We start from the raw sequence: 144179 nt of genomic DNA, 5'->3' as shown, positions 1-144179 counted from the left end.
TCCTGCAAGCCATGTGCTGCAGGTGTTAGTGCGGAGGATTTAACTCTTAAAGGGTTCTGTATGTGGCGTCATCGGGTGCCGGCCCCTTTCACGACCCCCTTGGGCGGTTTGTTTTCTCGGGATCCTCTTAATTGCGGATCGCCGGGCGGGCCCCATTGTTGTACCTCACTTGGGGTTACTTCACCATACTGCCCTTTTTCATCTCAGGGTATCTCGCAGTTTCTTGCACATCCCCTGTGACACAGACTACCGCTCCCTACAGGGGTTTTTCGAGTATATGAATTCCCCCTGGTGCCACAATAGTCTGTCATGCCCCTTGCAGGGATTACCACAACAGCCACCCTGGGTGGATGTCGTTTTTCTATGAAACGCAAATTGGCGTGGTTGACGCCCTGTGGTTACTTCCCACTTGGCTCTACCGTGGACTGGATACTGTTTTGGGCTCTTTCCCTCTTACACGGGGGGAAGCCTATCTCAAGTATTATTATCCCTGTTTTAGGGCTGGTAGCAGGTCCATTCTGGTTAGAGTGAATGTTGACCTGCACCTGTATCATACACCCTCAGTATTACGTGCCTTCTGGGTCCCTGTTGCTGACTAGCGGGTGGATCGCATGGCGGGACTCTGGCTGTTGCCAGATATGAGGTATTACAACAGTGTTTGGTCTCCTGTCCCAAATTCCCTGAGGGTCATCATGAGCCCCTCCTGGGGTGGATGGGCGTGTTACTCGTCGGATTACAGACGTTACTACGTATCCCATTCCTGCGTGGTTGGATTCTTCTGATCCGTAGGTGGTAACTCTGCCTGAAATCAGTATACTCGCTTTCAGGGGTTGTTACCCATCCTACCATGGCTATAGCATGGTTGGTTAATACTATTGCATACTGAGCTGATGCATTTGTAATGTTTTTTCCCCTCCAACACGTCTGGGGTTCAAATGTATTTGGTCGCTCACGTAATATATGCAGTTGTCATAGGTGGACATGCCTATATTGGATACCAGCTCCTAACTTTCAGAGTTCCGGCTGCGACGATATCCTCCGTAATACCCTATGGCTGCGCTCTGGGAATGCAGAGGTGCAGATACCATCAATAGGGTATATCTTGTTGGGTCCTGACCTTGACAGTGGCAGTACAAATTTCCCGCCGACTATTAAGTCTTTTTGTACTCTGGGTCAGCCTAAAGGTCTGTTTCTTCATAGACTGTCGGCCTTTACAAGGGCCGACATATCCAGTTCCGAGCAGGCCTGGACTGCCAGCCGATCCTGCTTCTGAACCTACGGATATATCGTCAGCCTGACGAGACAGGCCTACCACTGGGAGATGGCGATTTCTCAGTTTGCCCGGTACTAGTGTCTAGTTGCCGCGGCTACGTGGGTAGGAGGGTACGCACTCTTTGCTTAGGCGGCCTATTTCCATGTGATGGTACGCAGGCCCTTATTCGGAACAGGGCCTTACAAATCCAGAAAGCTATACAGTTATTGCGGTAAGCGGAGCTAATTGGGCCATCCCCACTTTCTCAGCGAGGGACTGGTTGTTCTGCTTTCTTTCTGGTGCGGTGGCTGAATGGTCCTCTTTGGCCTATTCTCTGTCTCAATTCCCTGAACCAGTTCCTAAAGCTACCTGGGCTCAGGAGGCAATCCCGATGCTCCATCATACTATGTTTGGAACCTGGGGACTTTATGGTATCACTGGATATACAGGACGCATGCCTACGGGTACTTACAGAGACCTTACCTCAGCATGGACTGAGGTTTGCTGTATCACAGCACTTACGATTTTTCGGGCTCTGCCTGTTGGGACTGCTCTCAGCCCCACAGGGGTTTACCAGTGTTTTGGATTTTCTGACAGTTCTCCTGTTCAGTATATCCCAATGCTCCTGTACCTGGACGGCCTTATGCTCTTAGCAGGATCCCCGGGGTACTTTACAGCCAGGTCAGGATGACCGTGGCTTCTTTAGGGTGCAGACGTTTAATCAATGGGGAAAAAGTCCTCCCTGCATCCCTCTCTGGGTATTCTTCACCTAGGAGTCCTACTGGATTCTCAGAATCTGAGAATTCTTCTGGCGTAAGACGGCATCTCCACTCTTCCATTAGGAGTACATGGATGTCTGCGCAGTCGACATATGTCTTTACACTCTGGGATGCATGGTCCACTATTCAGTGTCTGCCTTTGGAAGGGTGGAATGGGCTTAGTTCCATTCCAGGCCTTTCCATAATTGGCTTATCTCCAGATGGAACAAGTTTTTTCTGTCTGATCACTGTTCAAACGATGATGCTCTCCCCGGAGGCAAGTCGGTCCCTTTTCGGGTGACTATGGCCATCTCGTCCAGGGTATCATTTGCTAAGGACAGTGTCTGGTTCGCATCCATTTCAGTGCAGTTGGATGTCTGTCGATTCCACCCTGTCAATTAACTTGTTGGAACTTTAGCCTGTCTTGGGCCTTCACTCCGGCATAGCCCTTGTTTCCCGGTGAACCTGAAAAAGTTCAGTCCGACAGGGTCAGAACAGTGGCTTCCTTTTTAGCAATACTGTTCGTTGGGTGGCAATGTCAGGTATGTCATACATTCGGATATTGTCTGAGGGTCTCCTCCCGACCATCTCGACAGTGTTCATTTCAGGTGCTCTCCATTGGGAAGCGGGAGTCCTCAGCTGTCACGACGTGCATCCAGGGGACTAGTCTCTTCCCCAAGAGAGGTTTCATCTCCTGGTGAGCAGGGGGGGGGGTCCTCCTGAGGTGACCCTCATGGCCTTCTGACTCTATCACACTATGGTGTTACGGTCCAACTCTGGGGATTCTGAAGCAACCTTCAGTGACTCTTTGTCGGTGAAGTGGTTCTTCCAATTTGCGTACCTGTGTTCTCCGGTCTCCATTCTTCCTCGAGGGAAGTGTTTCAATCGAGACGGAGATGCTTTCCTGCTGGTGGCTCCTGATTGCCCCAGATGTCAGGGGTACTTGGTTTTTCGGAGTCTCTCCATCGATACTCCATTCCTGATGCTTCACTGCCCAGACCTGTTGTCTCAGGGTCCTGGGGTTTGACTTGGACCTGGGTCGTTTGTCTTTGACTGCGTCCCTACAGTGGTCTTACGGCTTCCCTGGCTTTGTCATCGTTGGAATGATTAGAGCACATGGATCAGCTTTTGCTGGGACCTACCACAAACTGTGGCAGCCATAATTCTTATGGTATTATACCTGTCGATATGATCCTCTGGTGTCCAGGATTTCCAGATATTCTGGCATTCCTTCCGGCTGGCTTGGGTTTCACCCTCGGCCTGGCCTTCCTGACAGTGCGGATCTCTACACTGTCAGTATGATTAAGATATGGAATTGCTCCGCTCTGGTATCCAGTTCATCCTTTGGAGTGTTTTTTTCTGGATTATGCCTCCATTTGTCCTCCCTAGGGACTCCTTGGGAGTTAGTAGTGGTTCTTCGTTAACTCTGGGGAAAGTTAATGGAACCGCTGGTTGTGATAGCCATTACATGGTCTATTGCTTTGGCTTTCTCTCTTTCTCTCAGGGAGTTTATCACCCAGGTGAGTGTCGGAATTGGGAGCGTTCTCATGTGGCTCCCTCTTCTGGAGGGCATCTTGTCAGGGTGTGAGTTGCTCTCACCCTGTGTTTCTTCTTAGTGATTTTTAGGTTCCATATTATTCTGGAACTTATGGTGAGGCCATTCAGTCCCCAGTCCTCTCGGCTGGTGTGGCCTCATTGACTGTGGTCCGGCCTCTGTGGATTTATGTGATCCGTTCAAGTTCCTGACGGAAATCTGACTCCTTATTGGTGGTCTGAGATTTCTGGTTTTAACAGGAAAGGATGGCCGGCCTATGGCCAAATGTTGGCTGGACGGCCTCGTATGTCTTCTTCAGGGGCCTACCCATGGGTAGGCCTTTCTGTTGTTGATGCTTGTTTTTTCTCGGGCCATGTAACCCTCGTGGGTGGCTCGCTGTGGCGCCTTGGCTGTTTTGCCTTGCTAGATGGCCACGTGGTCTTCTGTCCACACCTTTTTAAGGTTCTAGGCATTGGTTTCCTTTGCCTCTCCGGATGCTTCCTTTTTGGCGGCGGATTCTCCTCTCAGCACAGGAGCGTCCCCTCCCTTGGTTGAACTGCTTTGGGACATCCCCAAGGTCAACCCTGTGGACCCCCTATGGACCCTGAAGTAGAAAACAAGAGATATGGTAAGAACTTACCTTTTGTTATCTCTGTTTTTACGAAGTCCATAGGGTCCACAGGGCACCCGCCCTGACGCACCTGGCTTCAAATGGGCTGTGTGGCTGGTCACCGGTTTTTCGTCTCCCGTTTCTGTGAGTATGGTTATTGAGTGTTCCAGTTTTCTCTCTCTTTTTCTCTCCTCCTCCGGCCTTTGGCTACTTACAAACTGAGGTGCCTCTGGCTTGGGGGTGGGGTTATAGGGAGAGTGGACCCAAGTGCATCCTGGGAGCTAAAAGCTTTAACTGCGTGGTGCCCGGATTTGGTTCCCAACCTATACCCCAAGGTCAACCCTATGGACTTCGTAGAAACAGAGATAACAAAGGTAAGTTCTTACCATATCTCTTGTTATCGTATCAACTAGCTGAACACATGTCTGCAGCCTGGGTTTTCAGCCACAAAAACATCTGACCTCCTGTTACCCGTTCCCTGTGACTAATTGTTCAAAATGGAAACCCCCCTCTGCGTTGGACTCCCATGTTACGCTTTTAATTAAAAGAGCTACGTTACCTATCCCTGCAGTAACCACTTTGAAGGATCCTACGGTGGCATCTTGCCTGAAATCGATAAACTCTTTCAGGAGCTGTTGCCCGTCCGACCATGGCTATTGCATGGGTGGCCAAGGCAAAAGAGAGCTGGGCTGACTCATTTGAATTTTTTTTTTCTTTTTTTCCCCCCTCAGGCTTCTAGGGATCAGATGTATTTTGTTGCTCACATTCGAGATGCAGTGTCCTATATTGGAGAAGCGACACTGGATGCCAGTCTCCTAACCTGCAGAGTCTCGGCTGTGGCTGTGTGTACCCACCATACCCCGTGGCTACGCACATGGAAGGCAGATGTGGATTCCAAGAAAGTCCTAGAAGGGTTACCCTACAACAGGGAGATCTACAATAGGTAATGTTGCACTTCTAATCAATATTGAGATCTGAGAGGTCCAGCTTGGCTAAGTCACTGCCTGGCAGCTTACTCTCAGCCGTCTGCAATCCCGCTCAGGGCAGACAGTTGAGCCATATATACCTCCTGGGACTGATCTATACTCCAGGACTGGTCCTATTCGAGTGGTGAGTGACCCTAACACCATTGGGGGCCCACAGTCATTCCCCTATTTGGGAGAGAGATGCTTGTGTTTACTATTGAGCAAAGAGCTTTCATCATTTTTGGATCACAGTCTACCATATTATATATTTATATGGGACTTTTTCTTATTTTTGTGCTGAACTACTAACCTTCCAGTAATTTTCAGTTTTTTTCCCATCAGGATTAATAAGACTCCTACTGGTGGTCTATTTATGTATTAGTGTTACATCATGCATGCTATGTAATTTTTATACTGTTTATTTTAGGAACTGCAGTTCTAAGTATTAGATTAATTGTTACTATTATTAATATGAATAAACTAACTCACAGCTAAATACTCTTGTTTGTTTGATATATATATAAATCAATCAATCAAACAATTTTTTTTAAATGATCTCAGGCGCAGACACATTTTCTTACTGGACAAAATTGTGGACATGGCAAAATCTGTGTTTCTGCCTTTTGGCATCTGCTACTTCAAAGTCTTGAGCCTCCTCCTTTAGGTCCTTTCGTCCCCAAGGTAAATTTAAAGGGCAGTCCTTTCCTAGACAGTCCACTGCCAAGAAGACTGCCAAACCTAAGAAACTGGCCTGGAACACAAGACGTCCAGCCTCCAAGCCAGAGGATAAACCCTCAGCCTGATGGGACAGGCCTCTCTCTGGGTGACCCCAGAGTGTGAGGCCGACTTCTTCAGTTTGCCCAGTGCTGGTGTCAAACCACCAAGGATTCTTGGGTAAGAGAAGTGGTGTCATGGATATACCCTCTCATTCCTTCGAAAACCACCTCACCAGTTTTTCTGCACAGGCCCTTCAGACAAGAACAAGGCCTTACACATCCAGAAAGCCATACAGTCCTTGCTGCAGGCAGGGGTAATTGTGCCAGTTCCACTAGCTCAGCGCAGGACTGGTTACTATTCTACTCTTTCTGGTTCAGAAGCCGAATGGGTTTCATCGGCCTATCAACCTCAAATCCCTGAACAAATTCCTCCGGGTACCCAGGTTCAGGATGGAAACTCTATGCTCCATCATCCTAGCTATGGAGCCTTCATGATAGCTCTGGATATTCAGGACTCGTACCTATAGCGCTCTCACATCAGCGATCTCTCCGGTTTACTATACTACAGCAACACTTCCAATTTCAGGCTCTGCCCTTTGGACTGTCCGCAGCTCCACGAGTATTTATCAAAATTATGGCTATCATGGTGGCCCACTGACGTGGACAGGGTATCCTACTGTTACCATATCTGGACGACCACCTGCTAACTAGCAGGGTTTAACACGGGCATAGCCCGTGAAACCCTGCTATGGGAACAGCGCACTCCGGGTCACGATGACCTGGAGTGCGCTGCTAGCCGGCCGATTGGTCCGGCTTCAGTGGCGCTTGGAGATGACGTCATCTCCAAGCGTCCACTTTCACTCCGCAAAAGCCGGGTCTATGCAGACCCGACTGCGGTGTGAGCGGCGCTGACTCGGGAATATCCCGAGTCAGCGCCGGCGAAATTCCGGGTCTGATCCGGATAGGAACTTTGTTCCAACTCCGGGTCAGACCCAGAATTTAGGTGAAAAAGAGGTAGTATTGATGTGTGCTGTGAGTTTCCCTGCCATATTTATATACTGTTTGACAAGGGAAACCTATATTTGAGCCAGTGACAACTGTTGCCACACAGTCTCTCACCTTTATGCCATTAGTTGTAAGAATTGAGAATAATGAGGTGACAGATACAAGGGAAATTTGTATTCAAGTTTGATAACTTTTAGATCAAATTCTGAGTGATATCCGTGACAGTATCATTACCATCGATTGTCACAGCATCTATTCACAATGGATATGTAAATCATGATGTTTTTGTAGTGAGTATAAAAGAGGCAATATAGATTGAATGTATTACATTGTCTAACAAAGGAAACCTGTATTTAAGCCAGTGACAACTATTGAATATTGAGTGATATCTGAGACAGCGTTATTACTAGGGGTGAGCGGGTTCGGATTTCTGAAATCCGAGCCCCCCCGATCCGAGTCCGATCCGAATAAGGCTCGACTTTTCCCGCCTGACTCGGATCTGAAATCGAGGCAAAACGTCATCATCCCGCCTTCCGAGTCTCGCGGGTTTTGGATCCTATATAAGGTGCCGGCGCCATTTTCTCACTCGGCTGTGGACAGTGAAGAGGGAGGGTGGGAGTTAGGGCAGTGTAGTGTAGTGCTGCTGTTGTCCACTACTTCAAAGTCCATAGGGGCTGGCTGGACTGTGTTGTGCAGTCAGTTCTCCATAGGGGCTGTGTCCACTCCAAAGTCCTGTGCAGTGTCCCAGTCCTAAAGGGGTGCTGTAGTGTTGTCCAGGGGGTGCTCTGTCCATCAGGGGTGCTCCCCCCAAGTGCTAAAAAAATAATATATTTTCTGTGTTTGTGAATTGTGTGCGCAGTAGCCGCACGTGCATCAACAAAGTAGTGCCAAGCGTGCGCCTGTGTCATAAGTAAAGGGCCGGCTGGCTTGACCGTTAAAGGGTTCTGTAACCCCCAAAGTACACTCCAAACCAAAAAAATATATATTTTCTGTGTTTGTGACTTGTGTGCACTGTGGCTGCACGTGCATCAACAAAGGAGCAGCGCCAAGCGTGCGCCTGTGTCCCATAAGTAAAGAGCCGGCTGGCTCATTTCTTAAAGGGTGGTGTAACCCACAAAGTGCACTACTCTCCAGCAAAAATAAAAAAATATTTTCTGTGTTTGTGTGCGCTTTAGCCGCACGTATATTATATATCAATATAACATAAATGGAGGACCAAACTTTCTCCGATAAAAGTAAAATAGGGAAAGATCAAGAACCACTTCCTCCTAGTGCTGTTGCTGCTGCTGGGAGTTGTTCATCATCCCAGAGAGGAAGTAGGAACATCACTACTTTTACTAAACAATTGACCCTCCAACAGTCCCTAGCGATGAGGATGAAGTACGACAGCAGTCATCTTGAAGCAAAACGTATAACTGAGGCCTTGACTGCTATGTTGGTGTTAGACGTGCGTCTGGTATCCGACATTAGTGCAGTGGGATTTAGACAATTGATGAAGGTAGTGTGTCCTCGGTTCCAAATCCCGTCTAGATTCCACCTGCATCCTCAAAGCAGCAGCGACAAGCGTGCGTCTGTCTGTTAAAGGGTGGTGACACCCTCAAAGTGTGCTCCACAAACAATAAAAATATTCTTTTTTTTTTTTCTGTCTTTGTGAATTGTGTGGGCTGTAGCCGCACTTGAATCCTCAAAGCAGCAGCGACAAGCGTGCGTCTGTCTGTTAAAGGGTGGTGACACCCTCAAAGTGTGCTCCACAAACAATAAAAATATTCTTTTTTTTTTTTCTGTCTTTGTGAATTGTGTGGGCTGTAGCCGCACTTGAATCCTCAAAGCAGCAGCGACAAGCGTGCGTCTGTCTGTTAAAGGATTACATCGGTGACAGCATCCAAGTAGGCATGTCAGACAGTCCGTACCTGTACTGGCAGGAAAAAGAAGCAATTTGGAGGTCCCTGTACAAACTGGCTCTATTTTACCTGAGTTGCCCCCCCTCCTGTTTGTACTCCGAAAGAGTGTTTAGTGCAGCCGGGAACCTTGTCAGCGAAAGGCGTAGGAGGTTGCTTCCACAAAATGTGGAGAAGATGATGTTCATAAAATGAATTATCAACTCTTCCAGGGAGACCAGCCTCCAGAACGTACAGAGGGACCTGTGGTTCCAGAAGGGACGAATTAATACTCTGTGAGGATGAGGATGTACACACTGAAGAGGGTGAGGAATCGGTGGAGGATGAGGATGACATCTTGCCTCCGTAGAGCCAGTTTGTGCAGGGACAGATTAATTTCCAGCTTGTTTTGTGGGGGCCCAAACGAACCAATCATTTCAGCCACAGTTGTGTGGCAGACCCTGGCGCTGAAATGATTGGTTTGTTAAAGTGTGCATGTCCTGTTTATACAACATAAGGGTGGGTGGGAGGGCCCAAGGACAATTCCATCTTGCACCTCTTTTTTTTCTTTGCATTATGTACAGTTTGGGGCCTAGTTTTTCAATGCCATCCTGTCTGCCACTGCAGTTTCACGCCTAGATGGGTCACGTGTTTGTGCCGCCCACTCGTGTCGCTTAGCATAGTCATCCAGCTACCTCGGTGCAACCTTTTGGACATAAAAACACTATTGTGAGGTGTGAGGTATTCAGAATAGACTGGAAATGAGTGGAAATTAAGGTTATTGAGGTTAATAATAGCATAGGAGCAGAAAAACCTACAAATTCTGTGATTTTAGCTGTTTTTATGCTTTTTTTCAAAAAAATACAGATCCAAAACACAGAACCCAAAACACGGAAGGGTGGTTTTGGCAAAACCAATCCAGATCCAAAACACGAAGAAAGATCCAAAACCAAAACACAAAACACGAAAAGTGGCCGGTGCACACCCCTAGTTATTACCATTAATTGTTGCCACACCCTTTCACAAAGGAAATGTCTAATGTGATGATACTTTCCAATTCATTGGGAAATGTATATTCAAGCCGGTGACAACAGGTGTATAATATTGAGTGATACCTAGTACAACATTACTACCATCGATTGTTGAAATAACCAATTAACGGGGGAATGGCTATCGTGATGATTGTTTCTAGGTATTATCAAAGGAGAAACATCGATTAAATCAACCAGACCACTATCTACTAGCAAACGATAGTGTTAGAGTTTTCCTATCATACCTAATGCTGTCTAGATCCTCAGGTGTGCTGTGATTATATTTACTCTCAGTTGTACAAGACAAGGCATGAGCTCTCACCTACTACTTTATGTAAAGTGAAAGACACTAGTCACAGGATAGATAGCAGGATAAACACTCACAGCACATATCATTGGCTAGGAGTTTAGACACAAACTAGAGAGAATACTATGATAGAGGATGGAGCATTATATCATTAGCAAATGTCTTTAATTACTTATTGGGTACCTGGCATGTTGGAACGGAACGATATTTTTTGAAGTATCTAAACGTACACATATGTATTTGTACATTACTTTATTTAATATGTATGTGGAATGCTACAGACTTTAGCCAAATTTTTCTATCTTCGCACTCTCATCAGTACTGGCCCGCAGGAGCCGGGCACAGTAGGACCGAAAGCAGATTTAACTATTAAAAGGGATCAATTGTCAATATATGTACTCTCATCATTATCTCCTCTGCACGATACCGCTAAAGCATAGAGATTTGAAAGCAGATGCATGGCATTCTTGATTCTTTTCAGTAATGACTATTACTCATCTTAATTTTCTAACTGTTATAACTGACACTAAGAAGGTTAACACTCATTAATATCATTCGATGCATGCAGATGAATTAACAGCAGTATTTCACTCCTCAAAGTGTGCAGTTCTTTTATACCCACTATTCTTTCGTTCCTTCTTTCATTTCGGCAATCCAAATCATTGACAGATATTACCCCATACTGTAAGGGGGCAGTCTGGTGACATTCCCTACAGATACTTCGTCCTATATGTTTTTTAGAAATATTTTTTGCCTTGACATATGAACACGGCAGTTCATACTTGGAGGACATATTCTGGATCACAATAAGCATTTTAGATGACTACTAAGTGACCAGAACAAGATACATTTGTCCAACAATAGTTTAATTAACAGTGTGATACTTAAATATACAACCTTTGTGTAATTTGTCTGTCTATATATGGTGTTATGTCTTTTATGTACGTAAGTTGAAGATTATGTAATAAACTTTGTTTTAATAGATTATATTAAGTTTGTGCCCCCAGCCAAGAGAGTTTTTCTTTTTTTGATTACATCTCATCTAATGAAGGGTCGCCCTTTTGGATCCCGGGCTGTGTAATCCTAACAACGGACACCAGTCTCCGGGACTGGGGTGATGTGACCGGTCCACAACCCTTTCAGGGCTGCTGGACATCTGTCGAATCAACCCTGCCAATCAACATATTGGAACTTTGCGCTGTCTACTGGGCCCTCAAACTGGCCCAGCACATACTTCACGGAAAACCTGTACAGGTTCAGTTCGACAATGCCACAACCATCAAGGAGGCACTTGAAGTCGGGCAGCAATAACAGAAGTGTCATGCATTCTGACATAGGCAGAAAGTCACCTCCCGGCTCTCTCTGCAGTGTTTCATTTTGGGAGTTCTCAATTGGGAAGCAGACTTCCTCAGCCGTCACGACATGCATCCCGGGGAATGGTCTCTTCACCAAGAGGTGTTTCAACTCCTAGTGAACAGATGGGGCCTCCCACAGGTGGACCTCATGGCCTCCCGACACAATTACAGACTGCCATGTACGGGTCTAGGACAAGAGATGCCAAAGCAACATTTGTAGACGCTGTCACAACACAGCACCCCAGCCTGCGCTCAGATACGCCAAACTGGCGCAGAAGGGCGGTTGTGACGTGGGTTTTTACCAAAGCTGCCACCATGAAGAGTACTAGAATAGTGCTTTTGTGTTTGCCAGACACTTAAATCACACTTAAATTTACAATTATTACACAAATGTAGCATGGGCCTCTCCAGGCACATGAATTCATTAGAGCTCAGAGACAATGCTGATGAAATGTTAAGATTTATTAAGAAAATATCTCCAGGGTTAAATGAACAAGGAAAAACAGGTGCATAAACAAGACATACAGTTATAAAGGCACAGAATGATTTCAAGTAAAAGAAAATGATAAACAGAATCCTAAATTATCTTACGGGATTTGTGTGAAGGGAGACCACCATAGACTGCAGATAGGGGAGCACTCCTAGCACGCAGCTACTTCATTGAAGAGTGAACTCTTATGGTTCCCCAACCACCCTTTCCCCCCAGCAGCCCCCACCCACTGACCTTTGTTCTACACAGATCTGTGTAGATGTAAACCAGGACTTAAGCTTCATATATCTCCCTGACTTGGAAAGGTCTGTTTATGGCAGGAAAACTGATAATCTACAAACTGAGCCGGATCGTCTGTGCATAGGCCTGGAACAGGTCCCCCTAGGGTGAAGAGCAAAAGCACTCTTTTGTCTACAAAGGCTAGGTAGCACTTGGCCATTTGGTTCTCAGTTGTGTGATGCTATGCAGTTTTGGCATATGGTCCCAATTCATAGCAAGCAGACATTCGTGAAATATATACATATATACTTGAGGGGAATTATAATAGTACACACACACACTTTACCCAGGGCACACAAATTACATACAGTCATGACACGTGGCAATGGTCACAGACACATTATCCATTCTTCCAGTTTGCCTACCTCTTCCCTCCAGTCTCCCTTCTTCCTCGAGTTCAAACAAGATGGAGGCACTGTCCTGGTGGTGGCTCCAGCTTGGCCTAGACTTCATAGGTACTCAGATCTTCGGAGTCTCTCCATCGATACTCCGTTCCTGCTGCTGCAACGACCAGTCCTGTTGTCTCAGGGTCCTTGCCTTTACCAGGACCTGGGTTGCCTGTCTTTGATGGCGTGGCTCTTGAGACATCCCTCCTGAGGTCCAAAGGATTCTCTAGCTCTGTAGTCAAAACTATGCTCAGAGTGCGTAAGCCAGCCTCTGCTCGGATCTACCACAGAGTGTGGCATACATATTTCCAATGGTGTCATACCAGAAGCTACGACCCCCAGGTGTTTAGGATTTTCAGAGTCCTTACCTTCCTTCAAGCTGGATTGGACCTTGGACTCTGCCTGGCTTCGCTGAAAGTGCATTTCTCTGCTCTGTCCATTTGGTTCCAGCATAGACTTGCTCTGATACCGGATATCCACACCTTCCTCCAGGGTGTCCTCCGGATTCAATCTCCCTTTGTCTCTACAGTGGCTTCTTGGGATTTGTCAGTAGTTCTTCGTGCCCCCCAGGGTCCTCCATTTGGATTCTGTGGAAATCAAGTGGCTAACAGCGAAGACTATAGCGTCTGCCAGAAGAGTGTCAGAATTAGGAGTGCTCTCCTGTCGCTCCCCATTTCTAATATTCCACCAGGACAGGGCTGTGCTTTGGACTCGCCCTGATTTCCTTCCAAAAGCTGTTACTAGTTTCCACATTAATGAGGATATTGTAGTCTTGGCCTTTCAATCACCAGACCTCTTGGCAGGTGAGGCCTGCTTGAATGTGGTCCGTGCCTTCAGGATATATGTGGAACGTACCAGTTCCCTTCGGAAATCAGATTCCTTATTTGTGCTCTGTGGATTTCACAAGAAGGGATGGCTAGCTAACAAATATTGGCTAGATAGCTTTGCATGACTATCTCACAGGCTTACATGCAGGCAGGCCTTTCTGTACCGACTACTGTTACTGCTCATTCTACTCGCTCTGTGGGTCCTTCGTGGGCAGGCTGCCGTGGCGCCTCAGCTAAGCAGCTTTGTAAGGCGGCCACGTGGTCCTCTGTTCATACCATTCTGATGTTCTATGCCAGGATGCTTCCTTTGGGCGCCGGATTCTCCTCTCAGCGCAGGAGCATCCCCACCCTTAAAGGACTGCTTTGGGACATCCCCAAGGTCTACCTGTGGAACTCTATGGACCCTGAAGAAGAAAATGAGTTATGGTAAAACTTACCTTTGTTAACTCTTTCTTCGAAGTCCATAGGGTCCACAGGGCACCCTTCCTGACGCACCTGGCTTCATATGCTCTATGTTTCTGGTCACCGGTTTCCAGTCTCCTTCTCCGTGAGAGTGTGATTCTTGTGTGCCTCTGGTTTCGGGGGCGGGTGGGGTATCGGGGGATAGACCATGCATCCTGGGAGCTAAAGCTTTAACTGCGTGGTGCCCGGTCCTCAACCACCATCTATGCCCCAAGGTCTCCCTGTGGATCCTATGGTCTTCGAAGAAATAGAGTTAACAAGGGTAAGTTGTACCATAACTCTCATTTTTGCTATCTTGCGTCATTCCTGCAACAGGAAGAGGAGCTCATGAAACGACAGACTGCCTACCTTGATTTGCAGAAATGTTCTGTTTGTGACTCAGGGGAAGGTTCAGATACTTGTAACAAAATTAAAACTGCTTTGTAGTATAGGGTCTAAACTTAATTTAACCTGTGGCTGAGGAGTAAGTAGTATTCTGACCAGATATATGCTGGGCAAACACTATGCAATTTTCTGTCCAGTCTGGCTAGTTGGAATGAAAATCTGTTAGTGTATGGGAGCAAATGACAACTGATCATTAGCTCTCTCTCTGGAAAACAGACAAAAATGGTTTAAATTTTTTTTTTTTTTTTTTAAGGTCACACATATTTGAAAATCAACTATCTGTTGGGTAAAATGAAGCGAATATAGGCACAGTTCACCTTTCATATATTTTTTCTGACATGCCATATTCCTATCTTTGATTTATTTTCTTTTTGCATATCTAAGAAACCTATATAATGAGCCTCAATATTCATCTTTCACTGACCACCGCTTCCCCAAAGGACTGGTGCATGCCTAGCCTTGAGGCAAGTTTAATGTTGTATCCACCAGTAAGACATTAGCTGTGCAAGGTGTACTAATAGTATGATTGTAGATGGCACTGTAGACAAGCTAAGTACTGATTCAAAGTTTAGAAAGACTGATTGCTTCTCTGTGGGGAACTCCATGTTTGATCAGCCTGCCTGCTGCTCTGATGTGCCAGACCATCCACACAATATTTTATATATATATATATATATATATATATATATATATAATGTGTGTGATACTTGGGGTTAATTAGCTTGGTGGACTGGGGTCAGTGGTGCAGTGAGTAGGTGCAGAATTAGAATCCACACGTAGCATTCCAGTTAAATAAACATAAGTGATGCTTTACTTCCAGCATCTGAAATCAGGAAACAGAAAAATAATAAACAAACCTAGCCCTTGTTTAGGGCACTAGCTCACTACTTGAACCCTCTCTACAGACGCAGCTAATCTGCATGAAAGTCTCTCACAGTCTCTGAGATTTGTGGTCCTTCCTGCCACATGCAGGATTGGACACTGGCCTCCTGGCCTGGTATAGCTTTCTCAGCTTGTTGGCTGCTGCCTCTCACAAGGACAGTGTCAGAGGTATATGGATCTGCCTGCCTCCTTGCAGGTATGATCATGACCACCTGGTCTGCTTCACTCACACTGCAGCCCCACCTGGACTGTCTGGCTGTGTCCACCAGCAGCCTTACCTGGGCTCTGGTCATACGGCAGCCATTATACCTCTTCCCACAATGCTTTTCTAGACTGTGTGGGTGGATCTCCCCTGCCCCACACAGAATCTGCTGCTCACCAGTGCCACCTCTGGTGATACTGCCACATATCCCCCTCCCCAGCTTGAAACCCCTGGGTTCAGCTACATGGGACGAAGCATTCTCATGACTATGTCCCTCTTCATGAGGGAAATCCACCGCATTCACGGTCATACAAACTCTTGCGATCTCTGGGGGGGGTCTCATCCAGATTCCAGAATTTATTTTCCTCCTAACTTTTTTCCTCACTTTGTGATACTTCTTTCTTTCTATATGAAGCACTTGAGATTCATTCTTGAGCGTGTCAAGCTTTAAGGATTTCAGGCACATTTTCCCATAGTTCCCTACTTCCTCATAGACAAATTCAGCAGCATTGCAAGTTCCATCCTGCTTGCATGAAGGCATTGTTTCACACACCTTTGTATTATTTTTCACAAGACTCTCAGAATTAACCTTCTTAAAGATTCTGCTTTGCACTGCAAAGCTGTGTGATTGTGTCACATTCACATCACTCTGAATCCATGGCAACAAGAGAGTCTCATCCTTTGAACCTATCACTATCTCCATAGACTTCTGTACCTTTGCTTGACAGGTCATGCGATCACCATCTGTATACGTCAGTTTTTTATCATCAACTTCAGACACGGTTTTGCCATCTGGACCCGTGGCTCTTTGGGAGGACTTCACACCCTCAGCTATCAGTGTAAGCTGGAAGTCACTGCAAGGACTCTCATCCACTTTTCCAAGACAGACTTTTAGGGAATTTCCCAACTTTGATACAACTATTTCAGACGCTGCCACTTCTAATACACATTGCAACTCCAGTTCTTTGGTATTCCTCTCCGCTTTTAATCTTTGCAACTGGTCCTGTGCACTTAGCAGACACTTTTCGAAGTTCTTCTTCTGTTCTTGCAACTTCCAAGCCCTGCCATGGGCAAGGTTAAGCTCTCTCGCTTTGCAGCTTTATGCAAACTTTCCTCCAGGAATGCATTTCTTTCCATCAGACAATCTGAAACTGCTTTAGCTGCAAGTAAATTGGAAGGGAGAGTTTGTACTTGCTCCTTTACAGCTGACTTTAAGACGGACCATCTCCATCTTTTTTTCCTTCACGGTCAGTTTCCCACTAAGCTCGAGTCTGCAGCATCTGGAGATACTTCTCTTTTACTTCACAGAACTCTTCAGCCAGAGAACTTCTCACCAAATCACAATCTTTAAGCTTTACTTGAGTGGACACAATTAAAGAGTCTCTTCCTTTTAACACCAGAGCCAGATCCGCCACTTTCAATTGTGCGCGCTCTGCATCACTCGGATATCTCTGGACACCTCCTTTCAATTCTTCTACTTCCTGCTGAAGTACCACACACTTTTGCTGTAATTCCACAACATCCTGCTCTAATATGTCATTCTTTGCTAGGATCACATCATTCTCATACTTTGTAACAGATTGGAACATTTTAGCTTCCTCAAGGCGTTCAGACATAGCTGCCAATTTAAGGTCTGTCTCTTTAAGAACTTCATGTTTTTTTCTTTCTTGCTGCTCAAATGCCATTTTCAAAGTGGATAATTTACTCCGTAATTTCTTTTCAGCTTGTTCATGAACATTTCTCTCATCAGCTAATTGCTCCATTAAGTCATCAACCTTCCCAGCAAAATACGCATTACCTTCATTCAAAACTTTACGCATATTGCCAAATTATTCCAGGCTGATATAGGCCCTCATTCAGAGCCGTACGCTCTGAGCAGAGCGCACGCTCTGAATGAGGGCCGCCCTCCATAAAAATGGAGCGTCCTCCTGGACGCTCGTATAGCTGTGGGTCACCACCCACAGCCTTTACGAGCGTGCAGTTTGATGGCCGCGATGGTCGTGACCATCGAAACTGCGAGCCGGAGCCTGCGGTTGAGGTTTTCAACCGCAAGCCCCGGAGTGATTTTGGCTCTATCAGAGCCAAAATCACTCCCACTGACATCACTAGTGATGTCAGTGGGCCGGCTTCTGACGGGAGGCGTTCCCATGGGAACGCCCCCGTCAGGGAGGCACGCCCACCAAAGGGGGCGTGCTGTCAATCAACATCGACAGCACGCCCCCTTTGATCAGACACAACGAGCGAAGGACTTTCTTTCGCTCGTCGCGTCTGGCGCATGCGCACGACGGAGCTCCCTCCGTCGTGCGCATGCTCAGTGCAGACCATCGACCCACTTGCGAGCGGACAGCCGCTTGCGAGTGGGTCTGAATCAGGGCCATAGTCGTTTCTGGACGGACCTTGCACCATACCCTGACCACTTTATTTTTGGGCCTTGAGCTTTGCCCAATGCGGCTTGTTGGCTTCTTGCGGAGCTGCTGTAGCCATTCGCAAGGCCTTCACCATGTCATCCATGTTGTCTGGTGTGTTTAGAACTGAGGCAGAGTTCGGCTTGAATAGATGGCAGCACCATGAAGAGCCTAGAACCACAGTCTTTTCTCCCCAAAATAAATTGGGTGTCTGTCCCTTTATATTTTAAACACTTTTCTTTAAAAAAAAACAAAAAAAAAAAACAGTTCTTCTTTCACTTGTACCAACACTTGACTTTCAATTGTATTTACAGCACAATATAACACAGCACCTGCTTTCACTTCTGTGGAACTACAATATCCAGCAATCAACATAGCACTTGCTCTTTTCTTTGCAAAAGAAATGTTGAGGCCACATAATTAGACACACCTTGTCTTAATGAGCTTGATTTCAACAGAATAAACCACACAACTTCTTTTAACCTTTCCAATGCTGAAGAAAGTGCACAACTTTAAGCAAACTTTGTAGCACAGTTTTCAGACATGCATACAACTTTTCCATGAAATATTTCAAAACAGATTTTATCTTCACTCACCAACCTGATGAGCTTTGCACTGTTGAGTCCACTATGCAGGTGCAGTGAGTCTCCTTTTGGCTTTCTAGGAGAGTCCGATTATGCAGTGCAATAAGCATCCATATTTCCATTCGTATTCCACATTTTCTGCAGCGTAGATGTTTTTGAGTAGAATCTGTATGCCCACATTCTCCACCACATGTGATACTTGGGGTTAATTAGCTCGGTAGACTGGGGTCAGTGGTGCAGTGAGTAGGTGCAGAATTAGAGTCCACACGTAGCATTCCAGTTGTAAAAAGATAAGTGATGCTTTGGTTCCAGCATGTGAAATCAGGAAACAGAAAAATAATAAACAAACCTAGCCCTTGTTTAGGGCACTAGCTCACTACTTGAACCCTCTCTACAGACGCAGCTAATCTGCATGAAAGTCTCTCACAGTCTCTGAGATTTGTGGTCCTTCCTGCCACATGCAGGATTGGACACTGGCCTCCTGGCCTGGTATAGCTTTCTCAGCTTGTTGGCTGCTGCCTCTCACAAGGACAGTGTCAGAGGTATATGGATCTGCCTGCCTCCTTGCAGGTATGAGCATGACCACCTGGTCTGCTTCACTCACACTGCAGCCCCACCTGGACTGTCTGGCTGTGTCCACCAGCAGCCTCATCTGGGCTCCGGTCATACAGCAGCCATTATACATCTTCCCACAATGCTTTTCTAGGATCTCCCTTGCCCCACACAGAATCTGCTGCTCACCAGTGCCACCTCTGGTGATACTGCCACAATATATATCACACCGATCATTCCTGGCACTCCAATCCCCTGTCACCATCAAATCCAAAACATGCTCCAATGAGGCAACACTCAGAGGCTGGGAAATGGTGAACCCGAAGTCTGGTGTGTGTGTATATGTATGTATATCGCCGCCAACTCCCCAGGGATCCCCAGCCCGGGCTGACTAGTGGTCAGGGGTGATGCTGCGGCTGGGGGGCTCTGGTGAAAGGGCTCCCCTGGCTGTGGCATCACCCTCCCCCACTAGAAGGAGTCTGGTGCTGGTTCTGGTAAATACAGGGGAACCATATGCATTTTTTTTTCCCCTGTATTTCCAGAACCAGGACTGGCTCAGAGCCCTGTGCTGGTTGTGCTTTATACGGGGGACCCCTACGTCATTTGTCCCCCGTATTTTGGCAACCAGGACTGGTTCTGAAATGCCTGGTGCTGGTTGTGCTTAATACGGCGGACCCCTACGTTGTTTGTCCACTGAATTTAGCACAACCAGTACTGGGGCACCAAAGCCCGGTGCTGGTTGTTTTCTGGGGGGGGGGGGGGGCACGCCATTTATTTTTTAATTAAACACAGAAACAGGTATTATGGATATACCAGATCCGAGCCTGCATTCTGTGTGCTGCTACCTCCCCTCCCCAGGTCCTAACGCCTGCCCCACCACCGCCCGCACTTCTGCCTGCACCGCCACCGCTAAAGCCCGCTACTGTCCCCGGGTTCTGGCCACAGCTAATGCCCGCTACCCCCCAGCGCCTTTCTGCTGGCTCCCGCTGCAGCTAACACCAGCTTCTTTTCCCCAAGCCCACCACCGCTAAAGCCCGCAAATGATGGCCATCTTTGTCCACGCAAGTGAAGCCACATTTACTACACCTGCTGGAGGCTCATACTGCGGCTGCGCAACAAGTTGTAAAGTCCTGTCTCTACAATGGCGCATCTTGAGGTAATAGTTTAAAAACTGTAACTTTCTAATTTACCTGAACCCCAAAAGCACGTACCCTGGCACAATAGCTACCTAATAAATAAAACCCCAAGTCTAAATTCCATCCCTACCCTGAGTTTTGTCTTCCCAAAAAAACTCAGACTACAGCAGAAAAGTGATCCTAATTGAGAATGTCAGAAAAATGTGACAGTTGGAGACTTAGATTACTCCCAAATCATAATTTTTTGTGTTTATGCCCTGAAATTTGGCATGCAGCACCCAGTGACAGCTCTACCCGACCATGCCAAATTTCAGATCCGTACCTCTAATAGCTTTTGAGGTGTAGCCCCTTGAACACCCTGCCCCCCCAATCCATTTTTTTTAGATGCAGCCTTAATATAAGGGCATGACTGTGCCCTTATAGTGTGTATGTGATCTATATATATATTCTAGTTATAGTGCGCGCATCTGAAAACTTTTTGCAAAGTGAATGTATATACACGCACTGTTTTGCCAGAGAAGTCCATGCACGGCTTTATGCGCTCAAAACACTTGGTGAAGCAGCTGGACCTGTAGGTGTGTCTTCTACATGCTGGTTGAAGGTCTCCACTGCACCTTATGATGACTTAAATGAATCACACGCATCTTGCGCTTGGTTTGTGGGTACATGTAGTCGCAGGGGACTTTACAGTGGACTACAAAGCTCCTGGATGCATTCATTGGCCAAAAAATCCACCACTTGTGGGCAGGTGCATAGTCATGATGGAGAAGGGCCCCTTGAGCGTCAGTTCTTGGGCAGTGCCGGGGAATGGCTTCCAGCACTTGTGCAGCAGCACAAACTGGCCACAAAAACAGCCACGCTGCGCTTGTGTCGGAATGTCTGTTTTGGCGCACCTCCATCTGGGGTCCACTGGCCAACTCTTTGGTCCCTGGGTTAAAACTGTAGATCCAAGATTCATCACCGCTGATGAGCTCCCAGACAGAGTTGGAATGACCGTTATCAAATCGGGCCAGCATGTTGCAGCTCCAAGACACCCAAGTCAGCTGATGGGGTTTCCAGTGTGCCGAAAACTTGCACAGGCCAATCTTTTTGTGGAGTAGATGGATCCCAAGGAGATGCCCATATTGCAAACCACTCAAACAGTGATTCGGGATGGTGCTGCCATCCCAAAAGCAGCTCTCAATAGGTCAAAACTCTCCTGTTGCAGACTACTCTTGTAGTCGTAGAAGATCATGGCTTTCCAGTGGCCTCTGCTGAGCTCCATAAGAAATTTGTGAAGGAAGTGAACAAGATTACTTCTTTGGTGTGCAGTGTTGCTTATATACTGTTCTGTGCTATGAAATTTCACAAGAACTTTAGTCTGGTATTAGTTCACAACCAGACAGTCAGATTGTGTGTGCTCGACCTATGTGCTTCACATCCGGAAATTTATTGCACACCCCTTGTAATAGTGGCTGTAAACTTATTGTATATTTTTGAATATTGGGTATTTTCTTTGTATACATTTCCAGTTTTGGGGTTTTGTCTGCATATTGCATGCTTATTTTAGACAATATTTTTGGCATGACTTCCCATGTCTGATAATGGTACTTCACAATCTGTTAATGTGTGGTGTGTGTACGAAGGCACAAGCGTTTCAGTAGTTTTTACCTGGCATTGGAGTAACCCCATAGTGAAACAGAGGAGGCATGCACAGGACTTCTGTGTTTTTCTCCACCGTACACAATTGTCACACCTCGGCGCTGTAACAAATTAATAAGGTCCAAATTTCTAGCCAATCGTTGAACAAAAACTGCTTAAGGGGCTTATCCATTAGCAGATCTTTTTCTAACGATGAAAGACAAAAGATTATCCCTTGAAAATTCCTGAGGCTGCGGGGACATAAAATCTGTCATGTTAATGACAGATTTTTGCAAACGATGAAGGATATCGCATGACATCATTCAGGGAGTGGATTTTTTTTTTCATGTTTCTATGAATTTTCATTAAAAATATCGTTTGTCATTTACCGCTTATAAACTGCCAGATATTTCTAATATCTAGCAGCAATAAGCGATAATTGACCAACATGTTGGAGAGACGAAAGACACAATTTATCGGCCCGCGGGAGTGCGCATCTGTCATCGTTCAGGGCCTATCCATTAGCAGATAAATTGAACAACTGAACGATATATTGTCCCCTTTACTTTTTTTCCAAATATCCAATAACATGTAATCGATGGCCCAAACTGGTTAGCATGGGGTTAAACTCTTCTTTATCCTATCGTGGAAGGATTCCACTTTAATTTCTTTATCAGCAATTGTTTTCTCAAATTAAAGAGAGAGATATAGAATAGTGCAATGCTTGCAATCGAAATTTAAGATACATTTATTTACACAATGCACTCACATTATTTAAAAGATAAAAGCATATAACTTTGCCAGTAAAGTCCTCACATCACATGGGGTCACTTGTACCAGATCGATCTGAACCAAGAGATTGCGAGTCCTGGACAACAGCCCCCTCTTTGGCAAATCCTCACGTGACTGGTCCTCCAAGTCCTCAGCATTCACCTGCTTAATGTGTTTCGGACTCAGTGGTCCTTCTTTATTGCACACAATTGCCATAAAGTGCAATTGAGTTTCTGAAACCTCATTTGTATGTAGGATAGAACAATTGCTTTTTTTTTTTCCATTATGCAGTTGAAATCTGAACCATAAGCTACTGCTATAATGATCTCAAACAGCGGGTGAGTTCCAAGGTACATGACAGTGCTGACCCATCACTAATCGGCTGCCTACACATTGCATGTTGTGGTTTTTTTTTTTTATATATTGTGACACAGTCGGGATAGTGGTCCCTCTCCTGGGATAGGTGGACACCTCCTTACACACAGCAGCCAGGAAACTGTACTAGTCGTGGATTTTCATGCAAGCTGGTCAGCACCAGTTTTTATTGTGTGACACCAATAATCAAACAAAACAAAAATAAACCCTAGCCCGTCTGGGCTCTAACTAGACAGGTAACTCCCTCTCTACATGTGGCAGGGCCTATACTACCTTACCACAAACATAGTACATACCAGTGTCTCAGAACAAAACCACAGTGTCTGTTCTCCCCAGGGTGTGTGAGACACTGCGTCAAAACTCTACACAGCTCTTATGAGCCACTTCCAGGTGTAATCATTAATTAGCCTGGTCTCAGGCTGAAAAGCCCAACACCTGAAGCGGCCTTGTGGATGGAGCCCTCTCTTCTCTCTCTCACACCCATGCTCCCAGGCCCCATTCTCCGGCTTTTACCTAAAGCCGACACTCAGATCCTGTTTGTAAAACAGACTCTTCCTGGGGGTTAAGATACATATTACAGGAATCTGGGATACATATACACGCCATCCCTAACTTCTCCAGTGCTTCTATCACATATCCCCTCCCTTTGTTTCGACCTGTGGGCAGAACAACTGCAGCCCCCAAACAACGGACACGTGACAAAGCATCTGTATTGGCCAGCTGGCTTCCTGGCCTGTGTTCTGCTGCAAGCTTGATATTTTTTTTATAGCCAAGAACCACCTTGTTATTAAGCTGTGGCTTTATAAATCCTCTGCCAATGGTGTAACCAAGATACTTTACTTCCTCCATCCCTAGGCAACATTTCTCTGGGTTGGCTGTCAATCCTGCCCTATCAATGGTCCAACACTGCCTGTACTCTGGGCAAATGAGACTGCCAATCAGTACTATGAATGACTACCTCACCTAGACAAGCAGCAGCATACCATTTATGGGGGTCTTAGAATTCTGTCCATCATCCTTTGGAAGGTAACTGGTGCCCCACGTAACCCAAAGGGCAACATCTTATATTGGAACAACCCTTCTGGTGTCAGAAAGCTGTTTTTTTCTTTGGCATTCTCAGTTACCGGCACTTGCCAATACTCTTTGGATATCTAGTGTGGTTAAATACCTGGCTGTTCCTAGCCTTTCAACTAGCTCATCCACCCTTGGCATTGGGTAGGCATCGTACTTTGACACACTGTTCAATTTTCGACAATCGTTGCCGAAGCGTACACTCCCGTCAGGCTTTGGTGTGAGCACAATGGGACTTGACCACTCACTATGCGATTTTTCAATTACACCCAGTTCCAACATTTTTTTTATTTCTTTAGACACTGAATCTCTTTGGGCTTCTGGTAACCTACAGGGCTTTAGGTTAATCTTCACCCCTGGGTCAGTGATTATGTCATGTTTAATCACTGTGGTTTTGCCCGGTACATATGAGAACAAAACCCAATTTCTGATAAGAAATTCTTTAACTTCCTGATGTTGAACGGTTGACAGGGTTTTAGCTATTGTCACTTCAGGAACCAAAGGCCAGGGCCGAAACTAGGGTTTTTGTCACCCGGGGCAAGACAGTAATTTGGCGTTCCCCCATAGTAATGCCCTCTTCAGCAGTGCACCTATAGTAATGCCCCTGTACTAGTGGCCATATGGTTATGTCCCCATAGTAATGCCCCTGTAGTGACCAAATAGTAATGCCCCCTAGCAATGCCCCTGTAGAGCCCCCTGGTAATGCCACCTGCAGTGCCCCTGTAAGTAATGCCACTGCAGTCCTCCTGTAGAGCCCCCTGGTAATGCCAACTGTTGTGCCCCCTGATTATGCCCCATTAGAGCCCCCTGGTAATGCCCCTGTAAGTAATGCCACTGTAGTGCCCCCTGTTAATGCCCCCGTAGTGCCACATACACACTGGCATCGGGTGCAGCGGCGCACCTGGTGCATGTGCACCTCTAGCCCCACCTAGTTGCGGCCCTGCAAAGGCCCTAAGTTTACTGGAGGGGCCGGGACGACTGACAGAGCTACTCTATCCTTCCAAGGTTTGATAGGATTTACATGGTACAACTGTTCTGGCTTTCTTTTCCTAGGCGCAATGACAGTTTTATAGGGACTGGACTGCCCCTTCCATGTCTCCTTGGTAATGTCAGGTAATCCCTTTGGATGTCTCTCGTACAAAAATCCTGGCATACTGCCATGTGAGGACATGACAACGTACTATCAGGGTCTATGGATTTTCCACCAATCATTTTTACATTTCCCCTGGCTTTTACCAGAGTAGGGTCATTTAACTGCTCCACTGCAAAGATCTCTTTTCTGTCCTCAAGATCAGACAGCCGATTATCTGGTTTAACAATACTTCCCACCTCATTCTGGTTCACCAGTCACGCTAGAAAAGGGGAACTTCTCAAACTCGGAAGAAACTTCCCCTGCTACTGCATCAGCAACCTTCTCAAATGGGTCGGGGTTATTTACTTCGGTAATAAATCGGCTTTCCCACAACTTCCAGAAGTGAGCAAAGTCTCTCCCCAGCATTATATCATACTTCAAGTCATGCACCAAACCCACAGAGACTACAGCGGAACCACACTGTGTTTCTACGTTCACTTCCGCAGTAATATAATACAGAGTATCCCCATGTATTCAGGTCACACCAACAGATTTTCCCTTGCGCTTTAAGGGGTTCACCAGTTCAGCTCTCATAAGTGTAACCACGCTGCCAGAATCTAACAGAGCCGCTACTTAATTGCCTTCTACAGTAACCTTACACATTTGCTTATCTGTCTCAGGCTGTCGGTCAGCAGTACAGGCAGGCTGTGCAAAGAAAGACATACTGCGACGGACATAAGCAGTATCACATTGCATAGGTTCAGAGGTCAGTGGACCAGCAATATGGCCCAATTCACTACATCTGTAACATTTGTGTCATTATTATCAAGTCTCTTATGGGGTAAGAAACTTCCTGGCCTGGCTGGCCTATCCCCAGGTTCCAAACCCACAATCTTAAGTTCATTCCACCGCACAACACCCTTCTCCCCTGGAACAGTCTAACCAGTAGTCACGGAAGATCGCCGTTGCGGAACCGGGGCTCGGTGGATCACACTCAACAGTTCCTCAGCCGCCACATACCTCTCCACCAGTTCGACTAACTGGTCTGCGGAGTTAGGGTCTGCATGGCTCACCCACTTGCGCAGAGATGCAGGTAGCGATCGCAGATACCGGTCCATCACGACTCTTTCCACGATCTGCAGTCCTGTCAGCTACTCGGGCTGTAGCCAGTTTGTGGTTAGCTGAACGAGGTCATGCATCTGTGAGCATGGAGGCTTTTCCATTTGGAACTCCCAGCGGTGGACTCGTTGTGCCCGAACAAATTAAGTGACTCCCAAGCATGTCAGGATCTCCCGTTTTAGCTTTGCATAATCTTTGGCATCAGCCAGGCACAAATCATAGTAGGCCTTTTGTGGTTCTCCAGACAGGAAGGGTGCCACAAGACTTGCTGACTGTTCCTTGGGCCAACTCTCCCTCTCTGCGGTTCTCTCAAAGGCTGTAAGATACGCTTCCACATCATCACTCTTGGCCATCTTTTGCAAAAAGAGACTGGCCCGTATGGAGCGAGTGTTGATTGGAAGTCCAGTGGTAGCATCTCCAGACCGGGCTACTAGGTGTTGTGCCATCTCTTTTATGGCCTGGCGGGTTTCCTCTATGGCGACTTGCTGAGTCCTGTTTGTTTCCTGCTGAGCTTTGATAGCTTCTTGCAGAGTTTTGTTATACTGGAGCAAGGCCTTAACAATGTCCTCCATGTTGTCTTTAGGTGTAGGTTTGTAGCAAAACCTGGCTTCTCTAAGCATCTGTCGACGCCACCTTCATGGACTTCACAGAACACGAGTTGATATACAACACAACAAATTGGTGTCTGTCACTTTAAATTTTAAATGTAGAATTTTTCCTCTTGCTGCAATTTCCAGTGTGCAATGCCCGCATTCTCCACCATATTGTGACACAGTAAGGATAGGGGTCCCTCTCCTGGGATAGGTGGACACCTCCTTACACACAGCAGCCAGGAAACAGCACTAGTCGTGGATTTTCATGCAAGCTGGTCGGCACCAGTTTTTATTGTGTGACACCAATAATCAAACAAACAAACAAAACATAAAAATAAACCCTAGCCCGTCTGGGCTCTAACTATACAGGTAACTCCCTCTGTACATGTGGCAAGGCCTACTGCCTTACCACAAACAGTACATACCAGTGTCACAGTGTCTCAGAACAAAACCACAGTGTCTGTTCTCCCCAGGGTGTGTGACACTACATCAAAACTCTACACAGCTCTTATGAGCCACTTCCAGGTGTAAACATTAATTTGCCTGGTCTCAGGCTGAAAAGCCCAACACCTGAAGCGGCCTTGTGGATGGAGCCCTCCCTTCTCTCTCACACCCCCAGGCCCCATTCTCCGGCTTTTACCTAAAGCCGGCACTCAGATCTGTTTGTAAAACAGACTCTTCCTGGGGGTTAAGATACATATTACAGGAATCTGAGATACATATACACGCCATCCCTAACTTCTCCAGTGCTTCTATCACAATATATATATTTTTGTGAATCTAGTCAGCTACTTCTAAGCTCTGGCTTTCTCACATTCTGGGTTAGATGTTGAATGAAGCTTCACCCTCCTAACCACCAGCTGTACTGGGTACGTTACCAAATAATGTGATGCAGTGTGCTGAGAAACCACTAGATGGTGCAAAGTAGATATTCAGGTATCTTGCAGAATTACTTTGGGTTTCTAGATTAGTCTTTTAATTAGAGATGTGCGGTTCGGTTTTACTTGGATATGTTCAGATCTCAAAAACTGCATCATATTGGCTATCCGTCTGTCACGAGTTTTGGATAGCAAATAAGAGAAATCCGAACTTTGCGATAAAAACTGAATAAAGCCGAAACTGCGCATCTCTACTTTTAATATGTAAAGTACATAGTCTGCCTTGCAGCTAGTTCAGATACATAATATTTGTGTAACTGAACTGCCAGTTATGATGTGTAATCTAGATTTGATTTTTTTTTTCCCTTTTCTCCATAGGTGTTGGGGGAAGATTTACTCTTTGGAGAATGAGAGGAGAGTGTATATTTCCCTAGTAAAATGCATCGCTACATACAATAACTAAAATTAAATATGGTGAGAATTAATTTGTGGCGTTACCACTATATTGGTAGCACAAAATTGACATTGAGCTAAACTCTTGAAAAACTGCTGATAACAAATTGTAACGTTCCCTTCCCCCCTTTTTTTTTTTATAGAGAAGGGGCTGGTGGTTAGAGACAAGAACTGTATAAGGAAGTTATGTCCAAACAGACCTATTAATTCGAGCAGCTAATGGATTTCTCCTTCATTCATCTGGGGGACACGTCTTTGGGGTTAGAGAGTGTTGTGGTGCTAGCCCTTAATAGGTTAACCTTTTTTCCACTGAAACTCTGTAGCACTATGAGTGTGCTCTTTATGTTCTAGTTAGCTGCTGGCCATTGTGGATGTCAGCCGCAGGAAGTAGAATCCGACTAGGCCCCTCTGTCTGGTGAAAGAGGGGTGGTTTGTTCCAGGTCAATGGGCTCTCAATCCTAATGAAAGGGTTAGTGTAGTGAGAAGAGATACCTTTAACCAAAAAGGTCCTGCACTGAGGTTAGGCTGACAATCAGTCAGCCTGGAGATGCAGCAGGTGGTGCAGTCCAACACCTGAAATGAGGAACAAGTGATGACTGCTGTGAAGCTCCTCTCTTCCCACTCCTCTGAGGGACTCCATGTGGCTGGAAGCCTGGGATAAGCATCTGACAAGTCATCTTTCTGTTCAGGTATATATTGTACTTTCTCTGTATGTGTGCTGTGTAATTACTCAGGGCTTTGTTTTGTAATATGTTCTCCTCCTTTGATTTATTTTACAATGTCTGATAAAGGTATTACTCCCGAGTGTAAACATGGGGGTCGGGGGGGGACTAGTTCACATAATTCTTGTACTCATTGCCAGTCTAAATTACCTGGCGGGGACGCTCATCTTGCTGCTTGTGAGGACTCTCGTGATCTGCAACTGATTGCTGAGGTCCTCGCCGGTCCAGGGGGAGAACCAGCTTGGACTAGGGGCCTGATTCAGAGCCGGACGCTCTGACCAGAGCGCTCGCTCTGAATCAGGGCCCTCCTCCATGAAAATGGAGCGGCCTCCTGGCCGCTCGTATAGCTGTGGGTGACCACCCACAGCATATGCGAGCGGCCAAAAAGATGGTCGCGATGGTCTTGACCATCGCGACCATCGGACTTGCGACGGAGACCCTGCGGTAGGGTCTCCCTGCCACAAGCCCTGGAGTGATTTTGGCTCTATCAGAGCCAAAATCACTCCCACTGACATCACTAGCGATGTCAGTGGGGCCGGCTTCAGACGGTAGGCGTTCCCATGGGAACGCCTCCGTCTGGCAGGCACGCCCACCAAAGGGGGCGTGCTGTCAATCAACATCGACAGCATGCCCCCTTTGGTGCGAGACCCGGAGCGATGGAAAGCCCGTCGCTCCCCGGGTCTCGCGCATGCGCACGACGGAGCTCCCTCCGTCGTGCGCATGCGCAGTGGGGAACATCGACCCGCTTGCGAGCGTACTGCTGCTCGCGAGCGGGTCTGAATGACCCCCTAGGTCTTTAGGCTTTTCCATAGCTTTAGATATGTGAGAGGAACTTCCTACTTTTGTGTCCAGCCAGTGTAATAAAGTAACTGATACTCAGTTGGTTTCATCCAAGTTGGTACACAAGCAGAAGCTTTTTCTTAAGGGTGTTCTAGAACCTTAGTGTCCTCGGAAACACCGTCTTGGGCCAAGGTTATGGAGTGGACTCCTGTAGGTGTTGAAAGGACATCCTCTTCACTAGTGAAATTGTCTTCAGCTGGGCCTAATGGTGCATATACACGGTCAGATCAGTCAGATGAACGATTGAACGATTTTTACCAACGATTTGAACGATTTCAGACAGTATTAAAATGAATGGAATCGCCCAAATCTGACTGCAAACACGTCAGATGTCAGATATCGTTATCTGACATGCGGGAACGCGCATCGTTCATCATTGCAGGCTCACATGTCAGATTTTTTTTCAGATATGAATGATTTTTAAAATTGTTATCGTTCAGATCTGACACAAAATCTGACCGTGTGTATGCACCATAAGATGCGTATGAGACAGCTTTATGGAGCATTTGTCCCGGGTTTTCTTGGAAGATTAAAAACCAAAATCTTCCCGGTGTTTTTCAAGATCCAGTATCCTTTATAATAATTTTAAAAAAAAAGAAGAGGCGTTCACAGTGTGGATGACTGGTTAAAGCAGTGCGTCAGGTCTTGGACCTTGGAGATAATGAAAATTCGGAGACTCCCTGTGACGATTTATTTAGAACCAAAAGTTTGAGTGAATAACAGATTTTTTTTTTTTTTTTTAATCTTCACAACTGTCAGAATTGGTAGCTGAACCATGGCTTAATCCTGATATGGTTCAGATTCCACTCAGGTTGCCTTCTATGTATCCAGTTACTGAAAGATAACTTAGAGAACAATTACCACGTGTGGGATGATCCTGTAACACATTTATTTAAGGCCATGGCTTTACCTTTTCCGGATGGGGCCTCTTTAAAAAAGGGTGTTCACACCGTTTTTTTAATCTATTTATGTAGCTACAGGGGCAACTTTAAGGCCTAATATTGCTTCAGCTTAGGTAGCTAAGGCAATGGAAAAGGTGGGCTGATCTTCTAAATCTCAGTTATCTATTGCAGAGGAGCAGATTGGGAGAAGCCATTTAGATATGTCTGTATTACAGTCAAATATTTCTGGGTTAGTGGTTGTGGCTAGAGACATTCTTTGGGTAAAATCTTTACCTTTTGAAGGAAGGTTTTTGTTTGGTCCAGTAGAGAATTTCAGAGACCATGTGAGGAAAATTCTTTGTTTACCTACAAGAAAATGTTTTAAGATTCGGTCCTTTTGTCCATTTAAACCAGGGGTGGCCAACCCGCGGCTCTTTAGGTTTTGTGATGCGGCTCCCCCCCTCGGAACTGTGAACGCTGGCCTCTGAAGTGATCAGAGGCTAAAGAAGCCTTTGATCGCTTCAGAGGCCAACGTTCAAAGCGTTGCAGTGTGCGGGTGATGTCATGATGTCACCCGTGATGGGAGGAGCCTGCCCTGCGGGCCTGCTGGATCAAGTTAAATCCAGTCAGAGACAACAGGAGCCAGAGCAAAAGCCAGCGTGGTCATGTAAATAATGGGCTGGGGGCACTCCTAAGGGGCACAAATTCAGGGGGCACTGGCTAAGGTGCACAAATACAGAATTTTCAATGTGCTGGACACGCCCCCCAGTGTGACTAAAATCGGGGGTTTGACACATGGTCATGCTTCTGCAAATGTCATACCAAAGGCACGCACACAAAATCAGGGCGTGGCCTTGTGACAGCTAGGTTACGCCCCATTTTTGCGCGCATGCTGTCGGCTCTTTAGCTTGACTACAGATATTTTTTGGCTCTTTGCCTCTGACTGATTAGCAACCCCTGCTTTAAACAGAGGCGGTCATCTACATTCTTTCGAGCCATGGTATAGGCACCTTTGTTCTGAGGTTTTGCAGGTAGTGGAAGATAATGTACAATGAGTAGGAAAGAGCCAGGGAAAAAGGTGCCTAGGCTCTAGGATAAGATAGCTTGACTGGCAGGCCATACTACCAAATTATCTCTGGTGGATGTCTGTTTTCTGTCACTCAGGGACCAGTAGAGAAGATCCTTTGCAAAGATGGGTGACAGGTTTTAATAGAAAGAGGTTACATTCTCAGTCTTTTCGGTTCTCCTTACACCAAGCAATTACGGGTCTTTTGAGTTTGGTAGTTGTTGTCAAACAGAATTTTATTCCAACCTGTTTTCAGTCTAAAAACCAGATAGGAGTCACAGACCCATTTTAAACTTAAATGACTTAATTACAGGATTGCAGGTAGACAGATTCAGGATGGAATCTGAAAGAACAGTCCTAAACACAAAGATAAATGAATTTATAGAATGTATGGACAGCAGATGCCTACACTCATGTGCCCATTTGGGAAGACCACAATGTATTAAGATTTGTGGTGGAAGGAAGATCTTTTCAATTCAGGGCTTTTCCTTTAGGATTAGCCACAGGCCTTCAAATTTTTATAAAGGTCTTGGCAAGCCTCCTATGATCTATAGGACTTAGGATTGTTCCCTATTTAGACTTTGTTTTTCAAAGCAAACTCAAAAGATGCTATTCAGGCAGATCTGCTAAGGGCATTGGATGTCTTACAGTCCCATAGTTGGGTAATAAATTGCTAAATATCCACAATGATTCCCAGTCAGTGCATCATATTTTTAGTCCTTGTGTTCAATACTCTACTAGCTTATGGTCTTCTTGCCATCAGAGTAGATCAGAGACATTCGGAAACTAGTTTGAAGATTTTTGCAGGTCAGAAGTCCATCTTTCCTAGTTACCTCATACAATAGTGTTCTTGTTGTAAACAGTCTAGTATGCAAGTCTGCATTCCACGATGCTCCAATTAAACATTCTAAAATCTAGGTTGCATTCCAACCATTGACTATTAGGTCAATTCATCATCCTTTCACCAGAGACAGTCTAAAAAATGGTGGACCTGGTCAGAAACCTTGAACAAGGACAGGAGTTTCCTCATCTAGGGTTGGTTGTCATGACCTATGCCAGTCTCCAGCGATGGAGAACAGTTCTACTGAATTTCAGGGACTCTGGTCCAGAGAGGAAACAAGGTTTCCAATCAATGTACTAGATCTAAGAGCGGTTCTAAACACATTGAAGAAGACTTTAACAAGACCTGTTGTTTCAGGGGCTAATTGTTTGTCAGGACATCCATCGGTTAAATTTAATGGCATGGCTTTTGAAGCCAGTATCTTAAAGATTTTTTTGGATTTTGTAGTTCAGATTTAGTTACCTTTCTTTTAAACCTTTGCAGGAGGTGGACCTGAAGAGTAACTTATTTTGTAGCTATTTTGTCAGCTAGACAAAATGAGGATCTTTATATTGTAGACTGCCGTTTCTGGCTATTCACGAAGAAAGGACAGTATTACATACACTACGTTCCTTTCTGCCTAAAGTATTGTCAGCATTTTATCTTAATCAGTAATTTTTTTTTCTTTTTTATTTATACCGACCTTTACTTAATCAAGCACAACAATAGATCATGGTCAGCTGTTAGATGTGGTTGGAGTAGGGCCTCAATTCGGCAGGCATATGAGACTGAGTGACCTATCCCAGCTAGAATCTCCGCTCATTCCACTCGCTCGGTTGGAAATATGTGGGCAGTGCCGCATGGAGCTTCCGCAGAGTAGCTATGTAGAGCAACTACATGGTCCTCTGTTCATGCATTCACCAAATTGTATATATTTAATGGCTTTACATGCAAATGGAAGCATCTCTGGATGCAATGTATTGGGGCCAGCCAAGTCTGAACATACCCTCCCATAGGGGCAGCTTTTGTATATTCCCATGGTCAAGAGTGCCCCCCAGATGGGTGGGGAAAATAAGATTTTTTGTACTTGCCAAGGTCAAGACCATCGCGACCATTTGGCTTGCGACGAGACCCTTGCGGTAGGGTCTCGCTGCCACAAGCCCTGGAGTGCTTTTGGCTCTATCAGAGCCAAAACCACTCCCACTGACATCACTAGTGATGTCAGTGGGGCTGGCCCCAGACGGTAGGCGTTCCCATGGGAACGCCTCCGTCTGGGCAGCCACGCCCCCTGCACGCCTACCAAAGGTGGCCTGCTGTCAATCACAATCGATAGCACGCCCCCTTTGGTGCGAGACCCATAACGACGGCTTGGCCGTCGTTATTCGGGTCTCGCGCATGCGCACGACGGAGCTGCCTCCGTTGTGCGCATGCGCACTTGGGCAACATCGACCCACTTGCGAGCGCTCATGAGCAGGTCTGAATCAGGCCCTCTGTTCTCAGGATCCTAAACAGTGCATGTTTTCCAGGTTTCTTCACAGAATCATAAGTGAAATAATTAGTGCCACCTATGGATCTTTTAAAATTTGTCGGGAGTAATGCATACACCTGTGAACTGTTTGGGGTCCTGTGGACTGAGAGATTTAGATTTGGGAGGGAGATGTCCAAACTGGCATGTAAATTGTAGAGTAATAATAAAGCTGTGCAGTATTTGTAGGCTACATTCAAAAGCAGCCAGTATTACCCCACATGCAGAAAAAATTATGTATTTACACCCCTTGCATTGCAATATGGTTTGTCCAGGTTCACAGATAAGTGCTATTTCTCACTCTGGGCCTGATTCAGACCCGGTCGCAAGCGCTGAGCACTCGCAACCAGGTCGATGGTGGCCCAGAGCGCATGCGCACGACGGAGCCGGCTGTCGTGCGCATGCGCGAGACCCAGATAGAGACGGGCAATCCGTCGCTCCGTGTGTCGCACCAAAGGGGACGTGCTGTTGATGTTGAGTGACAGCACGCCCCCTTTGGTGGGCGGGCCTGGGGGTGGCAGCCCAGACGGAGGTGTTCCCATGAGAATGCCTACCGTCTGGGGGCGGCCTCACTTACATCACAAGTGATGTCAGTGGGAGAGCTTTCAGCTCTGTTTGAGCCGAAAGCTGTCTGCGGCTTGCGGCTACGAGACCCTACCACAAGGGTCTCGTCGCAAGCCCGATGGTTGCGATGGTCTTTGTGAACTGTTCGTGTGCTGCTGTGAAGGTGTATCGTGACTGGACAAATGGCACCATTGCGAATAACCGATGGGGAAACTGCAGAGCACCATGTTCCATTGATGTGAGAGGTGAACGTCGGCTACGAAGGTGCATGAGGGCCAACTGACACGTTACAGTGAAGCAGCTCACTATCAAAATGAACCTGGGGGTCACCAGACGTGTGTCTAAAATGACAGTTCAGCAAACTCTGCTGTGTATGGGGCTCCGAAGCAAACAGATGGTCACTGCACCTATGCTAATGAAGGTGCATCGGCTGAAAAGGCTTACATTTTCACGCCTGTACTGGAATTGGACCTACGCTTATTGATGAAGGGTTGCCTTCTCTGATGGGTCACATTTTCTGCTTCATTGAATGGATGGACATTGGCGTGTCAGGCGAGAAACATCGGAGAACAAACACCCTGCAGCCACTGCTGGAAGAACACAAGCTGGTGTTGGCAGCATTATGGTCTGGGGAACGTTTTCATGGCATTCTCTGGGCCCACTCATCCATGTGGAAGGCACCCTCAACCAATTTGGTTATGAATCCATCCTTGCAGAGCATGTACACCCATACATGCTGATTATCTTCCCTGAGGCGGATGGGATCTTCCAGCAAGAAAATGCGACATGTCACACGTCTAGAAATGTCCGACAGTGGTTGGACGAGAACGACCAGAACTTCCAAGTACTTCCCTGGTTCCGTAATTCTCCAGACTTGAACCCAATTGAACATCCAGTGGGACCACCTCGATCGTTGTGTTCGCTCTATGGATACTCCACCACGCACCCTCCAGCAGCTGTGGGATGTACTGCAGTCAGCATGGCTCCAGATACCTGTGCCAACCTACTAGCACCTTATTGAGTCACTCCCAGCCTGTCTAGCTGCTGTCCGTGCTGCACACGGTAGTTACTCTGGCTTTTAGCTGGTGGTCATAATAATAATAATGTGACTCAACTGTGTATATATGTTGAGGTGGATGGCTTAGTGTTCAATTACTAGCATTGCTCTAGACTGGGGTAAGAGATACTGTTAGAATATATTCATTGCCCAATTGCTAGGCTAGTTAAGGTAAAAGTCTAACCTTTTAATCTATTATTTTACCATGTGCATGTTTAATGTATTAGTGTATATGTACGTATATGGTTAATTTCTAACAGGTTACAGAAGAACATTTCCTGTATAATATCTAATGCTTTCATTAAGTACCTAACAATACTCGTGTCAAATATCTTGGAAGGTTTAGTAGAGTATTAAATCACTAACCTAAATTCCTCTAGGTAAGTTTTCCCAAGCCAACCCTTGGTGGAATACTGGTAACATCCTGTTGAAGCTGGGATGAGACACTGAAACATCAAACCTTGGTAAGAGTATTTACCCTTTGGTTAGTTCCTCTGACCTAGATGCTGTCAGGGTTACGCTAGTATTCCATAATTAGGTTGACATTCAAGCTTCTTAGCATGAATATGACACTTTTGAAAAGTGTGGCCTACTAACTGTTCTCAGTGTAACAATACATTGAAATTATTATATATAGTGGTTATTAGGTAACTAGTCTTCAGACAGTAGGGAGTCAGCTTTGTTCTATTCTTGATTTCTGAGTATGAGGCTATGATGTAAAGGGGATGCCTGGTATTCTCTTTAGGCAAGACATAAAGCAAATATGTGAGTGTTATTTTCAGTTCTAATTACTTCAATCAATTCCACATTTTTTTAATGTGTGCCAAATGGTCACCCTTCCTCTTTGCAGTTTTTAATATGTCCCCTTCCACAGAACAGTGGGGCAAAAGATTAAACACACCTGTGCAAGCGTACATGTTGTAACACAGTGTACTGTGTATTATCCTGGCCCTTTACCCCTGCATTAGCTGTCTCTATTTTCTATCCAAGTGCACGGGCCGCACCGGATGAAACCAAAATAGCAGAGCTGCTTTGCCATTTTGGCGTCACCACGTCGGATGGTATCCTAGCAGGACTCCAGCCAAAGATCCCTTTATCATAGGGGCCAGTCCAGGACATTACCAAATGCTTTAGATACTCCAGGAGTATCAACATTTCTGAATTGATAAAAGACCATGCTGTGGAGCTTACAAGTGTCCTAAGGCTAAAGGTAGAGGTGAAATGTGCCCCCTGATTTGGAGGTGCCCAAAATGCACTTGTGAACTGAGGGCCTGATTCAGAGCCGGACGCTATTTGCAAACGGTCGTTCAGAAAAAGGGGCCGGCTATTTAAATTGAGCGCTCACTCTTTGCGGTCTGTTGACGCCTCTATGTCTGAGCGAGCTAACGAAACATGCGCTCGCTATTTTGTAAAGACGCCTCCTGGCCGTTCGCATCATAAGTCATCTCCGCTATTTATTAGATTAATCGAGTACATTGAAAGGCGTCTGAACTGCTCGCAGTGCTTGTGGTAGGTTTTACTTCCCGCAATCACTGCGAGCAGTTCAGGCTAAAAGACAACCAAGTGACATGGTCGATGACGCTGCTTTGTTAATTATGCACACCCATTAAACGCCCGTTTTGACCACCTGCGTTCGGATCTCCACTCCCCGTTCTCAAGCACCTTCCCCTGTTACCACCCACAAACGCCTCATTCTGTCACTCAAATTAGAAGGCCCTCGCTGTTTTGCGAGCGCACGATTTCCGACCGCAATGACTGGTTGGCGCATGCGCATTACGACCCATACGCATGCGCAGATGTGCGAACATCGCTGGGAGCGAGTGGCCGCTTTCGAGCTGCTCTGAATCAGGCCCTGAGCACAAATGCACTGTAATTCATTTTTTTAGGCAACACCATTTTTCCTTTGCCCTAGCCTTTTGGTCTGGCTAAGGATCATTTTTATATATCTGACTGAGGGCCCTTCTCCTTTTTAAGAGGGCCCAAAGCCCTGTGTTTCTTATGCTGGCCATACACTAGTACGACCAGCATAAGATAAGCTTCATCTTACGATTTCCCTTGAACTCCCTGGCAGTCCCGGCAGCACGATTAACACACAATGTACATATAATCTAACGATACGATCGATCTGCAGTTTAGGAGGGAAGGTCATTGAAAGAACATACACTTCTTCAAAATTTCACTGAAATGACGCTGGTTGGACGCACGATGCATCGCATGCAGAAATACACAGCACGATCTGCATGCGGTTACGATAGATAATATGGGCTGCACATCTGATCATACGATACATTTTAAGAGCGGCAGGAGCGCGCATCGGATCGGATCCTACCTAAATACTAAACTATTTCCACACGATTCATCGTACAACGTGTCTAAAATCGGGCAATTGGCCCGAAATCGCACTAGTGTATAGCCAGCATTAGGTTTGGAGCACCAAATGGGTTTCAATAAAATAAAAATGTGGCTGACTTGTGTAAGAATTGTGTGTGCCTGCACAGCAATGATTGCTGCCACACTATTTCTATGCGATTTCGGTAACTGGAGGGAATGGGTCCACTAAAAGTGGAGAGACTCTACAGCTTGATAGTGCCTACTATTAGGTATATAAACCCCAGAATGCGTGCATAGCACAGGGAGCATTAGACTAGTGGACTGCCATATTATTTATTAACATTTATATAGCACAAACCTATTGCACAGAGCTTTAAAGAGAATAGTCATTCACATCAGTCCCTACCCCAGTGTTTAAAATCTATAATTCCTACATAATCTACACATACACAAAGGTTATTTATTTTTCAGGAAGCAAATTTACCTACAGTTATGTCTTTGGAGTATGGGAAGAAATCTATGCAAGCACCGGGAGAACATACAACGAAAAAAGCAGGTAGAGGCTTGGGGGGAGATGTATTAACTGCCGAAGCGGCATCAGCGCACCTTATGTGCCCTGATACCACTTCTCCCCCATGTATGATTGGGCCGCTGTCATTATGGGCAAGGCTATTTATGAACGGTCAGTTCGCCTGACAGTATTGCACGCTGCAGCTATCGCTATCGACAGCTGCAACTGGCGATGCCCTATCCCCACAGCAGGGACAGCCGGCCGGGAGTGAGACACAGCGCATCAGCACTAGGCTGATGAGCTGTGTGCTTAGGCAGGGAACGACAGAGGGGGAAGTTTTCACTCCTCCGCTCTGGCCGATGAGATGTTAATACATCTCATCATTAGTGCTTCCTGCTTCGCCTCGGTAAAGAGTCGAAGCAGGAAGCGTTATAGCGGCAGAGTAAGTGCCTCTATAATACATCTGCCTGTTGGTCGGGAAAGGCACTCATGACTTAAGTAGCAGTAATGTAGCAGTAGCAGTAATGCTAACCATGTGATGCACTTTCCACGAAATGACAGTAAAATTATTGAATAGTTATGTGCTTCCTTTGTATGTTATTGCACAACTTTTACCATTTAGTGTATTAGTTGATGTAAGCATCCATGAGGTGAAAATAAGTACTTTTTTAGTACCCAGTAACTTTGTTCCCTAGTCCCTAAAAGTGGATACGCTGAAGTAAGTTTAACACAGAAACAAAATCAAGGAGCGACTAATTGAAAATAAGGCTTCATTGACAAACATCCTTTATTGGGCTCTTACATATTACAAAGCACATTCCAAGAAAACGTAATCATGTGCATCAGTCTCCACCCTATGTGTCGGCTGCGCACATTGCGGATTATTACTGCAGAGAAACATTGTTCCTTTTACTGTGCACCCCTATGGGATTTCAAGGTTAAAGAAGTGATGTTGTACCTATAATGTGCTGCCGTTACTAGTATTTACATGCCGTCTCCAACGGCACATCTTAGGGGTTGATTCAATTACAAAAATGAGCCCCTGAACATCACTGTGTACATATTTCCCATTATGGTACCCTTTTTTGGGGTGCAAGGAAAAAGTAGCAAAGTTGCTGTCTGCGATGTGTCTTTTCAGAACGGCTCTTTGCGTTTAATTGAATCTAAACTTTATAATCTGAAGTTCTCTCACATGACCTCATTAGAGTTAATTTTGTCAGAAGGCAATTAAATGGGCAGCAGGCACTCAGGAGCACTGATGGTGGTTGGGAAGGAGACACAAAACATGCAGAAACTACTGTTAACGCTGTATAATGGACCTGATCACCTTGATGAATATGCCCCTAAATCATACTTACCAACTGACTCCCTAAAATATTAACAATCTCCCAGACTCCCTGAAGAGTCTAGCAATCTCCCGATTGCATCTTTCCTCCATTATGTAGCTGTTATATACTTGGGGGAAAAAAAAGAAAAATAAATCAGATATATACATTCAAATGGTATAATCAGTGTTATTTACCTGCATTGGTTATAAGGCATAATGGGGTTTATGTATCAAGCAGTGAAAAGCGTGAAGTGGACCAGTGGAGAAGTTGCCCATAGCAACCAATCAGCTATGAAGTAGCATTTATCAAGTACAGTTTATAAACTAATAGGTAGGAGCTGATTGGTTGCTATGGGCAACTTCTCCACTGGTCCACTTCTCCACGCTTTTCACTACTAGATACATAAACCATACTTCCCACCTTTTAATTAATCTTTTCCAGGAGCAGCCCGGTCATCACGGCTTCGAGGGGCGAGGCCAGGCTACAGTTGTCATTAGGCCCCACCCCCTTTACCGGAAAGCCCACGATATTAACAGTGCTGCTGCACGCAGAACACAGAGCCGCGGCAGCTGAGGCCCCATCCGTGAACAGGTGCCGCTGCACACTTTTTCTCAGCATGGTCACACTGACCCTGTGTGGGGGCCCCGGGGTGACCCCCTGTCGCCCCTCCCCCTTTAATCCGGCCCTGGCTTTGGGGCTCGTTTACATTTGGATGGAAGTCAATTTTCACATTTCTTGTGCGCCTCCCTCCGCCTTCCTTTCCCCTCCCTCTCCCCTTACTTCAGTTTGAGCCGGAGGTAAAACGGGTAAGTGGGGTTTTATATTCTGTGCCATGCAGGATGCCTGACACCCTACCCGCCAGCGTACCATGCTTAATGATCGAACTGGATGTAGCAGTACACGTCCACTTTATCGCCACGCTCATAGTTGCAGATTTCACAATCTCCCTGAAATGATTTTTCAAAAGTAGGCAAGTATGCCCTAAATGTGTTACTGGTTTACACACTCCATTGGCATAGTTCGATTTCCTGACTGGATAGGGGGTTGTCAAGCAGGGCTCCTGCTCTGGGCGCCATCGGACTGGCGGCGCAGCCGACCGTGGTCCAGGACATGGGTGGTCAGTGTAGTGCGGACAGGCGTCGTAACTACACTTTTTGGTGCCCTGTGCCAGAGAAAGCATTGGTGCCCCCCCCTCCCCCCACACACATTTTTTAAAGAGGGACATAAGATAGTGCACCTGATAAAGGGCCATGGCCTCATGGGGAAGGGCCAAAGAAGAGATAGGGGAGGCCAGGCGATGCTGGGGATAAAAGAAGAGGAAGCTACAAGTGAGAATGATAATAAACAGGAAAATTGACAGGCCCAAACAGCACCCTCTGCCCTGCGGTGCCCTGTGCCATGGCACTGGTCGCACTACCCTAGTTACGGCCCTGGCTGCCGGCTAGTACACTCATACTACCCGGCGGCAGTGTTTGTTTTGGCAGCAAGCCAATGAGAGTCACACAGACTCTCATTGACTCCTGCTGCGCTGCACCCACTGCCGACGCCGTGCTGGAGCTCACTCATGAGCTCCATCTTCCGGCTCCCACAGTGGGTAATGGGAGAGACCTCATGACATCTCTCCCATTATGCTAAACGGGGCAGCCCGGGAGGACGGAGGCGGCGGACGCAGGAGCAGGGATTCGGGTCTTTTTTTATGTGTTTGTCTTTGGCATTGAAAAGGGGGGGTCTACTACTGGGACTTGCCCTGGGCTCCAAATACCCTAGTTACGCCACTGGCTGCTAATCATCATAGTGACTGATGTAATTTATTTTATACACCATTATGAAATGAGAACTAGTCAGTAGCACCTCTGATGACGTCATGGTATAAATACTGAAGGGGATCTATCCACTACCCTCAGGGGGTTGCGGGAGCCAGGAAAAGCAGGTGACAGTCCGACACCGCCCCAGCCAGAGCCGGATATTACCAGCAGTGTCCTCCGAAGGCCCCTGGGATGGGGCTGGGAATGTCCCGTAGTGTGACGTAATAGCGGTGTGTGGGCGTGGTTGGTGCGCTCCATCATCACGTGACGCCAGTGTCAGTAATGCCCTGCTTCTGGCTGAGCTCAGCTGAATGCGTTCCGGCGCTGCCCTGTGTGTGTGAGTACCTCAGGCACGGGGGGAATGAATGAATGAATGGGATGATTATTGGTGTTGGAGCGGGGGGAGCTAGGAGTCTCAAGCACGGTGCTGAGTCACGTTGAAGTCAGTAATAACATTGGAGACGCTTCGTAGTTTTAGTGGTTTTGGTTGTAGTGTGTTGTATGATCTGTATTTCCTGATCGCTGTTATACACTACTTGCTGCTGCCCCCCCAAGGCTACAGGGCCCAATTTGGATAGAGCAGTTAACACTATTTATGTCATAATTTTATTGGGAGTCACCTGTTGTCCATTTGCCAAATTATCACCCATTAACTATGAAGTAATAAAAAATCTGTGAGTTGGCAACACTTCAATAAAAATGCATTCCATGGTCAGTACTTCCGGCAGCTGTTACAGGCGGCAATGTAAATAAATTAGTCCATATGAAAATGTAATACTGTGATAAAGCAATATCTGCAAATTCATTCACAATTGTTCAAGCTGGGTCAGGCTAGTTGGGGGCAGCAATGGACAGGAAGTTTGAGGTCTTGCCTACTATAGGACAATATATTTTCTTCCCTTTTTACCCTGACTGGGTGCTCTGCTCTTGCAGTGTTTTTATATTCATTGTTTTGTTAAAAACAAAAACTCCCCCCACCCCATGTTTGAGCTCTTTGGCAGATGTCTGTAATGTGCACCATTCATGTGCCACTGATACTGGCATGATTGCCAGTCCCTGCTGCCAAGATGAAACCTGATACCCTGACGCTACCACCACCATACCTGAGGATGGGTACTGAACATATGTAGCTTAATATTCTTGCCAAAAAGATCCACTCGCTGGATGGCAACAATTTCTATCACGTCTGTGCAGTATATCTTCTAGGTGGTGCTTTGTGCGCTGTTGGCGTGTGTATGGTGCTTTGTGCGCTGTTGGCATGTCTGTGGTGTTTTGAGCTTTTGTTTTCATTCAGTGAAGTCTTCATGCAATCCTCCCATTAAGGTCCTTAGATTGTTGAACCATGTATATTATTATCCTCTGCAGCTTTTTCAATGTCACAGTTGGCTTCACAGTAGCTTATCTGAAAGGTGCCTTTCTCGTAGAGAAACTGATTTTAACTTTTGGCCTGATCCACATAGTATGGCTGTAGATTCATACTTTGCTTTCTCCGGAGAATAACTATCTTCCCCAGGCTAGTTTGTCTCTATAATCATATATATCTCTGGCTTTCTCTGAAATTATCATTAATCTTAATTTTGAATCTATTAGGGAAGGCTCTAAAATGCTATTGAACTTTGCAGAAAGGAGTATTCAAATAGTTATTAACAAGTAATGCTTAAGCCGCACATCCACAAGGCGATAATAATGAGCGATTGCACGATTACGACATCGTAATCGTGCAATCGCTCATTAATTGTGCACTGTAATATCGGAAACGACCAGCGATGTGCGCTCTTCGCTGCTCATTTCTGACATCAATCATCACCCGAACATGCCGGTCAATCTGCGATAACGACAGATTGGCCATGTTCGGGGATGATGGAGGGTGTCTGCACTGAACGACTAATCATTCAGTGTAGGCACTGCAGGGGATGGGGAACGACGGTACACTTATGATGTTATAATCGCTGTGTCTTTCCCTAGCCGCCTAGTGGATGTGCGGCTTTAGTGTGGAATTTAATTCCCCGTCATCAGTGGCAACAATTTGAATTTAATGGCCAACTATTTTTTTAAGGCATTGGGTTCAAAAAAATTACCCGCGGGTGCTAGAAAGAGTGCCGCACTTACGGTACTAGATACAATAGTATCACTGCACTAGACAAAATAAAAGTACTTAACTCTAATAATCTGCTTCCCATTTAGTAAAACAAACCGGCTTGGATCAAAATAAACATTTCATGTTTAAAATGTATAATGCATAGTAGAAATACATACATTTCACAATTTCAATAAAATACAGCTGCATGAATCAAAAAAATCAAATAAAAATAATAAAGAATATAAATACATGTATCAATATGTATAGAAAATAGTGTATTCTCAATATAAAAAAAAAATCAGTTAAAAACAAGAAATATAGCAGGGGGTGTATCCTCTAAGAGCAAATGCTCAGTAAATTGTTCCAGAAAATTTAGGTGCATGGTATCTGAAGACAGGAAAACATGAATAGCAGGTTAGTTTTTAGTACAAGCTCCTATTTTCGTGCATAGATTCCATGGCATAAGTCATCCAGTAAATCACAACAAGCTATGTTGGTAGTTGGGTTGATTATCGGTTAGGGCAAAATACTTACACTGTCAGTAGTGAATGAATATCAAAATATCCCAAACTGGCATCCCAGCGTGGATAGTGCATATGCCCAAAAATCGGTCTCCTAAATTCCTTCTATTTAGAATAGTGTTAAAGCAGCAATTTGTCAATTAAAACATTACTGCAGAAGTTTAGATATAAAACTTTTAGCCAAGTGTGGCTATAATTACCATTCTTGATTTCTTCTCAAGCTGATAGCTCATGATTTAGTCATGCCGTAACGGGGTGCTGGTGGTTGAAATCGGCTGTAAGTTTGGAGGACACAGAGTCGCGGAGTGTTGTAAGGCTGGGTACACACGTAAAGATTTTCTGTCCAACCATCCAACTAGTTGATTGGTTGGAATGAAAATCTGGTAAGGTATGAAAGCAAATGACAATCAGCAACTTGCTCCCAAATGCCGGAAAATGGACAAAAACTGTCCATTTGTTTGAAAAAATTGTTTAGATCAAACATTTAACAAACTTGTCTGACAGCCATTTTCATCTGTTTTCTGGCATTTAGGAGCAAATTGCTGATCATCATTTACTCCCATATGTTACCAGATTTTCATTCCAACCAATCAACTAGTTGGATGGTTGGACAGAAAATCTTTACATGTGTACCCAGGCTAAGAGTGATCCCGGCTGTTGAACTGCCGCATTGGAAATGTGGCCGGAGCTTCTTCAGCGGCTGACCAGACAATGGAGATGGAGTGAGGAGGACTATGTAGGTAAAGGTGATTTCAACATGTTTCGTTTCCTAGCATCGGGAAACTTTCAAGATTTGAGTCTTGGTCAGCCGCAGCTCAGCTAAAGTGTGCATGCGTGAACTATGACTGCTTCTGTGCAAAATATAACCATCGCGACGGTTATACCATCGAATGGCTGTGTTGAGATGGCTAGTTGCCATCTCATCGCTGGATTTGATGTCGGAAGCCCGGCACTGAATGGTTGCTGGGCTTCCGATGTCCATACCAACCTCCAACTGCCAGTCTGACAATAAGAACAAGGATGGGACAGGACTTACTCATGGTGGAGCTGACTCCTAGGAGCAGAGAGATCAGAGCTATAAACATGCGCACAGGATGAGCCAGTTGTGCCCAGGATATACACTCTACATCCTAATATCGACTGGTCCGGTGTTGCCTGAAAGGTTCAACATCGTAGCGGTTCAATTGTATGTGGACCCTGTCAAAGTTGCTGCAGTCATTGGTCCTGGCTGTGTACTGCTAATCATTCAGACAGTCCAGTGAATAAGAAGCAGTTGCGATCTTCGGCAGTGGTAGAGCCTTAGTAAGGCGGAACATGTCCCCGCTTCTATTCACTGGCGGTGAGCGCTGCACTGCTTTTTTTCCCAGCCCGCAGAATACTGCGGTCCTCGGATGAGGACGAAACACTGCACACCTGGCAGGCTGTTTAAGCAGGGTGCTGGCAGGTAGGGTAGGGTGCATTTTGCTGCCTTAAACACGCTGCTCTTTTCTACTTCAGGGTCCATAGGGTATCCACAGGATACCTTGGGGTATAGGTGTGACGTCAGTCGCAGGGCACCAAAGAGTTAAGCTTTCAGCCTCCCAGGATGCACTAGGTCCCCCTCCCATACCCCGCCCCCGGGCCAAGGCACCTCAGTTTAGTTTGGTGCCCGGCCGGAGTCGGGTGCACCTGTTGGAGTGGGGGCTAGAAGAGCCCCTGAAGCTTATTCTTCATGCAGCTGTGGCTGCACATCTGGATGAACAGCATGGACAGTCAGTCCTGACGTCCATGCTGTCTTCCCTACACCCCGCCGGTACCAGAACGCCGGTACTGATCCGGGGATGCTGGTGGGCGTCTGGGGTCACAGCTAGCGGTGACCCCAGATGCTCCGGACCATGGCCGGATTCAAGGGGGACAGAGGTAAGCAGCGGGGTCCCGCGGTGGGTCCCCGCTGATCACATGGTCCTAAGTCCCCAGACAGGGGGCTCCCTGGGGACTGGCTGCAGCGTGGAGCCAGGCGACCAACCTGCGCTTCCACTACCCCCTGGGACAGCGGACCGCAGCAGAGCGGTAGCGCTGCGGAGTCCCAGGGGTTAAATGCATGCCAGGGGAGCGCGCCTTCCCTGTCTCACAGCCGGCGCCTCCCCCGCTGCACACAGCCCTCTCTGCATGCTGCCGACTGGTCCTGTGGCAGCGCTCCTCCCCCAGGCCAGCCTCCTCTCTGCTCCTCGGCGGCCATCTTCTCCAGAACGCATGGTGAACGCTGCTGGAAGCGCTGGACGGAAGCATCGTGGTCTGGGTCCCCCCGCATACCTCTCCTCCGCTGTGGTCAGGTCTGTGTATGCAGCGCTGTGTCCTACCAGGCCCTGTGTCTGTGTAGTTGAGTGATCAGCGCTGTTAGTGCAGGAATTGTTATTTCTCTGCATTGTATGTGACTGTGCTAGCGCTGCTGCCTGTAACTTTTCTTCTCTAAACTGTCAGCTTTATTACTGTCCCTGTTCTTCTGCTAAAGCCCTTGCGGTGCGGTGCTGCAGGGTGGTCTCTCGCCTATTTAATACTTAATTGGTGAGAGAGGTCACATACGTGGTGCCATCATGTCTGAAAGTGATTTTCCCCTCCGGCTACAGTGTACCACGTGCAAAGTACCGTTAGCGGAGGGGGAGGGTAGCGCGGAGGGCCTTTGCCGGCAGTGTTTGTCCATGGCGCGGCCTATTACGGTTACAGCACCGGTACAGGAGCCGCCCTGGGCTTGTTTCGCTCAGGCGTTAACAGCTTTAGTGGGCCAGTTAGCTCCGCAGCCCGCGTTTACTCCGATGGGTTTGTCCCAGCAGTCTGTGGTGTCGTCACCCATGCAGGGGTTCCCACGACAATTGGTGGTACCCCACAGTCTCCCTATTTCCCCGCTCCCGGGTTCTCAGGAGCCAGCGTGGGTTAACTCCCTGACGAGTTCTGTACAGCACTTGTCGGATGTGTTGCAAGGGGAGTCTGTGATGCGGCCTCATAAAAGGCCGGTGGCGTCTCTGTCCGCTCCTTATGAGGATGACGAAGGGACGTCTGATGATGGGGAGATTCTTGATCCTTACGATCAGGAACCTCTCCATACTAAGGACGCTGATGCTAAGTCCAAAGTATATATTCCTGGACTTATTCGGGCGGTCCGCACAGCCTTGGTGATTGAGGACGAAGTTCCCCCAGCGGCTAAATCTAAGTATGCCTTTTTCAAAGATGTGAAGGGCGATGCCACAGTCTTTCCTCTTTCGGGTCAGTTGGTGGACCATTTAGAGGAGGCGTGGAAACAACCTGGCAAAAGATACCAGCCGCAGAGACGCCTGGCGGTGGCTTATCCGTTCGCGGATAATTATTTTGCTAAGTGGGAATCCCCTCCACAGGTGGATTCTCACGTGACCCGTCTTGTCCGTAGTGCCACATTGCCGATGCCATCCATGTCCTCCCTTAAGGATGCTACGGACCGCAAGGTAGAAATCTGCCTGAAGTCCGCTTATTCCCTTGCAGGGGGGGCAGCACGGCCGGCTATGGCCATTTGCTGGGTTGCCAGAGCGATGGAGCGCTGGGCGGATTCATTAGAGGCTTCTTTTGAATCCGACTGTCCGGCCGATCAGGCGGAGTTGATTGGCAATCTCCGTGATTCGGCCACCTACATCAACGAGGCGGCTCTAGACATTAGTACTCTGGTGTCTAGAATTTCTTCAGCAGCGGTAGCTGCTCGTCGCACCTTGTGGCTGCGATCCTGGAAGGCGGACGCAGATTCCAAGAAAGGTCTGGAAGCGTTGCCGTTTACCGGAGAAGTTCTCTTCGGTCCGGATCTGGATAAGATTGTGGCCACGCTGGCGGCAGCCAAATCTGCTTGTCTCCCGTCGGCCGCTGCTCCTTCTGGTTCGGGACCATCGTCCTTTCGGTCATCTAGGGCCCAGGGCAGGCCCAAACCACAGTCGTTTCCTCGACAGGCTGGCCCTAAGAAATCGGTCAAGCCCCGGAAGCAGGCATGGAGTACCAGACGTCCGGCCCCCAAGCCAGATGACAAGCCTGCGGCCTGACGGTCCGGGCCTCCCTTTGGGGGATCCCAGGGTGGGAGGCCGCCTGCTACAGTTCGCCCAGTGTTGGTCGACCACTACGACAGACACTTGGGTTCTGGAGGTGGTTTCCCACGGATACGCCCTCTCCTTCCGGCACAGACCCCCGGCTCGCTTCTTCACCACGGGTCTCCCATCAGACCGGAACAAGGCTACGGAGCTGCGGAAGGTATTGCACACTATGCTCCAGGCTGGAGTTATAGTGGCGGTTCCATTCTCCCAGAGGGGCCAGGGTTTCTATTCAAATCTATTTTTGGTACAGAAACCCAATGGGTCATATCGTCCGATTCTCAACCTCAAAGCACTCAACAAGTCTTTGCGGGTCCCGAAGTTTCGGATGGAGACCCTACGGTCCATCATTCTGGCGCTGGAACCTGGGGACTACTTGGTGTCATTGGACATACAGGACGCTTACCTGCATGTCCCTATTCTTTGGCGCCATCAACAGTTCCTCAGGTTTGCAATCCGCAGCGACCACTTCCAGTTTCGGGCGTTACCTTTTGGCCTGGCAACAGCACCACGTGTTTTCACCAAGGTGATGGCGGTCATGGCGGCTTCTCTGCGGCTGCAGGGAGTCCGCATGTTGCCGTATTTGGACGACCTGTTATTGGTGGCAGGATCTCCAGAGCTCCTGTTACGCCACTTGGACCTGACCATTGCACTGCTGCAACGGCACGGCTGGCTAATCAACTGGCAGAAGTCCACTCTAATCCCGTCTCGGAGGATTCTGCATCTTGGAGCCTTATTGGACTCGGGACAGCAAAGGATCTTCGTGACGGAGGACAAGATCTCTGCTTTACAGTCAAGGGTGCGCAGTTGCCTGCACAACCGCCGGGTGTCCTTACACTCGGCGATGAGGTTACTGGGCTCCATGGTGTCGGTGTTCGACATGGTGGAATACGCCCAGTTTCACTCCAGACCTCTGCAGCACCTGATCCTGTCCAAGTGGAACGGGCTGCCTCAGTCTTTGAAGTCCCAGACGATTGTGCTCACCCAGGAGGTTCGCCTGTCCCTTGCGTGGTGGTTACAGACGACCCACCTCAACAAGGGACGTCCGTTCTGGGTTCCAAATTGGGTCCTGTTGACAACGGACGCCAGTCTTCGGGGCTGGGGAGCAGTTTCGGGTCCACACTTGTTCCAGGGCAGGTGGACGCCGACAGAAGCGGAGCTTCCAATAAATATCTTGGAACTCCGTGCGGTCTTCAATGCTCTCCAGCAGGCACAGCAGTTTCTCCAGGGTCGCCCGGTGCAGGTCCAGTCGGACAACGCTACCACCGTGGCCTACATAAACAGGCAAGGAGGAACTCGCAGTCGGGCGGCTCTCGTAGAGGTCTCTCGGATCCTGGTTTGGGCGGAGCGCAATCTTCCGGCCATATCAGCGGTCTTCATCCCGGGAGTGCTAAATTGGGAGGCGGACTTTCTAAGTCGCCAGGACGTTCATCCGGGGGAATGGTCCCTGCACCCGGACGTTTTTCAACTACTGGTGGACAGGTGGGGTCTTCCAGAAATCGACCTCATGGCGTCCCGGCACAACAACAAGTTGCCGGTGTACGGGTCTCGCACAAGAGACGAAGGGGCGTCTCTGGTGGATGCTCTGTCCGTCCGGTGGACGTTCCGGTTCGCATACCTGTTCCCTCCGGTCTCCCTTCTTCCACGGGTAATCCGGAAATTCAAACAGGAAGGAGGGACGCTCCTGTTGATAGCTCCCGCGTGGCCCAGACGGCACTGGTTCTCAGACCTTCAGGGTCTGTCCGTGGACATTCCTCTGCGGTTGCCGCTACGACCGGACCTTCTGTCTCAGGGTCCTTGCCTTCACCCGGACCTGACTCGGCTGTCTTTGACGGCGTGGCTGTTGAGACGGCCATGCTGAGGTCCCGGGGGTTTTCCAGCTCTGTGGTGCGTACCATGTTACGAGCTCGGAAACCGTCTTCCGCGAGGATATACCATCGCGTGTGGCATACGTTCTTCCAGTGGTGTCGACCGAGAGGTTATGCACCGCGGGAGTTTCGTCTGTCTCGGATTCTCGCCTTCCTGCAAGCGGGACTAGATCATGGGCTTCGCCTTGCTTCTTTGAAGGTACAGGTTTCGGCCCTATCTGTCTGGTTTCACCGTAGGATTGCTACAATCCCGGATGTGCGCACCTTTATGCAGGGTGTTCTCCGCATTCAGCCGCCCTTTGTTCCACCTGTGGCGCCTTGGGATTTGGCTGTGGTCCTGAGGGCTCTCCAAGGACCGCCGTTTGAACCACTGGGCTCAGTGGATCTTAAATGGCTAACAGCTAAGACTGTTTTCCTTCTGGCCATTGCTTCGGCCAGACGTGTTTCTGAGTTAGGGGCTCTTTCTTGTAGACCCCCTTTCTTGGTTTTTTATGGGAACAGGGCAGTGCTCCGCACTCGGCCTGAGTTTCTTCCCAAAGTTGTTTCCCAGTTTCATGTTAAAGAGGAAATAGTTGTTCCGGCCTTTAACTCACCGGGTCTTTCCGTGGGTGAGGCCTCTTTGGATGTTGTGCGGGCCTTAAGGACTTATGTTGACCGCACTTCTTCGTTTAGGAAGTCGGACGCTTTGTTTGTCCTCTATGGCTTCCGTAAAAAGGGTTGGCCTGCTTCAAAGCAAACTTTGGCAGCCTGGATCCGTATGGCTATTTCTGAAGCTTATCTTCATGAAGGCCTACCGGTCCCTCCTTCTCTGAAGGCTCATTCCACTAGGTCTGTGGGTCCTTCGTGGGCAGCTCGACGTGGTGCCTCGGCAGTTCAGATCTGCAAGGCTGCTACGTGGTCTTCTGTCCATACCTTCGTGAGGTATTACAGGTTTGACACCTTCGCCTCTCAGGATGCTTCCTTCGGGCGGCGGATTCTCCTTTCTGCACAGGAGCGTCCCCACCCTTAAAGGATACTGCTTTGGGACATCCCCAAGGTATCCTGTGGATACCCTATGGACCCTGAAGTAGAAAATATGAGATATGGTAAGAACTTACCCTTGTTATCTCTATTTCTACGAAGTCCATAGGGTTCCACAGGACTCCCGCCCTGTCGCACCTGTGCTGCAGATGGGCTTTGCTCTGGTCACCGGTTTTCCGTCTCCCTCTGGTGAGAATGTGATTCTTGTATGTGTCCAGATCTTTGTTCTCTCTCTTCCTTCTCCTCCTCCGGCCTATGGCTTGGTAACTAACTGAGGTGCCTTGGCCCGGGGGCGGGGTATGGGAGGGGGACCTAGTGCATCCTGGGAGGCTGAAAGCTTAACTCTTTGGTGCCCTGCGACTGACGTCACACCTATACCCCAAGGTATCCTGTGGAACCCTATGGACTTCGTAGAAATAGAGATAACAAGGGTAAGTTCTTACCATATCTCATATTTTCACTCTAGGCCTGGCGCCGGACCGAAGAAAGGGCACTGTGGCGTGCATGCCCTAAAAGGGTGTGTGTCTTTAAGATGCGCTCCCTTGTCATCAATGTTGGGGCCATGCCTGGCACTTATGGACATGCCTGGCTACCCCCAAGCTCTCTCCTCTCTGTGAATAGATATCTTTTGAAATCGGGCAGGGCGTGGTGCAGCGCCCCCGCTAAAACAGCCTAGCAAGAAAGCTAAAGCATTCTTACTTTACAGCATTTTTTCCACAACCTCAAGTGCCGACTTCTCGCTCATATAAGGAGGCTGCGAGCAGAAATGTCTACCCACGGCTATGCACACCTGTGCGGAGTAAATTTGAATTGCTCCTTCAGTCACCAGTTAGGTAGACTATTAGTTAAGACACCTGATAAAAGAATTGAATCGCCCCATTGAGGTTTAGTGCACCGATGCTTTAGCATATGCTTGTCAGGGATCCGTATGAATGACCGCCGGACGAGAGCCCGGCGGTCGAAATCCCGACGCCGCAGGCCGAACAGCGGAGATCCCGACAGAGGTGAGTAAACTACCTTAACCCTTAAATAGTCGGTATCCCGGCGTGCGGGATGCCGACAGTCTAAATACCAGTGCCGAAATACCGTCAGGTCGGGATCCCGGCACCAGTATCCCGACCGTCGGCATCCCGGATGGTAAGTATTGGGGTGCACGGGGAGGGAAGCGTTAGGTAGCGGGATTAGACATTAGGGGAAGGGTTAGGGTTAGGCACCGGGGAGGGAGAGTTAGGGTAGGGAAAAAACTTAACTTGCGTTTCAATGGATCTGGCTGTCGGAATGCCGCTGTTGGTATTCTGAACAGTGGCATCCTGACAGCTGGGATATCATACCCAACCCCCTTTAAAGTCTGTGGGGGCAATTCAGTTGTTTTGGGTGTCCGTAGCTCTTGTCTGAAGTGACCAGGAGCTATTTATTTGTTTTGGGCACCCAGCCCTGAAGCTGCGTGCCTGGCACTTGGCACAGGAAAAACAACTTTATGCGGCTAATGCCTTGCATTTGGGCGAGAGAATGTGGCCTTAATGACCAGCGCTGGGCTGGTCGCCCAAACAATCTAATAGCTCCCATCACTTTAGATGGCAGCTACGGACACCTGAAAACAATTTAATCGCCTCCTTTAATTTATATATTTTGATCAGAGTTCTGAATTCCTCATTCTTTGTTAGTGCCACTTTTAATTTTCCAATTTCAAAAATCATGTCTGTCTAAATCCCCCAAATACACATTTGGAATGACTGGAAAAGGGTCTTTTAAGGGTTACTTAGTGTTCAAAGTTGCCTCTATCTTTTATCATTACTTTATCACCCAAAGACCTGAGGTGCCGGGAAGAGCCCAATCTTAGTTACCATGGCAATGTTACACAGCATGGATCCCCTCTATGGCTCCACCAGCCCAGACTGGCAATGCCACGTGCTGGTTACCCTGATCTCAAGGACTATCTATGCCAGTTTTCCCCTGATTTTGAGTTAACCAGCACTGGGTTGTAAGTTTGTGTTTTTGCAAACTACAGGTCCCAGCTGACCCTGGTGCCAGGACAAGCTGGCATTTGTAGTTCTTCAAGTAACAGCTTGCCTTGGGGGGCTGGCTGGTCTGATGAAAAAGTTGGTAAGGCTTATGGAGTGCAGACAAGTTGGACAGTTGGGTGAAAGTTGGTCTAGTGCAAGAGTTCTCAACACCAGTCCTAGAGTACCACCAACATATCATGTTTTGTGAATTTCTTTAATCATGTACAGTGAGTTTGCTGGATCAGTAATTATCCCACCTGCTTTTGCAGATGGAAATCCTGAAAACTTGACCTGTTGACCAGCTTAATTGTGTGGGCTTTGAGTTTATGGGCCATATTCAATTTGAGGAGAAAAGTCAGAGGACGGACTTTTCGTCATCACCTGTGCGCAAGCATAGATATCCTTGAAACCTGGACTGTAATGGCGGAGTTTGTGAAACTCTGGCTTAACGTGACTTACAGTGCCTTGCAAAAGTATTCACCCCCTTGGCTTTTTACCCTTTTTGTTACATTACAACCTGTACATTTTTTTGTATCTGAATTTTAGAGAAATTAGAAAAATATATATAATAAAGAATCTCATAATAAAATTCTGAAAATTGGCATGTGCATATGTAATCACCTCCTTTGCTATGAAGCCCCTCAAAAGTTCTGGTGCAACCAATTACCTTCATAAGTCACATAATTAGTGAAATGAAGTCCACCTGTGTGAAAACTAAGTGTCACATGATCTGTCAGTATAAACACACCTTTTCTGAAAGGCTCAAGAGGCTGCAACACCACTAAGCAAGAGACATCACACCATGAAGACCAAGGAGCTTTCCAAACAAGTCAGGGGCAAAGTTGTTGAGAAGTACAATTCTGGGTTGGGTTGTAAATAAAAAATATCCAAATCTTTGATGATCCCCCCGGAGCACCATCAAATCCATCATCATCAAATGGAAAGAACATGGTACCACAACAAACCTGCCAAGAGAGGGCCACCCACCAAAACTCACAGACCGGGCAAGGAGGGCATTAATCAGAGAGGCAGCACAGAGACCAAAGGTAACCCTGAAGGAGCTGCAGAGTTCCACAGCAGAGACCGGTGTATCTGTGCATGTGACCACAATAAGCCATACACTCCATAGAGCTGGGCTTTATGGAAGAGTGGCCAGAAAAAAGCCATTACTTAGTGATAAAAATAAGAAGACACGATTTGAGTTTGCCAAAAGGCAATGTGGTCGACTCCCCAAATGTATGGTGGAAGGTGCTCTCGTCAGATGAGACTAAAATTTTACTTTTCGTCCACCAAGGAAAACGCTATGTCTGATGCAAACCCAACACATCCCATCACCCCAAGAACACCATCCCCACAGTGAAACATGGTGGTGGTGGCAGGATCATGCTGTAGGGATGTTTTTAAGCAGCAGGGACTGGGAAACTGATTCGAGTCGAGGGAAAGATGGATGGTGCTAAATACAAGGATATTCTTGAGCAAAACCGATTTCAGTCTGCCTGTGATTTCAGACTGGGACGGAGGTTCACCTTCCAGCAGGACAATGACCCGAAGCATACTGCTAAAGCAACACTGGAGTGGTTTAAGGGGAAATGTTTAAATGTGTTGGATTAGCCTAGTCAAAGCCCAGATCTTGATCCAATTGAAAATCTGTGGTCAGACTTGAAGATTGCTGTTCACAAGCGAAAACCATTCAACATGAAGGAGCTGGAGCAGTTTTGCCTTGAGGAATAGAGAAAAATCCCAGGGGCAGGATGTGGCAAACTCAGACTTATTCCAAAGCGACTTGCAGCTGTAATTGCCGCAATAGGTGGTCGACAAAGTACTGATTTTAGGGGCGTGAATAGTTATGCACTCTGAAGTTTTCTGTTATGTTGTCCTAAATGTTTGATTCACAACATAAAAAAAAAAACAACTTCGCAGTTGTAGGCATGTTCTGTGAATGAAATGGTTCACACCGTCAAACAATCCATTGTAATTCCAGGTTGTGAGGCAACAAAACATGAAAAATGCAAAGGGTGTGAATACTTTTGCAAGACACTAACGTGTTTGCACATAGCTAAATTTGCAACATTCTAGACCAGTGAAAAGGATGACTGTAATGTATATACCAGGATTTAAATACAATAAGATAATGGTTTCATGCATAATAATGCTTTATTGCATGCATTAAGCTAATATGGCCTCCTTAGCAAGTAAAAAAAAAATATATATATATATATTTTTTTTAATTTTATTTAAATGTTACAGATTTTTAGGTATTCTGCACATTAAAATTGGCAAGAGGTCACCTTTATTATAAATATTTTGATATGGGTGTGGTGATTTCTTGCAGTCTCCAGAATTCTAGTTAACTGACAAGTTAGAAACTCTCGTCCTTTCAATGTAAGTTGCTATAATTGGTAAACAATGGGGGTGATTCAATTCGGCGGGAGTGGAATAGCGCCGGAAAATTGGTCCAGGAGCTATTCAATTCAGCGCGCTGTTCAGTTCGACACTTACAAGTTAAGTCGGAGAATAACGGTTCTTGTGACTTATCATGGGTGTTTAGTCGTGAGAATCGGCATTCTCCGACTAAAGTGCCAGCCGTGAAGCTGCTAGCGCCGCGCTAAACTGGAAAACAGCCTCGCGGCAGGCACTTTAGTCGAATTTTTTCTCGCACCCTAAGGAGGGTGCGAGAAGAAATAATTTAGTTGCCCTAACATGGCGCTGAATTGAATAGCTCTGCGACCAACTTCCACGCGATATTCAACTTCCCTTGAATTGAATCGCCCCCAATGTGATCTTGATAACCTTTGCAAGTTAAATTTGTTCTGAAAAACAAACCTACTTTCCTTCTTGTCGTTTCTGACAAACACCATTTCATCTACCTGCAGTGATCTTGTGATGAGTCATCATTTGGTAATGTGTATATAAAGTACATTCTGATTGTATTTTATGACTTTCTCAGGCCTGAGACCAATGGTCAACATGAGAGAAGTGAAAGTTGAGCAAAAATTAAACTTCATTGTAGACACCAGACAAGAAGGTACATTATAAAGGAATTGGTCTACTTACAGGACATGAGCCAAATGTTAATGTGACAATCTATTCGAAAACCTCATTAAAATTTGTATTTAAATGTGTCAGGAATAGCTTGAACAGAAACAATATATACATTCAAAAATTGCATGTGTATAAAGAACCTTACATAAACAATTATGTACCGGAAGTGCTAATGTTTTTCTGGTTGTAAATGAGATCATTGTAGTCTGTAACTCAAAATTATTCTGTTTTGATCAAATTGTGAAAGATCACTTTAGTTAGAGTCCACTTCCTTTCTTGCATGTGGTTTGCACAATTATTTATATTCATAATGCCAGAGATGTATTCAGCCGCTATAATCACCCCAACAGACTAGTGAGAAGCGTGAGAAGACCTCTGAGCACTATTTGTTTAATATGGTAATTACAAGCTTATGTCCTTCACAGGGCCGTAGCTAGGGTATTGCGGCTGGTGCCATCGCACAGGGCACCACAGGTCAGGGGGTGCTGTTTGGGCCTGTCAAATTTCTGTTTATTATCATTCTTGCTTGTAGCTTCCTCTTATTTCAACCCCAGCATCTCTTGGCCTCTCCTATCTCTTCCCTGGCCCTTCCCCATGAAGCCATGGCCCTTTTTTGGGTACATTCTGTCCCTTTGAAAAATGAGGGGGGCGCCAATGCTCTTTCTGGCACAGGGCACCAAAAAGTCTAGTTACGGCTCTGGTCCTTCATATCACTTTTGTAACATTTCCAGTGCTTGCCTCACTCCAGTTTTTCCCCTCTACCATTGTGACCCGCCCTGGGTTTGCACTGGTGCAATTTAATCTCGCCATAGCCCCCTGCATCTCATAACCTATGCCATGTCACCACAGCCCCTTGCATCTCACCACAGGCACCAGCTTCTCACTGCTGCTTCTTACCACAGCCCCCTGCTTCTCATTCCTGCCCCCTGCATCTCACCAGTGTCGCCACAACCCCCTCTGCTGCTGGCCTGCAGTTGGCTGGGCCCTGGCCACTGGGATGTGTTGGAAAGGGCAGGAGGATCATGGATGAGAAATTTGTATTGCAAGCTACTGTAAGGATTATCAGCAGCATGTCCCCCGGGCTGGCACCGGTGCATATTTCCGCAGCCTCCAGGCACACCCCTCCCCAGCTGCCGAACATGGCGATGAGCAATGTCCTGTTTGCACAATGTACTCTATATTTCCTGGTCTTCCTGTTGGGCTTCTTGTTGCTGTGGTGCCCCGTCCGAGATCAGTGCTGACTTTCACCGAGGGAACATCACGTTAGAGAGGGAGCACTTCACGGTGGAGGAGTGGTGGCCGGGGTCCACCTGTAGGTTCAGAGTAGGGATGGACATCGTAATCCAATGGTTACTAACCACCAATGTTTTTGTTCTGATGGTAATGACTTTACCATTTAATGGTGGCGTCCGATGTTTGCCACCATCAAATGGAAATCATTTGATGGTGTTCCGATTGTGGCTTTTATTAAATTCCTAATAGCTACGCATCCCATGGCTCCTTCCTGACTACTGTGTCTGCATCTGGGCATCTTCATGGGTTTGTTGGAGGTTCTCTCGTTCTTCCTCAGACGTGACCCTGCTCAGGTCCTGACTCTCCTCTCTAGGCTGCTGCTAAGCAACAGGGCACGTTGCTAGCTGATTTGCTCTCACTAGCTCTTGCTGTTTCAGCACCCTGGCCAGCTTTTTCCACACCCTATACAGCAGCTTGGAGCAAGATTTTTTTTTTTCTGTGACTTTGCTTCACTAAAATCGTTTTTGCTCAGCTCCCTTTTGTCACAGATGAATGGTTCATACACCTAAATCTTCCTCGACCAATACTGTATAGAATAGTGAAAATACCATCAAAATCATACAGTGGTTAAAGAGAATATACCAAACAGAGGCAGACCACTAAACCAGTGACCTAATTATATATGTATAGAGAGAGTTATTACTACTTATTACCATCACTTAAACTTTTAGTTTCTTCTTCGGGGTCCATAGGGATCCACAGGGATACCATGGGGATCTTATGGTTGGAAGAGCAGCCACCAAATAGTTAAAGCTTTGACTCCCAGAGGGTCCTACTCCATATATACCCCGCCCCCAGTTTGTTGTTTGGTGCGGCAGGACTCAAACGCACCTTTGTAACAGGAGGACTGCTTAGAGCAGTCCTAAGCTTTTATTTTATGTTTCATTTTATTTAAAGTTTTTTTTGAGTTGGCAGTACCAGGCGTCTGTATTAAGATGCATGTACTGCGACTCCATCTACCTCCGCCAAGCTGCAACATTAGTAATTGTGCTCGTGATTTCGGCGGGTCGTGGCGGAGCTTAGCTAGCAGCGAGGCTTTGACCCGGACTGCATCGGATGCTCTCAGATGTCTGGTAAGGCAATTCCTTGCTTACCGGATATCGCACGAGGCAGTCCTTGCTTCTGGTGTCAGAGGCGCATAAGAAGGCGCTGTTGTATGGACCAGGCATTGTCCGCATCCTTACTACACCAGCCAGGGCCCTATCGTCTGATGCCGGGGATCGGCAGCAGACGCAATCTGCTGCCACGAGGCCAGTGTACTCGGCTGGGTAACGCAGCTTAGGGGAGGTAGGCGCTGTCCCGGCAGCTTCTCCCTCAACCCATATGCATTCCCTACGAGGGTTTTGCGCATCTGGGTTGCTCCGCCTACCCTCCACGTGTATGAGATGCTCACAGGCCACTCAGTGACCCGGTAGCTGTGGTCTCGGGAGGGTCTGGGTCAGTGTCCCTGTATACCTCTCCTGTGGTTAAGGTATATGCTGCTCTATGTCCTACCATTCCTTTGCGTTGCTGTAGTTTATTTAGAGCTAGCTGCTAATTGACACCGTCTTTTATTTCTAAGTCTGTCAATTGTAACTATCACTGTTTGCTCTTCTTCCTCTTGGGGATGGAGGTTTCTTTCTGGGTACTTCACATTCATTAAGTTTTTGTGAAGGCTGTCACATAGCATTGCAATTATTGCCTTTACTTTGAACATGTCAAATGATAAAGGGGAACAGCCTGTGCTGGTTCCATGTAAATACTGTATGATGTATGTGTCTTCTCAGGAGATAAAGGATGGTTTGTGTGTTGTCTCTTATAAAGAGCCACCTCACCAGTCCAGTTTACCGGTCTCTGAACAAGAGCCATCTTGGGTTACCTCTTTTTTTCTAGGTTATGATGAAGGTTGTGGATCATATGGCTGCTACCACGATGGCTCCTTGGATGGGGTGTCCACAGTATGCTATGTTTGCACCTCCTATGCATTCTTTATGGAAAGATGTCTATATCCATTCTATTCAGAATATGGCACCATCTAATGTTGATAACAGACCGGTAGTGACCTAAGCGCAAGTTATTTTTCTATCAGTCTGCCCAACATATGGATTCAGATGCATGATCAGGGGAATCCGATGATACGCAGGGTTACTATCCAGGATCTAGATCTGGGAAGGAGGATCATCTGTCCATGGTGAATGTTCCTTCTTTGGTGCGGGCAGTTAGATCCGTCCTAGATATTTAGGATGATGAACCAGCTCATAATAAGAAGGCTCCAATGTTTAATTACCACCGGAAGGTGGTCAAAACGGAGTTCCCTGTATCTGCATAGCTTACAGAGCTTATCGAGGAGGCATGGGGTAACTCTGATAAATTATTTTATGTGAATAAAAGAATAACATCATTGTATCCGTTCCCACCTTCTGTATGTACTAAGTGGGAGGGACCTGCTACTGTGGATGCTCATGTAACACATTTAATCAGAAATGCTATGTTGCCTATTGCATCAGCGTCTTCGCTGAAGTATACCACAGATGAAAAGATTGAAGCCTGTCTTAATGCAATATTGTAATCTGGAGTGGTTGCTCGTCCAGCTGTGGCTGAAGCCTGGGTAGTCAAATCTGTTGAAGAATGGATAGAGGCATTGGAAGATTCATTACCAAATGCTACGAGAGAATATCTTCCACATACGGGAAGCTGCTTCCTATCTGGGTGGGGCTGCAGTGGATGCTGGAATTTTAGCTTCTAGGGCATCAGCAGCATCAATAGTGGCACGCAGGGCCCTTTGGTTAAGATCTTGGAAAGCTGATACACTCTCTAAGAGGGCGATGGAAGTTTTACTTTTCTATGGAAAGGTACTTTTTGGAGCAGAGTTGGATAATATAATTACTACTCTGGTGGCTTCAAAATCTGCAGGTCTGCCATCTAGGTCAAATACGAAATCTATAATTAATTAATTAATGACTCTCAGCGCCTGATCCTCACTTGCTGGGAAATTCTCAATACCCTCCTGCACCAGAATAATATGAGGTGTTGGTTACCTCATGAAAACAATGAATAAGAAGCCAAAAAATTCTGCACTGGAGAGTATACTTAACACATTATTTTATTAGTACAAACTCATGCTAGCCTATACATATAGTATTAAAAAGAATACAAAATAAAAATAGGAATGCAGTTGTATAAAAACAAATGGCTAATGCAAGTTGTCATATGGCAATTATAATTGCTGAAACAAATCCAAACACTGTGTGTATAAATACTCAGGCTGAATTAGCATAGCAAGAAGCTGCATAGATACAAATGAATCAAAAAGCGCATACAAAAATGATCTGATTCAAAAGCTTGAAAAGTTCAAGTTGAAAACTTGAAAAAGGTCACAGGAGTGACCGAAATGCATTGTTGATCCTGATATCACCTTCTGAAACACCACGATTTTCTTACCTCCCAATTGAAGACTTTAGCTGACTACAAGCTGTGCCAACTAAAGTGAGAAGCGCGACCCAGGAGCAGCCTTGTGAACAAGATCTACTGCCATCAATAGAGGTCCAGCACTTCTCCTCACCAAGCCAGAGACAGGTACGAGTGACCCACAAGTGGGACGCCCCTCAAATTGATTGAGACCCTGAAAACGCTATCTGGACTCTCAGTTCCTGTGATCTGGGATACTTACATTTATCAGCTCATATACTGGATGTATTATTGCGGTGATTTTAAATTGACCAGTGTCTATCATATGTGCACTCAAGAAACATTACAAATCATGAGTGAGATAAAAAAAATCCACATACACTTGCCGTTTGAACTTTCTTTGAACTTTTAAAACTTTTGAATCTTTTTTTTTTTTAATGCACTTTTTGATATATTTGTATCTATGCAGCTTCTTGCTATGCTAATTCAGCCTGAGTATTTACACACACAGTGTTTGGATTTGTTTCAGCAATTATAATTGCCATATTATAAAAGGCACGGCTGGATAATTGGAAGAAATCGTCACTTTCTCCAACACAGCATATGGTACATCTGGGAGCGTTTCTGGATTCTCAGGCCAAAAGGATGTTTCTGCCAGAGGACAAGATTGAGGATCTATCATTGTGAATACGCAAGCGAAGGGTATCCATTGTGTTAGCAATGCAGGTCCTTAGATCAATGGTATCCACCCTCAACATGGTGCTCAGTTCCATTTCAAGCCTCTACAAAGATTGATTTTCTCCAGGTGGAACGGACAGCATCATCTAATAACGTTTCAGAGGATCCTTCTCACTCCAGAGGTTCGTCACTCTCTCCTGTGGTGGCTGAGAAAGGATCATCTAAACAAAGGGCACCCGTTCTGGATTCCACAGAGCTCTCTCTGGTCATGGCACAGGACCCTACCCCAGGGCAGGTCGGTCCAGATCCAGTCAGACAATGCAACTACAGTGGCCAACATAAATCATCAGAGAGGTACAAGAAGTTATGCAGCCATGAAGGAAGTAGCAAAGGTTCTGATTTGGGCAGAACATAATCTTCCACCCATCTTGGGAATATTCATACCAGGAGTAGTCACTTGGGAAGCAGACTTCCTAAGTCACCAGGACATTCACGCTGGAGTGTGGTCTCTCCATCTGGGAGTGTTTCAGGTCCTGGTAAACAAATGGGGTCTACCAGAGAGCTCTCATGGCATCACGCCACAACCACAAGGTCCCCAGGTACGGGTCCAGATCCAGAGACCCATCAGCAGCCTTCATGGACGCATTGGCAGTAAGATGGGACTTCAAGCTGGCGTATCTCTCCTCTAATTTCTCTACTTCCAAGAAAATTCAAGCGGGAAGGTGGAACGGTAATACAAGAGTGAAAGGTTTTTCCAGTTCTGTAATTCAAATGATGATTAGGGCACGGAAACCTGCCTCTGCTCTCATCTATTACAGAGTTTGGTTTTCTCTTGGTCAATGGTGTTTCCGTAGGAATTATGATCCGAAGATATTCAGGATTTCCAGGGTACTGGCTTTTCTTCAGGCAGGCTTAGACAAAGGTCTACGCCTGGCCACTTTGAGAGTGCAGGTTTCTGCACTGTCAGTCTGGTTCCAGAAGAAGATTGCTTCATTACCAGATGTTAGAATTTTTTTTCCAAGGAGTTTTGCGAATTCAGCCTCCTTTTGTTCCACCAGTAGCATCATGGGATTTGTCTTTTGGTTCTTAAGGGACTACAAACTTCCCCATTTGAACCTTTTGGACTCTATGGATTTGAAGTGGTTAACAGCAAAGACCCTTTTTCTTCTTGCTATTTCTTCTGTTCGCAGAGTCTCTAATTTGGCAGCGCTCTTTTGTCGCTCCCCATTTTTGTTTTTTTTTACCAGGATAAAGCTGTTCTTCGTACATGGGAGGGTTACCTTCCTATGGTAGTGTCCCGTTTTCATGTGAATTAAGACATTTTTCCAGCTTTTCAGGCTCCAGACCTTTCTGTAGGTGAAGTCTCCCTGGATGTAGTTCGTGCTCTCCATATCTATGTGGAGCGTACAAACTGTGTTACAAAAAGAGCATCTGATTTTCTATCATATGGTTTACATGAACTTGGATGGCAAGCTAATAAGCAGACTATGCTGAGATGGCTACACATGACTATCTCTCAGGTGTACACACGGTGACCGCACATTCTACTCAGTCTGTAGTGCCATCATGGGCATTTAGCTGTGGTGACTCTGCTGAACAATTGTGCAAGGCGGCCATGTGGTCTTCTGAACACACCTTTCTCAGCTTTTATGCCTTTGATATTTTTGCCTCTCAGGATGCTTCCTTTTGGGTGACGAGTTCTATTTTCTGCTCAGGAGCATCCCTCACCCTAGGGGAACTGCTTTAGGACATCCCCATGGTATCCCTGTGGATCCTGAAGAAAATTAGTTATTGTAGACACACCTAGATAACTCCTTTTCTTCGAGGTCCACAGGGCACCCACCCTGAGGCACCTGGCTTCATTGGGGCTTCTTCTTTCGGTCACAGATTCCCTCATCTTATGTAAGTGTTTCTGGTGTATGATTGTTCTTCCTTCTCCTCTTTTCCTTCTGCCTTGAGGCTTGTTAACTAAACTGAAGTCCTATGGCTAGGGGCGGCATATATATGGGGAGGGACCTGGAGCATTCAGGGCGAAGAAGCTTTAGCTGTTTGGTGCCTGGTCTTCCAACCAGAATATCCCTGTGGAGCCCATGGACCTGGATGAAAAGCAGTTATCTAGGTAAGACTACCATAACTCGAATTATTTTGCTCCTCTAGTTTCCCAATAATGCCCCAGACTTGTTGTTCTTATACCCTGCCCCATGGGATGACTAACAAAAATAAGCGAGACTGCAGCTACCATAAATGTGCAGCATTTAGCCGCGTGGCGAGTCTTATTGAATCAATTGTAATTCATTTTTCAGAGGATACATTTAAAAAAAAAAATGAAGAAAAATGTTTTGATAGTTTGTCCAACACGTCATTAATACATCTCCCCATAACTCTTTGCAGTGGGAGAACTAGGCTCTCACTTTTCTACTGGACATGGGAAGTCCCTCAATAGCAAAAGATAATCTTATCGTTGTTTTATAGAATGCTTTGTTTTACTTGCTAAGAGCTCTATGGCTCGTACACTCAACTCTGACGACCAGTTACCTAACTTCTGCTGTCATTGTTTTGTTTACGTGGGTTGCAGTGTTGCCTTCCATTATTTCTGTCAACTGTGGTTTTTCCATGTTCATGAGGGACTTCAAACAACATACAGTACTCTGGACAAAGGAAGGCCTCATCCCACTGGGCCAGCAGTGTCACTACTTTCTTCCTATGAAGAGCATAGTTATCGAGAGATCAGTAAGAATTACATGACTTCTGGGTTGCAACTGTGCAATGTGAAAATATTGCAATTAGAATTATGAACAGCTCCAGCTCACCAGATTGGGTTTGAATTGCAGTCAATGGGCTAACGCCATCTTGTTAAATACTGTTCCCTTTGAAGACTATGGGGATGGCTGCCTCAAGGACAGAGTTTGGGAGGCAGTGCTCTAAGTGTTGCTCGTTTTTCTGCACCTTTGCATTTAAGCAGATACAAAATGATTATGTAACTGTTTTCAAATGACCACAAGAGCTCTTCCAAGTTACTTAAAGCATTCATTTGTGTATTGTAAGGATCTGAACTAAAAATGGAGGGGAAAATAATGAAAACCATAAAAAAAATGCTTGTAGTGTAAATTTTCCCTTTTCTCATAAATCAACATTAACTTATAGCACTTATTTTTTTGTAGTTTATAAACCTCTCAGCATTTGTTTGGACTGTATTCGCCCAGAATCTTCATGACAGAGACCACTACATTATATTGGTGTTCACTATAGGATTTTTTTACGGTAGGATGATGATCACAGAGGAGGGCACTTTTTCATTTTAAAGGGCACATTTTTTTCATTGCACATGCTGGAAGTGGGGTGTTGTCTTGCGTGGAGTTGCTTTGGCCTCATGGCACGCCCCAGTTCTATCACTCTAACTCTCCTCAGACCACCCCACATGCCCATTATGTGTCTCCTGCCTCCAAATCCAGCTTTACCAATATTTAATTATTTCACTACCTTCAATGATCTCCTCTGTACAGTTGGAAACATAACTTGGAGTTATTCTGGTCACTAATGTGCTAGGCAATGACAGTACCCAGCAGTGTCTATATAAACTTTGTGAACACTGTAAACTTTTCAGACACATTTTACAGCAATGGCTCTCTTGACAATTTGGAAACTAGCAGAAGTAACATGCACCCTACCTGACTGCAAATTGGTGTTGATTCGGGGTACTTTTTATACTCTCCAGCTGCCCCTTTATTCAGGAAACTGATTTTCTGGGTCTGGGGGGCTGTTGTAATTTCTGTCCATACCTGACCCATGCGCAGGGCAGATGAGATAAGATGTGGAAGAGGTGGTGGGCTCTGGAGCTGGTGGTAATGGATCATCCTGGGCATGCCATGCAACTCCTGTCGAGGCAAAATGGGAACGACAACAGCCCTCCTCCTTTTCTACCACCTCCACTGGCTGCTGCTGCTGCTTGGGGTCCCGGCATCAGTCTACTTATACTGGATGAAACTGTAAAAAAGCTGGAGTCCGGAGGGGTGGGCTGTACTGAACCAGAGGTAATCTGTGTCAGGGCAGCACTTGGTCCTGAGCACCTCCTGAATCTGCACACCAGTCTGTGGAGCCCAGCCACTGTCTATCCATGTGTACAGGACAGGCTGCCGGCTAATAATCTGCGGTAGACTCGTGTCAGTGATATTGAGCGGGATTTCTAAAGACCTCCCTCTTATTATTATTTGAATGGTGTGTAGACCGCCTTCAGGGGGCTGGGTTGTGGCTGTACACCTGACCCTTCGCTCCGCCTGCTCCCAGACCCTGGGGGGTATTCATGAAAGCTTGGAGAGAGACATAGGGGGAGATTTAATAAAGCTTGGATAAAGATAAAATTGGAGGTAAATAGCACCAGCCAATCAGCTCCTGTCACTTTACAGGCTGTGTTTGAAAAATGACAGTTAGGAACTGATTGGTTGGTGCTATTTATCTCCAATTTTATCTTTCTCCAAGCTTTATTAAATCTCCCCCTAAGTACCAACCAATCAGTTCCTAACTGTCATTTTGTTCTTCGGGGTCCATAGGGAACCACAGGGATACCATGGGGGATATAATGGTTGAAAGACCAGGCACCAAACCGTTAAAGCTTTGGCTCCCAGAATGCCCTGTGTCGTCCTCCATATATACCCGCCCCTAGCCATAGGACTTCAATTGTTCGTTTGGTGCAGCAGGATTCAGATTCACCTTTGAACAGGGCCTGCTTAGGCAGTCCTAAGCTTTTATTTTACTTTTGTTTCTTGAGTTGGCAGTACCAAGTGTTGGTATTGGGACACATGGGCTGCAACTCTATCTACCTCCGTCGGGCCGCAACATCAGTAATTGTGCTGGTGATTTTGGCGGGTCGTAGCTGAGCTTAGCTAGCAGCAATGCTGCGGCCTGGACTGCACCGGATGTTCGGAGATGTCTTGTAAGGCGATTGCTCGCTTGCGGGGGAATTGCGCTCAGCAGTCTTTGCTTCTGGTATCAGAGACGCACCAGAAGCCACTGCTGTAATTACAAGGGATTGACCGAGTCCTTACTACACCAGCTGGAGCCTTATCGCCTGACACAGGGGATCGGCAGCAGACGCAATCTGCTGCCACAAGGCCAGCGTACCCGGCTGGTTAATGCAGCTTAGGGAATGTAGGCGCTCCTCCGCCGACCCAGATGCATGTCCCGATGAATGGTTTTGCGTGTCTGGGTTGCTCCTATCCTCCACGTGTATGAGACGCTCACGGTCCACGCTCAGTGCACCTGGTAGCTGTGGTCTCAGGAGGGTCTGGGTCAGTCTCCCTGTATAGCTCTACTTTGTTTCTGTGCCCACAATAAGTCTCAACAGTTAGCACCTCCCATTATATATATTCAGAGTGTGCAGTCCAGGATTTTTTCCTATACCTCCTACTTTGGTTAAGGTATACGGTGCTCTATATCGTACTATTACTTTGCATTGCTGTAGTTGATTTTGAGCCCATTGTAATTATATTACATATGCATTGTATGTGACTGTTTGCACTGCACTTATATCCTACCAATGTCATTTCGATTTAGTGCCTATTTGCAAATTTCTACTGTAAATATAACTATCACTGTTATTTCTTTCTGAGTGCTTCACATTCATTAGATTTGTGAAGACTGTCGCATAAACTTTGCGATTGTTGCCTTTACTTTGAACATTTCAAAAGATAAAGGGAAACAGGAGGGGGAGCCACCTGTGCTGGTCTCATGTAAATCATGTGCGGCACGTGTCTTCACAGGACATAAAGGTATTGTTGGAGGTGGTCACATTGCATTGTTACTTTTTATACGCGTGTGTATATATGTGTGTGTGTATGTATATATGTGTATATGTGTGTGTGTATATATATATATATATGTATATATATATATATATATATATATATATATATATTATATTATATATATATATAATATATTATATATGCTAATATTATATGCTAAGCTTAAAGGGAAACAGGAGTTCAGACAGTTATAAATATCACTGCTATTGCTCTGACTCTCAACTACCAGAATGTGCTGGGGTTAATTTGTATTTCACATTTACTTGTAAAGACTGAGCTGCCACCCCCCCTCTACTAATTAATTGGAGACTCTCAGCTGCAATTGATGATGGAAATGTTTGCTGAGGGGAGATTTGGTCTCTACCTGAGTACACATTTCTCCTAGGTTCCAGGTGTATAGCACTGGAATCCTACCAACTTGTGTGTTTTGTATAAGTTTATTCAGTGCCAACTTGTAATTAGAGGAGGCAGAATATTTATGCATGTAGATCCTATCATACTTGTGTATTAGGTAGCTGATGTTAATGCCCTTTTGCAAATATATTATATGCATTCTATGTGACTTATGCTAACTCTGCTGGAAAGAAGAGTTTTTTTTGTTTTGTTTTCTGTTGTGTTTCATAACCCCCTACTACCTGATGTATAGGGGTTAGCGAGTACTTCACATTTAAGTTTATCTGCGAATAGGGTCACATTGCATTGTTAACCCTACACTGGTTGTAGGTTACTTGGAAGTATTTCCCATGTCTCAGGACAAAGGTTAACAGGAGACTGTTGTGCTGGTTTCATGTAAATCCTGTGCAGTTGGCCTCTCAGGATTTCATACAGGATGGACTGTGGTTTGATTGTTATACACCACAACAGTCCATCTCACCAGCACCTGTTCAGGGGTCAGCCACACTGCTTTCCACTTTTGATCACCCACAGTGATTACAACCTGCTATGTTTCATCGGTTCAAATCCCGACGCTGGAAGACCGGCAGCAGTGAAGATCCCGACAGCCCCAAAGGTACTAACCTTCCTTTAGGGGTGCCTAAACTTCCCCTGGGGGTGCCTAACCCCCCTTTCCCCTAGCCTAAACTTAACCCTCCTTTGGGGGAGGGGGTGCCTAACCCTAAGTTCCCCTGGGAGCCCTAAAACCTAACCTTTCCCCCCGCGGCTGTCCGCACACGGCTTACCTTTGTTCGGTATGTCGGGCTCCCGGTGTAGGTCTAATGACAGGCATCGGAATTTCGACGCCTGTCATTAGTACCTTGCTAGGATTTGACAGTCGGGAAGCCGGCGGTCGGCATTTCGACAGTCTGCTTCTTGACTGCATCCCGCTTCCTCTTCCCATACATCCTTCCTGGATGGAAGGGTTATGTCCACTCCGTTCAGAATCTGGATTTTAGCATCTACCTGACTGCAGATGATACAGGTGAATAAGGCATTCGCCATCTAAGCATATATATGGATTATAGTCCATCCTGCTTTCAGATTCTGATATAACATTTGAGAAGGCAGAGGATACACAGGTTTCTACCTCTGGGCCTATCTCTGAGGCGGAGCGTCATTCATCAGTGGATGTTCCTAAATCACCTTCTGGTGTCTGAACACCAGTTTTTTTTTTTTTTTTTTTTTTTAGGCTTTAGAAGCCGGTACTTCATCCTCTATAATGAGGATGGACCTCGAAGAAAAGGAGTTATCTAGGTAAGTCTAGCATAACGCTATATTTCTTCTTCGGGTTCCATAGGGTCCTCAGGAATTACCTTTTGATATATAGTTGGACAGCGTACATTGCACCAAACAGCAAAGCTTTGGAGCTCCCAGCATGCACTGGTCGTCCTCACTATATACCCCAGCTGCAGGCATTCAGTTTTTTTGTTTGGTGCATGGCAAGACGCAACTGTTATAACAGCGGGACTGCTAGGCCTAAGCTTTTTTATTTTATGGTTTACCTTAAGTTTGAAAAACTTCAGAGTGTAGTGGTTCTAGCACCAGTAATGACGCTCTACTGCAGTTCCATCTACCTCCGCCGACGCCGAAACACTAGTATCGCTGTATGCCCTGAGGTTCTCGGCAGGTCACAGCGCGGCTTGGCCGTAAAACGCTGAGGTCCGGGACTGCGGTCGGATAAATGGAGATGTCAGGTAAGGATTCCTCTCGGGGAAACATGCACAAAGCAGTCCCTTGCCTCTGGTGTTGAGACACACCAGAGGCCGCTGCGGGTGAAAGACGCTCTGCGATTCCTCACTAAGGCGGCCGGGGCTTAATCATCTGTTGCCAGGGACAGGTGGTAAGACTCGCTAGAGCGCCCTAGTCAAATCATATTACCTTGTAGTGCAGTTTACCCGGCCGTCAAAATCGCAGCTTAGGGGCAGATAAGGTGCTCCCCCGGCCGCTCCTCACCCCAGACGCTAACTTCCGGCCAGGATTCGCGCGTCTGGTATAAATGACCACCTCATGTGTGAGACGCTCGCATTTTAGCGTCTGTCCACGGCTGTAGCAGTTGGTCTCAGAGGTTTGGTCGGTCTCTCTATATACCTTTCCCTTGGGTTTGGTATATAGCGTACTCTATATCTTACCCTCTCCCTACGGGTCCGGTTTAGTTGATTGAGTCCACATTGCTGTAGCTTTTTGCATTGAATGTGACTGTGTGTCAGCTGTTGTATGTACAAGGTCTGTTTTCTGAGACTGTCAGATACTGCTATCAATGTGTTTCTCCTTGTCCCTCTGAGGGTGGGGTGTGTCACTGATAGTATAAGTCACATTGTATTTACACCTGCATATCTGGTATATTTTGTACATTTTATTATGCCAGAAGATAAGGATGTGAGTCCTCCCGTGCTGATATCCTGTAAGTCCTGTGCCGCAGGCCTGTCTGAGCAGGATGTGAATCCGAATGGGTTCTGTAAATACTGTAGCAAATAGGAACCTTGTACATCTAGTACTGGTACACCTGCATCAGCACTGGGGCCTTCATGGATGGCCATCACGCTGGAAGTATAGTCCTATTTGATAGGGCCACGGAGACACGGGCTCCAGCTGCGGGGGTGCCTCAGGCTATGGGGTTCCCACAGCATGTTCTTCCTATGTGTTTACCCCCCATGAATCCTTGTTGGGATATGGCTGCTCACTCCAGCCAGGGGATACTACAGTCTTCAGCCTCTACGCAGGTGGAAAGACCGGTGGTGGTGAGGAAGAGGAGGCATAAGAGTCACTGCGTTGCATCATGAATTGGAATCAACCTTCTCATCGGATGAGGATTCTCAGACTTCTTAGTCGGTCTCAGTAAATGAGGACCACCAATCTTTTGTGGATGTTCCCTCTTTGGTAAGGGCGGTGAGGTCTGTCCTTAATATTCAGGAGGAGAAGGTCACAGACAAAGAAACAGCCCTCGGCCAGACAGGGTCAATCTCATAGAGGGCCACCCAGAGGGACTTGGTCAGGCAAACGCCCGGGCTTCTAAGCCAGACGGTAAGCCTATGGTCTGATGGGGCGGGCCTCCCTCTGGAGGATGTCAGGGATGGAGGCCGACTGGTACAGTTGGCCCAGGCCAGGTGGCAGACAACTAAGGATTCCTGGGTACAGGAACTAGTTGCTCATGGCTATGTCATAGTTATTCGAAAGCATCCCTCTGAGGTTTGTGGTTACAAATCCTCCTGGGGACCCGATCAGCATTTAGGCCTACCAGGAATCTGTGGGGACCCTCCTAAACTCAGGAGTTATATTTCCAGTCCCTGTGATGCAACAGGGAAGAGGTTACTACTCCAAATTTGTTTTGATCCAAAAACCCAATGGGTCGTACCGACCTATCTAAAATCTTTCAACAGATTTGTCCAAGTACCGAAGTTTCGGAGGGAGACTCTATGGTCAATCATGCTGGCAATGGAACCGGGAGACTTCATGGTGTCGCTGGACATTCAGGATGCATATCTGCATGTTCTGATTGCGGAATCCTAGCAGAGGTTTCTCAGGTTTTCAGTGGATCAGCACATTTTCAGTTCCAGGCTCTACCCTTCGGTCTGGCCATAGCCCCTCAAGTATTTACAAAGATAATGGCAGTTATGACAGCCTGTCTCAGGCCACAGGGGGTCAGGATACTGCCATATCTGGACGACCACCTGATATTGGCTCAGTCTCAGGAGATATTACAATGTCATCTCCGAATGACTATTGTTTGCTTGCAGGAGCACAGATGGGTGTGATCAATTGGAAGAAGTCTTTCCAGTCACCGACCCAGTGAATGGTACACCTAGGGGCACTGCTGGACTTTCTGCAACAGAGGATCTTTCTCCTGGAGGACAAGATTATGGCGCTACAGTTTCGAGTGCAGAGTCTTTTGTGCAAGCAAGTAGTATCAGTCCACTTTGCTATCTAGATACTGGGCTCCATGGTAGCCACATTCGACATGGTAGCTTATGCTCAGATTCACTCCAGAGCCCTACAGCTGTGGATCCTGGCTCAGTGGGATGGTCAGCATCATCAGATAAAACATCATATGATTTGTGTCTCCCCAGAGGTTCACCTCTCTTTAGCCTGGTGGCTGGAGATGACTTGCTTAGACAAGGGTCATCCATTATGGGTCCCAAAATGGGTACTCCTCACCACAGACGCAAGTCTACGTGGATGGGGAGCAGTGATGGGTCAGCACACCTTTCAGGGAAGGTGCACAGACCTAGAAGGCCATCTACCAATAACTGTATTGGAGCTTCAAGCAGTGCACAGGGCACTTCTGATGCAGGACCTTCTTCAGGGCAGGCCTGTTCAACTTCAGTCTGACAACGCGACTGCAGTAGTCTATATAAACCATCAAGGAGGCACACAAAGGCCAGCAGCTATGAGGGAGGTGGTGAAGATTCTGCTGTGGGCAGAAGGTCATCTTCCAGCGATATCAGCAATTTTCATCCCAGGTGTTCTCAACTGGGAAGCGGACTTCCTAAGTCGTCAGGACATACACGCCGGAGAATGGCTCTTCATCCAGAGGTGTTTCAAACCCTGGTGGACAGGTGGGGGTTACCAGACGTAGACCTGATGGTGTCACGTCACAACCACAAGGTCCCCAGGTACGGGTACAAGACAAGGGGCCCCTCAGCAGCCTTCATGGATGCCCTGGCAGTGAGATGGAACTTCAGGTTAGCGTACCTGTTTCCTCCAATGTCCCTCCTTGCAAGGGTCATCAGGAAATTCAAACAGGAAGGCGGCAGGATAATTCTAATAGCTCCTGTCTGGCCCAGAAGGCATTGGTTTTCAGATCTGACACGTCTATCAATAGACAGTCTGTTTCCACTGCCTCTGCGACAGGACCTGTTAATGCAGGGTCCATGTCTTTACCAGGATTTAACTGCTGGCTTTGATGGCTTAGCTCTTGAGTCTTCCATGTTAAAGGGCAGGGGGTTTTCTACGTCAGTGATACAGATGATGCTTAGAGCAAGGAAGTCTGCTTCTGCTCACATCTATCACAGGATTTGGCGGTAATTTTTTTTTTTTTTTTTTTTTTTTTTGTGCTGTCAAAACAGAAAATATTACCCTAAAATATTCAAGGTAGCCAGGGTTCTTGGGTTTTCTCCAGGCTGGATTAGACTTAGGTCTTCGCCTGGCTACCTTGAGAGTCCAAGTTTCGGCTTTGACTGTTTGGTTTCCACGCAAGATCGCTCCACTGCCAGATGTTAGAACATTCATGCAGAGGGTACTGCAACTGCAACCTCCATTCCTCCCACTGGTAGCACCGTGGGATTTGTCTTTGGTTATCAGGGCACTGCAGGCGCATCCCTTTGAACCCTTGGATAAGGTGGATTAGAGATGGCTGACTGTGAAGATGCTTTTTCTTCTAGCTATCTCTTCAGCTCGCAGGGTGTCTGACTTGGCAGCTTTGTCATGTCGTTCTCCATATCTGGTAATTCATCAGAATAGAGCAGTCCTCCTTACCAAGGCAGGCTACCTTCCAAAGGTGGTTTCCCGTTTCCGTATTAATAAGGAAATTGTAGTCCCGGCCTTTGAGGCTTCAGACCTGTCTACAGGTGAAGATTCCCTTGATGTGGTTTGAACCCTCAGGATCTATGTGGATCGGAACAAGACTATCCGGAAAACAGATTCTCTATTTGTGTTATATGGATTCCACAAAAGAGGTTGGCCAGCAAACAATCATACTTTGTCCCGCTGGCTCCGTATGACCATTTCCCAGGTCTATACTCTGGGTAATCTCTCTGTTCCGAACAAGATGACAGCCCATTTCACTCGGTCTGTCGGACTATCGTGGGTGGTAAGGCAGGGCACCTCTGCTGAACAGTTCTGCAAGGCAGCCACCTGGTCTTCCATGAGTACGTTCATAAAGTTCTATGTTTTTGATACGTATGCCTCCCAGGATGCTTCCTTTGGGCGGCGGATTCTCCTATCTTCTCAGGAGCGTCCCCATCCCTAAGGGAACTGCTTTTGGACGTCCCAAGGTAATTCCTGTGGACCCTATGGAACCCAAAGAAGAAATACAAAATTATTGTATAACATACCTTTTTGATAACGCTGCACAACAATGAAAATGTTTCCGATGTGAAAATAGTTACTTCTAATTGATTTCAGCATGCAAAGAATGAATATGACATTTAAAACTCTGTTAGCTCTGAGTTCCGAGATATAGCCCATTTATGACGATGTAGCCATCGCCTAGTGAAGTGGGCAGAATGGAGAGAATCTTACCAGCAATCTGCGTTCCACGCAGAGGGGGTGGGGCCTAATGACCCAATTAAATGAATGTTATTTGTCCCCTCCCCTATTCAAATATATGCGATTCACGTTTTTACCCACACAAGATAACTGTGGTGCACTGAGTGACAAGCATAGTGAGCGATTCCACCAAGACATTTCAGCAATGGAACAAAGATATCAGGGTAGGTGAATCACTACTGTTGGACAGTGACAAGAGATGCCCCAGAAGAGGAGTACAAGCGACAAGCAAAGAGAAAGCACCCCCATGAATAGGCCACTATATTACATAGTACTTTCGTATGCTGTATGTTTGTTTCGTTTTGTGTTCTTATTTGTGATTGATTGAATTAAAACAACTTATTTATTTTCTATCAAGAAAATATCAGATTATTTTAAAATAGCTTTCCACTGACTATATTACTAATGTACATACAGTTTAGTGCAAGTAGTGTAGCTCAAAAAATAGCTAGTAAAAACATTCTGAAATAATTTTTTATTTTTTCTTGACCTCAAATTAGTAATGTGTGACTATTTTTAGAAAGGAAACAAATTAAGTGTTAATTTGTTGTACAGTGTAATTCTTCTTCTTCTTCTTCGAGGTCCACAGGGCACCCACCCTGACTTACCTGACGTCAGATGGACCTGTTCTTAAAGCTTTATATCACAGATTTTCCCTCTTTGGTTGTGGAGTATTTTCTGGTGAAATGTTTCTTCCTTCTCCGTCTCTTGCCGCGAGGCTTAGTCACGAACTGGGGGCGGGGTATATAGGGAGGAGGTCCAGTGCATGCTGGTAGCTCCAAAGCTTTGCTGTTTGGTGCAATGGATGCTGTCCAACTATATATCCCAAGGTAATTCCTGTGGACCCTATTGACCTTGAAGAAAAATAATTATTAAAAGGTATGTTTATACCATAATTCTGTATTTTTCAAACAGTCTGTACAATGACAGTTAGGAACAGATTGGTTGGTACTTTATCTGACAATTTTATCTTTTATGAATAACCCCCTCTGTGTGTTGGTTTGCTCCGGGGAAGGTGCAGACGCAAAGCGCACACTGGCACTCTGAAACTGGGCAGGGCGCATATCACCATGTTAAAAATATTTTATTAAAATGTATTTTTATAGCACAGGCTACTGTGATGTTCTTATTTTTGTTTATTTGTTTTCTTTATTTTAAGAAGAGGGCATGTTGGCCGGCAAAAACTCTGCTAAAGATACAGATTTCCTTTTGATGTACTTAAATTACTTGGATGGGAAATTATTAAAGTTCTTGTAAAGTATGTTTGGAAACTACATGCAAAGCTGGAAAAAAAAACATGACTGCTGATTCAGTGCCAAATCATTCCTAATCATTTTTTCTGCAGTGATGTACAGACATAGGACTTGTGTACTTGGGGCAAGACATTTTCTTAATTTAGAGCACAAATCTATTAAATAAAATGTAGATCATGTGACCATGCCATTTGAATACTTTTTTTCAGTTACCACATTAGGGGTTACTGCTTATGTTTGATCTACTGTAGTCATTCAGAGGCTTATTATAATATGCGGTGAAGTCCAAATTCTACCATTGCATATCGCATCGATTTGGGACTGTTACTAATGCTGGGACACAGAGTAGACCTTTGAATTACTGTGCATGTGCACCCATTGGGCTTTACGTGTGCATGTGGAATTAGCAGAGAGGGATCCAGAAAACACAATGAGTTAGTGTTGCCATCTAAAGATGGTGCACTGTTGGCTAAAGCTGGCCACACACTAGACCAACTTACATCCAACCAGCCAACTTGTTGATTGGTTGGAATGAAAATCTGGTAACGTATGGGAGTAAGTGATGATCAGCAATTTTCTCCTAAATGCCAGTAAACAGATGAAAATGGTCGTCAGACAAGTTTGTTAAATGTTTGATCTAAACTATTTGTTCCAACAACAGAATGTGGTCCATTTTCCAGCGTTTGGGAGCAAATTGCTGAGTGTATTCCTTACCAGATTTTCATTCCAACCAATCAACTAGTTGGCTGGTTGGAAAGATAATCTTTAGATGTGTGGCCAGCTTAACTTTGCTCAGCTAAGCTTTTCTGAGTTTGGTAAATGGGGCATTAATCTAGTCACCATAGAGCATTAATCTAGTCACCATAGAAAGCTATGGGGTCTACCACTGCAAGTTAGAGAGATCTGCTGTGGTATCACTTCTCAAATTGCCCCAAAACTGCAAATTGCAGCATTCCCCTGAATTTTTTTCAGCTTGATAAATAGGCCCCCAAGGGCTTAAATAAACTTGTACAGCTTTATAGAAAACTTTGTACTTTTGTCCTACCTATTAATAGATTATTTTATAAGCCTGTTCTGAAAGCTCCTCTGCATCACATACTAACTCGACGACTACTCCATGAAATACTTTTACTACACCACCGAAATAGTGTACTCCCTAACCCCCAGAAGAATCTAGTAGTCTCCCAGAGCTGGGTGTGAGCATCGCAGTGATGACATCACTCTTTACCCACCATGCAGGAAACACAAACGGGGATTTGTGCTACATGAAAATGTCCACCTCTCTCCTGCACTCTGATGGCTACATAAGTGGTTGTGTGCCCAAGGATTTGTGACGAATTACAAGTGTTTTGTGTCCAGGAAAGTGTGCTGATTTACTGGAGATGTGTGTTGCATTTTATGGGATCTGTGCCCAAGGATGTGTGTTGCATTACATGGCATGTGTGACGAATTGCTTAAACCTAGTGGAAGAGAGAGTTATGCTGGGTACACACTTTTCGATACATTATTTGGTTGGTCGATGAATGATTTATCGCTAATGCATCGGCAGGTGTGTAAACAAAATATGTATGTGATTGACAACGTTCAGATATATCAGGCCCTGTAGCACAGCCGATGCCAATATATCGGTACAGCTCAACCTGTGCACGCGAGACCCACTAACCACCCATCTGACAGCAAATTTAAATGTGCGCCAAGTTGTGAAGTCTGGCCAGACATATCGAGCGTCCGATTAGTAAGTGCGTATAGCTTACCAAACCGAACTCTCGTTCAGCAGGATGGCAAAACTAATTGACCATCTGTGCACACTTCTTTGAAGAAATAAGAAGTGGTGGGTGCCCTTTTTGCTATGGATGTGTGTGTTTAGATATATGTACATACATACATACATACATGCTCACATACTGTTTTCTTAGTTTATTTGTCGATCTATGTAATTGCTTTGGGCTCATTCAGTTGGACAGAAGTAAATTTTCTGACGCACCTCTCAAGCGGACCAGTACACTCCTTCTTCAGCGCCACATGCATAGATATTGCTTTCCTAATCTTGACTTTTTTCAAAAGTAGGTAAGTATGCTGCAACATAGTCTACTGGGTACAGAATGCAGGCAGCATGTCGACACTTACTATGTCCAAAGTGAGTTTGTCAACGTGACTGTCGGCGCCAGGATCTGGACACTGCTGTGATGCTATTTATAGAATTTTAACCGTGTGAGTCTTCTAACTTTAAACATGCCACTTACTGGGTACTGCTGATGAACTATAAGGGGTAAATTTACTAAAGTGAGAATTTTTAGAACTGGAGATGTTGCCCATAGCAACCAATCAGATTCTACGTAACATTTAACTAGCACCTTCTAGAAGATAATAGCTAGAATCTGGTTGCTATGGGCAACATCTCCACTTCTAAAAACTCTCACTTTAGTAAATTTACCCCTAAAGATGCATACACACATAATGATTTTGTAACCAACGATTTTCTGTCAGATTTTCCCTTGAAAAAGTGAACGATTTTTTGAAGTCTAATGAATGATTTTTTGAACGAATAATGTTCCTTCCCTTAATGAAAATAGTCATGTTGGACAGTATGAAATGGACGATGAACGATAACTACTAACTACAAACGGGAGTGCGCATTTGTAATTTTCATGCATCGTTATAACTCATAAACTGAACGATTTTTTGAACGATTTAACGGTAACGACGTCGTTATCGACAAATCATTCAAAGAATCGTTGTGTGTATGCACCTTAAGACTTGAGTGGGATGGTCTGTAATGAGGCTATTGATCTATTTTCCATTTGGGGCCAGAGCCGTATTGTACAGCTGGATGATGGAGACTGTATAATCAGAACCACTTGGTGAAGTTGAGAATGCAGAAAATTTTAGTTTATAAGAAATAATGTTGCAGAGAGTGAAGCTTAGCCCAATGAAACTCCATTGAATCAATGCCTCACATACTAATGTAAATTGATATATTATGAGTTTAATCTTCTACACAGAAAATTGAGTTTGGTTTTCTACACAGAAATTACTGTGGTTGTTTGAGCTATGTGGCTTACTTTATATAGTGATCTGTCGTGGTGTTCAGAGGATTTCTGTTTCTGAAAATAACCAGTGGCAAATTGATGGTACACACACTATTTTGCCATAGCGGACAAGTGATGTGGTTTAATCCTATGACAGAATGCAGCATCGCTTATTAGTCATGCAGATCAGTGCTGCTGGCTAATCTGTTGTATGAATTTTTTTTTTCTGGATGGGGAGGTAAATTGTTTATGTAATTTGTATAGCGGTGTGTATGTATACATACATGTATGTGGAGAGAGATTTTTAATTATTAATTTTTGAATCCACATAGCAGGTGGCACTATTCTCCAGATTAATGGAGTCCAAAAAAATTACCACCTATAAAAGGAACACCCCCGTGAAATTTTTTATATATATCTATAGATAGATAGATAGAACGAACACACATACGAACGTGCATAAGTATTGGGACGTTGACAGAATTTTCATATTTTGGCCTCTATTCACCACCACAATGGCTTTGAAATTAAACAAACAAGATGTGCTTTAACTGCAGACTTTCAGATTTAATTTGAGGGTAATTACATCCAAATCAGGTGAACAGTGTAGGAATTACAACTGTTTCTATATGTGCCTCCCACTTTTTAAGGGGCCAAAAGTAATGGGACTATCAACTCAAAAGCTATTTCATGGACAGGTGTGGGCTATTCCCTCATTATTTCATTATCAATTAAGCAGGTAAAAGGTCTGGAGTTGATTCTAGGTGTGACATTTGCGTTTGGAATCAGTTGCTGTCGACTCTCAATATGAGATCCAGAGCTGTCACTATCAGTGAAGCAAGCCATCATTAGGCTGAAAAATTCAGTTTCTAATGAAACTGAAACGTTGATAAATAATACCGCTGCCAGCTGATTTTTTTTTACGCCACGAGTGCTGCACCTTCCACCCACTACTACTATTACTGTGAGAGCATCGGCTGAAGTTAAGTCCCGTCATTTGCAGTGCCAGTCTCTACACATATATATATATATATATATTTATTTATTATGGGCAGCACAGACGGCGTAATGGTTAGCATTACTGCATCACAGCACTGAGGTCATAGGTTCAGTTACCACTACGGCCCTAACTGTGTGGAGTTTGTATATTCTCCCTGTGCTTGCGTGGGTTTCCTCCAGGTATTTCGGTTTCCTCCCACACTCCAAAAATATACTGGTAGGTTAATTGGCTCCCAACTAAAATTAACCCTAATGTGTATGTGTGTGTACATGTGATAGGGAATATAGAGTGTAAGCTCCACTGGGGCAGGGACTGATGTGAATGGCCAAATATTTTCTGTAAAGCGCTGTGGAATATGTGTGCACTATATAAATAACTGATGATAATGATGATATTAAAAATACATGTAGATAACCATTTCAAACAAGCGGCAGCACTCGGAGACTTGATGCAATGGTTATCTAAATCATTTAAATCCGGAGGGCATCGGAGCTATTGAAGGCTATATATATTACATACAACTGTGACAGGAATGCCAGATTTGAAGGGTGTGTGTGTGTGTATATGTATATATATATATATATATATATATATATATATATACACACACACACACACACACACCCTTCAAATCTGGCATTCCTGTCACAGTTGTATGTAATCCTCAAAGGTACTGCACCGAATTACAAACTAGGCACTCCAGGATTTGATTTATGTCATACATATCGACGTTTCTGGGCTACACAGAGCCCTGTCCTCAGGATATGTCAATAGATGTATAGAAGTGAGCTTACATTATATCCCGTCTTGCTAAATGTGTCAGCGGCGGAGCCCGGCGGTGCATGTCCATCTTCCTGGGTGCGCCCAGTGATGACGTCAACTACAGGCGCCCGATTGTTGCCATGGCAACTTCGGTCGCTGCCTCCTGCTCCGGCGCTGAACTGTGTGAAACGCAACAACACACCGTGAGATATACCATCATAAATGAATGAACTAGTATAGTAACAACAGTCCTTAACTTTTAGGATGTGGGTCACACTAAACAAAGAAGGGGTAAAGAACAAAAACAGAATTGCTGTTAACTGCTGGGCAGAATCTAATTAACAGTCTGCCTGCTGTCTCAAAATATTAATAACATTCTGCATGCTCATAGGTGTTGTACTGCTTTTCTTCTATATATCTGCCTATCTATTGGCAATGACATACCAATCCCCTAATTCTGATCATTACTTCATAATGCACCCCAATTCATTTTTTCATTCAGTCCTTTTGGTTGTAAAGTGTCCAGTCGCATAATTCACTTGGCTTCCAACTTAAGCAAGTCCTTGCTGGTATCTCCTCTACGTGGTCTTGGCAGTATTTCATCTATGATCATGTATTTAAGAGATGTGAGGGTATGATTCATTTCTTTAAAATGTCTGGCCACTGGTTGGTCTATTTCTTTGCCGGCAAGTGTCATTCTAATTGCGGATCTATGCAGGGCCATGTGTTCCTTACATTTTCGCGATGTCATTCCCACATTATATTTACCACAAGGGCATATGATGATGTATATTACGTCCCTGGAAGAGCAGTTGAGAACCTGTCGTATGTTATATTTCTTCCCGGTATGAGGATGTTTGAAATAATCCCCTGTTTGCAGGTATCCGCAGGTGACACAATTCAGGCACCGATAGCAGCATGGTTTTCTTATTTGTGAGAACAAAGCCGTTTTTTGCGCATAGTCAGTGATGTCCATGCGTACAAGGTAATCCCGTGAATTTTTACCCCGTTTGTAACTGGCCATAGGTCTTATCACTCTGAAATTGGAAAGGTCTTGATCTAATGCCACTATTGGCCAAAGTGCCTTTGTGGCGTGAGTTATGACAGGACTGGCTGTAGAGTATCTGGTTGTCCATACCAAAGTGTTGGCTTGTTTATTCTCCTTTTTCTGCTCAGATGTATCCAATAAAGTATGTCTATTCAGGGATAATACTTTCATTTTTAACTTAATGAGATGTTTTCTTTCATACCCTCTTTGTTGGAATTTTTGTATAACTTTATCCATCTCTCTAGGAAGATCATTGGTGCTCCTTGTTATCCTTGCTGCCCTCAACATCTGGGAGTATGGAAGTCCAGTTTTCACTGATTTGGGGTGATGGCTACTCGCCTCCAAAAGTGTGTTTCTGTCCGTTTCTTTATAAAATATCATGGTAACCAGTTCTCCTTATTTGATGGAGACTAGAACGTCTAGGAAATGAATTCCTTCTCTTCCACTTTGGAATGTGAACTTAATAGGCGTTGGTTTTTCATTCACCTTATTCGTAGTGCTATTAAAGAGTTCAATACCTCCGTCCCACACCATGAAACAGTTGTCAATATAGCGCACATACCAAATAATGTGTCTCCTAATACCTGGATCCTTGAAGAGTTCTTGTTACAATTGGAACATATACAAGTTTGCATACCCTGGGGCCACATTTGACCCCATAGCGCAGCCTGTGCGTTGCAAGTAGAAATCCCCATCATATGAAAAATGGTTGTGTGTCAATGTCAAACGTAACCATTTCATATATGAATGAATATCAAGACCTAATGGTTTGCTCAGATTAAAAAGAAATGTGTTCTTAGCTTGTAGTCCCTTTTCATGCGGAATAGACGTGTAAAGACTCCACACGTCCATAGTGCATAGAATAGCTTCCTGTCCAAGATTGTGAATTTTATTTATCTTAGATATGTCTGCTGGACTATAGTATGTGGTTGGATTAATTTGTCCAGAAGTTCTGATATTGGTTTGGTATATCGACCCCCTAGCCGATATGATCGGTCTGCCCGGGGGCCTTTGTTTATCTTTATGAACCTTCGGGACAGTGTACAATATGGGAATAACTGGATGAGGTTAGGTAAGGGCATTCTGTGTTGCTTGTAAAAGAACCCCCTCACTGACTGTTTGTGTCAGTACTTCATTTAACTCCTTTTGATATTCTCCTGTAGGGTCCCTTTGTAATTTCATATAGATAACAGGACATGCCAATTGTCATCTGATTTCATCCTTATATTGTGTTAGATCCTGTATAACTATGCCTCAGCCCTTATCTGCAGGGCGGATGACTATACTTTTGTTCTGACTAAGGTTTTTTAATGCTTTTTGCTTTGTGGACAGGTTGGGATATATCCGATTAGGAGTATTGTTGTATCTCTTTATGGAATCGTCCAATAGACGTGTATAGGTTTTAATTGAGGGGTTAATTGTTGGTGGGTCAAAGGTAGATTTAGTATGAGTGATATGGAAATTTTTCAAAATTGTCAAATCCTTATCTGTAGTATTATTTTTAAAGTGTTCGCGCAATCTGCGTTTTCTTCCTAGATTGTGTATATTCATTTGCCACTCGACTTCGTCATGCCAATGTGTTGGGACAAAGGATAATCCCTGATTAAGGACAGTTTCCTCTGTAGTTGTTAAATTTCTTGAAGACAAATTAAAAATTGTATTTTTCTTCCGACCGATTTTGTGGATCCTTTCTGTTTGACCTCCGCTTCTGGTTGGCCTATTTTCTTCGCCGCGGGTTTTCACCCCTAAAGGGGCTCTGGTTGCTGCTTATGGATCATCTGAGTCTGCTATTGCGAAATCGCTGTCACTGTTTGAAGTCGCATAGTTTCTGTTTGTCCTATCTCTCCTCTGTCTCCAACTTGGTCTTGTTGTAAATTTATTGGTATGGCGATCCGATTCTGCTCCTGTTAACCAGTGATCTATTCGTTGTTGCTCGTAATCCTGCTGCACCGTTTGTAATTTTGATTTTTTTAAACTTAACCAGATCCTTTTTATAGGTCTCACATTGCTGATTTAATTTTGTCAACCAAGAAACATTGTCTGAATCCTGTAAGAGTGTTTCATGAGTGGTTTTAAAGTTGTCTATCTTATTTCTGACCAATTGCAGTTCTTTTCCTGCCTCTATCAATAGTAACATTAAATCTAGGCTACACTTGTTAAGAATTGTGCACCAGCGCCTGCAGAACTCAATGTTATTACGACCTATAGTCGGTAAATTATGAACCTTAAAATCTCTGGGGATTAGTTTCTGTCTAAAGCACAGGTTCTCAAACTCGGTCCTCAGGACCCCAAACAGTGCATGTTTTGCAGGTCTCCTCACAGAATCACAAGTGAAATAATTAGCTCAACCTGTGGATGTTTTAAAATGTGTCAGTGAGTAATGAGTACACCTGTGCTCCTGCTGGGTAACCTGCAAAACTTGACCTGTGTGGGGTCCTGAGGACTGAGTTTGAGAACCTCTGGTCTAATGTAATCTGATAAATATAATCCATGCAATAGGTAATCCACTTCGCGTTTCCTCATTTTTAGAAGCTGGTAATATACATCTTCTATGCTGATACCTGTTAATTCCATAGAGCTATCATTTTTAAACAGTGTTTGTTTGATTTGCATCAGCTTCCGTAAAGCTCAATATTTCCCTGTTAGTGTTATCCCACAAATCCAGTATTTCCACTCTGCGTGGTGGTTCCTTGTCTAGGTTCCATTGTATTTTCTGGAGTGTGAGTAATCCAAAACAGGTAGTTCTTATGGTGTTAAGCAGCTTGAAAAAAATGGTAGCGATAGGTGTCTTGAAAACAGTGTGCTTATACACTCTCATATACACAAAGCCTTCACATTCCACATCACTACAAAAAGGAATGTCATTTTGGGGGGCTTTTACATAAGCATTAATAAATAGGGCCCTTAATATGAAAACAATCAAATGGACATCTGACCAGATGAGCCTATTCTACCATCCTGTCTGTCGTCAGGTTTCCTGTGTTGTTACTGCTTTATCTTTGGGTTCCCTTTTTTCTTCATTGGTAATCTTCCGTTACTGACCAGTCAAAAAATAAAATCCTGAGTACTGCAACAAATCTATAACGGACTTAACAAAGATAAGAAACAAGGTTCTGCGATCTGTGACGTTGGTATGTTACATGTCATGTTAATTCAGTACTGAACAGAAAGCTTTGCATAATATGGTGGCTCTCTGCTAAAGTAAGTAATTGCTTCACATTATTTTTGCTACAGGTGGTTCTAAAAGCTACTGAATGATGGCGTTTTCTTTACCACACAAAGGAGGGAATTCAGTTTTGCGATGGATGCTACGTGCCGTTCTGGAACGGTACATCGCACCCGCCGGTATTGCAAGTTTTTTAGAAGTCGGCACTGCCGTAGCTGTCCGCAGCCGGAGCATCGCATCTCATACAATTGAATTCCCTCCAAAGTTTCTTTAAAAAAATGTATTTGGTTTTTCAAGAGAGACAGATAAATTGTAACATAAGATAACCTAGTATGGGATCGGTGGGGGGGGGGGGTCTGAACAAATAAAGGGGTTGGGTATGTGCAAGAATAAACACAGAGACCAGTATTAGGTTAAGGATAAGAGGGTGAAAAATAAAAAGTAAATCAAAGCAAACCAGGAAAGGAAAGCAAAATGGGTAGACTGGGGGAAGGTGGGGTTGAGAGAATGGGGATGATTCTCTGCTAAAAGGAAACAGACTAGTAACGATTGTATTCATAGGGGCTTTGCCCTCAAAGTGGGCAATTCAGACAGACTATGTTTTCCTGAAGTGGTTGGGCGCAGATAGTAATGCTGTCACAGTGGCAGTGGAGCAGGGTGAGTCTGTAGATTCCAAGAGAGGCTGCATTGAGAATGACTGACTGACAAGTTCTTGACAATATCTTGATGAGTTTGGAATGGATCTGGATAGGAGGGAGAATAGAGATAGAGGGGAGACTCCCCCTTCAAAGTTTCTTTTTGTTTTTGTTGAGTAATAGGTTTGGTTTTTCCCCTCACCTGCACGTTGTTTTTGCTACACCCGTGGGGAATTCCTTGTGTATAAGGAAGTGACATTCTTCAGTGTCAGTAGTTTAGCATTATGTACTGAGTGTGGCACGCGTGCATTTCCATCTTATAACCGTTGCACTAATTTCTAAATATATTTGTAAATGGATGGATCAAACTCCATAAACTAAATCTGTATATATGCATAGTTATATAATAGTGTGTATGTATATATATATATATTAGTGTGTGGGTATGTTTGTTTATTTCTATATTAGTGCATTTTCCCAAACTTCACCATTACAGTCCAGGTTTTAAGGAAATCCATGCTTGAGCACAGGTGACTTAATTAGCAATTAACCATCTGGGCTCAAGCATGGATATCCTTAAAACCTGGACTGTAATTGCGGCATTTGGGAACCTCTGTATTAGTGTATGTCAGTATTTCCCAACCCCAGTCCTCAGGGACCCCTAACAATGCATGTTTTACTGGTCTCATAAGTTTCACAATTGGATTAATTAGCACCACTGGTGGGAGGGTTAGGTTTAAGGAGCATAGCGGTGTTAGGTTTCTTTTTTTGGGGGGGGATGTTAGTGTTAGGCACCCCTAGTGGGGGGAGGGTTAGGTTTAGGCGCTAATGGGGAGGGTTAGGGTTAAGCTACAAAAGGGAGGGTTATGAGGGGAGGTGGTACCAACCGCCGGGATGCCGCTGTCGGTATTCTGACAGGAGGCATCCTGACAGCCAGCATTACATACAGATTCCATTTGTAGCATTGTGCCATCTTATTCTGTAGCATTTTTACAATTCGTGACAAACACAGATAATAATAAAACAAGAGAGTGCATACACCGACAAAGCAGAGACAGATGTAGATCTACCTTTATCATAGTGTTCTCGCTAGGCTGTTTAGCAGGGCTCCGTGCCCTGCCTGATTTTTACAGGGGCAAAATGCACCCTGCCCTTTTAGCAGAGCCCTGCTAATACAACCTGCCCTGTGCCTTCCCCACCTGCGGGCTGCAGTGTCCTGCGGGTGGGAAAAGTTGCAGTGACTGATCACCACCGCTGTGTGTATGCGCACGGTATCTATTCACTGTGTGGGGAGCGCTTGGGGGAAGCCCAGTACTTCCGTAAGTGCTGGGCACTCCCCCAAGTGTGATGGGGGCGTGTCACAATTACACCCCTCTCCCTGGTCAGCCACGCCCCCATTTTGAATTCTCTGTAAATATGGACCCCTAACATAATGTAGCTTCATTTGCCGGTCAGAGGCTTCCTTACATGTTAGGCAATGGGTAGGCACTGAGGGATAACAAAAGGGGGAATAGTATCGATGACGCTATAAAAACCCACGGGGTACAGCTTAAATTCCAAAAAATGAAGACCACAAATCACTTATACAGATATTTAAAAATGGACAATAGGACAAGCACTCCCCTTGTTAGAGTAAAGGGGAAAGTCACAATAAAGTTACTTTGGTATGTTATGCTCTGTTGCTTATCTGGGTGTTATGGTCGCTAATGTAGCAATATATATTATCCATGCCCTGGTCCTGTATTGTATTGTTCTGTATGTCGCTTGTCCACAACTTGTTTATATACCTTGTAAGGCGCTGCGGAACACTTGTGGCGCCATATAAATAAATGATGATGATAATGTGTTTTCTTTCTACCCCAGTCCACAAAATTCCACGTCTGGTCGGACTCATAAAATCTAATAACTCACTTATTGAGGATGGTTTATATCCTTATGATGTGATGGCCCTTGTGCAATTCTTCTTCGGTAGATGTGGATACCTCAAAAAGAATGAAAGAAGTCTCTCATGGTGCAAAAACATTAAACAATTTATTCCAAATACAATGAAAACGAGAAAAGAATGGGAATCCCTTAAAATAAGGGGTTCCTGCGTACCGTATTGCGCCTTTTGAGAAAGGCACACGTGGGTATGGGAATGGTAGATTGTACATCCTGGTAGAACTCCTTCGCCGCTCGTTCCTGTGTGTTACTCTGGGACCCAAGCGGTTACCCATTGATTATATCCACCTAGGCACTGAGGAATGCAGTCATAATGTCGACAATAGAATGTTGATAAGGTTCAGCATGTCAACAAGCCCATATCTATGTCCTCATAATGGTGAATGCCGACTGCTCGATTTAGGTGCTGCCGGGAGGGATAGGGGTACATACTAGCGGGGAGGTTAGGGTGAGGAATTAGGGGTAGATATAGGGGTTAGGGATAGGCAGAAAATACTCCGCTTCATCAGCCGGCTGCGTCGGTAGTGATGCCCACATTATCGTCAAAACCTGGAAGCCGAGCTCCAGTCACTGCAGCCGCCGGGACCAGGTAAGTGACCACTGGGCCTCCTGGAACGTTAATAATGTTGACATGCTATCATTTCGACATCTGTTTAGACATGATAAATGTCAACATGGTCAATGTCATCAAGCTGCATGTCTGCATTTTCATGTCAACTTCATGCATGTTGACATACCTGTCCACCTCCCATACCACACCCAGACAGTGGAGAGGGCAGATCATGTAGTGCCCCCTTTCCACTCTTGCAGTTCAGATAACAGAAACTTTTGCTGGACTTGTGAAACAAATATAATAGCGTGGCTGTAAGACAGTGTTATTTCATATGCCTTACACAAAATAGTTTTACAGGTCATTAGGAAGTCCACTTTAGTTTGCAGAGAGAATTAACTCTACAGTAATTAGGCTGTGGCTGTGATATTGCGTGCGTGTTTATCATGGGCTGTAAGGAGGAGATTCAGTTCCTGGTGATGCATTGCCACAATGTTCAGCTACACACATCATTGTGTATTATTGTGCCAGCGTTTTTTCTATGTGCACCTATGAGGCAATGTTGCTGGTCACACAGTACCTTACTCGTTGGTACTGGAATGCACTTCACAGCCGGCGTGGAGAATGCCATCTCCCTCTTAGTGTATTTATTGCTAAACTTTGATACAGAATGTATTTTGTAGATAAGGTTGATTGCAGAAGAAATAACACTCCCTACATTTATTATTGGAACTGAAAAAGGGGAACATATGTTTCCCTTCTCAGAAAACCAATAGAGCCATTTTCTGTGACCTTGGGTGGCTCTCGGAAAAGCCAAAACAAGTTCTGCAAAATGCTTTATAGGTTAGTGGTTCAGTTGGACTGTAGCCTATTATATTTTGTTGTATCACTCAGGGGGGTAATCACGCACATGCTCTATATGTGTAATGGAAATAAACACATAAATATGCATGTATAGTATAATATATCATACATACACACCCTCAATACGCCACGCAGTGCGACTTGCCTGAGATGAGTGAGCTGCTAGTGACTAGGACACACCAGCAGACTGTACTGGTTCATTTGATATGCCACACTTGTATATCTGTGTGCACAGGAGTCTGTATATGAAGCAAAACAGAACTTGGAATGAAAAGCTGCGGCTGCTACATTGTAGCACTTTGTATACAGATTCAAAAACTCAGGGGTAGATGTACTAAGCCTTGAAGAGCGAAAGTACCAAGCAGTCCGTTCCTGACTGTCATTTTTCAAACACAGCCTATAAAAATGACAGAAGCTGATTGGTTGGAACGTTCTCTCCCAACTTTATCACTCTCCAAGGCTTAGTACATCTCCCCCTTGGTCGCATACATATATTCAAGTGTCACATATCAAATGAATCAGCACAGTCTGCTGGTGTATTGTGACTTATGCTGGCCATACACTAGTACGACCAGCATAAGACGCGATTCATTATACGTTTTCACTTGAACTCCCCAGCAGTTCCCTAGGAGTCCCGGCCGCACGATTTGGTGCTTTTTTTCATACACGATGAACATACGATCTGACGTACGATCACTCGCCCCTATACGACTGGCCGTGATACGATCGATCATGTGCCTCTCCAAAAACATGCAATCATAATAGAATTAATTGACTCCGTTCAGATGCACGATGCATCGCATGTACGCAAAAATACTGCACAATCTGCATACAGTCACGATGGATAATATGGGCTGCACGTCAGATACGGTAGAACAACGGCGGGAGTGCGCATCCGATCCTATTCCTACCTAAATACTAAGCGATTTTCACACAATTCATCATACGATGTGTCTAAAATTGTGTAATTGGACAGAAATTGCGCTAATCTATGGCCAGCATAAGATGCGTTTTTGACAACAAAATATGCAGAAAGATGCCCGACGCTAGCGGAGACTCACGGGTCCTGGCGTACCAAGAGGGGCTTTATAACGCGATTGTAGCAAAGATGTGTATAGACACATCTGTACGTCTCTCCTGTTGGCACTAAGTGACTGGATCTGGTAGTACCTTTTGCAACAATTGCTTTTAAATCTACTGGTACTCATTGACCTTTTTAGAACGCTATTGGTTCTCATTGAACTATTATTATAAATGGCTTATTCTCATTGCTGGAACTATTCAATTTCTCAGCATTTCTGAATGATATTTTCTAGTGCTGTATAGTAATGTGCATGGAGAAAGGCACTCATTGGTTTAACAACCTTTCTGTATTTGGGATATATGCACTGAAAGAATTTTAAACCAGACTTCCTGTGTTTGGATGTTTGTGGTCATACTTAGTGGCTTTAAACAGTGCTTTCTTCTGTTGCAGGTTTTTCGTCACAGTTGACATTGCGGAATTATGCTACCCAAGGACCGAAAAGGAGTAAGTAACTATTAGTGATTGTCCCCATATAAGTCATTGTAACTGAAATGGTCATTTTTATTTTATGAACGGAGTTTTCAAAGAATTAACATGTTTGTTTTATTATATTTTAAGTTCCAATTCATTTTTAATGAGTACGGTTTCCTATAGGCTGATTTTGCAAATTTCAATTCATTATCAGAAAGTCAGTAACTGTAAAATACACGTTTCTCTTGAATTATACATGAAAGTACCATGCTTTTAACAGAAAGTGGGGTGTATTGTCTGATATGTCAGGCTGATGGCATTGTCTTTCACATCTATATGAGAGAAAGTGTGTGTGTGTGTCTGTCTGTTTGTCTTTTATGCACGGCTAGAGTTTTGTACCTAGCTCCACCAAATTTGGCATGGTGGTGTAGTTTCACCAGGATTAGGTTTTTGCCTAGGTTTGAGCTTCATTGGGGCCACATACTGTCACACAATCCCATAAGACTGGGACACTCTTAAATTACATAGGTCGTGGGGCTGAGAGACTGGCTTCACACACACACACTGTCACACTCTGGTGTGCTCATGAGCAGCTTAGCACTGGATACATTCAGACACTGGCAGACAGCATAATCAATCCACAATCTTTGATCCTGGCAAAGCTTAGCATATGGAGATTACAAACAGCAGCTGAGATTGATCGCAGCCACACAGTGCCACTGCGGACAGGCCCCATTGGGAGCCGGACTCCAGCTCCGGCATTTCCCCTTTGATGGCAGCCCTGCTAGACATGGATGTCAATCCCTCTCCTTTAAACCGCACATTCAGCACATCTCGCAGTCCTGCCGTTTTCACCTAAAAAATATCTCCAGGATTAGACCCTTCCTCACCCAGGATGCCACTAAAACCCTCATCCACTCACTGGTCATATCCAGATTGGACTACTGTAACCTTCTCCTAGCTGGCCTCCCAGTCTCTCACCTCTCTCCACTACAATCTGTTCTCAATGCTGCTGCTCGGCTCATCTTCCTCTCCAGACGTTCTATATCTGCTTCCCCTCTCCTTCAAGCCCTACACTGGCTCCCCTTCCCCTTCAGATGCCAATTCAAGGTTCTTACATTCACCTACAAAGCCCTCACCAAATCCTCTCCCGCATACATTTCTGACCTTCTCTCCCTTCACACTCCCACCCGCCCACTTCGCTCAACTAATGCATGCCGCCTCTCTTGCCAACTGATTACTTCCTCCCACTCCCGCATCCGAGATTTTGCCCGTGCTGCTCCCTACCTTTGGAATGCTCTCCCTCTCCCTATCAGACTCTCCACCTCTCTACAAATCTTCAAACGGGCTCTCAAGACCCACTACTTCATCAAGGCCTTCCAGCACTCCTCCTAACCCACCTCATGCTCTTTCCTTCCTATCTTCCCCTTCTGTGTCACGCCTGTCTGTCTGCCCCTCCCCTTAGAATGTAAGCTCTCATGAGCAGGGACCTCTTCCCTCATGTGCTTCTCTTTACATTTTCTTCTACTCTCTACTCCCCATTAGGGCACCTAACACGGGACCGCCAACTCCCGGCAGCTTATTGTGAGTGCTTTAATCACTATTTCAGCAATGTATATAAGTTGTGTCCCTGTCCTGCACTGTAATGTACTGTAAGTTACTTGTTTCTTGTTCACTTATTAGTTCTATGTACTATGTAAGGCGCTGCGGAACACTTGTGGCGCCATATAAATAAAGGATAATAATAATAATAATAATAATAATGTTGGTCTGCAGAGTGATTTCAGGCGGTGTTTCAGCTGCAGACGCTGTGAGAGGGATCACACAGGTTCCCGATTATTGGGAATCTGTGCATGTGCAGTACAGGTCTGTGATCCCGCTCGCAGTCCAGCAGTCAAGGTCACGTCTTAAACGCAGGCAATGCCAGGTATCCCAGCTAGTAGATTAATAACTGGAAACCTGGAAAAATGTATCCCCTGTTTAGTGTTCACTCTAGCTCCAGCGGCAGGCAGGGCGCCGGAGCTAGAGAGGGCACCTTAGTGTGCGCGCCGAAGGCGCACGCGTCCGAAAAGGGGGAGTGTCTATAAGCCGCGTCCCCTTTTCATCAGTCTTGGGGGGCGTGCCCTGCACTTGCGGGCATGCCGGGCAGCCCCCAAGCGCTGCAGACAGGGAGAATAGATGCCGGGCGCATGCTTCCTAACAATACTGGATCAGAACCTCTATACACACCTTCCTATACCTTCTAATGTCCTGCCTATACCTTCTAATATCCTGCCTATACCTTCTAAGGATGACGCTAATTTGCGTACGCAGTCATACCATAAATAAAGACTTAGACGTGGAATCTGTGGTTCCAAAGCACAAGTGTTATTCAGGTAAAAGTTCAGACAGTTACACGCAATTGATCTAGATACAATTTAGGCGCAAAAGGAAAATTATACAGACCCAAGTATAGTATACATACGCAGGCGCTTCCGGACCCGGAGATAGGCATCAGCAAGAGACCCCTAGTCATACAGCGTTCAGCACGAAGACTGAGAACCAGCGTTCGTGCACACATATTTATACCCCCCAGAATAAACAAGACAATAGGGAAGTTAGTTGCTGATGTCATTGGTTGCCAGGGGAGAAGCATCTGTTACAGCACATTTAACAGGCTGGTTCAAATAGACTCTCCCTGCCTCTAACAGCTGGGGGTCTTCCTCTTCACGCCCCCTGCAACATTCTAACAGTTGTTCATGAAATATACATTTTGTTGCTTGTAGGCTCTGCGATCCATAACTTGAGTTTGCATGATGCGACCTCCCCACCGATAACACCGGAATACTGTAAAAAGAGTACGCATCAATACAAGACCAAACACGACTTGTTTAGCATGTATAATACCTTTGTTATCAAATCTCTTTATTTCTCAGCATTTAAACTAACTGAACCAACTTAAATCATACACTTTAAAGCTTATTGAACCTTATGTGTGAATATGTAATGTATGGATATTGAGGGTTTGATATAAGGACACTAGTTAACTTGGGGCAGATGCGTGCGCATAAAGCTAATAAAACAGCTGTTTCATACAAAGTCCTATGCAGTCGCTAATATGCGACTAGTTAACAGCGCAATTGTGCATATTAATGTGTGTGTGAAAAATGCAATCGCATGGTGCTAATAGTATTATCGCCACATGTACTAAAATGGGAGTTTATCTAAAATGGCTCTTAGGTGGCCATTCGCAAGATGGCGTCTTGCGATCTCATTTTCAAGATGGCGTCTTGCGGCCAGTCGCAAGATGGCGTCGCTGCGATTAAATTTTAAACTGAACTTGTTTCAGCCAATTATTCAGCTTCGACAGTCCGGCGTCTATTCTCCGGCGGTGACCGGGTCACCGCACATTTCTCCACCCGCGGGACACTGCGGCACCCGCAGGCTCTGAGGACAGGGCGCTTTTTGCCCTCCAGAAGGAGGGCAGGGCGGCGCGCCCCACTAAAACAGCCTAACGGGAACGCTACCTGTTAATCCCATCTTTGTCTCAAATGTTTTCAGTATATGTAAACTCTTGCTTATATATATATATATATATATATATATATATATAATAAATTTTTTTTGTTTCCACAAATTATTATATTAGTTAGTTTCTGACCTTCTCTGGTTACCTCTGGTCATTCCTTTCCCATGCCGTGCAGAGTGGATAGCAAATGTACGCAGTGCAGCAGTAGTTCCGTCTCTCCTCGCAAATGCGCAGAATGTCTGAAGTATAGCTTCCAAAGAGCTGTGTTCTCTTCTGCTGCCAGCCAGTAATACCAGGGAACTGAGCATTGCTCAGCTTTCCTGCACGACTTTTATTGGTGAATTATTTTGATAGTAAAGATTTTATATATTGCCGCTTGTCAAAGAGAGCGAAAACGTTGCATTGCTACAAATTACAGGGCTCGGAGCCCTTGATCTAACTGGATTTAGTTTGGTGGAAAACCAGTGTAGTGGCAATCACCATCGCAGAGTGTATAGGATTATTCATTGGCCTGCAAGAGCACGATGACAACAACTGCACTGTGATCAGATTATATAGTTAAACCAAAATTTCCCTGGTGATCATGTTGTTCCTTGGTTGCTCTTGAAAGCCAGAAAGCTTTGCTTTTAAGGGGGCGATTAAATTCAGTACGATGCTGAGTGGCCTGTGGGAGGAGTTCCCCGCACTGTTAAGTCCGACTAAAACCACTTAAGTCGGAGAATACTGGTCACCGTGTCTTAAGCTGGGTGTGTAGTCGCGCTAACCGGCATTTTCTAATTTAAGTGTTTGCTGCATGGTTGATGGCGTCGCGTTAAGCTGAAAAACTGCATCGTGGCCGGCACTATAGTCTGATTTCTGCTCGCGCCTCAGGAGGGTGCAAGAAGAAATCCCCTTGTCGGGCTAACAGCGCGCTGAATTGAACAGCTCTAGGAAATCTTTCTTAGGGCTATTCAGTATCGTGCTGAATTGAATACCCCCCAAAGAGACTTAGGGCCGTATTCAAGTAGCTAATAATTTCGCCGCCGGCGTCGGAATCTAGTTTTCGCCTATATCGCATGTTTTGGACACGGAAACTTATCGGGTGCGCCCCGCTATTCGCTCTATTCAATTCCAAAGGATGCGAAAACGTGACCCGGCGAAATGCAAACACGCAAAGTGCTGTCAGATTTGGGGAAATCAGCCTGACACCCCCCAAAAGATGCACTAACATTGGGGATCAATGTAGATGCCCCCAAGTAGCCCTACTGTAGCTATTTGGGGTACTTAAATACTCTCAATAGCTGATAATTAGCATCTTTGCACAAGTAGTGAAGAATAGCATTTAGCTGTTTTTTGGGGGGTTTTGTTTTTAGAAAATAACTAGTCCCAGCAAATTTGGGGTACATGAAAATGGGTGCAAGCATATTTAAAATTCGCAAAGGTTGTTTTAAAAAACGCACCATCAGCAAGCACCTGCAATCAAAAAAACACCTCCCCATACATGCAGACCCTCCAAAAGCTTATTTAGCTAGTTTTTAAGTTTGTACCCCAACTATGTACTTTTTTCGCCCCCTTTTGCAAAGTTATTTTTGGGGATATCAATTTTTTTTCATTTCTTTTTACGTTGTTTTGCTTTGGGGGGCTGTCCCAAGGGTGCTGAGTGGTTTCCTGACGTTTGTACCCCAAAACCGCAAATCTGCACTTGTATTCACTACCTACTCATAGGCAAATCTTTTTCGCCTATTACTATTTGTAATTGAATACGACGATACTTTTTCGTCTGGCGAAATGACCTCACCCACGATACTTTACTGCGGAAAACTGCTTTTCGCGCTAATTGAATAGGCACTTAATGGGAGATGTATCAAACCTTTGAAAGAGAAAGTGAAGAAGTTGCCTTTACAGACAATCCGCTTCTAGCGATCATTTATCTAGCACAGTCTATAAAATGACTGAAGCTGATTGGTTGCTATGAGCAACTTCTCCACTTTCTGGAAGATTTAATAGATCTCCACCCTATTCTTTAGAGGTAAGTGAAGGGTTGGTGGCTGTGGAAGAAACAGAGGAGCTATCATATGCTAACAGTACAATTATAGCAATTACCAAACCATTCTTTTTAAGTTTGTTTGTTTTTGTTAATGGTTTTGGCAGTGTCTCACATATTTGAATAATTTACTGTCTAATTTTTTTTTTTTGTATTGCATTGAATAAGGAAATATGGTAAAGAAAAGGAAAAATAAACAATTTCCATTCTGAGGTGAAGCCAAATTGGTGCAGAGTAGCCATTATTCAGGTCATTCTGTTGCGGACGCCCTCCTTCCCATTACCTAATTTTGCAAGGCTTTGAGTAATTTAATTTATCCTCCACTTTATAGAAATCCTGCTTCCCTATTAAAATTCAGTTTCTATGCTTTGTGCAACAATAAGGTGAACACTGAAAGCTGGGTACACACTACATGTATCTGTCAGCTCATCTGAGAATTTTATAATCTGACAGAGGATTGTTTAATGTGTACATACAGTCTCCATTTATCTCTGATAATCACTGATCGCATGATCGCTTCTCCTAGGATGCTCATAAGATGCAATAAATCTGGTCACAGTATCGTAAACACATTGCATTGTGTACGCTCTGACTGATATCTGTGCAGCTTGTACAAGGACATGGTCTTTCTATTCAATCATTAGGACAGATAAATGGTAGGATTTGAAGAATTGATTGTATAGTGTTTACAAGTGAATATCGGAGGCTCAGGTGACTGACTGCAAAGTATGAGGTGACCGGTTTGAAACCCAGGTAGGGCAGTAGAATTCGAAATAGTTAGAATTCACAGGCTTCCTTTTGTAGCAGCAAATGGCTCCTTTGGTAAGGTGTCTGACCGGAGATAGGTTCGAGTCCCAGCTATGACAGTATTTTGAAATGTGTTAAATTAAGGAGAATATGAATGAAGGTGCTTAGGGTCAGAAGGGGAGGTGGCCTGGCAGCAGAGGGTTTGGGGAAAGGGTGGAGTTGGGATCGGAAGCAGAGAGGAGGTCTCTCAGAGTAGGAAGCTACAAGAAAGAATCGCCAGCAGAGCGGGGAAGGTGTCTCTCCAGATCGATGCCCCCCTGCAGTGCTTACCCCGCTTACTGTATTGTGCCAGCCCTGATACTTACAATCACATATTTGACATTGCAGATTATAGGTTTTTCCCCAATCTTACCCCATTCTTGTGTTTTTAATATTTTTGCACAGAGCACATTAAACCACCACCTATCCTTTGACATATTGTTAAGTGAGCTTGTCATCTGGTCCAATGCAGTCACATGGAGGTCAAAAGCTGGGTGGGGAAGTCCCAAATTGCAGACCTCGAAAGAAGTGGAGTCGAACTTGCTCAAAATTATTTTTCTATTTATTGATTTCTAAAAATAGAGACCCTTCGCCACCTCTCTAAAGGTTGGGGTCCGGGTCCCTAGAGCCCTGATTATGCTGGTTTGGTACATATAGGCTGACATATGGGCTGTTCAATTGAACGGCCAATATATTGGGGGCGCATCAACGGGTGTGTATAAGCGATATATCTGTGAATGACGCCATTCAGACATATCGCATCGGCTGTGCTGCACAGCCGATGCCCAATATATCTGCACATATGTTGGTGCATTGGTCAGCCGACTGCCCATACACTTACTGCAGAGGCTGCCGGGGTTTGACAGCTGAACTGGGCGGGCACATGTAAATGCCTGCCCAGTTGTGACGTCAGGCCAACTATTGGTAAGTCTGTATGCACCGATAGGATGGCAGATCGGCCGATCCGTCTTCCTAGTGTGTTACCCAGCTTAATTACAAAACCAGTCTGATCACTTCTGATCTTCAGCAGATTTCTGTAAAACGATGAGCTGATATTGTGTACGTTTTGTAGTGTGTATGAACTTCCGAATATCTATCTGACAGTGCAGGCAGAGACGTGATATCGTCATAATGATCTTTAGGACTGATAAACGTCCAGATCAGAATGATTAATCACTAGTGTGTACACTCGAAATTGGACGTTCTCAAGATAATTTAGAAAATTTTAAATTGGATTGTGAGTAAAATTGTTCCTGTGAGTACCTAGCATTAGACACAAGCAAATTCTTCACTGAGACATGAGAGTTTGGAGAGAAGAAGAAGAAAGAAGGCCATAGTCCTCTCTTGATCTGAGAGCAGAACAACCAGCAAGTGACACATGGAATCCAGAAATTCTATGACCTGATGCTCACTGTATAAAACACTGGTTTACGAGACTCAAATATGCAGCAAGTGCTTAGGATGAGATAAATTGTACAGAAGGAAAATGTTTACACCTTGACCATTGACACATGAATGATATTCTGATGACGTGTAAAACTATAGCGCTGACTGTCCTGTCAGGAATTCCACTTTATGGCCCATTCTGTGAATGAATATTTACTTTTCTGAGAAAAAGTTGTTTGATTCAAGATAAGAGGAATAAATTCTTAATTTACTTAATGTTTGCAGGCGTCACAAATGTAATAGATAATTAATGGAAAAGTGAAGTTGTATGTGGAGTCCTTTTTAAAACGTTTTGTAGGTATATGGAATATTCAGGGCCGGTGCAAGGTTTACGGGCGCCCTAGGCAACATTTCATCAACCGCCCCTGCTCCCTCTAATTCATAATATGCCACGAATCAGTTTCCCCAGTTAAATAACATGCCATACAGCAGTGTCCCAAATTCTCAATATATAGAATAGGACACACAGCAGAGAGCCAAAATCATAATGTACCTCATAACACTGTTGCAAATTCATAATATGCCACACAGCTGTGCCACAAATTCATTATATGCCACTCAGCCATGAATTGTGCCTTTTTTTTTGTTTTTGGTGGACTCAGTGGCGCCATCCAGTGGCCGGCACCCTTAGGCGGTAGCCGAAGGTTGCCTAATGGTAGTACCGGCCCTGGGTAGATTAATAGGCGGTTGCTCACTTTTTACAGTCTGTAGTTTGGAGTTTTTCATCTTTTAATAATGGGTTGTAAAACATTTAAGATCACGCATCGCTAGAGGCAACCCAGTGGGCTTTTTCAATAGTTTATGCTGTTGATTAGATGCCATTCTAAATGCCTTTTACTGTATAACCCTATTCTATCTATAATTAGTATTGGCAGTTTATCTAAACTATAACTTTTGTTTTTTCACAACTCTTTAGTTGAGGAAAGCTGCTGTGTGTGGGGGTATATGTAATTATCCATGAGTGTAGCCACCTAGTCTTTGGAAGAACTAAAGGGTGAAAATAAGGAGTTGGATCCCTGGTTTAGTATAAAAATAAAAAAAAATTTAAAACTCCAGTTTTATCAAGCAGCTGCATTAAAAAGAAATAGCATTATTATAATATATCCATGGATGTCATGCCTTATTAAACTACGGGGGCGGTGTGTAAAATGTCCCTTTCATCTTCCAACTACTTTGTTATAGAAACAAGCATGGGGATCTCAGGGCCCTTCCAAGCTGCTGCAGTGTACTTCTACTTTATAAAGTTGGGGAGATATATATGGATGAGGATGCTGAACCTCCAATGGCGAGCTTGGGGTTCTGGGCCTCATGGACGCTGCATTCACTGCAATGCATATGGTTACTATCTCTTCCTGCTTCTCACTTCCATGACCCAAAGTCCTGAAATTGCCAACTCATTGTAACTTTCTCTTGTTCCCAAGGGGAAAGTGTGTCAAAAAAATAAAAAAATTATATAATCTAAAATCTATGATAGCCAAAAACTTTCTAGTAGTTCCCTCCTTAGCATCCCTTCACACCTGGGTTCATTTTGTAGCACCAATGGATTACATACAGAGTTTACAAGATTACACTGTGGCCATCTTTCACAAAGTTTGGTCCCCTTGGTATTCGTTCTAATTTTCAATTCTTCCTGGTTTCTTTCCTTTCACCTGTGTACTAACACATTCAACTCCCTCACCTCTGTAGTAACACTACAGATGTGAGCGAGGATAATGTGTTACTACAGAGGTGAGGGAGTGGAATGTGTTAGTACACAGGTGAGGGAGGGGGATGTCAAATGTGTTACAACACAGGCGAGGGAGGGAAATGTGTTACTACAGATGTGAGCGAGGATAATGTAACACATTTCCCTCCCTCGCCTGTGTTGTAACACATTTGACATTCCCCACCCTCACCTCTGTACTAACATTCCACTCCCTTACCTCTGTAGTAATACTTTATCCTTGTTCTTCTCTGTAGTAACACATTTCCCTCCCTCGTCCATGTTGTAACACATTTGACGTTCCCCTCACCTGTGTAGAAATACAACCCCTCCCTCACACCTGGAGTAATACTTTACCCTCGCTCACCCCTGCATACCTCCCAACATAACCCTCTCCAGGAGGGACACAATGCTCTGGTCCTGGACTTCCCTGGTAAGAGGCGGAGCTGCAGCAAAGTTCAAAATTCAAATAGGGGAGCTACACCAATTGTCAACATCACTGGCTGGGACTCCCTGGCAGTTGGTGTGACTCCCCTATTTGAATATTGGACTGTACTGCAGCCCCACCTCTGGATCCGCCACCAATCATAAATTACCAGGTAAGTCCAGGACCGGAGCATTGTGTCCCTCCTGGAGAGGGTCATGTTGGGAGGTATGCCCCTGTAGTAACACATTGGGAGTCAAAGTTCAAAAAAAAAATCCCTCCTTAGTGGGTTCCTACATCATGGAAGGAATATACTCCCCAATTTTCATGTTTCTAGGTCCAGGGGTTTGGACTTGGGCTTTGATCATTGATAAGTCAGTCTGGACATTTGATTATATATATTATTTTTATTTTCCTTTTCAAATAACTGGTTTTTGTTCACCATGGTGAAGTTTTTTTATTGTACAGGTACTGTACTAACCCATATTATTTACATGCTTTGTGAAAATAAAATAAACATTGTTGCCTGTGAAACTATTTGTTTTCCCCTGGCATAAATCCTTTTGCCGCTTGGACTCCAGTCAGCAGCCAAACAGCTTTTAACTGCCATTTTTCTAGCATAGCCTATAAACCAGGGATGGGGAACCTCAGGCCCGGGGGCCATATAAGGCCCGCGGAATCATTTTGGTATGGCCCTTGGAGCTTTTTTTTCTGCTAGCCTTATCTGGCTAGCAGGGTGCCTAGAATGGCTTCCAGCAGCCATAATCTGTGCAGCAGTGCCGCCTGGAGCATCCTTAGGATGCTTCAGACGGTCACAACGCTGCCCTTACAGCTTCTGGAGCATCCTCAGGATGCTCCGGACATTGCTGTAGTCCCCGGCAATTGTGACCCCACCCCTGTATGATGTCACATGGAGGGGGCGTGGCCTGCACCCAGCCAGCTAATAATCTTGTATATATCAAAATGGCCCTCAGCAGGAAAAGGTTCCCCACCCCTGCTGTAAACTGAAAACAATTAGAATAGAGGGAAGCACTCTGTGGTGGATGTGGTTTGAATAGAACAGGATTCTACTGTAACTTGATATATGTATAGTTGCCTGTTTTCGGATGTCAGTGTCCCTAATGATGTAACTGCGATCCTCCTATTGGGGTCAGAATGTGTTGCGGACTAAAGTTCTGGTGGGCAATAACTTGAGGCTGGGATTTGTTTTATGGGCAAAGTCTAAATATTCAGATGGGCAAAAACTGTAGTCTGGAAATTCAACACATGCGGTTAAACAATGTATTGTCCAATATCGTGGTGACCAGGTGGGCAGTAACGTTAGGCCGGGTGTTGGGTGACTGTAATATGATGAGTGATGATTGAGGTAGGCCTCCTCTGTCCCAGCTCTCACAACCTCAGGAATAAAGAATGCAGTATCAGGGTGATAATTACACTATATTGCAGTATAATTGGGTAAGAATGGGTTACTTACCAATTGCTGTCCCTGCTAGTCCGTCACCTCCCTGCATATTCGCTCTTCCGTAAAGCCCCTCTCTTGCGCTCCTCATTTCGTCCTCCGAACTCTTCCCTGCGGTCACTTGTTTTATTCACCAAACTCCTGGCCTTAGAGTTATTGCCCATCTGGTCACCACGACATTGGACAATACATTGTTGAACTGCATGTGTTGAATTTCCAGCCTACAGTTTTTGCCCACCTGAATATTTAGACTTTGCCCATAAAACAAATCCCAGCCTCAAGTTATTGCCCACTAGAACTTTTTTAGTCCAACACATTCTGACCCCAATATGAGGATCGAAGTTACATCATATTATTAGAGAGACTGACATCCGGAAACAGGCAACTATACGTATATCAAGTTACAGTAGAATCTGGTTATAATTAAACCACATCCACCACAGAGCGCTTCCCTCCATCCTATTTGTTTTCACTTTAAGTTAAGGAAGTTGGGACACTTCCCGAGGTAGCAGCCAGTTGTGATTAACCTACTCCACCTTAGGAGTGATGACCGCCCACCGTATTTGTCACAGGGCCGTATTCAATTAGCGGTGGAAAAGTTTTGCCTATGAATAGGTGTCGGAAAAAAGTGCAGAACTGCGGTTTTGGGGTGCAAAAGTGAGGAAACCACCCTGCACCCTTGGGACAGCCCCCCCCAAGGTTAAAGGCTATTCTTCAGCACTTGTGCAATGATGCTATATAGAGGCAATTAAAAGCACTTAAGTACCCCAAATAGCTCCAGGGGGGCTAATCAGGGACATCTATACTGTTCCCCAATGTTAGTGCATCTCTTGGGGGATGTCAGACTGATTTCCCCAAAACTGACAGCACTTTTCGCCTGTTTCAGTTTCACCGGGGCGCGTTTTTGTGTGCTTTGGAATTGAATACGGCGAATAGCAGGGGCGCACACTAAATGTTTCCACGGCTAAAACACGCGAAGTCTGCGAAAAGTGTGGCATGCGAAAAGTAGGGGACTTTTTGCACCTAATTGAATATGCCCCACAGCCTGTAAACTGACAATTAGAAGCCGATTAGTTGGGACTTTATCTCTCTCCACTTTTGAGTCTATTTACTAAGTCTTGGATAGATATAAAGTTAGCGGAGATAAAGCACCAACCAACCAGTTCCTAACTGTCATTTTTCGAACACAGCCTGTGACATGGCAGTTAGGAACTGATTGGCTGGTACTTTAGCCTCGTTCACTTTATTTCCATCCAAGGCTTAGTAAATAGACCCCTTTATCTCTGTCCGAGATTTGGTAAATATCCCATTTAGATTAGACTTCCCCCTCACAAATTTTAACAACTCCAACATACAAGATATCCTCATGTCTACTTTGCTTTAGCTGTACACTTGTTTCCATTATTGTACTTCACTCCACAGTCCACCCTTTAGGGACTAATATCAACACTACAATGTTTTTAATTCATGCCCCTGTCCCATTACCCCATTTGGAGAAAATGGTAAAGAATGTTTAGAGAACAAGTAATAGGGTTACCTGACAGCTATGTCAGATCTCTAAAAACGATGTCATTTTGCACAAAGGAAAACGCATATGAATTGTATTTGTTTGTTGTTTAATCACTTCCCAGGTTGTGTCTTTTCTTTTATAGATGCCTCAGGCTTATGTTGTGCATTAAGATTGGTAATTTTGGACAGATGTTTCTTGTTGCTCCAAATTGTAAAACTTTAAGTACTATCTGAAAATCATGTTCATTCCATACCCAGAGATACAATTCATTGTATTCTCCTCACTTTGCGAACACCTAGTAGTTTTAAATACTTTATCAGAGATAACGTGTGTGTATGTATTCAGTGATTCTTTATATAAAGAGATTTTTATGATTAAAGTTTAAGTATCCTGCAGCATATGGGAGCATAATAATACATAGATGCAATAGTTATGCCAAGCTGGCAAAGCAGTTTGTGGCATAATCTTCTATATTTCTGTCAAAGTGGGCTGATCGGTATAAAAAGGCTACTTGCAGGTCAGATTAGTAAATTGTAAGTCCTTTTTTGCACTAGTTTCCTTCTTGAAAACTCTTTTTCAGGATCACATTTTTCCCTTGTGCAATCTTGGAAAACACTAATGCCTTTGTCTTGTACAGACTTTACACCACTTCAGAGGCAGAATTTCCAAGTTGTGTCCTGACTGGTGACAAGAGTATTGAGGTTTTTTTTTCCCCCTGTTCTGCTTTCTTGTCCTATAAAACCATACTTCCTGCTTCCAGCTGCAGTGTACAGCCGCTCCTGGTGAGAAGCACACTTGCTGCAGCTGTCTAACTTTTACATGATGCTGTTACAGGAAACGATCAGTGTTTGGGTTCGAGATCCTAAAATACAAAAAGATGATTGGCATTCGTACCTGGATTATGAAATCTGTATCCACGTGAGTAGATTTATATTTGATATGTAGTTCTTGCTGCCTTTTTATTACAATGTAGATTTTGAAGGTACTTTTAAAGACCCCTAAGTGATATATTTAGTAAAGGTCGATTTTATTTATTTTTAATTTTTTTTAGATTTTGATTGAAAAATCAAAATTGATTAACATCTATGTTTTGTTTCTGGGGATAAATCGCACATTTACGAAGACAATTTTTTTTTTTTTTAAGTATTGGTAAATGTGTGATTTAGCCCCAGAAACACAACATTGATGTTGATAAATTTTTGAACGATTTTCATTGATTTTTAAATTGCTCAAATCGACTTTTACTAAATATACCCCTAAAGCTGCATACACACACAATGATTTTGTTACCAACGATTTTCTGTCAGATTTTTGAAAGTGTAATGAATGATTTTTGTAACTTCCCTTAATGAAAATCGTTCAGTTGGTCAGTCAGAATGAACTAGAAACGGGAACGCGCATGAACGATAATCGTTCATCGTTATAACTCAGAATCTGAACGATTCTTTCAACGATTGAACGTTAACGACGTCGTTAGTTAAATCGTTCAAAAAATCGTTACGTGTGTATGCACCTTTAGACTTTCATGTTGAAGACAACCACACAAAGTAGGGATCACACGGTTGTGCTTCAAGAAGTTATATTTGAACTTTTTAAGTTATGCAATTTGGGGACTGCCTCTTTAAGACACATTTATTGTCAAATGACACTTTACTTTTAAGAAAGAAAATGCATTGCTTTCCAGTGTTAATAACTAGACGGATGGCATATTATACTGCTTGCTCTGCAGACTACAATGACTGGAAAAATATGTCTACCTAGTATATTAGGATGAACGTTTATTTATGCAGTGCTAGTTCTCTTGCATTAATTATGCCACATTTGTTTTGACCATCTAATATGCTAAAAAAATAATAATGTAAAATCCGTTGTTGCTGCAGACAAACAGCATGTGCTTCACACTGAAAACGTCTTGTGTCAGAAGGCGGTTTCGGGAATTCGTGTGGCTACGCCAGAAGCTTCAGAGCAATGCAGTGTTAATGTAAGACATATTTTTTATTTTTTGGATTTAAACTTTTTTACTGAAGTAATATATTGTGTTATTGCCCTTTCATACTGTGTAACTGCATGTTTGACCTGGTGTTTTTTTATACAGTCTTTTAGACATCTTATTCTACATACTTCAGTTTTGCTTCTTGTGAAGAATGTTTGTCATCTCTGCAGTTTTCAGGAGAGGAATATTAGACGTGCAGCCATTTTCTTTATGCTCTTACGCAAATCTGAAGCGCATTTTAATATGAACTTCTCTAGAGTCATCAAAGTTGGATTTTATTAAGTGCAGTAATCTGAATGATTTTAAGTTCTGTCAGTGCTTTGGCTTGTTCACTTATGATTATGCATAAGCACATCCAGTAGTAATACATTTTGAATGCAGAAAGGATAATGTTATCTATTTTTTAGTGATCTACCGGAACTGCCACCAAAATCCCCATTCTTTAACATTAATAATGCACAGAGTGTGGAACAGCGAGTTCGTGGCTTACAAGACTTCTTGAACAAGTAAGTGCGAGAGTGCTGCACGTGTAGGATAATTCATGTGCTGTGTAATAGAGCCGCCTTGTGGCTGTCCTCATACTGTCAGTGTTTTCTCCTGCTGCCTCTGCTCCATCCCCCACTACAAGTACCCATCCCCCTTACTCCCAGTGAATTGTACACTAAAAAGGATCTATGCACATAATGAGAAGCACATTGGAGAAAAAGAATTGGTGACTGGTTTTGTTTTTTCCTAATTCCTATATTTAATATGTAGATAATAAAAATTAAATTTCAAACCATTTTTTTTTTTTTTTAAAGACTGTGTTAGCCCTGGTTTTACGATTAGGTGGCAAAGCATACAGAGCCTAATTCAGAGTGAGAAACAGCAAGTAACTGTGCATCTTGGTAAAACCATGCTGCACTGCAGGTGGGGCAGATGTAAAATGTGCAGAGAGATTTAGATTTGGGAGGGGTGTGTCAAAACTCATATCTAAATTTCAGTGCAAAAAAGCTGTGCAGTATTTGTGGGCTACATGCAATAGCAGACAGTATTTACCCCACATGCAAATAAAATGTATGTATTTGCACACCTTGCATTGCAACATGGTATGTCCAGGTACACAGTTACTTGCTATATCTTTCTCTATTTCCAAAGCTGTATTCGGTCCACAGTGCTTTAAATATGAATATTTTTTATTTAGATTCTTTTCATAAAAATATTTGAATACGGTATTAGGAGGTGAGTAATACATGATATAGTGCTGGGAAGAGCGAAGATGCCTCCCTTCTATGTACAGAGGCGATGTATAGGGGATGGTTGGACTTGCAGCTATAAAATCAACTTGGCATATGTTCAGCACCTCATGTTCTTCTATCAACCCATATAAAACAAAGCTCCACAGATGCGAACACACTTTCTATTGCTTGAAGTCTCTCAATCAGGGCTTCTGTGCACACTGCTCCTAATAATCATCTGCTGTAAGGAACCTAAAAGAAAATGCAGAGACTTAGGTTAATCCAGATTTTCAATATTACAACACAATTTAAAGATGAACAACTTCTAAAATGATTTTTGTTCAGACAGAGCATCTAGAATACCCAGGTGAACTTGTATTGGACATAGTGGGAGATTTACTAAAGCTTGGAGAGAGATAAAGTACTAACCAAACAGCTCCTGTCATATTACAGATTGTGTTTGCAAAATGACAGTTAGAAGCTGATTGGTTGGTACTTTATCTCTCGCCAAAATTTGAAATATCTGGTATGAATGTCATTTTCAGGTGATGATTTGGATATTACTATGGGCTTATTTCTACAGGTAAAAAGCCTTAGAGGTTGATATATCAAGAAATAGAGTGGAGAAGTTGCCCATAGTATCCAATCAGCTTCCAGGTAGCATTTATCAAGTACATTCTATAAAATGATAGTTGCTGATTGGTTGCTATGGGCAGCTTCTTTTGATACGTCAACCCCTTACTTTTAAGGTTTGTTTTTGTTTAAATGACACATACATACATACATACATACATACATACATACATGAAAGCTGCTTGGTCTTCTATCTCTGCTTTTTAAAACAATGTAAGTTTATAACGTGTTACATTAAATATCCTATACACACTACAATATAGCATTCTGTCGCACACCAGAACAATATATATCGCACACATCGCATAGTGCAGGGGTAGCCAACCCTTGACCTCGAGAACTACCAGCAGTGCATGTTTTCCAGGTCTCACAGAATCACAAGAGAAATAAATAGCTTCACCTATGGATCTTTTAAAATGTTAGTAATGAATGGACCTGTGCACCAGCTAGATGGTCTGGAAAACGTGACCTGTTAAGGCTCATACACACTAGACTATGTGCTATATGAACGATATTGGTGAAAGATTTCCCTTGAACTTTCTGTAGTGCAGGACAAATTATATTGGGTGTACACACTGATAGATCTCTTTAAAGATATCTTTCAGTGAAGTCATCCTGCCACATCTCTGAACAGGCAATTCTTGACGATATGTCAGATTGGCCTGCATATACGGATGACAAAAGACGTTAATGACCCGCGGGAGCGCGCATCGGTCGTTCACCACATACACACTGAACAATATATCGTTGAACGATATCATTATCCATATCGTTCATAAAATCGCCTAGTGTGTATATGGCTTAAGTAGCTCTTGAGGACAGAGGTTTGCTACCCCGGGTATAGTGTGCACGCCCAATCCGCCGTTCAGTGCACCGTCCCATCTGCTGTTTTGCATGGTAGATGCAATGAACAACACAGTGTAGTTACATGCAGCATGTAAGGACGCATCGCACGCTGGATCGTGCAGCGTGTGCACGGCACCCAAAATGCATAATTGCATCATATAACGTGTACCCAGCTTAGGCCTTTCTGCCTTAGTATCTTTATACGGAGTCCCCTGAAACCATGAAAAAAATGTCTTCCTAGTGTTAAATTGTGTAAGCAGTTATGCCCATACTACTGTACTAAAGCTGCATACACACGTAAAGATTTTCTGTCCAACCATCCAACTAGTTGATTGGTTGAAATGAAAATCTGGCAACATATGGGAGTAACTGATGATCAGCAATTTGCTTATAAATGCCAGAAAACAGATGAAAATGGTCGTTCAGACAAGTTTGTTAAATGTTTGATCTAAACAATTTGTTCAAACTGTTTTTGTCCATTTTCCGGCATTTGGGAGCAAATTGCTGATTGTCATTTGCTTTCATACCTTACCAGATTTTCATTCGAAACAATCAACTAGTTGGATGGTTGGACAGAAAATCTTTACGTGTGTATGCAGCTTGACTGTGAATCCGGAAAGTATTCACAGCTCTTCACTTTTTCCACATTTTGTTATGTTACCGCCTTATTCCAAAATGGAATAAATTAATTTTTGTCCTCAAAATCCTACACACAATACCCCATAATGACAATGTGTAAAGTTTTTTTTGATATTTTTTGAAAATGTAATTAAAAAAAGAAAGAAGAAATCACATGTACATAAGTTTTCTAAGCCTTTGCCATGAAGCTCAAAATTGAGGTCAGGTGCATCCTGTTTCCACTGATCATCCTTGAGATGTTCCTACAGCTTAATTGGAGTCTACCTGTGGTAAATTCAGTTGTTTGGACATGATTTTGAAAGGCATACACCTGTCTATATAAGGCCCACACTTGACAGTGCATGTCAGAGCACAAACCAAGCATGAAGTCCAAAGAATTGTCTTTATACCTCTGAGACAGTATTGTCTCGAGGCACAAATCTGGGGAAGGGTACAGAAAAATATCTGCTGCTTTGAAGGTCCCAATAAGCATAGTGGCCTCCATCATCCATAAATGGAAGAAGTTCGGAACCACCAGGACTCTTCCTAGAGTTGGCTGGCTGTCTAAACTGAGCGATCGGGGGAGAAGGGTCCTAGTCAGGGAGGTGACCAAGAACCCGATGGTCACTCTGTCAGAGCTACAGCATTCCTCTGTGGAGAGAGGAGAACCTTCCAGAAGGACACCATCTCTGCACCAATCCACCAATCAGGCCTGTATGGTAAAGTGACCAGACGGAAGCCACTCCTTAGTAAAAAGCACATGGCAGCCCACCTGGAGTTTGCCAAAATGCACCTGAAGGACTCTCTGACCATGAGAAACCAGATTCTCTGGTCTGATGAGACACAAAGATTGAACTCTTTGGCGTGAATGCCAAGCGTTATGTTTGGAGGAAACCAGGCACCACTCATCACCAGGCCAATACCATCCCTACAGTGAAGCATGGTGGCAGCATCATGCTGTGGGGATGTTTATCAGCAGCAGGAACTGGGAGACTAGTCAAGATAGAGGGAAAGATGAATGCAGCAATGTACAGAGACATCCTGGATGAAAACCTGCTCCAGAACACTCTTGACTTCAGACTGGGGCGACTGTTCATCTTTCAGCAGGACAATGACCCTAAGCACACAGCCAAGATATCAAAGGAGTGGCTTCAGGACAACTCTGTGAATGTCCTTGAGTGGCCCAGCCAGAGCCCAGACTTGAATCCGATTGAACATCTCTGGAGAGATCTGAAAATGGCTGTGCACAGATGCTTCCCATCCAACCTGATGGAGCTTGAGAGGTGCTGCAAAGAGGAATGAGCGAAACTGCCCAAAGATAGATGTGCCAAGCTTGTGGCATCATATTCAAAAAGACTTGAGGCTGTAATTGCTGCCAAAGGTGCATCAACAAAGTATTGAGCAAGGGCTGTGAATACTTATGTACATGTGATTTCTAATGCTGTGAATACACTATACATTTATCTGTCAGATATCTGTCCAATCTAGCTGGTTGGGATGAAAACCTGGTAATGTATGGGAGCAAATGACAGTCGATCATATGGTTTTAAACACTGGAAAATGGACAAAAAACAATTGTTTAAATTGGTTAAATTTGTGTGTTTTAACCAGTTTGTTTGAACAACCATTTTTGTCTGTTTTTCCAGTGTTTGTGAGCAAATGATGCGTGTCATTTGCTCCCATACATTACCAGATTTTCATTCCAACCAGCTAGATTGGACAGATATCTGACAGAAAAGTGTATAGTGTATGCCCAGCATTCGTTTATTTATTTATTTTTTATTATTAAATTTGCAAAAATCGGAAAAAAAAAAAACCTTTTTGCACATTGTCATTATGGGGTATTGTGTGTAGCATTTTGAGGACAAAAATTCATTTATTCCATTTGGGAATAAGGCTGTAACATTACAAATGTGGAAAAAGTGAAGCGCTGTGAATACTTTCCGTATGCACTGTATAGGGGGATATCTATCAAACCTTCAAAAGAGTATCTAAGTTCCCCATAGCAACTAATCCGCTTCTAGCTAGCATTTATCAAGTGCTATCTGCAGTATAAAATGATAGGTAAAAGCAGATTGGTTGCTATAGCTAACTTCTCCACTCTTTTTAAGGTTTGATGCATCTCCCCCATAGCGAACAATGTTTATTACAAGATGTACAGCAGCATTAAGCAAGGCAGTTTGGATTATGAGTTCTGGATATTGTGTGAATCGTTACTGTCCTACAGGGGGGTATCCACTTAGCGATTTAGCCAAGCGATTGCACGATAACGACATCGTTATCGTGCAATCGCTTGCAAAACGCGCATGCATCGGGCATATTTTGGTCGGAAGCAACCAGCGATTCGCATGCCCGCTGGTCGCTTCTGACATCAGACATCGCCCGTACATGCTGGTCAACCTGACAATCTCGTCAGGTTCAGCATGTGCGGGGATGAGGGATGTGCCAGGACTGAACAAGTGAACATTCAGTCTAGGCACATCACTAGCTATACAAATGAAAGCACGATTGCAATGTCATAAATGTGCTCTCGCTTGTATATCTACAAGTGGATACCCGCCTTAAGTGTTTCCATGAAGGCGAACATTCCTGCTTTGTATTTATTAATCAAATTTGCTCTAAAGATGATCACATGTTTCAATATGATCATTTAGTCCAATAATCAAATGTTAAAGAATCAATGTTGCTGACTACCTAATAGATCGGAATGGGTATGATATACCGCCGGCCGCATGGCCAGCGGTTCGATTCCCGTCAGCGGCAGCCCGACAGGAGCAGAGTGCGAAGCAGCGGAAGCCCGACAGCGCTGGAAATCCCGATCGTGGATAGGTAAGTATGTACTAACCTAACCCTCCTTAGGGGTGCCTAACCCTAACTTCCCCCCCAAGTGCCAAACCCTAACCACCCCCTTCCCCGCTGCCTAAACCTAAGTCCCCCGGTGGGGTGCCTAACCCTCCCTCCCCCTAGCCTAACCCTCACGGGGGGGTGCCTAACCCTAAGTCCCCCCGGGAGCCCTAAACCTAACCCCCCCCCCCCCCCCCCCCGCGCGGCTGTCCGCTCGCGGTGCCCGGCATCACTACGATCGGGATGCCGGGCACCGGTCTCCCGGCGTCGGGGAAATGCGGGCGGCTACATCTAGACGCCCAGCATTTCACCCATTCCGGGATAAGACAGTCGGGAAGCCGGCTGCCAGTATTTAGGCAGTCGGCTTCCCGATTGCTTCCCAATAGATCTGATCCGATGTAGATGGCCAAAATAGGTCAGTTGGAAAATTTTCATACAAAATCACTGGATTGAAGCTGTATTATCCAGGGTTCCAATATATAATGTAAATGCTTAGACAGTCCCTTATAATTTGTATGCAGAGGCTGAGTGTTGTCTGGTATTGAATTTAGAGGAGTTTAATTTATCTGTAGTGGAACTAGTTAGTTGTATATAGTGATGAAAGAAATCTCTCTCCATTTTAAGGCAATTATTGTGAAAATAAATCTATATTAGAATATTTTCAGTTTCCAAATGTCACCTGTCTTCTCATGCCCTAACCAGAAGTAATGCTATTATGCTCTGTGTAGGATTGACCTCATTTTACTTTTAGAAAAAGGACCCATAGGATCACATCCATAGAGAAGCATGTAGTGAGATTCCACTCCCTACATGCAATATTCTGGATTTGAATTTTGCACCTGAACACACTAGATCCACCATTTGTTTCTAAATATATTCTGTGACTGTGACCAAAAAGGGCTTTGTTCCAAAGCATTTCTAGCTGTACTATATTCCTACCTCAGGTGTTGACTCTTGTGATAAGGCCCTTCTGATAGCTTTTCTATACAGATCTTGCCAGCAGCAATTCCCCATAGCTTCCATTTCTTAATGATTCTGATGGTGGAAATTTCAAGCATTTGGGCAGTATAGTGGCATAATGGTTAGCATTGCTGTCTTGCAATGCTTCAGTCATGTGTTTGATTACTGACAGGGCTATGTAGAGTATTTCTGTTATCCCTTTGTTTGCATGGCTTTCTCCTGAGTGCTTCAGTTTCCTACTACACCATACTGGTAGGTTAATTGGCTTCTCACAAAGCTATAAATAACCCGCATATGTGTAAATATAGATTGTAAGCTCTGTTGGAGAATACACCGATATGAATCAAATTCTCTGCAAAAGGCTGCCTAATGTTTAAGCACTGTTACTAAATATAATAAATATGGATACATTTTCAAGTCCGCAAGCAACTGTTTCGAGAAACCCATGATGATTAAGCTAAAACCTGATATGCTTAGGGGGAAATTAAATTCCGAGTGATGTGTGGCTAAATTATGGTACCACAGCATTGCAGAATTCCCTGTGTATATCTGCAGGGTGCAAATTGCAAGTCTTTAGAATGATCAAATTTAAAGAGAATGAACTGTGATGGTTTTGATCAGTAGCGTCACAAACAGACAAAAAAACTTAAATAGGTCTTTTAGATTCTGGTGATGATTCTGAGTTGCAAGTAACTGTGCACCTTGGGAAAATCATGTACTGCAGGTGGGGCAGATATAATATGTGCTGATTTGATAGTGGTGTGGCCAAACTAAAATCTAAATTACAGTGTAACAACTGTCTGGCATTCGTGGGCTACATGTAAAAGCAGCCAGTATGTACCCTGCATGCAAAAATAACAAATGTATTTGCACCCCTCGCATTGCGACATGGTTTGTCCAGATGCAAAGTTAATTCCTACTTGCTCTTTTTTTTGCCTTGCTCCACACTCAGAATTAGCTCCTTTGTGTGGGGAAAATCCAGCTCATATAGAATATACATTTTATCTTGATTGTGTATACAAGTCCACAGCATTATTTTTCATTTATTATCATTTTTGTACATGATGGACAGAACAGACATGGGAACTGCAATATTTAGGAGCACTGATAGCTACTGATACTACTGGATATGCAGGATATGTGTGTTGTGTACCCACATCTGCCATGTATGCTCAGTAGAGGGCACCAAACACTGACTCTTCACACTGCTACATTTATTGTGTGCCTGACAAATTAACCCCTTTCATAGCCATATGTGCTGCTTCCATGTAGACATTCTGCCTCCTGCTCTATATTTGTTTATTATAATGGAGCAATATGCTGCGTGCATTGTGCATTTTTAAAACCTTCTGTATGTGAGCATCATGTATTCACTTAGTGATCAGTAATCTTGTACGATCTTACCCATTTGTGCAATCTATTGGGAAAGCATTGAAATGGAGCAGACCTCTCAATGGAAAAGTACACTTCTATGAATAATCCCTTTTTATAGCGATATACTTTTCTAGGTAAATCTATCGGTTATGGTGCCCTATAAGTAAATGTTTTTCCCTTAATTTACACAACTGAGTTATTGTGTGTATGCATACTTATATAATTATTTTTTATTATCCAAGGCAATTGAGAATGATTGTTTTGTATGTATATATTATTATTATAATTTATTTATATGGTGGCACAAGTGTTCCGCAGTGCCTTACAGAGTACATAATCAAATAGGTGACCAGTGACTTACAGAACAATACAATACAATGCAGGACAAGGACATGGATAATATATATTGCTACATTAGCGACCATAACACCCACATAAGCAACAGAGCATGAGGAACCAAGTGTTAGGTGCCCTAGTGGGAGTAAAAAGTAGATGAAAGTAAAGTAGGGAGAAGCACAAGAGGGTAGAGGGCCCTGCTCGTAAGAGCTTACATTCTAAAAGGGAGGGGCAGACTAACAGGAGTGACACAGATGGGGAGGAAGGAGCATGTATCAGCTGCATGTATCAGCAGGATGACAGCTGGAAGGCTTTGATGAAGTAGTGGGTCTTTATACAATATATAAGCAACTCTGAAGCCTTTACTTAGCAGTCGACAGCTGTTTGGATATTGTGCAGTTGTACAACAGGAATAGCATCAAACGATTCTTGAAATACCTCTCCATGTTGCATAAAGTTCATAAATCCAACTGGTCAAAACACAATCCATTAACTCCAATTTCCCCATTGGTAGCAGGCACTACAATGTTTAAAAAAGAATTATCTACCTGCCCACATTTTATTTATCTTGATTGTGAGCACAAGTGAATCTGCCCTTGAGTATGTAATCATTTGAGCCACATAGGCAAATATACTCCCTCTACACATAGTGGAAGCTGCCAGTTTGTAGAGACATACTCCATACACATGAGAATGTAGGCTAACCACTCACTGGGACCCAATGCCATGAAGAGATGAGGCACAAACTGATGCCGCTGATCAGTGGTTTGATACTGCCATTGTAATGAATTGCTGCCTTCACTGCGAATAGAACACTAGTCCACTTTAACATAACATTGTATGTAATGGGCATGGTGTATAACACTAGGAGGTATAGAAAAGATTAGAAGGTTACTCCTAAGTTTTCAGTTTTAAACAGACCAATGGGTCCTTTTAACAATTAAATTCTATAAATGTAAATGTCTCATACAACAAGTCAGAATTTGCAAGAACTGTGAATATATCTTCCCGGCAGCTGTCGCTGGCCTCCACTCTTGAAAGAGGAGTAATTTCAAACCACTGCTGTCTGGCATGATAATTAGTCGTAATATTTAAATGTCTTGGATCCTTTCCTGAAGCTGTTCACTTGTAATTTATTTGCACTACATATTTTACGGGTGTGGAAGTTCAGGGTGCCTTTTGCCTGTCGCTGCTTTTCAATGTGACTAAAATGCATTATATGTGCTGGTTTTCTGTATGTTTTATTCATAGTCTCATGAAGCTTTTTGTGTGTGTGTACACCTATGATCGTTACGAAACAAACGTGTTCTTGGGGTCCACAATAAGAGAACCATCATGGTCCTGGCTCACGGTGGTCCAGGTCAATGAAGGGTTCTCTAGAAGAGGGTTACATTTCCACACTGTAAGACATCCATGCTTTGCAATACATGCACAATTATTTCAGGTTTAACCTCTTGGGATTCAACTGGAACTGAAATATTTAATATATAAAACATTTTTTTATAAGATTCTATAAGTATGGACAGAGGCCTGTGGAAGTAGACTGTTGCAAGTACATGAAGTTGTACCACTGTTGCTTATTCTTTTATAGCTGATCAAAAAATAGCATATTGTAAATACTCTTGCTTCATTGTACTTTAATTTACATATACATTATATTTGGATGGGGGAAAAATGGGTGATTTATGTCCGCACCTAAGTAACATAATATTTTCTTCTTCTTTTATAAATAAAAAAATATAAAGCAGGCGGTACTCACCTATATTTACACATTGATACAAGCTTTATATGTAGCTTCCACACTCTAGACAAGTTCTCAGATACTTTTATTTCTGAAATGATTTCACTGATTTATTTCTGTTTCTGGAACTAGTTATAAGAATTAACATTATACCAAAAAATTAAGCACTGAGTGCATCCAGGTCAGTCTACTATTTTTCATGATGGTTTGGCCACTGAGTGGCAGAATTTATCTTGTAGTGGACATATCAGGCAGTGTAAGCGCCATATACCTGTTACACGGCACTTGTATGTTCTGTGAATGCTGACCACATTCTGAATCACCTTTTTAATCTGTATCTAATGTACGTACCAAATACAACTTGCTTGACTCAGCCTTTCAGTGGGTCAATGGAATATGGCTGAACCTATTAAGAGACTCTACACACAAACTACATTTTCACAGAAGTATGTAATAGGTGATCAAGTTGAACATCCTACATTTGTCCTGAAGGGACATAACTGCGCTTTCAAGTGTTAATTGGCTGCTTATTAGAACAGTGTTTGCTTGTTGTAATTAGTAGTTTTAATTTAAAAAAAACCTACATTTTCGTTGGTTTTCTGGAATAAACAAACACCAGATTTGTCGTGGTAACCTTCCCGCAGGCAATACTGATGTTAACCTTACAGCAGTCTGAACAAATGCAATTATGGATGTAGCCGCAGCATGTGGAGGCATGATAACAATTTGCTATAGTGTGTGTGTGTGTGTGTGTGTGTGTGTGTGTGTGTGTGTGTGTGTGTGTGTAAGTAAAAAAATATATATATATATATTATATTATTTTTAGATTTTGTTGCATTTGCGTTTAATTTTTATTTGGACCATATATACTAATATCTATGGGTTATGAGTTGTTGTTTCCTACTTCTGTTTACCCCTTAGAGTTGCTGCTGTATGTCAGAACACATTATGGGTGCCTTGGGCATCGCTGTGGAAATTTTTTGGTGGCTGGTAAATGATCTTTCATTCTTCTTTTGCGTTCCCGCTGCCAACTCTCCAGACTCCAAATTCTTCCTGTCCTGCCTCTGATTCATTGGCACACTTGGCTGTTATAATGATTTAGACCAGGCTTTGCCCCTACTTGTTTTTAAAGAGACTGTTTGTTATTATGTGGCACACTAGGTATTTATTTGAAGGATATATAGATTACATAGTGGTTAAGGTGACAGAAGTATTATTCACCTGAAACCACTACAGCTACGATAATTTGCTCCAGCATAAATTTACATGACAAATATGACCCTGGGTGTCTGTAGAGAACCATTACAGCGCAGGCATCATTTACAGACATTTGTAACTGTAGTGTAGTGGCCAGATGCATAGAGGGACCACAGCGCGGGAAGTGGTGCTGGAGAATGAAAGTAGATACAGACGCTGGTTAAGCATGTTCAGATCTTGACAGGTCAGAGGCAGGGAAGGGGAGCTCAGTCTTGGTAGAGTGGAATGAGAGCACCTTCTGTTTCCGCCTGTTGTGACTTCTCTAGAGGATGTAAAATATCTATCGTTCAACAGAGGTTCAAATATTTTGCTGTGTCCTCTTCTAATTGCTGTGTGTATGACCATTCCCAATGGCCATGTCATCTACCCATAGTCAGCAGCTTCCACATCTCCAAACTGTAAGTTTTATAGCTGGTAAAATCTCTCCAGGAAACTGCCTCCTAGAGCTAGATTTAAGAGAAGTGTGTGGATGACTGTACATTTTCCAACATACAGCATAACCTTGGCTCGTCTTTGCAGCAGTATTGGGCTGTTTGCCTGCTACTGTAGTGCAGGTCTGGATAACCTTTGGGCTCTCCAGGTGTAAAACTACAGGCCCCAGCATGCGGTGACAGGTTATACTTGGACTTGTAGTTTCACTATATCTGGAGGTCCATCGGTAATTGTCCAAGCCTGCTGTGTAGTATGTGAGACCAGCTTAAGGTACAACTGTCAGTCATTTTAGATCCTGTTAGATGTTGGCTTCACAGAATAGTGAAGAATAGATTGTCCATCAGGAACAATTGGTGTTTAATAACTTTTTTTTTTTCTGCTTGCAAACCTTTCAGCGTGTTAGCCGGGTAAAGCAGTAGAATTTGTAAGGAAACTACTTAAATTCACTATTTCTGTACATGTGACTTTTCTACGCTAGATGTGATTCTTCATAATATAATGCCTATATAAAATATTAGTTTTTGTTGTATCTGAAGTTATCGTGGGCTTGAATTAAATGCCATTATACAAATTCTTCTAGGGGAAATGAGCAGAAGTTAATTTGCAGGAATTGTCCAGAACGATTTTCCCAGTAGCTGACAGAACCTGACCTCTCATCCAGATAGTTCTCAGAACCAGAATAATCAAAGCAATTATTATTGCTCTTTGGGGAAAAGCTGAGCTTTTCGTTACTTGTCTAGTTACATAATATCATTTGAGGGTCTGCCATGGGGGTCCTCGTGCATGCACTATCCGCTCGCAATGACATTTTGCAGTTTGTTGAGGTCAGGCACAATGCAGCTACCAAAGAGCTGTTCTGTATCATTAGCACTAGGCTAATGCGACACAGATGGGGCCGAGATTTATTTTTTGAATACATTTCAGTGCTAAGACATCCTGCATCGGTGCAATAAGCAGCCATGCAGGATGTCGCTTAGTCAAGAGATAAGGGACAGGACATACTGGATCCCATAGCTGTGATTGTAAAACCATAGAATAAGTAACGTTTAAAGACAAAGCAAATGGGACATGGAGTACAAGGGCTATGGTCTGAATAATTAAGATGTTGGCATTGGTAACCAATGTTTAGCTACAGCTCCTTATATTGCACTAAATAACTGTGGGCCTATTTAAAGAACATATTGTGACTAGGGTTTTTGTTTTTTAATATTGTAGCAATATAAAAACCTATTATCACTACAAATTACCATTTAAATGGCTCCCGATACTGGTCTGGAGCAGTAAAGGTTAATGTATACCATAGGGCTGCTTGCCCTGCGATAAATATGGCCATGGATTCCGCATTATTTTTATGACTTGTGAATAAGTATTCACATATAAATTACAGTAACACTTAAGTTATTTTGTTGCATTCCTTGCGTAAGCTTTCATTTGTGGTGGTCAGCTTTTTATATCTTTTTAAAGAGGTTTTTCACCTTCAAACATATTTTATATTACTGGATTCCTTCTGAACAGAGCGATTTATTTTTGCTGCTTTCTGAATTTGTCTGCAGAGCTGTTTTATAAATCTGGACCAATGAAAAAATACAGGTGTGATGGAAAGAAATGGTTTATGCACACAGGAATGCAATACAATGTATTTAAGTCTGAGATGCTGTGTTTTTATTTTTAATTTAGTTTTGCTTTGTTTAATATATGCTTTATTTTAATGTAGTTAAATTTCTTATGCAAATAATATCGTATTTTTTAGAATCTGGGTTTGTTGTCATACAACTAGAAAATGAACCATGCAATCGGGTAGTCAAGAGCAATAAAAAAGTTTATTTGTGGGGCCATTGCACAAAAAAACAACAACACATCTTGCTCATGTTAGTGTACTTCAGCGTCTACTCCCATGCCAAATTATTTTATCCTACAGGAACCTATCATGGTATAGTTATATAGCTAAATAAATCTGGTTAATAGTATTTCTCCAAATTGCCTGCTTAGTATTTAGCGGTTCACTCACCTTTTTTAAGCAGATATTGCAAGAATCCAAACATTTCTATTTTAGTCCCAGTTGGAGCAATTGCCATGCTAAAGGCTGTATGGGGACTTGCTGCGTTAATAGTGTGTGTGTGTGTTAATTTCCTGCATGTTTTATTTCTCATTATTGTAACACCATGCAGAACAGCAGAGTAACCTTTATTAAAAGTAATGACTTCCTCTGTGTGTTTTGCAGAGTCATGCAGTGCCCCGTGTTGCTCTCTGACAGTAAGCTTCACCTTTTCTTACAAACTCAACTCACTCCGGAAGAAATCGAAGCCTGCGCATCTGGACAGACCAAATACTCTGTTTCTGAAGCCGTTCATAAATATGCCACATCAAACCGGCGTTTTCCTGTAGAGAAGGAAGAACAAACAAGTTGTCACTCGGTTCCTGAGAGGTACTTTCATGTGCAGTAGCCCCTCTTATTTTCCGTTGTTTGTGTAATACTCTGATAATGAAAAAATTAATTGACTGAGATTTTATTGAGCTGTGACAGCTTCTCATAAGAGTCCTCGCACACCTCCACACTGAATTAATGGATGCAGTAGAAATTCAATTATCTGCATTCTGATTATGTGAATTTCATTTAGTCAGACTTGAATTATTCGCGTTTAAATTATCTGGTTTAAAAAAAAAAAATCTAGCCACAGTCCAAATTGCTAATTAAAAGTCCCAAATTTCCTGTCTCTTTCTGACTGGAGATAATTAAAGTTCTCCTCTGCTACTCAGCCTTTGAGTGTGTTGCGAAAACCAATTTCCTTCTCATATCCCCCTTTATTGCACCCCCCCCTTCCTCAATCCTCTTTACTTTGCTTCAAACCCCTAATGTTTTTGGTTTCCCTTACCTCCCCCCAACAGTTCACCCTCTTCACTGGGACACAAAAAGGATGGCCGCTTTCTACACGGATGCAAACCTGGGCAAGAGCATGGAGACACGTGGAGAACAATGTTGGCTCCATCCCCTCCCAAGTAGACCTTCTATCCTCTGCTGCAGACACCCAAGTGCAATTCTGAATCCTCTACTGTTGTCCTACAGATTTAGGGGGTATTTATCAAAGCTGGGAGAGAGCTAAATTGTGAGAGATAAAGTACTAACCAATAAGCTTCCAATTTACATTTGCAGGCTGTGTTTATAAAATGATAGTTAGGAGCTGATTGATTGGTAATTTATTTTTTACAATTTTATCGCTCTCTCAGCTTTGATAAATACCCCCGTTAGTCCATTGAAAACCTTTCAAACTGCTTTGCTAGAAAACAATGTATCATTTGTTTATATATATTTTTTTCTTTTTAAAATGTGATACTTTTCAACATGCTGAAAAGTAATCAAAGTTTGGAAGTTTCAAAACTATCTCTGGGACACCGGCCTACATTTAGCAAGCTGCTGAATAGCATGAGGATCATCCTAACTTTCCAAATGTATTTTATTTCTGTTTATGTGACACAATATTTAACTTTGCACAAATCAGGGAGCTGGTAAATAGTATATCCATAAATTCTACAGGCAGCACATTTGCTGTTTTTATTCCATTATAATATGTAAGTACATTGTTTTAAATCATTTATGGATTCTTTTTGGATGGAAAGTAGTTGCATATGGATGTCCTTATATTTTCAGTAATGGTGCCTAGGCACCGGAGTGGGGGGCTGGAGGGAATATAGTGCCATGATAAACCAAGGGGTACATTTATTTTTACCCAATTCACGTATACATTTTCATTTCACTCCACACCCCATCAAGCCAGAGCTGCAGGTGCAATGCTATAAAAATCCTGTACCACTTTCTTCTGTTACGTATTCAGAAGCCAGGACTGCAGTATATTTTGCACTTGTGTAGTGTTATATTACTTTATTTATTGTGTTATTTATAACTTGAACCAATCTCTAAGGCTGTGAATTAGTTTAAGTGTAAATTTTTACTGCAGAACAGGATAACCTGGTTGTTCTCTAAAGGTTTGACAGAAGTTTTTGTGCATTAACTTCATGCACTGGAAAAGGGCACACTATTCAGTTTGGCATAACCGGTATTCTTCTTTTATTTTTTTTCATTCATTAATATCAGGTAGACTGAATGCACTTTATGTCTGGCTGCCTAGAATGTGAAACCCAAAGTAATGCACAATGTAGTACTATATTTGTATATTCATTAGGGTATCTGCCAGTGGGTGGTGCTGGCTTTTTTTTCTTTCTTGTATATTGTTTAATAAGTGTATTTGTAACTTTGAATTGAAATTGTACATTTAATTTGATTCTGTGTGGTTAAATAAAGATTTATACAAATAAAAATGTCTTGCATCCAGAAATTAATGGGACGGCCTATATGATGGCCCTTATGTTGAACACTTGGAAAGATTTTCAGGTGGAATGTGTTTTTTGTTTTCTTGCTTATATTTCATTATTTTAATGTATACGTTGAGTAATAAAATACAGGGTATGCATGTCTGGGACAAAACACTTTTTTAATGATCCTTACATAATTTATCCCTATAAGTGTAAAAAAGAAAATCTGCTGGGAGACCAATTTTAATTACTGAGCCCTTGTTGTCAGTTCAGTTAACATGGTAGGCAGCCAAATGGTGCTTTGCATAAGAATTCTAAATTATTGAGGGTTTTTCTTTTGATGTTTTAGTTATTATCCAAGCTTTTAGGATGATATAAACCTGTTCACATAAGCCTTTTAATTTTTTTGTAGGGTTTGATCTCCACAAACACAAAGCAGACTTGCCGACCCCTATACACATTTTCACTGGCCACTTATACAATGTGACTTTTTGTTAATATGTTAGTTATATATAATAAAATAAAAACATGCCATCAAATGTGAAAGTCCAAGCAGAATGTACAGGAGAAAAAAACAGGAAGGTCAAGTACATTCTAGCATCAGGAGAATGCCCAATTTTACTTAATATTATTATTATGGAGAAATACGTACCATTTCTGTAACTTACGGGCAGTTCCCATCGCTGACACAAATGCCCATAATAAACCAATGCTGAATCTAAGTATATTTTATCATATAGAGAATATTTGCCCATTCACATCATATAATCTTTATATACCATTTCTCTGCCATGGAAATATACTAAGCTAAAACTATGTATTCAATACCAACTAGTACTTGTAGATTTCCCTGCCATTAGTTACAATGCACAGTATGATCGTTGCATACAGGATGGATTCCAAACACCTTTGTAAATAGACATGTTTGATAACTGTAATACATTCAGTACAACTTTCTGCCTCCTAAAACTATTGATGATCACTTGGATTTGTTTTGTATTTCTTTAAAAAGCTGTATTTATTTGGTTATAAGTAACTTGTCTGCACTAAAATTCACATAATAAGTCTCAGATTCCAGGTTATGACTATGAACATTTTATAGTGGCTGGTTTCTAAGTGTGACCCCCTGCAGCATCCCATACACCACCCTGGGCTCTCTGATATTGGGCAATCACTATAGTACACTAATGCTATAGTCCTACCCTTCCCCCTGAAGCTGTGCTACTGTATATGCTCCAGCCCTGGTAACACTGCAGCCAGCCTGTTCCCTGAGCTCCTTACCTCGGCATACTACTGTAGATGCAGTCGGAGCTTCAGGTGCTGCTGTCCACACCGTCCTCCTTGTTCTCACGCAGGCGCCCCGGCATCTCTCTCTCTCTGTCGTCAGTGCGCAGGTCCCGGGCAGCGAGCGATTGATGAGCGACTGCCGCAAGAGCAGTAGCCTTGTACCCATAGCAACCGGCGCAGCCTCTTACTACAAAGGGCGGCCGGCTGGGAATGGAGGGAGAGGGGGAGTGACCACTCACCATCTCATTCCTGCTGCTGCGCAGTACGGCGAAGGAGGATCAATGTTCAATGACCAGGAACCTACAAAATCTAACATGACAGATTTCAGAAACGTCCTATATACAGAAATCTACATGCACTCTGCGCCTGTGCAACCTAGAGCTGTGTAGTGTGTGTGTAGCACTATGCATGGGGTGTGCTTATAGTATACTTGCAAAACGACATGTACAGGTTTTTTTTCTTTATCTGACCGTTATTTTATCAAAGCTTGTAAAGTTATTGGTGAACACATTAGTGTTGGACTTAAACGCTGCTATGTTTATATCGGCATTCCCTTACTAATACTGACGACAGAGTTCCGTTCCTACGACAAGGTCACTGAACGTGGAGCCAGGGGGTAATCATTTTTATGTATTCTGAATTAAAAAAAAGGTCTAAAGGAAACTCAAACTTGATACTGTTTTACTTTGCATAACTCTTACATATACTGTACAGTACAATTAAAGTTATAAAAAAAAAAGACATTCAGAATAACAGAATGGTTGTTAAAGGAATGTCTTTATAATAATACACATTAAAGTGGTCATAAGCAACTTTTTAGTACAGCTGTTAAGACCTTGGATTAGTACCAAGTTAATAACATAATTCCTTATCCCCCCCAGTGTGTCCTTCATTCTAAAATTTGGTAACAGTGGCTCCACAGCTGCTGTGGAACTACAAGTTTCAGCATGTTCTAAGAGCTGGAGGAGTGCTATGTTACCTAGAAATCTGCAGAAACCTTGTAAAGTGCTATATAAGCAATTGTTAAATCATGAAATTGTTAATCTTATTAACAGGGTGCCCAAATGTTATATTATTTTAGCCAAGTATATAAAAAAAAAAACTTGCTTTACATATTTGTCGTATCTTTACTTTAGTAATGACATTTCATATAGAACCACTGGTATGCAGTTATGAGACTGGCAGACTCATGCCCGCCGGTATCAATACCGACAGCATAATCCTGGCAAGGGCTCTAACATAGGTGTCGAAATGCAGACGCCTATGTTAATCCCGACGCCGGACCGATCGTCCAACGCCGTGGGTAAGTTTGTATGTAGCTGGGGATGGGGGGGTTAGGTTTAAGGCACCCCAGGGGGACATAGGGTTCGGCTAGGGGAAAGGGGGGTTAGGTTTAGGCACCTGGGGGGGGAGGATTAGGCACTTACAAGGGAGGGTTAGGCACTAGGGGGGGAGGTTAAGGTTAGTCACCCATAAAGGAGGGTTAAGGGGCGGGAGGGTTAGCAATACTTACCTCTGCTGTCGGGAACTTGTGAATCGGGCTGCCGGCATCGGGATTTGAACCGCCGAGCTGACATGACAAGGGCTTAACTTCGTCCTAGGTTCCCCAAGGGCAAGGTAACGTTTTGTAACACCCCCATCTTGGACTGTTTATGCGTATTAACAATTTTTCCGCGTCCCTCAGTTTCTCTCTTTTTGTCGGCTCTTCTACCCTGACAATCAGTGTCCCAATGTTATTACATCACCACCACATGCTACCAGAAGTGGGTCGCATATTGAGGAAATGGTGCCAGGAGTGTGGCCAGAGACAGAACTAGCAACCTGTGGGAAATAGAATACTGGCTCATATATAGTACAATAAGCTCCGTTTGCTTAGCATTTTGAAGTACCACATAACCTTTTATCCACAATTTTTGAATTCACATATATTACAAAATCCTAAAGTGAACATTCCCTGCATGAATACAGATGTAATCATTATAAATACTGAATATATTGGTAGAGTGAGAGCACACCTAATTTTTGGACACTTTAAGGCGATCGTGCCTGCTGCAATTATTCTGTAGTTCTGTGAGGGCCAGAATGTCTTCACTGTTACATCGAACATGTATGGAGGAGCGAATAGTAGATACAGACACTGTCAGTGCTGGCTCAGGTGTAAGTATTGCTGTCTGTACTACACTACATCACTCACAACTCTTATCCCTCTCCACACACCCACTGAAATCATCCATCAATGCAGTATAATACACCTCTAACCCATTACTTCTCTGATACCATCCCCCCAAACACTGAAATACCCTTCACTCATCATCACTCCATGCCACATACTGCACCCACAGAGATACCCCTTACTCCCACCACTGACCCCATAACTCACCCACTGAAATATAATTTCCCAACCACCCCTCCTTACCCACTGAAGTACAAATATAGTACCTCTTACCACCACTCCCTGACACCCTATATCACCCAATGTAATTCTCCTCACACACTGCCACTCTGACCCCATACCACACAAACTGCAATTACACTTGCTCATCGCTTGCTGACCCCAATACTGGCCTGGGACACATGGGTAGACTATATTATACAGGGGAGGGTTTAAAAAAAAAATTTGAAAATATAAAGCTCCATCAGCATTTTGAGGTTTTTTTACGTGTAACTTCTTTGGTGACTATCTGTAACTGGAAGGCTAAGGCAAAACTGTCACATAAGTTCAGTTACACAGGAATGAGCTGCCCGAATGCTGCGTTTACTCTCTAAACTAAATTTTTTAATGTGAGTGTAGCCCCTGCCAGAGTTTTCTAAGGGGTCGCTACCAAGACATAAACATGTCTATTCACTCCTAGGAGACTTTTGCAGTCTCCTAGGAGTGAATAGAGGGGACACTAGAGAGCAGTGCCCCAACCAAGGGAACTGATCATGCTGTCCCCAGGTCCAGGGAATTCTCCTGCAGCTACACACCCACATGACAGTTGATCAGATAATGACCCTGTATGTAGGCTCCTCCTGAGATGGCCCTATGTTGCCAGTAGGATTGGAAGCTGTATGTGTAGGACAGGTTGTGGGGGGTCTTTCCCCAGTGAGGTTAGGATAGCTCTATAAATTGTTGTAGGGTACTTGGTGACAGGAGGTGAGGTAACTGGAGTGATAGGTGCCACCAGTTGAGGTGGCTTTATACAGAGTACAAGTGGCACCACTGCGATCAGTGAGGGGGTGCTAGAGACAGTGTCGAGCTAACCTCCAGTGTTTTCCAGCATGTTAGTCCCCTCCTGTCCTGTCTTATATGTTACAGCAGTTATTCCCAAACTCTGTCCTCAAGGCACACTACCAGTCCTGGTTTTAGTGATATCCATGTTTGAGCACAGATGGATAAATCAAAATAACTGAGATACTAATTAAATCACCTGTGCTCAATCATGGCTATCCTTAAAATCTGGACTGTTAGTGTGCCTTGAGGACTGTGTTTGGGAACCCCTGTGTTACAGGATGAGGCTCTGCTGCCCTCAAGCGCTGCTACTTGATGTGTTGTCCTCCTCATTTCTCTTTCTCAGAGGTGCCAGTAAACGGACTGCACCAACTGAGCGAAGAACTATTTTATGCCTCCTCCGATTGCTTGGCACCCAAGACACACAGATCAAGGGTTCTGCCATTGGAGACATGCTCCAGAGTTGCTGAGTGACAATATCACACCCATAACTGTCTACGCTGTCAGTGCTCTGCTTCCCGCCAAGTGCTGACTAGCAGGAATACCCCACTCATTTAAGCACTGACTGACTTTGTCATATTGGACAGCGTCACAAATGTAGACTTAGCGGGCTGAAGTGTGACAGCATGGGGCTGGTAACGTTTCAACGAGGCAACCAATAAATGAGGGCTAGTTAGACTGCAGCACTTCAAAAGGAAATAAAGTTTCACTTAGAATGCGTGTGTTTGGCGCACACAACTTTTATTTTGTGTTTATTTAGCTGGCACCTTCACAGTAATTGTAGCTTTCTGCCAATTATTGCAGTGAAAAGAAAGACTTGGTGTGGGCCCAGATTACTGTCTTTACAAATAAGTCTGCCTTAATCCTCCAGCATGAATATGTCAATACACCATTCATTTATGGTTCATTCCCACCAAAAGACAGCAGAACTTTGTCTCTGTGACTTTCTAAAGCAAATAATTACATGTACTTCTTTAAAACTGCAATAGCAACGTTTACTAAACCGCATTCTATATGTGGAATTCATCACCCGGGATACTATTGTGCCTGGCACAAACTCAAATAGAATTCACTGAGAATCTTTGAGTTGGATTTTGTTTGCACATGAAGCAGCCAGGAGGTTTTGATCAGTCCCGCCGGTGTCACAGCTTCATGTCTGGCTGTTGTGAATCTTTCCAACCTTTGTCTGCTGACGGCTTGATGACAGACCTGCAGATTGCCAGACTTCCTATAGTAGTGGGTGTAATTGGTTTGCCTGCCCGTCATGTGAAAACATCATGTTCACATTGAGACTGTCATACAAGCAGTTATTACAAATTTTGTACCATGCTAATGGCTAATAAGTGATACTTTTTCATCATTATGCTTGGAAGCTAAATAATAATTACTGTGTCTAAAATCTGGAATATGTATTTCTTAGTTTGCACTTGTTTTATGACTAGATCATATAGACTTGCTAAGTACATTCCCAATTCCTATTGCAATCTGGGTGCACCATATGTATCAAACTTGTATTTTCCTATAGATTGTAATTCTGCGAACAAGGCCCTCTTACTTTTTTCTCTTATGTTTTATTACTCTTTGTTCCCAGTTGTTATGTATGCTAGCACTATTTTTTTTTTCTTTCAAATAACTATCTTTACTAATGTGTGGTATGTATATATACTGTACATACATTAATTTATATAGTGTAATTTCATTGAATTCTGAACATTCAAGTAATAGCTAATACAGGAAAAAATATTATAAATGAAACAGAAGAACGAGGCTCCTGACCCAAAGAGCTTACATTCATAATTAGTTGTACTGACAAACAGAAGTAATAGGTGACAATTTAGTGCAGTTTAGCATATTCTGTTTAAAGATTGTTTGGTGAGTAGGAATGAAATATGTTAGAAGAATTGGAAAATTAAATTCTCTAGTGTCAATGAGTCCGCTCTGGTCAAAAGCAGTGAAAAGGATTTGGGGCTACTGAGCCTGTCATTTCTCTGATGTCATATAATATCGTAGCACCTTTACAAAAATAAATCGGTGACTAACCAGATGCTGCTTTTCCAGAAAATCTCAGAAACAAAGTATCTGTGAGAGAGATCCTAAATGTAGTAACAATGGACCTCATTCAGGGTTGTATGCAAACCCAATGGCTTGCGTGCCACTCCAGTAGGGGGGGGGGCGATTGGCACAAACGCCGATCACTGCACAATCACTCTTAGTGCTCCTTAATACGCAGCATAATTTATATGCTGTGGCCATTAGGGGGTTAGGCTCAGGTGGCGATGGTGACTGACTGTTTTACAAAATGGGGCCATGTCGCACTTTTTATAGGTGTGTTGAGGCCAGGGTCTTCCGATGCAGATTTCCTGGCTCCAGCAAAGGAGTTCCTTCAGCCATTTTGAGTAAGCTTAGGCTTACTCAGATGGCCAATGGCTTCCCAATGAAGATCCAATGCAGCGTCTGTGGACATAGCACTCGGATCTGCAATACGGCAGTAGGCGTCTTTAGCCTTAAGATGCCTCCTGCGGCACTAGCATTTTTTCGCATTGGACGCAGCAGTGATGCAAATAGCGGATAACTTTGAACCAGGCCCTATGTTATTACTTAGATTTGTTCTTTATGTAACTATTTATATTTAAAAAAATAAAATATATATATATATATATATATATAATTTTTTTTGTATAGGAGGTTTAATATAGAAGGTTTAATCAGCATTCATAATAAAGTCTATGTTCATCACAGCTCGACATCAAGTTTGGCTGCCACAGATTTTGTCGGTTTGAACTTACCAGTGGGGGAAGCTGCAATAAATTTTTCTATATGAAATCCTGGAGTGACACCATGTGTTCTGTCACGATTAGTGACCTTGCACTTTGAAATTTTATATCTTTGCTTGTGCGAACACCCAGGTCAATCTTCCCGCAGCTGCTGCTCTCAGATGGACCTTCCGTTCCCTCTGCTTGCCCAGCACCCTCTCCCCCTCTGTCTGCTGTGCTGCCGATCATTGCTGATCGGTCAGAAAAGCAGGACCACCTACCCAGCACCTTCAAAACTGAGCAGCCACTGGGGAAAAGTAAATTTAACCTCCCCCTAACGCCCCTGACATACCTGGTTCCTGTATCTGGTCTCTAAATGAACGTCGCAATGGTTGTGATGTTCCAATGGTGGTTCTGATGTTCAGTTATTTTAAAAACTGATTTATTTTTTTTTTAGAAATCTTAAAAAAAATAAAAAAAAAACTTTTAATGAAACCATTTTGGGTAAGTTGAAATGGATGTTCTTCACCTAATTCACTCATAAAATAACCCGACAATTTTGGAGCGGTTTTTGGAAAAAAAATAGTCAGTTAAGTAGTTAAACTCTGTGATAGCAGCTACCAGGTTTCCATATGTATGATAAGTAGGACAGATAGTGTAGGACCTGCAGAGAAATGGGGTCCTGTGATGTGGGCTGCAGGCTTAAATGCATTGCTCAATCCATGAACCAAAACCCCATTAGTTATGTATTATTGTAAGTGATTTAACAATGGTGAGTGCTGAGTTTTCTGTTTTTATTTATTTAAGCAATGTGGTCACAAGTCACTTACACCCCAGTCCTGGGAATGGCGAGTGCAGTGGATTTCTGACTATATGTACTGTATATAGCCTCAAACAACTAAGACCAGATGTTTTGGGGCTGATGCAAAGTTAGTTGGTAGCAAAATAGGTGCAAATTACTTTTTTCTTTTTTATTTAAAAAGTGCTTGAAAATATTGTGTATTGTGGATGGCAACAGTAACATACGCCTGGACATGTCACAGACATTTACATTTATTCTATGTGCATTTGCTATTGATAATCAAGCTACAAAAACATCTGTAATGCTGCAGAAACAACTCCCCGTCTTGCATGTGATAAAAAAAAATTCTTCAACATAAAAAAAGCACAATGGGGAACAAATAATTTTTTTGTATTCTTGCCAAGGATTTAAGATCAGTTTGAGAGTACTCGCAGGTCCTATTTTTGGATTAGATTCACTATAGCTGAATTGGCTCCAATTTTCAAATTAATGAAAAATTATAAAATTCAATTATTTTCTCCATTTGAAGTATGGCGGCTCTTTTTGGATAGTTCTAAAAGGAGCTTAAAATGTGTATTACTGCACAATGGGAATACATTTGCGTCGGTTCCTATCGTTCATTCAACAAAACTTAAAGAACAGGATGAAAATATCAAGTTAGTCTTAGAAAAAATTGCTTATTCTCAACATCAGTGGTCGGTTTGTGTCGATTTAAAAATAGTAAACTTTCTTCTTGGGCAGCAAAGTGAATATACTAAGTATCCTTGTCACATATGCCTATGGGATAGTTGTGCAAAACAAAAGCACTGGCAGCAAACCTTATGGCCTCCAAAGAGAAGTTATAACTGTAGGAGAAGCCAACATCATTCATGAGCCCTTAATTTACAGGGGGGAAAAAAAATCATACTGCCGCCTCTCCATATCAAACTGGTTTTAATTAAACAATTTGTAACAGCATTAGACAAGTCAGGTGATTTTTTTCACGTATATTTGTCGAACATTTCCGTATCTCAGTATTGAAAAATTAAAGGCAGGAATTTTTGACGGCCCACAGATACGGAAACTGGTGAAGGATCCAAATTTTACCACATCTATAACTGAAAGTGAATCTGAAACATGGCTGAGTTATGTGTCTGTCATTCAAAATTTTTTAGGCAATCACAAGGCAGAAAACTATCATGAATTAGTCCACAACATGCTAAACTGTTTTGAGAAAGTAGGTGCCAACATGAGTATTAAAGTAAATTTTTTGTACAGCCTTTTAGATCACCCTGTTCTTAGCTTAAATCTCCTAGATTTAACGAGAAGTGAACGGTTCCACCAGGATATTCAGGTAATGGAAGAAAGATATCAAGGAAGGTGGGATCGTCACCTGATGGACGATTACGGTTGGAGTCTGCAGAGGGACTGTCCTCAACAATAATACAAAAGAAAATCCTACAAAAACAGTTCTCATAGCTTCCTAACACTAATGTATGTAATTATACTGTGTCTTTTTATAACATTTTACGAATCATATTTAATCAGAATAAAAAATATATACAGTATTTTTAACTATTTTAAATATTGTTTAATTTTTCATAACTATTAAAGACATATGCATATCTCAAAAACTAGAGCCAATTGAAAAATAAGCATGGCATATTCAGGAGCACAAAATTAATCAAAATTGACTCTTAAATTCCTGGCAACAGATTGACTGTTCCCCAGTGTAATCTATGCCCAAATGACAAATAAAAGTACCAATCAGTGGATGGCAATGGAGCATTCCATACAGCCAATCACAGTCATTTTGGTATGCTGAAGACTACCATAATCATCATCCATGTCTCCAAAGTAGCAAATACTGAATATTCTGAAAATGCACACTCCAAAAAAGCATCCAAATGTGAATTTAGTTGAAGGTGAAAATCTCATACAAACAGTGGCGGAACTCCTCTGCCAGTGTCTGAAGGCAAGGTGGTCTCTTCCAATGCACCCCTCCCATACAGTTGAACACCCCCCCCCAACCCAGCCCCCCTATACTAGGATGAACTGATGCAGGTGGCAGAGGTATACCACTAGTAGAAATGCACTTAGCGAAAATAAAGCATTCTGAAATGGTAGAACTGGTAGGGTATGGGATCACGACAGTCAGAATGCTGAAAAGATTAGGTAAGAATTCTAACCCACCTTTCCCGCAGCCTAACCCCTCCCCCTAGTGCCTAACCCTAAATCTCCACCAAAACCTAATACCGTCAGGATTCTGACCACCGGGATGCCGACTACATCCCGGCATAACAAATTCAAGATACGTCCAAATAATTAAATTTAGATAATATTTAGATATAAAAACATATACAAATCTTTTAGAAAATAGTTAAGGACATAGAAATAAATAGCAATCATTTGGGAAAATACCAGCTTAGTCTGATGTACCAGCTCAGGCATGCATATCTACTGGATATATCTCCTTCAAATACAAAGAGTAAAGGCTCATACACACTAGATGTTAAATTGAACAATATGGATGATATTGATATTGTTCATAGCATTCAATATCGCCCAGTGTGTATGCATATCGTTAACAATGTGCGCTTCCGTGAATCGTTAATGATGTCTTTCATCGCCTGAACTTGCAGGGCAACCTGAGGATATCGTCAGATTGTGCATGTTCAGGGATGAGGGAGGGTGCCGTCACTGAACAATATTGTTAATGATATCGTTCAGTGTGTATGCTCAGTGTAGTTCCCGACATTGAGCCTGGCAGTTCAGGGAAAACACTTAACGATATCGCTCATGGAGTGTGTATGCGTCTTAAGATACTGCAGTGCAAGTCTAAAAATTATTAGATGGTCTACTGGTCCCAGGATAGAATTTAAATATATATTATATAGAGAGCTCGTTTTGCACTTAAACATATGAAACTGAAATGGCAAATGCAGCACTGAAAGTAGTAAATGACTGAATGATAAATGAGAAACTGAAAGTCCTGGTAATTGAATAATGTAAAAAGTGTTCACGGACTTGTCACAGTAGAGGGGTTCACTTTACCAGTAAAATCTGGCCATATTCACTGGGGTCCCGTGGTGTATCCGGTAAACTGTGGCCGCAGTGCAGGGTATGATGCAGATGCCGACTGTGTCCGGTCTCAGGGCTTGATTCAGGCCCGCTCGCGAGCGCTATGTGCTCACAAGCGCTATGTGCTCACGACGGAGCCGGCTCCGTCGTGCGCGAGCCCCGGATAGCGACGGGCAAGCCGTCGATCCGGGTCTCGTTCCAAAGGGGGCGTGCTGTCGATGTTGAGTGACAGCACGCCCCCTTTGGTGGGCGTGCCGCGGGAGTGGCTGCCCAAATGGAGGCGTCTCCATGGGAACGCCTACCGTCTGAGGCCGGCCCCACTGACATCACAAGTGATGTCAGTGGGAGTGCTTTCGGCTCTGTTAGAGCCGAAAGCACTCTAGGGCTTGCGGCAGCGAGACCCTACCACAAGCCTGATGGTCGCGATGGTCTTGGCCGCTCTAAAAAAACAGAAGGCCGGCCCTGATTCAGAGTGAGCTCTCTGTCAGAGCGTCCGGCTCTGAATCAAGCCCTCATGGCAGTGATCGGCTGTATGAAGGTAAGTGCCAAAATAGAAAATCATTATTCCAGAGTAGCAGCTGCTGGAACCTTACCAAACAAGGCTGGAGAGCTTAACAAAGAATGTCCTAAATAGCTGCAAGATATGGAGAAAATAATCCAACTAGTGGTCCAATGCATGGGCAAAAAACAGGTTAGCTCTGACCGGTTTCACCTCTTTCCTGGAGGATAAAGCCAATTGTGACATTCTTTGTTGAGCTCTCCAGTCTTATTAAGTTGGCTCTAATTGCTTCTGCATTGCACGCAGGTAACTAAATAAGTATATTCACCCCCGTTCACAATGCTATATTTATACAACTACTGACTGCCCTTATCTCTATGTGCTGTTTGATACACAGCATCATCGTCAGTTCACACTTACATCAGTCCCATACTTGGAGCAAAAGAAACCTCTGAAAACGTGCGTACTTATGCATAGTCTGCAGTTGTGTCAACACACCGTCATTGAACAGCACACCTACGCCTCTTCAGTCATAAGCAGAGATCCATCTGAAATGTATATGGACCTACATCACCCATTACTCACGTTTGCTTAGTACGGGAGCATGCACATTATGAAAACATGCAAGATACGCAATGAGGCGTACATCCATGTCTAGTTACATATCTGTGCATCTGACCACAAATAAGGTAGCAGACAGGCAAAGACAACAGCTTCTGTTTGCATGAAGACACTGGAGTGTTGTCTGAGCTCATTTGCAGCCATATGCATTCCATAGAGCCTCAGTGAAATGGAAACACAATGTAACGTACAAAAATCTAAGCACACATTAGGCTTTAGCAAAAAAAATTGGTTAATGTTCTTCTCTATTACCCTGTAGCCATTTCTTATTGTACAGTAAATGTCTAGCTGAGACAAGTAGTTATGTAGAGGCTGTCAGCGCGCTCCAAGTGCAGGGCCTGTTATTTTCCGCAGCACAAACTATGAAAGATCTGGAAAATCTAGGACACAATATTGCTGTCATGCACTGCAAACATGATTTTCATTAAATTGTTAATTGAAGAAATTTGCTTTCACAACGAACATTTGTTTGTAAGCATAATGGTTTATTTATTTTTTAAATCAAAGTTGTTAGTTTGGTAAATTCTTTATCTGTGTCGTACAGAGCACGTTGAAATCGCTGAGGACTTTAATTTGATTTTTTTTTTCCACAAAAGCAATTACAGAAAAGTGTAAATTTAACATCTGACATTTAACATTTTGCAGTGGCAGGCAGCCTGCGCTTAAATGGGGACTTTCCATGCAACAACAGGAGCCAAAAGGCCTTGTGTCATGAAGTGATGTAAGACACAATCTCAGCTGAAAATGCACAATGAATCGGGAAGGATTTATGTAATTAATTGACCAGTCTTAACCTGTTATCGTGATGTAAGGAATTTGGAACTCATTAATTTGGGCGCTGACAGATTTCATATTAGACCTGGCAAATATGGATTGAACCTCTTATTCATTGTAGCAGTTAGAATTTTCATGACAGTGAGGATTAGTGAGGAAGACCTATTGCAGGAGTCAAACTGCCTCCCTTTGTAATCAACGGCACTGTTTTCAGTTAACAGATAATGAAAAAAGGGAGAGGACATTATTGTGTTGCATGAAAGGGTGGAGATAATGCCCAATATGCTGCACTGTACATTGAGCGTTAACATTCACAATTTCTGGAAAGAAGAGTCTGCTTTATCTGAGAACCGGTAATTATGTGTCTTCTATCTGATGGGGGAAAAAGGCCATTTTTATTTTCTCTGAAAATGAAACGGTAGGTTAAAAAATATAATAGCAGAGAAATGGAAAATTAGCTACTTTATAATAATTATTATTGTAATAAAGTATTATTGTATTTTAACAATATGTTACAGCAATCAGCTAACTAGTACAGTAAAACTCAATAAGCATCATTAAGCATAACTGGTACATACATTCCTATGTAACGTGCTTTAGACGTGTATATGTGCCAATCATTTACCTTCATTTATTAATGAGAAAATATGAATACAATTTAAATGTATTTATTTATTTTTGTCTCCTAACAGAAACTGAACCCACCAAGCTGTGCATAAGTACTAATCAGAACCTCACACTCTGCCTATGAAGGACTGTGCCCCTTACTGTAATAACAATCAGTTACTAATCTGTCAGTAAATCTGTAGAACATATTTCATATATCTGTAGATCTAAAGAGAGCAAATCACTAAAGCTGGCCACAAACTAAACGACTCGCAAATGTTGCAATGTCGTTAATGATTTTCCTTGAACACAATATGGTGCTTGAAGTGTCCAATCTGACCAACGACCTATCGTGCGTCCTTAATGATTTCCAGTGCGTCGTGTATGAGATTGGCAGATCTTACCTGCTGTAGGTAAGATCTGAAGATCCGATAAACGACCTGCGGGTACGGGCATCATTATCGTCAGTGGACACTTACGATTTACACATATTTGTTGTTCCGATGTGTCGATATCGTGCAAAATATCCTGAATTGTTTGTACTTGTACCTGTCTATTTTTACTTAAACTTATTTGTTTTATGAGTAATTGTCTTGCTAATTGTGGTGTAAAGAATTCTGTATCCTTGTAGCATAAGAAATATTTATTTACTTAATATGCATTTTCTGGCAAATATTACAATACATAGAGAAAATTAATACAATACACATATGCAGTATAGACAATGTAATAAACAACAGTCAGACAAAATAAATATAAAATATATATTTTAAATAATAACATTAATATAATAATAACGATAACGGGACGATTCTCACTAGGAAATGAGTGTTGTGTATATATTCAGTGCACCTACCAATTTATGTTTTCTTACAGATTGATTCTGGAGCACTCTATACTTTGAAATCAAATATAAATGCAGAAATAAATGAATAATATTAAAATGTTCTTTTATTAGGTACCAATTAACATTTCACTGCAAACAGCCAATCATTATCACTAACCATGCTCATCCCTACCACCATTGATATATCTTTACTATTATATACTAACTAATCAATGGATATAAAAGCTAACACTAGCAAACCGTAGTACTTATGAAAACGCAACATGTTAACACAAATTATAGTCCTGTGAGATGGTGAACACTTTGCAGGTATGGTATAGTGAAGTACATACATTTGCACGGTATTGCAAAAGACAGGAAATACTATGTATACATTCCCAATGTCTACCATATACACTTCAGTTCCCATAATAACACCCATGTCCACAATACAAAACCATATACTACAAGATGTAATATGCGTACATAATGTAACACACCCAGTAAGAAGCTCAACAACATATAAAATGTGCACAGTGTTTGAGCTGGCAACAGAGGGACAGAAATACTCCTGAGCTCTCCGTCCCTCTCCTCCCCAAGTTGTGATGTCCGTACATCTGTCTACTCTGTTTTTCTCTCCGCCTCTCCCAGCATTTCCCCCTAGTGCAAAGGTTCTCAGAATCGGTCCTCAAGACCCCAAACAGTGCATGTTTTCCAGGTGTCCTCACAGAATCACAAGTGAAATAATTAGCTCCACCTATGGATCTTGTAAAATGTGTCAGTGAGTAATGACTATGCCTGTGCACCTGCTGGGTGACTTGCAAAACGTGACCAGTGTGGGGTCTTGAGGACCGAGTTTGAGAACCACTGCCCTAGTGGACAGGTTCTTACTGCTTGATTGAACTTGGCTGGGACCTTCCAGCCACCAGCAGTCCTTTGGGCTGCTTAGGCAACTAGTGGTCACATGGCTGTAGGAGAGTGCACACACAGAGCCAAATAACAGCACCCAGCCAAAACCATGGTGCATTGATAAAGATCACACTGAACGTTTTCAACAGTGAAGCGTTCTGGACCAAACTGCCATGGCATATTTTGCCCACCCCTGACCTAGCACATAAAGGTGCATGTCCACTCTGCTCTCTGCAAACTAAAAAAGTGCCCATCAATGTACTGGCATCTGGGATGTGCACTGTAAATGTCACATCAAAGTCTAACCTCCTCCTCCTATAGTACCTCCATCCCCCCACTCACATTTAAATGAAGCTGTCCATTTATGGTGTAAAATAGTACTAGGTTTAGTATTATTTAGTAAAGAGTAGACAATGGGACTGCCTCTATTACATATGTCATGTTTAGAATGACTGACACTTTTAATGGGACCCGTGAAGCACATTGCAGGTGTATTCATCAGCTAGTTTCCACTATTATGGAGAGTCTGGAAGTTTGGAGTCTGTAGTAAAAATCAGGTCCAGCTGAACTGCACAGATTTGGTGCTGCTATGGTGCAAAAAAACCCTCCATGAAACTACAAGCCCTCTGCTGTGCCTGGACAGGCTGAGGCTTTGAGGTGAGGCACACTGCCTGTTATCTATTTCTATTTAGTTATATTACAGAATTCACTGTGAGTGTGGGGAGTGTTTTGATGGGGAACCTCACCAGCTCAGAGCTGGTGCAGAATTCAAGGAACACCCCTGAATATATGCCCTCTATTTCCCTTTATGTCATTACAATAATCTCACTCCACAAAATGATTTATAGTTTCTGCAGTGCTCCACCAACCTATGCTCATCTAAACAGTGCCTTGGACTTGCCCCCCAGGCTAAAAGTTGCCAGCCAGCCCCTGTACTCATGGGTGCCTCTTCCTCACTTCACCCTTACCAACGTCCGCTCCTGCATAATGGGGACACTTTTGCTCCTCAAATCAATGTGGCCTGAGGGAAATCTAGGTGCATTTGAGCAAACTGAACCACACAAGTCAAAAGTTGTATTTGCAATTTGGAGTGGCTCTCTTGCCCTTTGTAAGTGACCTCTAAAGTGTTCTAGTATTTGTATATTAGCTATATATATTAGCAGTGACACATCAATTCCAGGAATAAGCTTCAGTATTTAGATTTCCAATCACACAGAGCATTGAATTTCACAACTGAGATTCAGCAATGACAGTTTTCCATTATCTCAGGCTAGAGGAACACATGTTTTCAGTTACCATCTACATTTTCACTAGTATCACTTCACTTACTGGAATTTTGTGCTTACTTTATCTTTCAGTATCTAGTTACTGAGTTCTCCTTACTGTTGAGTGCTCTATACTACTGATATGTCTCTATGGTAGAGGTATCTCTTCCTACATTATATATCATCACTGGAAGGTGACATTCTCTGAGCAAATGTGTAGTACATCCTCCAACAGTGTTTATGTCAATTGATAGGAGCAACCATTTTAAATGCCATCAGCGCAATGGATGGGAAAAATGGGCGAAAATAACAATAATGTAGTATATTTTTTTATTCAGGGTCCATAGGGCTTCACAGGGAGACCTTGGGGTGTAGGTGGTGGTTTAGGACCGGGCACCATGCTGTTAAAGCTTTCAGCTCCCCGGATGCATCTGTCCATCCCCCTTTACCCTGCCCCTGAGCCAGAGGCACCTCAGTTTCGTCGGTGCCTGGCCAGAGTCGGGTCACCATTATGCGGTGGGCTGCTTAGGCAGCCCAAATAGCTTTATTTTATAATTTTATTTATTTTTAGTATTTTATCTGCTGAGAGGGCAGCAGCAGACTGAGTACTTTATCTGCTGAGCGGTCACCGGATTGCCAGCTGCGGCTGGTGATTTTGGTGGGCATCCCGGGGGCCTTGCTAGCCGGCCACGCGGACGGACCCAGACTGCATCCCGAACACAAGGGGACAGGTAAGGTGGGTCACCGCTCGTGGTGACCAGCAGATTGGCAGTCTTACCTCCTGTCTCAGGGGACAGACCGGAGGTGCTGAGAGTGAACACAGGCTTTGTCAACAGTGATCCACTAGACCACCAGGGTACATATGGAGCTGGAATCCAGCGCCCCGGTGGTTAATAATCAGCATGAGGAGGTCAGCTTTCCCCATTAAAGCGGCCCCTCAGCTCAGGGTGCTTCCCTGAGCTGCTCTCCTCCGACCACGCCCCCTCAGATGTCCGTCGGCCATTTTCTCTAGGCTCAGCCACAGCTCTCTCAGGGAAACGCTGGGTTCGGTCCCCCTACATACTTCACCCTGGAGTCAGGTTATGTAGCGCTATAGCCTACTAGATGTTGAGTCTCTGACCACAGAATCTTTGTAGTTAATTGTAGTGCCATTTTGCAGTTATATTGTATTTCTGCATTTTATGTGACTTATGCTAGCGCTGCCTGTCTGTATATTTCTCTATACTGTCAGCATATATCTTTCCCTTTTTTCCTTTGCCCTAACAACCAACTCAATCAGACCCCCCAGCTCCTGCACAACAGCCCCCTGGGGTTCTTTTTCTCAAGTGCTGGCTACTATTGTGGACCGTCTAGTGGTCCTGGCTGTAATTCCCCCTATGGGGTTGCCACAACAGGTTCAGGCTATACAGGTACCTCCTGTGCCCCCTCCATGGGTAGACGTACTCTAGCTCAGTACAGAGTCTGGTGGCTACCTCTACAGCCTTTGAAACTATGTTGCAAGGTGAGAAGTCCCTACCCAGTTCAACTTCCAAGTGTCCTGTGTTATCCTCACAGTCTACGCAGCTCTCAGATTCTGAGGAGGCAGAAGATGCTGTTCTCTCTAACACTGACTCTCTTCCGGGGGAGGAAGAGAGTAAGTCAAAAATTAATATTCCTGCTTTGGTGCGAGCTATTAGATCCATCTTATTAATAGAAGATGACGAACCAGTCCCTAAATTAAAGCACCCACTGTTTAAACAACAGAAAGTGGCTTCAGCAGAATTCCCTCTCAACTAGCTGAACACATGGCAGCAGCCTGGCAGACACCTGGTAAGAGGTTTCAGCCCCAAAAATGTCTGACCTCCTGTTATCCATTTCCTGCGGCTCATTGTTCAAAATGGGAGACTCCCCCTGTGGTGGATTCCCATGTTACGCGATTAATTTGGAGCGCTACATTGCTTATCCCTACTTTATCCTCTCTGAAGGACCCTATGGATAGAAAGGTAGAAACTTGCCTAAAATCAATGTACTCTCAGGGGCTGTTGCTCGTCCGACCATGGCTATTGCATGGGTGGCTAAAGCAATAGAGAGCTGGGCTGATGCACTTGAAGACTCTTCTCCTTCAGATGCATCTAGGGATCAGATGTCTTTCATAGCTCACATACGAGATGCAGCTTCCTATATTGGAGAAGTGACATTGGATGCCAGTCTCCTAACCTCTAGAGTCTCAACCACGGCAGTGTCTGCCCAACGTACCCTTTGGCTACACTCACGGAAGGCCGATGCAGATTCTAAGAAGGGCTTAGAAATATTGCCCTACAACGGGGAGATCTTATTTGGCACAGACCTTGACAAGATTGTAACCACATTGGCAGTATCAAAAACTGCATTTCTGCCTTCAGCGACTACTTTTGTCCTCTAGAAAAGCCTAAAGGTCAGTCCTTTCCTATTCAGTCAGTTTCCAGTAAGGCCGTCAAGCCAAGGACCTAGCAAGCCTGGACCACCAGACGCCCTGTTTCAAAATCCAAGGACAAGCCCTCAGCCAGACGGGACGGGCCTCCCCCTGGGGGACCCCATAGCAGGAGACAGCCTTTTTCAGTTTGCCCAATGCTGGTGTCAAACAGCCACTGATGCTTGGGTAAGAGAAGTAGTCTCTCACAGGTCGCCCTCTCATTTCTAAGATGGCCATCCCACCAATTTTTCTTCACAGGCCCTCTTTCAGACCCAAACAAATCCAGAAAGCCATACAGTCCTTGCTGCAAGCAGGGGTAATTGTGCCAGTCCCACTATCTCAGCGGACAGGTTATTATTTTACTCTCTTTCTGGTTCAGAAGCCGAATGGGTCTCACGACCTATCCTCAAACTCAAATCCCTGAACAAATTCCTCAGGGTACCCAGGTTCTGGATGGAAACCCTCCGCTCTATCATACTAGCTGTGGAGCCTGGGGACTTTATGGTATCTCTCGATATTCTTTACATATAGCTACATGTACCAATAGCGCCCTCTCATCAACGATCTCTCTGGTTTGCTATACTACAGCAACACTTCCAATTTCAGGCTCTGTCCTTTGGACTATTCACAGATCCATGGCTATTTACCAAAATTATGGCTATCATGGCGGCCCACCTGCGTGGTCAGGGTGTCCGATTGCTACCATATCCGGATGACCTCCTGCTCTTAGCAGGATCCCCAGAGGTGCTTCAATGCCATCTACAGCTAACCGTTGCTTTCCTTCAAAAGCATGGATGGTTGATCAACTGGAAAAAGTCCTCCCTGAATCCTTTACAAAGAAAGGTTTAACTCGGAGCCCTGCTAGATTCTCAGGATCAAAGAATAATTCTGACATCAGACAAGATCTCCACACTTCAACTACGAGTGCACAAATTCCTCCACAGTCACCGAGTGTCAGTCCACTCAGCAATGCAGGTTCTGGGAATCATGGTATCCACCTTCAACATGATGGAGTATGCTCAGTTCCACTCCAGGCCTCTGCAAAGGCTAATCCTTTCCAGGTGGGACAGGTTGCCCCATCGGATCAGAGCTCAGATGATGGTGCTCTCTCCAAAGGTTCGTCTGTCCCTATCTTGGTGGTTACAGACATCTCATCTAACCAATGGTTGCCCCTTTTGGATCACCGGAATGGATATTCATAACAACGGATGCCAGTCTCCAGGGCTGGGACGCAGTGACGGGTCAACACTCCTTCCAGGGCCGTTGGACATCGGTCGAATCAACCCTGCCAATCAACATATTGGAACTTGAGCTGTCTACAGGGCTCTCATATTGGCCCAGGACATACTTCAAGGAAAACCTGTACAGGTACAGTCTGACAATGCCACAACTGTAGCTTACATCAATCATCAAGGAGGCACTCGAAGTCAGGCAGCAATGACAGAAGTGTCATGCATTCTGACATGGGCTGGGGGTCACCTCCCAGCCATCTCTGCAGTGTTCATTCCGGGAGTTCTCAATTGGGAAGCAGACTTCCTCAGCTGTCATGATGTGCATAACGGGGAAAGGTCTCTTCACCCAGAGGGTTTTCAACTCCTAGTGAACAGATGGGGCCTACCAGAGGTGGACCTCATGGCCTTCCAACACAATCACAAATGCCGGTGTACGGTTCCAGAGCAAGGGATGCCGAGTCAACCTTCATAGATGCATTGTCAGTGAAGTGGACCTTCCAGTTAGTGTACCTATTCCCTCCAGTCTCCCTTCTTCCTCGAGTTCTTTGGAAGTTCAAACAAGACAGAGGCACTGTCCTGCTGGTGCTCCAGCTTGGCCCAGGCATCATTGGTACTCAGATCTTAGGAGTCTCTCCATCGACACTCCGTTCCTGCTGCCTCAATGTCCGGACCTGTTGTCTCAGGGTCCTTGCCTTTACCCGGACCTGGGTCATCTGTCTTTGACAGCATGGCTCTTAAGACATCCCTCCTGAGGTCCAAAGGATTCTCTAGCTCTGTGGTCCAGACTATGCTCAGAGTGTGTAAGCCAGCCTCGGATCTATCACAGAGTATGGCATAATATTTCCTATGTTGTCGTACCAGAAGCTCCGACCCTCAAGTGTTTAGGATTTCCAGAGTCCTGGTCTTCCTTCAAGCTGGGTTGGACCTTGAACTCCTCCTTGCCTCGCTGAAAGTGCATGTCTCTGCTCTATCCATTTGGTTCAGGTGTAGACTTGCTCCACTACCTGATGTCCACACCTTCCTCCAGGGTGTCCTCCATATACAACCTCCTTTGTCCCTCCAGTGGCTCTATGGGATTTGTTAATAGTTCTCTGTGCCCTCCAGGGTCCTCAGTTTGAACCCCTGGAATCTGTGAAACTCAAGTGGCTCACAGTGAAGACTCTCTTTCTTCTGGCTATGGCGTCCATCAGAAGGGTGTCAGATTTAGGGGCTCTCTCCTGTTGCTCCCCATTTCTGATATTCCATAAGGACTGGGCTGTGCTTTGGACTCGCCCTGGTTTCCTTCCAAAGTTGTTACTCATTTCCACATTAATGAGGAAATTGTAGTCCCGGCTTTTCAATCACCAGACCTATCGGCAGGTGAGGCCTCCTTGGATGTGGTCCGTGCCCTCAGGATCTACGTGGACCATACCAGATCTCTTCAGAAATCAGACTCCTTATTTGTGCTCTATGGATTTCACAAGAAGGGATGGCCAGCCAACAAACAGACTTTGGCTAGATGGCTTCGCATGACTATCTCACAGGCTTACACACAGGCAGGCCTTCCTGTGCTGGCTACTGTTACTGCTCATTCTACTCGCTCTGTGGGTCCCTCATGGTCAGCTCGCCATAGCGCCTCAGCTGAACAGCTATGTAAGGCAGCCACTTGGTGCTCTGTCCATGGATGCTTCATTTGGATGCCGGATTCTCCTCTCAGCGCAGGAGCGTCCCCACCCTTGAATAACTGCTTAGGAACATCCCCAAGGTCTCCCTGTGGAGCCCTATGGACCCTGAAGAAGAAAATGAGAGTTATGGTAAAACTTACCTTTATTAACTCTCTTTCTTCGAAGTCCATAAGGTCCACAGGGCACCCGCCCTGACGCACCTGGCTTCACATGGGCTATGTTTCTGGTCACCAGTTTCCCATCTCCTTCTACCTGAGAGTGTGATTCTTGTGTGTACTGGTTTTCCTTCTCTATTCTCCTCCGGTCTTTGGCTTGTCACAAACTGAGGTGCCTCTGGCTCGAGGGTGGGGTATAGGGGGATGGACAGATGCATCATGGGAGCTGAAAGCTTTAACTGCGTGGTGCCCGGTACTCAACCACCACCTACACCCCAAAGTCTCCCTGTGGACCCTATGGACTTTGAAGAAAGAGAGTTAACAAAGAAGTTTTATCATAACTTTCATTTTTAAGCCCAAATAACTGGGAAAATTATATACTTATGTCTTCTATGTATAATATCCTTAATGGTGTAGGAATCTGATTTTCAGATATGTTCCCTTTTTTAGCCACAAAATGCGTCATAAGTGGATTTTGAATAGGACTGATGTTAAAGAGGACACTCAGAGAAGAGGCAGGTGACTCGTACATGCTCCAATCATGCAAACCTCGTCCTGTTGTGAGATTACAGTGTTTATTGAAGAAATCGCAAACTAAACAATCCTTACTGATAAGCAGTATGGTTAAGCAATCAGGTCACTTTGTAGCTTTGTGGAAAAGAGAAATGGCACTGGTCTTTGCTCACTAGGTTGCTTCCACGTGAACAAGTTGTCTAATTCTTTTTTCAATTTGTTTAGATTCCAAGTAGTTTGTTTTGAAAATGGAGTGCGCTACTGTGTAAACTCCATGCTAGTTCTTATAGGGAGGCTTAATTCCCTAACCAAGATGGCTACCAAATCTAGTACTGCACATGCTTGGCGCCATCTTGTCACTGTGAATGAGTGATACAGTGGTGCACGGCTCCAGTGAGACCTGCAATTTACCTGCTCGAAAAGCGTTTCCAGAGTGACCCTACAACTCTACACGCCAGTGACATGGGGTGAGGTAAATGGCTGGGGAGGCACACATGGAGATGTGTCTGAGTGCTGGGAGCCTGTCTTACCCCCTACTC

The 144179-nt window shown here is 44.0% G+C and overlaps 1 protein-coding gene across 1 annotated transcript; it reads left to right on the top strand.

The window, feature by feature from the left end:
• Positions 1-41609: 41609 nt before the first annotated feature.
• SNX10 (sorting nexin 10) lies at positions 41610-121038 on the top strand. Its single transcript, XM_088479430.1, has 7 exons — positions 41610-41738; positions 89595-89648; positions 103308-103391; positions 104354-104454; positions 104874-104972; positions 118946-119149; positions 119611-121038. Exons 2-7 carry the CDS (start codon positions 89625-89627, stop codon positions 119723-119725), a joined length of 627 nt encoding a protein of 208 aa, XP_088335556.1. The 5' UTR covers positions 41610-41738; positions 89595-89624; the 3' UTR covers positions 119726-121038.
• The last annotated feature ends 23141 nt before the right edge of the window (positions 121039-144179 follow it).

This window comes from Taudactylus pleione, unplaced genomic scaffold, assembly GCF_031769625.1.
Source record: "Taudactylus pleione unplaced genomic scaffold, aTauple2 ptg000233l, whole genome shotgun sequence".
Taxonomy (NCBI): Eukaryota; Metazoa; Chordata; class Amphibia; order Anura; family Myobatrachidae; genus Taudactylus; species Taudactylus pleione.
This window is presented reverse-complemented; position numbering and strand designations above follow the sequence as displayed.

Bases quoted from the DNA above. Each gene is read 5' to 3' on its own strand.
- SNX10 (XM_088479430.1), top strand. From the start codon at position 89,625: ATGCTACCCAAGGACCGAAAAGGA. The intron at 89,649-103,307 runs GTAAGTAACTAT...ATGCTGTTACAG, and splicing joins TACCCAAGGACCGAAAAGGA to GAAACGATCAGTGTTTGGGT. The intron at 119,150-119,610 runs GTACTTTCATGT...TCCCCCCAACAG, and splicing joins TGTCACTCGGTTCCTGAGAG to TTCACCCTCTTCACTGGGAC.